Source organism: Chiloscyllium plagiosum, unplaced genomic scaffold, assembly GCF_037043375.1.
Source record: "Chiloscyllium plagiosum isolate Xiang-an unplaced genomic scaffold, Cpla_swu_hap1 HiC_scaffold_16, whole genome shotgun sequence".
Taxonomy (NCBI): domain Eukaryota; kingdom Metazoa; phylum Chordata; class Chondrichthyes; order Orectolobiformes; family Hemiscylliidae; genus Chiloscyllium; species Chiloscyllium plagiosum.
In genome coordinates this window covers 62889713-63033891 of record NW_028270154.1, presented here as the reverse complement: position 1 = coordinate 63033891, position 144179 = coordinate 62889713, and the positions used below count along the sequence as shown (strand labels likewise).

Sequence of the window (144179 nt, the reverse complement as noted above, 5' to 3'; positions counted from 1 at the left end):
ACTGCCCTATTACAAGAGATACAAAGGAAGATAGTTCTTACTAATTGCTGCAAAATTCATAGTATTAGTTCTACTATAAAGTTAGTTATATGTAATGTTTTATGTCTACTCCTACTGTTAGCATTCTTTAGCGAATGATTTGTGAGCAATTTGTTTCTTATTGTAGGTACCAGGCACTCCTTTAATAATAAGGAGAGGCAGTTTTACTATCTGAGACTAGTTAAGAATACAGAATAGTACAGGCCCTTCAGCCCTCGATGTTGTGCCGACCTTTTATCCTGCTCTAACATCAAACTAACTTACATACCTTTAATTTTACTATCTTCCATGTGCCTATCCAAGGTGTCGCTTAAACATCTCTAATGTATCTGGCTCTACTGTTACTGCTGGCAGTGCATTACACACAGCCACCACTCTTTGTGTAAAGAACCTACCTACCTTCCACACTGCAATGTAATCTAGTCTAAACTACACCTTCCTTTGCGCCTGATATGACTCCAACCAATCCAACCATTTAGGGCGGCACGGTGGCACAGTGGTTAGCACTGCTGCCTCACAGCGCCAGAGACCCGGGTTCAATTCCCGCCTCTGTGGAGTTTGCACATTCTCCCCGTGTCTGCGTGGGTTTCCTCCGGGTGCTCCGGTTTCCTCCCACAGTCCAAAAATGTGCAGGTTAGGTGAATTGACCATGCTAAATTGTCCGTAGTGTTAGGGGTTAGGGGTAAGTGTAGGAGTATGGGTCTGGGTGGTATACGCTTCGGCGGATCGGTGTGGACTTGTTGGGCCGAAGGGCCTGTTTCCACACTGTAAGTAATCTAATCTAATCTAATCTCCTCAAACCTTCCTCTAATCACTTTAAAATTATGCCTCCTCGTGATAGACATTTCTGCCCTGGGGAAGGTCTTTGGCTATCCACTCTATCTATGCTTTTCATCATCTTGTACCCCTCTATCAAGTCACCTCTCATCATTCTTCGCTCCAATGAGAAAAGCCCTAGCTCCCTCAACCTTACTTTATAAGACATGCCCTCCAGTCCAGGCAGCATCCTGTTAAATCTCCTCTGCACCCTCTCTAAAGCTTCCACATCTTTCCCATAATAAGGTGACCAGAACTGAACACCATATTCCAACTGTGGTCTAACTAGACCTTTATGGATCTGCAGCATAACCTCTTAAACTCAATACTCCTGCTAATGAAAGCAACTACACTATACGCCTTCTTAACAACCCTACCAACTTGGGTAGCAATTTTGAGGGATCTATAGACATTGTCACAAAGGTAGTCCTTTTTTTTCTAAAAGCTGTTCCTTGGCTCAAGGATACCCTGCCCTTGATTTCTTTTTTCAAAGGGGTAATAAACCAGGCCGGTACAGAGATGAAAAGGATTTTGAGGGGCTTTTTGTTTATATATAAACAGATGAGACTTCAGGCTGAAGTGGTCATGTTTTAGAAGTGACCTGTAGAATGAAAGGGGAGTGGTCACCTCTCTAGCTGAGCAGTTTAGTTCAGTCCAGAACTGGTTGGGGGATCAACAGTGAGCTATGTGGGAACTCCCTCTTCTGCCCTTCTAACTTCAACCTGTAAGCATTTGACCCTTTCTTGTACTGTGTTTTAAAGAAGGTTTGCTTATTGAGACTTGTGTATATTCGGAACAGCATACTTAAGTCTAGTTTCGGTAGACTGAGTTCTGTAGGAATTCTTTATTCTGTTCTTCGTCTTTCATTATGTAATTTTGTGACTAAGTTTTTTTGTCTGTTTTAAACCTGGTAGCTACCTTGCAAACTTAATCCGTGTAATTTTCACTGTACACTTCCTGAAACAAATTGCAAAGTTATGGTTTGGGCTGCCTGCTTAAGAATGTTTTGAGTGGTCTGGCCTCATCCATAACAACGTGAACCCCAAGATCCCTCTGTTTCTTCGTACTTCCAAGAATCCTGCCTTTAACCTGTATTCTGCATTCAAATTTGAGCTTACAAAATGAATCACTTAATACTTTTCCAGGTTGAACTCCATCTGCCACTTCTCAGCCCAGTTCTGCATCCTGTCAATGTCCCGTTGCAAACTACAACAGCCATCCACACTATCCACAACTTCATCAACCTTTGTGTCATCAGCAAACTTACTAACCCACCTTTCCAGTTCTTCATCCAAGTCATTTATAAAAATTACAAAGAGAAGAGGTCCCAGGACAGATTCCTGCAGAACATCACTGGCCACCGAGCTCCATGCTGAATACTTTCCATCTAGTATCACCCTCTGTCTTCTATGGCCAGCCATTTCTATATCCAGACAGCCAAATATCCCTGTATCCCATGCCTCCTTGCTTTGAATGAGCCGACCATGGGGATGCCAAATGCCTTGCTAAAATCCATGTACACCACGTCCACTGCTCTACCTTCATCAATGTGATTTGTCACATCCTCCAAGAATTCAATAAGGCTTGTGAGGCATGTCCTGCCTCTCACAAAGCCATGCTGACTATCTCTAATCAAACTATGCTTTTCCAAGTAATTGTAAATCTTGTCTCTCAGAATCCTCTCTTAACCACTGATATAAGACTGACTGGTCTATAATTCCCAGCGTTATCCCTATTCCCTTTCTTTAATATGGGAATAACATTTGCCACCCTCCAATCATCTGGCACTACTCCAGTGGATCGTAAGGACGCAAAGGCGCAGCAATCTGTTCCCTTGCTTCCCATAGTAACCTTGGGTATATCCAGTCTGAACCAGGGTACTTATCTATTGTAATGTTTTTCAAAAGTTTCATCACATTGTCCTCCTTAATATCAACCTGTTTGGGCATATCAGCCTATTTCACATTGTCCTCACAAATTACAAGGTCCCCCTCACTAGTAAATACTAATGCAAAGTATTCATTACGAACATCCCCTATTACCTCTGACTCCAAGCACAAGTTCCCTCCACTATCCCTGATTGGTCCTATCCTCACTCTGGCCATCCTCTTGTTCCTCAAATAAGTGTAGAATACCTTGATGTTTTCCTTAATCCTACCTGCTAAGGCTTTTTTATGCCCCCTTCAAGCTCTCTTAAGTCCATTCTTCAGTTCCTTCCTAGCTACCTTGTAACCCTCTCAAGCTCTGTCTGATCCTTGCTTCCTCAACCTTAAACAGGTTCCTTCTTCCTGTGAACTGGATGTTCCACATCTCTTGTCATCAAAGGTTCCTTCACCCTACCATCCCTTCCTTGCCTTATTGGGACGAACCTATCCAGCAACAGCAGCAAGTGCCACCTAAGCGACCTCCACATTTCTGTCATGCATTTCCCTGAGAACATCTGCTCCCAGTTACTGCCTAATAAGAATTTAATTTCCCCTCCTCCAATTAAATGCCTTCCCATACCATCTGCTCTTATCCCTCTCCATCACCAACATAAAGATCGGGGAGTTGTGATCAGTATCACTAAATCTATTAATCTTAATCTATTCCAGCTCTTGTCCTGGGGTTGAGGTTCTGGTCCTTGCTGCTTGTTGGTGACCACATTATTCAGGGCCTCTGAGATCAGTAAGAGAGATAGTGAGATATAGTGCATGCCAGATTAGCTAGCTGTTAATCCATTCCATTCTGGTCTGGCCTTTGGATCTTTTTGCGCATTTTAATTTTAATTACTGTTGCCACCAGGTCTGTGACGAGGGTCTCATGTTGAATTGTACTACCAATTGCAGTAATATAGCCTCATTTTGCCTATACCATCATGTAGTTGTGGACTACACATAAGGCATTAGCTATTGTCTGTGTAGATGTTAACCCCTTGTCCTTTTCCTAGCTGGAGGGTGGCAGTAAATTCATTTAATTCAACTTCCTGGACAGAATGACATCCTCCTATCCTTCAAATTAACCACAGCCCACCCCTTCTGGGGCCCCTTCATCATAGTACTTCCATGCTCCGTCGACAAACATGCATTTTACATCTGGCCCCTCTAATAGCTCTTCCTTAACTCGACCATGTCTCTCTTCTTCCTGCTCCATGAAGGGAATACAGTAGTTATGTGTCTCTCGTTCTTGATGCACATAGTTTGCTGGGTTCTCTCTATTGCCTTTAACCAGTTCCACGTGCTTGTCCCCTGGCAACAGTGCAGCTTCCCATTTGGCTCAACAATTGTCTGTAACATCTCTTAGTTTACCAGTTTCCAATAATAGAGCTGTGGGGAGTGTAATATCACTTTCCCCAGTTATGTTAAGGGGGAGAATATTGTAAGTGCTCAGGTAGGACTTTGGATGGCTTGAACATACGAGTATTGTCTCATTATGACCGGGTCTATTTTGCCTGAGTGATATCCAACAGGCTAGAGCTTGTCACCATGTCTCTGTAGTATTTTGGCAGACTGATTGCCATTGCTTTCACTGCAAAAGAGGTGAAAGGGCTATTTCAGATCCAGGATTCCTAGTGTTGGTGTGGAGGTCAGTGTCTGTTTGACTTTGACAAAGGCCATCTCTGGCTCATGTCCCCATTCAGTTTTCTGTGAGCTAGCTCGTCTGCATTCCCCTCCCCCCTTTTGTAAGGTATTGCAACGGTCTGGCTTGTTGGCTGTAATTATCCAAATAATCCTGCAATAGTTAAGTAGTCTTGAGACTTGTCTTGTTTAACAGTAACTGTTTTTTTGCATATTTGATATTGCACTTTTCCTCTCCAGTGGAATGCTTTGGCTGCCTTGCGTCAGTATCTGTCCCAGGTAAGGCACTTCAGGTTTGCCTAGTCGTGCCTTTCATGGGTTTATTTTTAGTTCGGTAGCTTCAATTGTTTTTAACACTTTCAGTAAGACCATGTGGTGAAACGGTTAAAAATTATGTCCCAATACATGTGTGAATCTAACCGGAATGGAGGTGTTGCTTAGTCCCGTGTGAATCTTATTACACACCTCCCCGTGTGAATCTTCTTATCTGTATGTAACCAGAATGGAATGTGTTTTTTAGCCTTGCTCTGCTGTTCACATGAATGTTTATATCTGGAAAAGAGTATATCAGCTGGAAAAGTCTCCAGTTCGGTGAGTCTGCTCCGGGGTTACGTTTAACCGCCGAGCGTGGGTTGTTGGCAACCGCTCTACGAGAACTGACGGCTCCCAGTTCCGGTAACATGTAGAGTGAGTATAAGCCAGACCCGTTGTATGAGACCTGGTTGTGGCGACGCTGCGGGGAATAAAATGCCCATATTCTAGCAGACTCGCCTCTTGGTCGTTTGTTCTGTGTCAGACTACTCTCCTACGAACCTGACCTTGAGAATTTTTTAAAACATTTGGCGTAGTCGAGCAGGGTCAATCGCAATTGAGGAGAGATTTTGATACAGAACAATGTTTTGGAAAAAGACTAAGAAACCAGAAGAACAAACTGTGGAGGTCCCGACCGTCCCGGGATGGCATGGATGTGGGCATGTACGTGGCAGTTTGTTTGAGAGAGGATCCCAGTCCTGCCGAAGAACCCCTTGCCTGGGGTACAGCGGAGGATGTGGGCATGTCCAAAAAGCTGAAGCGGAGTTAACAGAATTGAATGGGATTGAACTGAACTGAACTGAGTGGAACTGAAGTGAATCAAATTGAACGGAACAAAATGGAACTGAGCTAAATTGAATTGAAATGGACGGAACTGAATTGAACACAATTGAATTGAACTGAACAGACCTGAACTGAGCTGAATTGAACTACACTGAATTGACTGAACTGAAATTAACTGAAACGAATTGAACTGAATTAATCATAATGTAACACATGTATTGGGCCAAGCAGTGGAATGTGGTGTAACATTATGTCCCAATACATGTGTGAATCATAATGTAACACATGTATTGGGCCAAGCAGTGGAATGTGGTGAAACGGTTAAAAATTATGTCCCAATACATGTGTGAATCTAACCGGAATGGAGGTGTTGCTTAGTCCCGTGTGAATCTTATTACACACCTCCCCGTGTGAATCTTCTTATCTGTATGTAACCAGAATGGAATGTGTTTTTTAGCCTTGCTCTGCTGTTCACATGAATGTTTATATCTGGAAAAGAGTATATCAGCTGGAAAAGTCTCCAGTTCGGTGAGTCTGCTCCGGGGTTACGTTTAACCGCCGAGCGTGGGTTGTTGGCAACCGCTCTACGAGAACTGACGGCTCCCAGTTCCGGTAACATGTAGAGTGAGTATAAGCCAGACCCGTTGTATGAGACCTGGTTGTGGCGACGCTGCGGGGAATAAAATGCCCATATTCTAGCAGACTCGCCTCTTGGTCGTTTGTTCTGTGTCAGACTATTCTCCTACGAACCTGACCTTGAGAATTTTTTAAAACAGACCACCAGACCGAGGCGATCAGAATATTATCTATGTTTTTTTCAGTTAATCTATTTAAGTAATTTGTACTAAAATTCAGTATACTTCAGATTCAGGTTTCTTATTTTGTGTTTTTTTTTAATTGTCCTGTTCTCTATCCTTAATTACTTCATATCATCCAATCTTGCAACTTGTGAAGGGTGGAAGGTATAGGGGGGATGTCAGGGGTAGTTTCTTTACCTAGAGAGTGGTTTCTTTACCTATGGAATGCGCTGCCTGTGGGAGTGGCAGAGTCAGAATCATTGGTGACCTTTAAGCGGCAATTGGATAGGTACATGGATAGGTGCTTCAGCTAGGACAAATGTTCGGCACAACATCGTGGGCCGAAGGGCCTGTTCTGTGCTGTATTGTTCTATGTTCTATGTTCTATGTTCTAATTATTAGCACCTATCTAATTCGAGATCCAGGGAGATTTACAGTCTATGGAACATAATTTTATAATATTTTAAAATAGAAGTCAAACATTTAAGTTTGATTCAAGCAAAACATACTTTGTTTGCTCTTTGTCTGAGATGTCCCATATTTTGTTTAAAAGTTACTTGACAATTCATTCTAGATATTTAATATATCTCAATGTAAATTTGTCCCAATTCAAATTTCTGTTTACTCCCTCAAAGTCACTAACAATTTTATGCATTGAAATTTCTGATATCCAATATATCTTAATGTTTTCATAGTACTTCTCCGACATTGACATGTGTTGTTGATAGATGGCCTGATGGGTTGAGGGTGCCTCATCCATCACTGTGCCTCCAATTTCTGAAAATTAAACCATATCCATACACTCCCCTTCAAGCAAAATGGGTTAATTAGTGTTGGTTTTATACGTAAACTCCTGTATATAATTACATCCTCCTTCTCCTGCAAGGGAATATGTGTGTTACTCTTTAACAAAGGAAAAACCCACCTTCTTTGTTAAATTATTCTTTTTTAAACTGCTTGCCCACAGAGAATTGCATTTTTAACATAGCAACTTCCCAATTATTTGGATACTTTTACACTGAAGTACACTTACAATGAGCAAATCTTATCATCTGGAATTAAAGATTCACTTGTATTTAGAAATTTCCTCTGGCCAGAATATGAAATTCCAAACATGATAATCTAAACATAAAATTTTTGAGATTAATGTTTTTCTTTCCTCCTTCCAAACACAACACAGTACTCTACATTATCTTGAGGAAGAAGGAGATGAGTTACGTGTTTTTTTGGCTTAATTTTTTTTTCTCTTTCAATTGATTTTAATCAATTATGACCAATTCCAAGAAGTAAATTTTTACCGTGCTTTAAGATACAAATTCTAAATCAACCCTTCATAGCAGGTTTTTTTCTTTACATGACTTTGACTAGAGTCATAGAGGTGTACAGCGTGGAAACAGACCCTTCGGTTCAACCTGTCCATGCCGACCAGACGTCCCAACCCAATCTAGTCCCACCTGCCATCACCCGGCCCATATCCCTCCAAACCCTTCTTCCTATTCATATACCCAGCCAAATGCCTCTTTAATGTTGCAATTGTACCAACCTCCACCACTTCCTCTGTCAGCTCATTCCACACACGTACCACCCTCTGCGTGAAAAAGTTGCCCCTTGGGTCTCTTTTATATCTTTTCCCCTCTCACCCTAAACCTATGTCCTCCAGTTCTGGACTCCCCGACCCCAGGGAAAAGACTTTGTCTATTTATCCTATCCATGCCCCTCTTAATTTTGTAAATGTCTATAAGGTCACCCTTCAGCCTCCAATGCTCCAGGGAAAACAGCCTCAGCCTGTTCAGCCTCTCCCTATAGCTGAAATTGTCCAACCCTGGCAACATCCTTGTAAATCTTATCTGAACCGTTTAAAGTTTCACAACATCTTTCCTATGGGAAGGAGAACAGAATTGCACTCAATATTCCAACAGTGGCCTAACCAATGTCCTGTACAGCCGCAACATGACCTCCCAACTCCTGTACTCAATACTCTGACTGATAAAGGAAAACACAGCAAACGCCTTCTTCACTATCCTATCTACCTGCGACTCCACTTTCAAGGAGCAATGAACCTGCACTCCAAGTTCTCTTTGTTCAACAACACTCCCTAGGACCTTACCATTAAGTGTATAAGTCCTGCTAAGATTTGCTTTCCCAAAATGCAGCACCTCACATTTATCTGAATTAAACTTCATCTGCCACTTCTCAGCCCATTGGCCCATCTAATCAAATACTGATGTAACCTTCTTCGCTGTCCACCACACCTCCAATTTTGGTGTCATCTGCAACCTTACTAACCATACTAACTTATGCTCACATCCAAATCATTTATATAAATGACAAAAAGTAGAGGATCCAGCATTAATCCTTGTGGTACTCCACTGGTCACAGGCCTCCAGTCTGACAAACAACCTTCCACCACCACCCTCTGTCTTCTACCTTTGAGCCAGTTCTGTATCCACATGGCTAGTTCTCCCTGTATTCCGTGAGCTCTAACCTTGCTAACTAGTCTCCCATGGGGAACCTTGTCAAATGCCTTACTGAAGTCCATATAGATCACATCTAGCACTCTGCCCTCATCAATCCTCTTTGTTACTTCTTCAAAAAAACTGAATCAAGTTTGTGAGACATGATTTCCCACACACAAAGCCATGTTATCTATCCCTAATCAGTCCTTGCCTTTCCAAATAAATGTACATCCTGTCCCTCAGGTTCCCCTCCAACAACTAGCCCACCACCGACGTCAGGCCCACTGGTCTATAGTTGTCCTTACCACCCTTCTTAAACAGTGGCACCACGTTAGCCAACCTCCAGTCTTCTGGCACTTCACCTGTGACTTTTGATGATATAGATATCTCAGCAAGAGGCCCAGCAATCACTTCCCTAGCTTACCACAGAGTTCTAGGGTACACATGATCAGGTCCTGGAGATTTATTCACCTTTATGCATTTCAAGACATTCAGCACTTCCTTCTCTGTAATATGGACATTTTTCAAGGTATCACCATCTTTTTCCCTATATTCTATCTCTTCCATGTACTTTGCCAGAGTAAATACTGATGCAAAATATTCATTTAGTATCTCCTCCATTTTCTATGGCCCTATTCTCTCCCTGGCTACCCTTTTGTCCTTAATGTACTTGTAAAAACCCTTAGGATTCTCCTTAATTCTATTTGCCAAAGCTATCTCATGTCCCCTTTTTGCCCTCCTTATTTCCCTCTTAAGTTTACTCCTACTGCCTTTATACTCTTCTAAGGATTCCCTCGATCTATCCTGTCTATACCTGACATATGCCCCCAATCAGCTTTTGAAAGTTCTTGCCTCATACTGTCAAAATGGGCCCTTCTCCAATTTAGAACTTCAACTTTTAGATCTGGTCTATCCTTTTCCATCACTATTTTAAATCTAATAGAATTATGGTCGCTGGCCACGAAGTGCTCCCCCACTGACACCTCACTCACCTTATTTCCCAAGAGTAGGACTAGTTCTTTAAGTGGCCTTACCTTAACCATGTATGTTCTAAACTGATGCAGACACTCACCACATTTTCAAATCACCATACATTCCAGAAATGTAAACTAACTTCAAAGCATCCCCAGATCTCGAGCTCCAGGGAACAAAATCTCTCAAATTACGGAAATCAAAATTGTACAACCGACAAACAGGGTCTATTCAAACCAGACCACGAAGAGTTAATGCTGTACTCAAAACTGATCTCTCTTTCGCTCGCTTGCAGCTATCAACAGCAGGCCTCTCTCTCTTTCGACACTGCCTGCCTGCAGGATTGAGGAAGCAATCTGTTGCTTCAATTTATTTTCCTTTGCATTGCTTTGTTAATGCCTGAGGCTTCCCACCTCGGTCTTTTTTCATGACCGAGGCTTCCCACCTTGATCTTTATCTCGTGATTTTCTGCTAGGGCACTCCATCCCAATCTCACCTTTTGCACCGGAGCACTGCGCCCTGATCTTGTGTTTTCATGCTGGCATTCCATGCCGATCTTGCACTTTCACACCAGGGTCCTCTGCACCGATGTAGAGCTTTCATGCCCAGCAGCCCTACCACCACATCTGTAATTCTGCTTCCTCCGTACTTTTTTCAATTAAAAAGTTCTTTTGTGCTCTAACTTACAGATGTGCTCACATACCGAGTGCCACGCTACCTAAAGGGTGGTAAATAAATGTACTCACCCAAATCGTGGCTTCAAACAGGGCACCCTCCTCTCAGCGCCAAGCTGTAGGAACAACCCTCTTCCCCCCACCCCCCCGGACCATGGACAAAGAGTCAGGAACAGCTACCTTTAACAAATTTTTTTTAACTGAGCTTTTAATTCTGTCAGCCATTTTCTGCAGGGCTAAAGGAAGCTAGCTGTCAGCCAATTTGTGACTCTCAGTTATAGGCAACCCCAACATCAAGTATAACATCATGTGTAAATAAAGAGTGACTCGGTGGCATGATACTGGCCTTTGAAGAATTATTTCAAACCCCACTGCCACCTTGTGGATAGAGAACATCTTCCCATTAGGAAAATGTTGGTTACTTTTCCTGAAAATATTAATTAACTGCTGTTTAAATTGTCTTCTCTCACCAACCCATTCCTTCCATGTCATAAAGAATGATTTGTTGGGTTGTTGCAGCTATTTGTGATTTGTGGTCAGTTGACTTTTATTTTAGCAAGTCAAGATGTGCCATGCATTTTTTTTCCTCTTATGCCATGAAACATGATACAATTGTAACATGCAATGGTTGACGTGCTACTGAATAAATGGATTCAGTGCTGGCAGGAAGGACTTGACTTAACAGAACATAACCATCTGGTTTGGAAGCTAACACATGAACTGTTCAATCTATGGCCTAGTTTTAGATTTTACTATAATTATTAATTCAGCACTGCTTTATGTTATAACAGCTCCAACAAATGCTTTGAAGTACTGAACAAATTGTTTTCATAAAATATCTCCTATACTTCTGGTTTTGTACTGAGACCAGTGAACCTTCACATGCTGATAATCAAGACGTTTATCAAAGCATGTAAGACATATGAACAGAACAGTACGCTATTTGTCCTATTGAAACTGCTTTGCCATTCAATGGGATCGTATCTGATTTGATAATCCTCAGCTCCATTTTTCTGCTCTTAATCAGAACCCTTGATCCCTTACTGATGAAAAATCTATTTTAGTTTTGAATATATTTAATTATTGAGCCTCTACAAACAAACTGTGGTAAAGGCTTCACAGATTCTCTGAGAGATGAAATTCTTCCTTATCTCTGTCTTAAAAGGGTGACATCTTATTCTGAGGTTATGATTTATTGTCCTAGACTGTCCACTACCTTTTTGCATCTACCGTGTCAGGTTCCCTAAGAATCTTGTGTATTTCAATAAGGTTGCCTTTCATTCTTCTTACCTCTAATGAGTTCAGGTGCAACTTATTCAACCTTACCTCATTAGACAGTCTCTCCATACCTGGGATAAATCTACTGAATCTTCTGGACTACCTCCAATGTGAGTGTATGCTTTCTTAGGTAAAGGGACCAAACCTCTTCACAGTATTCCAGCTATGGTCTTAGCAGTGATTTGTATAGTTTCAGCAAGGCCTCACTAGTTTAATACTTCATTCACTTTAAATTAAGGCCAGTATTCCATATTATTTTTCTATTATTTGCTGAACTTGTATGCTAACCTTTTGCAATTTATGCACAAGGACTATCAAATCCCTCCATTTTATAGATTTCTGTAGCCTTTCTTCATTAAAATAATATTCAGCGAATCTATTTTTCCTGCTAAAGTGCTTTGCAAAATAAAGTACATTGAGCAGATGAGGAAGGGTCATTATGTGTATTCAAGGATGAGATAGACTTTTAATTGGTAAGGAATCAAGGGCTATGGGGAAAAGGCAGGAAAAGGCAGGATTATTAGATCAGAGATTATCTCATGAATGTCTTACTTCTACTCCTATATCTTATGGTATCAAGATCCAAAGTGGTGAGCTGTCTGTTGATGGAATAACATGTTCTAAGCAGCATTTCTAAGAAAAGAAGTTGAAATAAGTACAATTATCTTTGAATAAGAAATTATTATTAGTTCCAGATTGGAGTGTTGGTATGCAATTGTGGGGAAAAAAGTGAAGTTAAATTGTGTTTGAAACTTGAAAATAATAAAAAGAATTGAAATTATAGCTATGCCTAGTATAGGACCAGAAGGGAATAGCCAGGAGCTTAATAAGTAAGAAAGAATTATCTATAGTTCAAATTAATAAGTTGAAATTTTAATCACTTCAAGCTTATCAAAGTGCTTAAAAGCAAAGAGTCTACCATCCCCTCCCCAAAGCCCAGAAATGAGCTAGTGATTCAGTCATACAGCTATTGTTTGCATTCAGTTTATACAGAGTTGGTAGATCATTGTTGTGTATTTAAAAATATTTGAATCTGTGTTTTCTGGGAATAAATTGTTGTTTAATACTAGTTTATCCTGACTTCTGTTAATAATATATTTGTTCTCTGTTATTGTTATACCAATACATGCTTGTGTTTTAATGAAAGATCAATTTGATAAGCTAATTTTTTTTAAAAAAAATGCCCAGCCAGGTTCCTATTGGGAATCTGCCTTGTTTGGTATGAACATCAGTTGTACAATTCCCCATAACAATTGGGAACATGAGATCATAATAACCACCCTTCCATCACTTTGCTAATGGTTGAAAGTAGATTGATGAGATGATAATTGACCCAGTTGCATTTATTTCTTTTTTTCCTGCATTTTGTGGACAATAACTGCTGGGCAATTTTCCAAATTGCTGGGTTATAATTACACTGGAACAACTTGGCATGTGGTGGGGACAAAGTGATTAGTTCTTGAGCATGTCTTCAATACTATTGATAGTATGGGTTTCACGAACATACTATCTTCAATTATCTCTTGATGGATGAAGTGAAGCAAACTGGCTGACGATTGGCATCCGGGATGCTGAAACCTCTGAAAAAGGCCAAACCAGATCAACAACTTGGTGATTCTGGCTAAAGATTGATGCAAATGCTTTAACCTTGCCTTTTGCTGATGTGCTGGGTTCTACCATTGTTGAGGGTAAAGATATTTGTGGAACATCTTTCTTCTATTAGTTGTTTGATAGTTTACCAGTCTTCGCAGCTGAATATGGCAGGACTTCAGAGTTTGATTGGTTGGTTGTGGGACCACTTAGTCCTAACTGTTGCATGCGGTTTTCTCTGTTTGGTGCACAAGTAGTCCTGTGTTGGAAGTTTCACCAGGTTAACGCTTCATTTCAAGGTATGCTCAGTGCTGCTCTGGGCACGCCCTGCTGCACTCCTCCTAAGCTAAAGAGAAATGAAAATCTGAAGAGGTATTTAAGAGGTGGGAAAATTAATATCGCATATCTTACACTCATCTAAAAGTCCAAATATATTGCCATAAGTAGAAATAAAATGATATTTCACTTCTCTAAACAGCAACATTAAACCAGCACCGTTCTGCAAAATTGCAGCAAACGTCTAGTCAGGAATGAACAACAATGCTTTGCATTATATTGCTGCAACCAATTTTAGTCCAAACTTATTTGTTCATGAGAATGATTGAAACCAACAAAATAAATGCTTTACTATAATCAAAAAATAATTGAAAGAAACATATAAAGCAAACTGTCATGCAGGTTTTAAACTTGCTTGTATTGTCTTTTATTTTCAACATCTTACTCAATGTTTACCAGAAATATTCACAAATTACAGTTTAAAGAATGCTACAGGAGAATAGCAATTTGCTTGGATGACTATGTGTAGTATTTGTCTTGTGTAACAGCTTCATTTTCTTTGAAGTATGAGTATTTATACTAGGGAGATTAATTGAATAAAGATGATTTAATGAAGCCAAAAAAGACATACCCATTGAATTATGTGTTCCCCATTTTATGGAGAATAAACTAACCAATAATCATTCAGCAAAAGTTTTCTAAGTGTTTTGTTTCTTCAAAGTTTAATCATATAGATCTATCACATGACTTTCCATTCTGTGACCTATATAGCAGCCCATACCATCTGTTATCAGTTGCTTTTCAACCAGCTGAGGCCAAATGCAGCATTGCCAACTTAAGCATAAGCAAAGATGTCTCATCCTTTGTTTCCCCCTCTTTAGAATTTTTTTCCTCTTGAAATATTTGCCTTTGTTTTCAAATCAAACCTTTGATTTCTTGTTAAAAATGGTTATCCAGATTCTCTCTGCCATAGGGTAAATATGTCATTTTCTTTGTTGTCATGATGGTTTAAATGCAGAAATGTAATCATTATGTATATTTCAGTTCAAAGCATCACCCAGAAGAGCAGAATGTATGACATTTGCTTTGTGAAGAGCTAAATTTGAAGAATATGGCCTTCTATTTTTTTGAATGAACAGCATTTGTTTATTAATTGGTTCTACCGAAACCTACTGCCAACTGTGACATTGACTTGACTGCTGAGTTACTTGCAGTACCATGGATAATGGTACCAATGCTCTGATCAATCTGTAAATTTTTCACAGAGCAACAGACCAATGAATAACATGGCAAAACATTTTAAAAAGACATGAGAAGCATTTTTTTTAACAACAGTGTGGAATGATCTTCCAGAGGAAGTAGTGGATGCACCTCATTTACACATTTAAAAGACATTTAGATAAGTACATGAATAGGAAATGTTTGGAGGGATATGGGCCAAGCGCAGGCAGGTGGGACTTGTTCAGTTTGGAATTATGTTTGGCATGGACTGGTTGGACTAAAGGATCTGTTTCTGTGCTCTATGACTCTAGGTCTTCCAGTTTGCATTTGTTTCAAAATGCATCACATGGTTATCTGTAGAAGTGAAAACATCATGTGACAGTCCAAATTGATTTTGAATGAACAGAACAGCTTTTATATTTGGTAGATGGAAATCACTTCTGCATTGCCTTTACACTATTTATTAAGTCACCTATCAGACACAATTTAGCAACCTTCTGTGTAAAATAACATTTTTACAGTTGATATATTCAGTTGTAATGCTTTGCAAAATGCTTTTCTCTTTGGGGCAAGCGACCCTAATTCTATTAGTTTTAAGAGTGATGGAAAGGGATAGACCAGATCTAAAAATTGATGTTCTAAATTGGAGGAAGGCTAATTTTGATGGTCTATCTGATTGGGGGCAGATGTTCGCAGGTAAAGGGAAGGCTGGAAGATGAGAAGCCTTCAGAAATGAGATAACGAGAGTCCTGAGAGTGTATATTCCTGTTAGGGTGAAAGGAAAGGCTGGTAGGTAGAGGGAATGCTGGATGACTAAAGAAATTGAGGGTTTGGTTAAGAAAAAGAAGGAAGCATATGTCAGATATAGACAGGATAGATCGAGTGAATGCTTATAAGAGTATAAAGGCAGTAGGAGTATACTTAAAAGGGAAATGAAGAGGGCAAAAAGGGGACATGAGATAACTTTGGCAAATAGAATTAAGGAGAATCCAAAGGATTTTTACAAGTACATTAAAGACAAAAGGGTAGCCTCAAAGGGCCCCTCAAAGATCAGCAAGGCGGCCATTGTGTGGAGCCGCAGAAAATGGGGGAGATACTAAATGCGTATTTTGCATCAGTATTTACTGTGGAAAAGTACATGGAAGAAATAGAATGTAGGGAAATAGATGGTGACACCTTGAAAGATGTCCGTATTACAGAGGAGGAAGTGCTGGATGCCTTGAAACGCATAAAGGTGGATAAATCTCAAGGACCTGATCAGGTGTACCCTAGAACTCGATGGTAAGCTAGGGAAGTGATTGCTGGGCCTCTTGCTGAGATATCTATATCATCAAAAGTCATAGGTGAGGTGCCGGAAGACTGGAGGTTGGCTAACGTGGTGCCACTGTTTAAGAAGGGTGGTAAGGACAAGCCAGGGAACTATAGGCCAGTGTGCCTGACGTCGGTGGTGGGCATGTTGTTGGAGGGAATCCTGAGGGACATGATGTACATTTATTTGGAAAGGCAAGGACTAATTAAGGATAGTCAACGTGACTTTCTGCGTGGGAAATCATGTCTCACAAGCTTGATAGAGTTTATTTGTAGAAGTAACAAAGAGCATTGATGAGGGCAGATTTGTATGGACTTCAGTAAGGCGTTTGACAAGGTTCCTCGTGGGAGACTGGTTAGCAAGGTTAGATCTCACGGAATACAGGGAGAACTAGCCATGTGGATACAGAACTGACTCGAAGGTAGAAGACAGAGGGTGGTGGTGGAAGGTTGTTTGTCAGACTGGAGGCCTGTGACCAATAGAGTGACACAAGGATCGGTGTTGGGTCCACTACTTTTCATCATTTATATGAATGATTTGAATGTGAACGTAGGAGGATGACACCAAAATTGGAGGTGTAGTGGCCAGTGAAGAAGGTTACCTCAGATTACAATGAGCTGAGGAGTGGCAGATGGAGTTTAATTTAGATAAATGTGAGGTGCTGCATTTTGGGAAAGCAAATCTTAGCAGGACTTATATATTTAATGGTAAGGTCCTAGGGAGTTTTGCTGCATAAAGAGTGTTGGAGTGCAAGTTCATAGCTCCTTGAAAGTGGAGTCGCAGATAGATGGGATAATGAAGAAGGTTCAAAGTTTGGGAGAAGATTTGTAGCTCGGGTGCTCGTTGTTGTGGTTCTGTTCGCCGAGCTGGGAATTTGTGTTGCAGACGTTTCGTCCCCTGTCTAGGTGACATCCTCAGTGCTTGGGAGCCTCCTGTGAAGCGCTTCTGTGATGTTTCCTCCGGCATTTATAGTGATTTGTATCTGCCACTTCCGGTTGTCAGTTCCAGCTGTCTGCTGCAGTGGCCGGTATATTGGGTGCAGGTTGATGTGCTTATTTATTGAATCTGTGGATGAGTGCCATGCCTCTAGGAATTCCCTGGCTGTTCTCTGTTTGGCTTGTCCTATAATAGTAGTGTTGTCCCAGTCAAACTCGTGTTGCTTGTCATCTGAGTGTGTGGCTACTAATGATAGCTGGTCATGTTGTTTCGTGGCTAGTTGGTGTTCATGGATGCGGATCGTTAGCTGTCTTCCTGTTTGTCCTATGTAGTGTTTTGTGCAGTCCTTGCATGGGATTTTGTACACTACATTGGTTTTGCTCATGCTGGGTATCGGGTCCTTCGATCTGGTGAGTTATTGTCTGAGAGTGGCTGTTGGTTTGTGTGCTGTTATGAGTCTTAGTGGTCGCAGTAGTCTGACTGTCAGTTCAGAAATGTTTTTGATGTATGGTAGTGTGGTTAGTCCTTTGGGTTGTGGCATGTCCTCATTCCGTTGTCTTTCCCTTCGGCATCTGTTGATGAAATTGCGGGGGTATCGTTTTTGGCGAATACATTGTATAGGTGTTCTTCTTCCTCTTTTTGCAGTTCTGGTGTACTGCAGTGTGTTATGGCCCTTTTGAACCGTGTCTTGATGCAACTTCTTTTGTGTGTGTTGGGGTGGTTGCTTTCGTAGTTTAGGACTTGGTCTGTGTGTGTGGCTTTCCTGTATACCTTTGTGGTGAATTGTCCGTTCGGTGTTCTCTGTACCATCACGTCTAGGAATGGGAGTTGGTTGTCCTTTTCTTCCTCTCTAGTGAATCAGATTCCTGTGAGTGTGGCGTTGATGATCCGTTGTGTGTTCTCTATTTCTGTGTTTTTAATTATTACAAAGGTATCATCTACATATCTGACCCATAGTTTGGGTTGAATTTGCGGTAAGACTGTTTGTTCTAACCTTTGCATTACCGCTTCTGCAATGAGTCCAGAGATGGGTGAGCCCATGGGTGTGCTGTTGATTTGTTCATATATTTGGTTGTTGAATGTGAAGTGTGTTGTGAGGCACAGGTCCAGTAGTTTGAGTATGCAGTCTTTGTTGATAGGTTCCCCATCTTGTTGTCTGTTCTGTATGTCCAGCAGGTTGGCTATTGTTTCTCTGGCTAGGGTTTTGTCGATAGAGGTGAACAGTGCCGTTACATCGAATGAGACCATAGTTTCTTCCTTGTCTAGGTGTATATTTCTGATGCTGTCCAAGAATTCCTGTGTTGACCGTATAGAGTGTCTGGATCCGCTGATCAGGTGTTTCAGTTTCTGCTGTAGTTCTTTAGCCAGTTTGTGTGATGGTGTCCCTGGTGATACTATGGGTCTGAGTGGGATGCCTGGTTTGTGCACTTTAGGTAGTCCATAGAATCTGGGGGTGTTGTTGCTTTCAGGTTTCATTCTCTGTAGGTCAAACCTGGTTATCTGTTCGTTTTTTTGCAGGTTCCTCAATGTTGTTTATCCTATTGGTGAGCTGTGGGGTGGGGTCAAACTCCCTCTTTTGGTCGGTGTTGGTATCTGCAAGTAGTTGTTGCACTTTTTGGATGTAGTCTGCTTTGTCCAGGATGACCGTCATTCTTCCTTTGTCTGCTGGTAGTATGATTATGTTCTTATCGTTTCTTAGTGATTTTAGTGCTTCCCTCTCCTTGGTGTTGAGGTTATGTGTTTGTCTTTTCCTTGTTATCAGGGGTATGATACTTTGTCTCACTGTTTGTTGTGTCTCTTCTGTCAGTCCATTGTTTCTGCTGCTAGGAAGTCTGCTGTCTTGGCGTCCCTTGGCCAGTATTGTTCTTTCCGTGTCTGTGAGCTGTCTGTGGGAGAGGTTTCTAACCCAGGAGTGTGTTGTCAATCAATAAGCACATCGACCTGGACCCAATATACTGGCCACTGCAGCGGGTAGCTGGAACTGACAACCGGAAGCGGTAGATACAAATTATTATAAATGCCGAAGGAAATATCACAGAAGCGCTTCACAGGAGGCTCCCAAGCACTGAGGATGTCACCTAGACAGGGGACGAAACGTCTGCAACAAAAATTCCCAGCTCGGCGAACAGAACCACAACAGTGAAGGAGGTGTTTGGTATGCTTTCCTTTATTGGTCAGAGTATTAAGTACAGGAGTTGGGAGGTCATGTTGTGGCTGTAGAGGACATTGGTTAGGCCACTGTTGGAATATTGCGTGCAATGCTGGTCTCCTTCCTATTGGAAGGATGTTCTAAAACTTGAAAGAGTTCAGATAAGATTTACAAGGATGTTGCCAGGATTGGAGGATTTGAGTAATAGGGCTGAATAGACTGGGGCTGTTTTCCCTAGAGTGTCAGAGGCTGAGGGGTGACCTTATAGAGATTTATAAAATCATGAGAGGTATGGATAGGATAAATAGACAAAGTCTTTTCCTGAGGGTGAGGGAGTCCAGAACTAGGGGGTGTATGTTTAAGGTGAGAGGGAAAAGATATTAAAGCGACCGAAGGGGGAACGTTTTCACACAGGTGGTGGTAGTGTATGGAATGAGCTGTCAGAGGAAGTTGTGGAGGCTGATACAATTACAACATTTAAAAGGCATCTGGATTGGTATATGAATAGGAAGGGTTTGGAGGGCTATGGGCCAGGTGCTGGCAGGTGGGACTAGATTGGATTGGGATATCTGGTCGGCATGGACGGGTTGAACCGAAGGGTCTGTTTCTGGGCTGTTCATCTCTATACATCTATAGTAGGAAATTACTTTCTAATTTCTATAAGGTATTAATTCTGTATCTCCTCAAGTTCCATTTTCCACAATGTAAAGTGTTTGTTTTCCTTTACATTTTACCCTTGGAATCCTTTATAAAGATTTTACCTACGGATAATTTTCTGTTACAAACATTTAGATTGATTTTTTTTCAAAGGTCTTCAAGATCTCTTTGCTTAAAGTGTGAATGATAATTAATAACAATATTCTGAAGCTATTAATGTTTATCAGAGTTTGTGGTCTTGCTGTCTAGATGCATAATAATTTTGACTTCTTTATGTTCATAAATGCCTGATAGACCTAGTCATTAATCTAATTTATTGATAGTCAAATTCATTATAGTAAGTATCACTAATACTCTGAGTTGGATTTTACAGAATATTGCATTTCTTTCCCCTCTCCCAACTAAAAAACTACAAGTCAGCCTACTTTCCCAAAATCTAGCTGCCCTGAAGCCATTTTATGCTGGGATCAGGCTTAATTTTATCCAAGTGAGGTTTAGAACTACATCTGATAGGATGTGTCTTTTGAGAAAGCTGTAGGCCAATCTTAATAGCTTGCAGTTCTGTCCAAGCAGCATCAGGTTTGAACATGCCACTGCCGGGGCTACATGTTAACCCTGCGAAGAATTGATGAAGCATGGACTGATCGATTAGTCTGGGATTTTGCACAAGCCTGGCTGGATGACTCCATTGAAGGGTTTGGAGTCTAGGCTTGAGAGCTGGGGTGAGTTGATGGAACAGAGTCGAGGCAAGCATTCAAGGGCAGGTAATAGTTTTGATGCTGGTGTGCCTTTGATGAGCAGAGAGGAATACTCAAGGGAGATACCACCTCATCTTGTCTCATATCAGCCTATAGACTGAAAACTGCCAAGCTACCTATTTGACCTCACCTTCTGCTGTTCTGGATAAAATAATGGTGGAGGTGGAATAGGGCCCCTAAGTAGTCATTAACTTGCAACTTTAGGACACAGCAGACTTCAGATAGACAGTGCCTGACAACCTGCCTGCGCACTGTATATGGAAAACAGTTTGGGAGCTGGGTAGGAAGGCCACATGCTATTTTGCAAACCCCCACTCTCAAACATGCAGGCTGCAAAACCCAGCCTTATATACCAGGGAAACATTGCGTGCACCTCACTGATATTGATCAGTTAATTTTCAAAGTAAGAGCATTTGGTGAATGAGGATGGCATCTAAATGTTGGAACATGTTTTGAAATTCAGCAGGTGTTTATATTTAATAAATATTAGAAATATTTCTGTTTGTGTAGATTATTGTTTCAATTGTAGCTTGGTTGACCAGTCTAGAGGAATGCTGGTGTGCCTTTGATGAGCTGAGAGGAACACCCAAGGGAGATACCACTTCATCTTGTCTCATATCAGCCTATAGACTGAAAACTGCCAAGCTACCTATTTGACCTCACCTTCTGCTCACCGTCTAGAGGAATCAGTCTCGAACTCAGCACTGCCTTCCTAACCTGCAATCTTCTTCCTGACCTCTCTGCCCCCACCCCACTCTGACCTATCACCCTCACCTTGACCTCTTTCCACCTATCGCATTTCCAACGCCCCTCCCCCAAGTCCCTCCTCCCTACCTTTTATCTTAGCCTGCTGGACACGGTTTCCTCATTCCTGAAGAAGGGCTTATGCCCGAAACGTCGATTCTCCTGTTCCCTGGATGCTGCCTGACCTGCTGCGCTGTTCCAGCAACACATTTTCAGTCTAGAGGAATCCAAGTTAGCCACTATCCATTTAAGTTGTAAGTTTGCAAGAAAATTGAACATGGTATGCATTCACCTGAGGACCAGAATTTGCATACCTATTGGAGAAAACTGCTGTGCCAGGTGTAAATACATGTGATTAATGTGCACTGTTCTAAGGCATGTGTGCATGTACAATATATCAAAGTGACACTGATGTTCAAAAAAAATGTTAAGTTGGACTGCTTTCTCATGTTCAACTAAGATAAAGAACTTGTAAGGCTGTTTATGCTGAAGAGGAATGGTTAACATTGGGAGAATGTTGCCTTTGCTCGGTCTGATTTTACAATAAATCTAAATTTTTAGAAACAATATTTTGTTGCTTCTAGGCACTACATTCAAAAACAAACAAAAACAGAAGCTCAGTAGATTTGGCAGCATCTGTGCAGAGAAATCAAAGTTAACGTATTCTTCAGAACAGAAAGGGTCACCGGATTTCTCCTTACAGATGCTGCGACTCCTGCTGAGCTTTGCCAGTGACTTCTGTTTTTGTTTCTGATTTACAGCATCCGCAGTTCTTTCGGTTTTTGTTTATACATTCAAACAAACCTGGCACTATTTCACAACTAGATTTACGTTTCCACTCAAACATTAAGTTTCCACATGAAGGGCACCACCGCAAATGGAAGTTTCTTTTATGAATGTTTGCATGAACTGTGAAACCCAACTGCAAGAAAATTTACGACTAATTTAAAGTGTTTTTGATGAAGAATTTGTCTATGTTCAGCTCAAACAGCACGCTGTTGATGCTTTACTTGGAATTATATTCTTTGTATAGATGGTGACATGAAATTTGCAGATGCCTGTGGCACTGAAACTAGTAAAGGATCACATTTGTCAATAATTTATATGTGTGTGTACATTAAAACCATTTTAAAAATCTGAAAATTATAAACTTGCAGGATGAGATAACTTACAGACGTGATGGAGCCAAAACTTCAAATTTAGAGAGGTTGGACAAGATGAGATTTTTGCTTCATTTCTCACAGTTGTAGTGGATGATTTTGAATTCAGAAACTAAGAATTCCACATCCTTAAACATATAAATATGTAAACGGTGACCATGAGTTTGTATGTTTAAACTTTTGGCATCCGTTTCACATTTTGAGGCGCAGTCCTTTGTTTAAAACAGAGTTAGTGCTTACCCAAAGGTAAAATGTGGTTAATGACAATATTTGTGCTGTAATGACTATAAACTATTTATTGTATTTTTGGTCACTTAATTCAAGACAAATCTTCACTCTACAAAATATTATGTTAAATTTGTTAAACAACCTTCTGTTTTGATGAGTTGAAGCTGCAGGATAGCCTCAAAATAGAAATCACTTGGCGATGCACATGTGTTTGGGTGATTAGAGCTGATTTACATCTTACTATACTCACGTTTAGCATTTTTCATTAAATCTCCATTTCCTTTTCCTATTTTTCCTAATATTAACATTCCCAAAACATAGCGGCAATTATCCTGAAGCAAAACCACGACAATTTAGAAACCCTTTCTTTTGAATGTTTAATGGAGTGAGCATTCTCACTGAATTACATGTATTTTATTTATAAAAATGTGATTTTGAAATAACATAGCAATTGTTTGGTACTGAGTATATCTAGGATTTTGCTAGTAAATGCGGTAGGCGGCGTTGTTTGCACAATGCAGAGTGGAGCATTCAGGCTCAGGGTTGGACGTCAGTGCCCCGCAGCGCACGAAGCTTTCACTTTCAGCACCAAACCTGCTCAGTCTGCGGCAGGAGAGCTCTCTGGTCAGATTCGACTGCAAAATCCTCCCTTATCAAACGCCATCTTGTGACATCAGGTGCTTTTTGTAAAGGTAAAACCACCTATTCTGTAAGTATACATCAAGGGGACACACCAGTGGAACCACTTTAGACATTTTCTCGTACGGTCTTTGGGATGGTGCAGTTTTAATGAGACGTCACGTATCCCCAATAAGCGAATATTCGATTGACATTTCCAACGTGTAAAGTGTTGGATAATATTAACTCAAGTTAAAATGTAGGATAATGGCTAGACCTCAGTTACCGCATACAATAACATTTTTGTGATTAATCGTCGTGTTCAAAATTAAGTATAAATACTCTGGCGGTATTGTGCTGGTTGTATGACATCAAGGGCAACAGAAAATGGCTATGGGATATGGTCATCCAGTTTATGCGTGTTTTATTCTATGCCAAATGGAGGAACGCGTGCTTTCTCTCCTCAGTCTTATCTGAAATGTAATTCTTAACAATTCTTCAAGTTGCAAGGAATCATGTAAGGTATGATCTTCGAGGCGAAACATCGATACCAATGCAGTCATCGCTTGAAATGCAGCTGCTCAAGGACCAAGCTGTTTTCCATTTCATTCAGTAAATATCTTGCTGGGAATTAAATGAACTGACTTGTGCGTTTCTTTTTCTCTGTAGTGGTTCTATTAATATTGAAATGCGCATCGTCCCTGGTATCTATATAGGTGCAAATATTAAAGAGTTAAATGTCTGCACTAGCTGAAACCGATCAGCTTTCAGTCTAGAATACAGCTGTGATATTGCAATGACTGTAATGGTTAAATGATATTGCTTTATTTAACATATGGTGCTTTCCAAATCAACTTGGGGACCTGTCACGGTTTGAACACAAAATAGGTCTATTAGTATTCTGAGCTCGTTCTTGTCAAATGCTGTATGGAAAAAAAATGACTGTGCTATATTCGCGATTTGGGTTACAAAACGCGATCTTGGATTTTTACTCTCTATACTAGTTTTGAGTCGAAGCACTGTGTCCCCTGTTTGTTGCAGATTACGGTTCGCACGTTAAAGACCAATCCTCGTGAATAATGGTGAAGCTGGGGAGTAACTTGAACGAAAAAAATACCAAGCAATCCTGTAGTGATGATAATTTTCACACCGTCCCCCTGATCACACCCTTGGATGTGAATCATCTGCAGTTCCCTGCTCCAGACAAGGTACCGTGCTAATTAGGCAATTGACCATCAAAGCCTAAAATCACACATACAAATCGTACAGCCTTTCAACCTTTCTTTCTTGAATAGTTAGAATTCATTAGACAAATTCAGGACATGTCAGAGTAAAACATATCCTTTTAGGCGTTTATTTGTTCGTGCTCCTGACGTCTAGTATGTGCTCAGTTTTCCCAAGGTTGTCAGAAGTCACTGAAAAGTTAAGCAGCGATTAATATAAATTGAGTGAAACATCGCATTAGGTTATAGGCAGTGATCTCAATGAATAAACGGTGGAATACTGCGTGAGCATAAGGGCGGAGCAAGATATGGATATAGTTTGCGGACTATGATATAATGTGATGCTTCCACTATGGCACATTTTTAATGAAAGGTTTTCACTAACTGTTAGGACAGGCTATAGAGACCGACACGCCCTAACTTTCTTGTTCCATAGGTTGTGGTGAAAACGAGAACCGAATTCCAGTCAGATCAAAAGAACAAAGGAAAACTGAGGGTACCGAAAATAGCTGAATTCACAATCAGCTTCAACGACGGTGTATCGGAAAGGCTCAAGGTAAAGTTTTAAGAACTGAATTGGTTTATTGTTCGGCACTAAATCTGAAAATACACTTCAGCGTGCTATCATTTTCACCTCGGTATGAAGCTTCATTGCACAATTAATAAAAAAAAATCACATTTATTAACACTTGCAATTTAAAAAACGCATTCAAACCAGAGCTTTAGCATAAATCTGGGTTTGATTCTGAAAACCAAATTAAAATATATATTCGGTTTGTTTTATAAACCTCATCCATTCATCTTCCTAGCTATCATGAAAGCAGGCTTATCAACAAAAAAACTTTTTTCTGTTAGTGAGAATGTGTCAAGGTCATTTAAAATTTATTATGTAATGTAAATTTAGAATTTACATGTTTTGACTGTCAGTGCCTTTTTTGAACGGATTCAGGTATTTCTCACAGATTGACATATGATCAATGAATTAAAGTAAAATAGATACTTACCATGCGTTAGTATCCAGGAAACGGACAAAAACATCAGACTATCATTTATATTCCTTGTTTAATTATATTAAAATAGAATGAGTTATAACCAGGCACAAATGCAGGTAGGTCAAAAATTGTGTTTTTATTTTAATGATCAATTCATACACACAGACAATTCCAGAGGGAATCGAGCATCCACTGTTCTTTTAGAAGGGAAAAAAAAAGCCCAGATTTCTGCCCGTTTACCCTGGGAGCAGCTTATTGGAACTACATTCAGAAATAAGTATTGTGATCAATGATAGTGACAATTTAAAAAAAAACATGATTTGGAGATGCTGGTGTTGAACTGGGGTGTACAAAGTTAAAAATCACACAACACCAGGTTATAGTCCAACAGGTGTTTTCCTGTTGGACTATAACCTGGTGTTGTGTGATTTTTAACTAAAAAAAACACAACATATCTTTGATCGTGTTATTCAGTTCTAGCAGTAAATGGTTAGCAAATATTTGTGTATTCATATTTCTGAAAATTCCATTATATTTCAAGTTTCACTAGCTACTTTTGAAATTTAGTGTGGGTCCAGTGATGTTTGTATGAGGTCAGAAACATTGTTATTGATATCAACCTTAGCCACTACAGGCATACAATCTCTTGAGACAGGCCTCACTATAGTCATGTTTCACACATTTAATTTTTTAAAAATTGGAGATTAGTCAAAACCTATCAGCTGTACATGGAATGTACACTATAATTAAAGGAAGAATCAATATTACTATTTATACCTATAAAGATTTATTTTACTGGTGTCCAAAGGAACCATTCAACAGACAGATTAGTACTCAACATGGATTCTATTTCCAATTCTGCTGCTGGTCGATATTCAAGTTGACTGTTTGAACTACTCTATGAATGTATTATCCTCACTCCATAAAGCAAATCAGCAAATCACGTCTAGTATGGTTCTAAAGTAAGAAAAATTAAAATATAAAACTGAACACAGTGAAGTTTGTTTTTCCAGTAGGGATAAACATTGTTTGAGACTTGCCAATGAAATTATTACTGGTTATAAGTGATCTAATGATGTTATGATAAGGAATAGTAGCGAAATATATTCCACAAAAAAAAGCATTTTCCCAAACCACAAAGAACACCAGTGAATAACTTCAACTTATTAGAGTGCAGAATATTTGACTGACCTCAAGAAAGTAGTTTATTGTCAAGGTTACATTTTTTAAGAAAGACATTACCTAATGGTATCTAATCATAATGTCATCATTTTTTTAACTATCTCACTATGTGAAAATATCTTCATGAAAATCATACTAAAATTAATCTGATTAGAGAAGCAACAAAGATGGGAAACAGGAGCATGTCATGGCACAACAAACAGTTATGCTTTCTACGGCATGACAAATTAAGTGTTATGTATTTATCGTCAATAAATAAATTTATTTAGACTCATGACTAATAATAATGTGTTTAATGCAGATAGAAAAACGGCAAAGTAATGAACATAATGCATTCAATGTTTTGCAAAGTAAAATCATCCAAAATATCACTTAGAAACTAGTTGATGCAAAAACAAAAATGGCGCATCAGAGTGCTGTTTATTGAAGATTATTATCCAGTATTGTTAGAAGTGTTAAATGTCATTTGTCCTAAACCTTCATTTTCAACATCTCTATCTCAGTGTGTTATTTTGTTGTGGTACTAATTTTCAGTACCAAGTATCTAGATAGATGATTGCCTCATCTTCTATGCACATATTTTGAAATGGAAAACATAGCTACTTATCTCCTGGCATCACAGTAAACATTTAAATCCCCATTAATTCTAAACTATATAGGTTTCTTATAAATAATATAGTCATTTTATTTAAAATGCTGTTACAAAAGACAACATGTATTTGAGGTTCAGTGAAACCTGTATGGAACTAGTAAACAACTAGTATATAAAAAAACAAAAATTGCTGGAGAAATGAGCAGGTCTAGTGACTGTTCTTCAGAACTAGTACATTTCATTAATCATTTCCTTGTTATCATGTAGCCTTACCTTTCAATATTTACATTTACATTTCCACCTTAAAGCAGAGGCAGGAATAACTTAACTGCACTTGGATTAACATGTCTATAACTTTAATTTTGCATCTTATAAAACGTTCATTGCTGTTGCTGCCAGGCCTTCTCACTCTTGGGAACCTCAGGCTTGCACGCTGCTCAATTACGAAGTTCTTGCTTTTTTACATTAGGAATTCTTCTTTCAGTCTGAAGTATTGTGCGACCTGATAACACATGCCACTGTTGGAACCAATCTGACAGGCTCTTAGGAAATCTAGCACATTGGCTCCAGCTCCTGCCCTCCTGTTCTTTCTGGTTACTTTGCATAAGCACTTTAACTCTACTCCTGGCATTGTTTCAAAGAAATAGGTCCTGATACAGATTGCCTTTGTGAATGTTTGTGTAATGTTAACAACTACAGTTGATCACCAACACTTTAAATTGGGTTATCAATATAGGTTTTACAAAGAAATATTATCAACATTCTTGACTTTTTGAAATACTGCAATTTATTATGTCTGTTGAACAAAATATTGTGTCCCATGTAGCTGACCCACTGAGATTCAGAATTAATTCCAGTGACATTACCAGCAACATAGAAAAATAATAACAGTTAATGGAAGCAAAATCGAGCATTTATATATAAGTACCTTTCATGACCTTGGGAAACCTTAAAGATTGTCATAACTAAATAAGTATTTAGGAAATACTTTCACTATTTTGCTGTAAGGAAACGCCAATGTGTGCGTATGTATTGAAAAGTTCCACACATAAGCAGGTAATCTTGTTTTGTAATTTTGATTTAAAGAGTTAGTGTTGGCTGAGAAACAAGAACAGCTCCCTAATGTTTAATATTACCATGGTACATTTATGAGGAGAAAGTGAGGTCTGCAGATGCTGGAGATCAGAGATGGAAATGTGTTGCTGGAAAAGCGCAGCAGGTCAGGCAGCATCTAGGGAACAGGAGAATCGACGTTTCGGGCATTAGCCCTTCTTCAGGAATGGCTAATGCCCGAAACGTCGATTCTCCTGTTCCCTAGATGCTGCCTGACCTGCTGCGCTTTTCCAGCAACACATTTCCATCTCATGGTACATTTATGTCCACCTAACACAGGCGGGTAGAGCCGTGACTTAACATCTCATTTAATGTCGCATTTCCAGTCTTGCAACTATATGTCAGTTTAGATGGCATGTTTTCTTTTGTAGAATGGGGCATGAAAAATTTGATCAAAGAAAGCAGTGCTACTAATGAGCTATTATTAATAATATCTGTATCATACGTATCTTTAATATAAAATTATGTCTATGCACTTGCTGTCATTAAAATGTATTGCATTTTGGTGTTACATTCAAGCTATTGGTGGCAAGTTTTGGTTAATTTTTTTGGTATATCAGAGTCAAAACAAAACTTTAAAAATCAGAAAAACCTACTAAATCTGTTAAATAGAAACTGAATGAATTGCTAAAAAATTGTTTGAAAGATCTTTTGTACACTTATTATCTGTTTTGCAAAGTGGCATACTGATTCAATATGGATTTTAATAATACAAAGACAGGAAAAATTTCATTGCAGTACCAAGCTGCTGGCGTTCGGATGAAATATGCTTTCAGGTGGATACAAAGTTCCCATGACACGTTCTGAAGAAGGGCAGGGTAGTAAACCTGGGGTGTGGTCGATATTTACATTTAATCAATGTAATTGGGAAAAAAAATGGTCTGGTCAGTATCACATTGCTGTTTATGGGATCTTGCCATAAAGGGAGTCTGTTAGCTCAGTTGGGTGGATGGCTGGCTTGCAATATAGAGTAACACCAGCAGTGCAGGTTCAATTCTAATACTGACTGAGGTTACCATGAAGGTCCTTCCTTCTCACTCTCATCACCATCATGCATTTCTCTCTGATAGAGCAACCCTCTGGAACTATGGTGACTTTACCTTACCATCACATTTCAAAAGTATTGTACAGTACTGGGCACAATATTAATGTATCTTTTTTTGGAAACTAAAATCAATGCTTTCCTATTTTCTTGCCTTGGTAAGTGAGATTGGAGTTTACCAAGGAGTTATTAGTCTATCAAACAACAATAATAAACTCTAGTGGATTTTAGGATGTTGCTTTTTACTGGAGTTTTTTTAAATGGACTTAATGAAGCAAGCTTGGTCCACCTTCAGCGTAAATGTGTCATGTTACATGGTGCAATGTTTTTTCATTTATGAAATGATAAATCTTGCAACTTATAGTGAACAATACAGTTGGCGATTTGATACAATGCATAGATTTGATATAGGAGGGTAAAATTCAACTTTGGAAACACAAAATAGGCAGTTAACATTCCAGCCAACTTTCCTGCCCATTGACATCAGTGGACAAGAGTGTCATGCAGAGAATTAACAAGTGTGCCTTTGCCAATGTTTCACCTTCAGATATTCTACATATATTGCATTGTTTAAGCGTGAACTGATGTCTAGTTTGGATTTCTTTTAACTCTACTTTGAACTAATCTATCCTGAAGAAATTAGTTACTTTGTCCTGAAAATTACCAATCTTACACAAATCAACAAGAAATGGGTTGCTGTAAGATATTGTCATATTATGCTTGTTATGCAATGCATAGTTTTATTGTCACAAAACAAAATCCTGTCTGCAATGAAGAAAGCCATGAGTGAGCTACTAGTGTTTATTAGAAATAGTTCTAGGTATTATCATTTGCTCAATGGAAAATATTTTTTGCAAATAGCCAGTTACCTTTTAATCAGCATTATAGCAGAATGTTCAGGAGTGAAGCAACAGCCATAAATGACAGATAATTGTTACATCGTCAAAGAACAAGTTGATATGAATTATAACAATCCATCATAATTTACATGTCAAATTTTGTCAGACCAGCACATGTCCCATAGCAGTAACACGAATACAGAGAAAGAAATATTCAATTTTAGCTGATTTCAAATATGCTTCCTGATTAACAGCTAGCACGTACTATGTGATTTACTTCACAGTCTGCTTATGAGTAATTACATGTAATTGGCCTCAGAGTATGTATCATCATGGTAATTAGAACCTGTATTGCTACCTTAGGAATTGAATAATACTTTGTCCATTTTGTGGGACACTGCTTCTATTTTTAGAAAACAGTATTACCACATCATGGAGGATTGCTAGTGTAGGATTGAGTCTTGTCCACTTCAAATAATAATCAAGAATAAAGACTGATTCTGGGTCCTAACCGCACACTGGCTGTAAGGGACATACCTTGGCTATCTTCCAGTACATGACCATCTCTTCCAGTAAAAGGCCATCTCTGGGACCTCCATCCAATTAATAATATAAAGGCAGAACCCTGAATCTGCAGTCCCAATCAGAAGGGCTGTAGCCTTCGACAGGTCGGTGCTGACATGTTGAAATGCCATCTGAAGAAGTATTTAATTGAAATAAATGGTGTCCACTGCTGCCAGGCCACCTCAGTGGAAACCATACCACAAAATAGACAGTTGCGGCTGCAGCGAGCTAATGGCTGCAGTGGTTGTGTTGTGGGTGTTTAATGTGCGTTTTTGCCTTCAGCAAGGTATTTTTATCTCATGCAGCAATGCTTTTGTTATCCTTTGTAACATAACAAATGAAGTATTGGACAATGTGGAATTGAAAGATCCAACAGACAATTATTACTGTTGCTAATATATATACGAACATTACATTCACAGTCACATCTGTATATGTTCACAGTCACAATCTTATATGTAACATTTCTTTCTCCAGTTCCATTCTTCCATCAAATCAAGTGGCTCCCAGTTAAGATGACATCTGAGAATATCTTACTGTTGGGTTCCAAGCTGATACAGTGATGTTACTTTGAGCATATCTCTTAAAGGCATATTGACATGTTTTATCTCTTAAAGGTATATGACAGTCAGATGTAACAACAGGTTGGTGTTGTGGATCAGTATAGGAGGCCTCATGAGCTTCCTGACAATCATCATTAAGTCACCTCTTGCACCTGCCAGACTTAGTGGCAGGAGGGGCCCTGTCTGCCATTTGTGGAAGATTTTGGCAATATATCTCAGAACTCCACATAATGCAGATGACTGCCTGCTGCTTCTAGTTAGGTAGCCTCTGCCAGTGATGAACTGTCTCTAGGAAGACTGCCAAGCAAAAGGAGCACATTGGCTCCCCTAATTGACATTTGTTTCTCTTAGGGATTAGTTGACTGGACAGCTAGTTTGTGTTGCAATGTGATGTCAACAACTGGGTTCAATTTCTGCCCTGGCTGATGTTACCATGAAATTACTCCTTCTCAACCTCTTACCCTTGCCTGAGGTATGGTGAATCTCAGGTTATACTGCCATCAGTTGTCTCTCTTTGATAAGAGAGTAGTCATTTAGTCTGATAATACTATAACGAATTATAATTTTTCCAAGTTTGCCTTTGTTTACTCATGCAATTTCAACTTTTGCATCTTGTAAGAAATAATCAACAATGATTCTGACTATGTTCACAATGTTAAAAATAACCTGTTTATGTCCTGTTTCACTTTTCACTTATAAGCAACATTTTAGTTGTGTATAAAACTTGATTACACCAATTTTTGAGCCATGTTATCCACTTTGAGGATTGTAAAAGTATTTTTAAATGTATGACAGAATGGGTGTTTATTCATATTATATATGATGGTAATGAACTGATTGGAAATGTAAAATAAAATAAAGAATTGCAGACGTTGGAGATCTGAAACAAAAACAGAAATTGCTGGAGAGACTCAGCATCTGTGAAGAGAAAATAGAGCTAGGTTTTAAGCCCTTCGAACTAGAGGCAGCTAGGAAAAGGTGGTAGTTACGCTGCTGATGCAAAGTGGAAGAGAAAAGGAGTCAGTTGACAGGTGAAGATAAAGCCCAGAGACAGAGGGAGAAAGGGGAAAAATAAGTAGGCAAGCAAAAGAATTGTTGGTAGTCAGCCAAGGAAGAAGAGCAGCCAGATAGGTAATTGAAAATGGGTGGGCTGTACTGAAAGTAACATATGTCATGACAGGATCTGGTCTTGTTGGGGTAGGAAAATAGACATGAAAGAAGATGTTCATGATCTGAAATTCTTAAACTCTATGTTGAGTCCTCAAGGCTGTAAGGTAAGTGGAAGATGAGGTGTTAATTCTCCAGCTTGCATTGAGCCTTGCTGAAACACTGTAGCAGGCCTGAAACACAAATGTTGGCCAGGACACATAATTAATTGAAGTGGCAGGTCATTTTTATGGACCAAATGTAGGTGTTCCCAGTCTGTGTTTCGTCTCCCCAGTGTAGATGATTCTGCATTATGAACAGTGAAAACAATAGAGCAGATTGAATGAAGTGCAGGTAAACTTCTAATTCACCTGGAAGATATGGCTGGAGCCTTTGGTGAGGAGGGGAGAAATAAATGGGCAAGTGTTGCATCTTCTGTGGTTGCATAGGAAGGTGTCTTGAGTGTGTAGTGGTTTTGCGAGTAGAGGAAGAGTGGACAGAAGTATGCAGACAAAAGGGTCCCTATGAATGTTGATGAGAGGGAAGGGGTATATGTGTCTCGGGGTGGCCTCCTACTGGAGATGGGGAAATGGCAGCTTATGATCCTTTGGATGTGGAGGGTGATGGGGTGGAAAGTGAGGACAGGGGCATTACAAACTCACCAATTTCTACAGTTTTCTTGACTATACATCCTTAAACTAAGAATTACATTTCATTTGTTAAGTTTCTCTGTCATCGTCACATCTATTCTGGTAATGCCACCTTCCACAGAAATGTCTGCCTTTTCTAACTATTGAGGATTGCCTATTGCTGTGATTGACAGGACCCTCATCTATGCCTGATCTATTTCCCGCCATTCTTCCCTCACCCCTTTCCTTCCCTCACACAACAGTGTTAGGGTCCTGCTTCTTTTCACTTTCCACCCCACCAGATCCTGCATCCAAAAGATTATAAGTCACCATTTCCCCCACCTCCAGTAGGAGGCTGCCACGAGACACCATTTCCCTTCTCTCTCGTGTCAGCATTCTTCAAGGATGGTTCCCTCTGGGATACCCTGGTTCACTTCTCTACTCTCAGCACTTCCCCACACCCACATGCACCTTCCCATGCAATGCAGAAGGTGAAGAATTGCCCGTTTACCTCCCTCCTCACTATCCATAGCCCCAGACACACCTTTGAGGTGAAGCAATGATTTACCAGCACTTCACTCAATTACTGTATTCGCTGCTTGCAGTGCGGTCTTCTCCTACATTGGGGAGTCAAAACACAGACTGGGTGACCCCTTTGCAAAGCACCTATGCTGTATCCATAGAAGTGACCCTGAGCTGCAGTTGCCTGCCAATTCAACAGACCACTCTGTTCCAGTGCCAATATTTCTCTCTCAGGCCTGCAGCCTTGCTCTAGTGAGGCTCAATGTGAGCTGGAGGAACAATACCTCATCTTCCACTAAGATACCTCATAACTTCGAGGTCTCGGCATCAAGTTTAACAATTTCAGAGCATGAGCACTTCCTTCCATGTCTATCACCTAACCCCATAATCCCAGGTCCTATCATGAGCACAAGAAACCCATTTTCAATTACATATAGTCCCCATTATCTCCTATATAATTTCTCCTCTTCTCTGGCTTACTATCAATAATGTATTTTTCTGCTTCTCTGTCTCTCTCGCTCTCTCTCTCTCTCTCTCTAAGTTGCCCCTTAGGTCTCTTTTATATCTTTCCCCTCTCACCCTAAACCTATGCCCTCTAGTTCTGGACTCCCCCACCCCATGGAAAAGACTTTATTTATCCTATTCATGCCCCTCATAATTTTGTAAACCTCTATAAGGTCACCCCTCAGCCTTCAACGCTCCAGGGAAAACAGCCCCAGCCTTTTCAGCCTCTCCCTGTAGCTGACATCCTCCAACCCTGGCAACATCCTTGTAACTCTTTTCTGAACCCTTTCAAGTTTCACAACATCTTTCCAATAGGAACGAGTCCAGAATTGCACGCAATATTCCAACAGTGGCCTGACCAATGTCCTGTACAGCTGCAACATGACCTCCCAACTCCTGTATTCAATACTCTGACTGATAAAGGAAAGCATACCAAACACCGCCTTCACTGTCCTATCTACCCATGACTCCACTTTCAAAGAGCTATGAACCTGCACTCCAAGGTCTCCTTGTTCAGCAATACTCCCTAGGACCTTACCATTAAGTGTATGAGTCCTGCTAAGATTTGCTTTCCCAAAATGCAGCATCTTGCGTTTATCTGAATTAAACTCCATCTGCCTCTTCTCAGCCCATTGGCCCATCTGATCAAGATCCTGTTATAATCTGAGGTAACCTTCTTCGCTGTCCACTACACCTCCAATTTTTGCGTCATCTGCAAACTTACTAACTATACCTCTTATGCTCGCACCCAAATCATTTATATAAATGACGAAAAGTAGTGGACCCAGCACCGATCCTTTTGGCACTCCACTGATCACAGGCCTCCAGTCTGAAAAAAACCGTCCACCACTACCGGCGTAGGTCTTCTAACTTTGAGTCTTTGACTTGAAACATTAACTCTGCTTTCTCACCACAGATACTGCGACACCTGCTGAGTTTCTCCATTAATCAATTTTGTTTGATTGCATAACTACACATTTTGTAAAATAATTTTTCCAAAGAAGAACTAAAGCCTTTTTAAAAAATATCTATAGTTTTCAGTTCAGGTCGGTACATCCTAAATAGATAGTATTTTATTGATTATGAGGGGTACTGAATACAAAGCTAGGGAGGTTATGCTTCAGTTATACATCACATTGCTGAGATTATATCTGGAATACTTGTAAGGAAGGATGTAAATGCAGATCAGAAAAGATTTACTAGACTGAAATCTGGAATAGATGGGTTTCTTTTGAGGAAAGATTGAAAAGGTGAGGCTTATCTCCACTGGAGTTTAAAAGAGTAGGTAGCAACATGATTGAAACTAGGGGTCAATATTTCAATAATATGGGTCACCAACAAATGAAAACAGAGAAGGACAAAAGCTTTCTCACATTGTGAAACTTCGGAACTTCCTTCCTTAAAAGACACTTTTCTTTCAGGTAGAGGAAAGGTAGATTCTTGATAAGTAAGTGTGGAAAATTATCAGCACTTGGCCAGAATGTGGAGTAATCAGATCAGCCATGATCCTGTTAAAGGGGCAGAGTGTCTACTCCTGCTCCTAATTCATCTGTTCGTATATGCCACAACCCAGTAATATTCTATTATGCAATTGTAAGGAGTGCCCTCACAGAATTTGGGTATTTCAGCAGTTTAAATCAGATAGTGGAGAACCACCATATTTAGCTTCAAATCATCTAATTTGCTCATTTGGACTTTCTTGTTCCAACTATTTGATGCTTTACTTAAATTTGAACAGAGTCCTTCCTCAGTGAAGGGTGTATTAATTTTTAGCTATTTGTGGCTATAGTACACCTGAGATAATCCAAAGTAATTACTGAAGAAAACTGGACTATTTTGAGCAGTGCACTCAAATAGGCATTTTGAAAAAAACTTTCGTATGGAAGGGAGGCAAGTATTTTACGTTAAGATTAGATTAGATTACTTACAGTGTGGAAACAGGCCCTTCGGCCCAACAAGTCCACACCGACCCGCCGAAGCGCAACCCACCCATACCCCTACATTTACCCATTTAACCTAACACTACGGGCAATTTCGCATGGCCAATTCACCTGACCCGCACATCTTTGTGACTGTGGGAGGAAACCGGAGCACCCGGAGGAAACCCACGCAGACATGGGGAGAATGTGCAAACTCCACACAGTCAGTCGCCTGAGTCGGGAATTGAACCCGGGTCTCTGGCGCTGTGAGGCAGCAGTTTTAACTGATTGTTGAATACAATTGTGACACACACATATATATATACAGTGAAAGAATATGATAAATCTCAGGCAAGTCATAAGTAATCTTTATTTTAGCATCAATAAATTCAGAAATACTTTTCTTTCAAGAGCACATTTAGTTTGGCCCAGCAGAAGTATTCTGCTTCGGAGTTAGAATTATATGGATTTTATAAAACACACTCAATTTTTGAGTCTAAAACAGAAATTGTGAGAGAAACCAAACTGATCTGGCAACAACTGTGGGATGAAAGCAGAGATAACATTTCAGAGAAATGATGATGAATCACTGCACTTGAAAGGTTAACTCTATTTTCTTCCCACAGATGCTGCCAGACCTATGGAGTTTCTCCAACAATTTCTGTTTTTGGTTCAGATCTCCAGTATTCACAATTTCTTTTTTATTTTATTTCAATTGTTGACTCAGAAGTGGGACAATGACACTTAATAAATTGTTAATTCAGAGAGCTGATACAGTCATAATGGAGTGAATGGCCTCCTCCTATGATGTAACATTTCTGTAATTCTTTGTGATCATTGAACATACTAAAATGACAAAGAGATAAGCACAAATTTAGAAGAGTAAAGAAAGCTGTAGAAACCTTTCATTTTCACTACATCTTCTCATTTCCTGTAATTGTTACATTTGAGAGATTGCTTTCCTTGGTTTACAAGCCTGCACAAAGAAAATCAGATAGTAAATGCTGAAAACAGAGAATTGGTCAGTCACATTGGAAAGAGAAAGGCAGTTTTGTGTGCACGTCTTTTCTCAGAATTAAAATGCGAGTGGCGGACAGGTAAATTAATACAATCTGAATATGAATAGTATGGGAAATATGTATAGAGAAATGAATGCCAGTATTATCCTCTTTTAAACCAAGGACTGTGGATGGTGAAGGTTCTGAAACAACAAGAGAAATTGCTTGAGAAATCAGAACTGGCAGCATTTGTGGAGAGAAAGTAGAGTTAATGTCAAATCCATTAACCTTTCTTCAGGATTGAAGTTCGAAGCAGTTCTGGAGAATGGTCAGTGGACTCAAAACGTTAACTTTTTTTCTCCACAGATACTGCCAAATCTGCTGAGTTTCTCCAGCAACTTATTTTTGTTATTTCCAATATTATCTTCTTTTGTAATCATAATAATTAGTTTGTCTATCCTTATTTCACTCTTGAGGTTCTCTGCTCCCTGCATAATGATGACTGACTTCCATATTTTCAGTATTGAGCAGATTTTTTTTCAGACCTTTTTCCAGCATCTACAATGTTTTGATTTTACAAGGTTATTCTGTTTTACAATAAAAGAAATAAAGAACTGGAAATGCAGGAAATCTGAAATAGTAACAGAATGCTAGAAATATCTTACAGTGCATAAACCTTTAGAAAGCGATTAAAGGTTTGAGTGTAAGGCCTTCACCAGAACTCACAATCTGTATTTCCATTTTAATGATCAACACAAAGTGGATTTTCAGTGTTTCTGTTTTTGCTTTAGTCTATGCTATACTTTTTTCTCTGTACACTAGTTCTTCAGGAGTAGCTGTTTTTTGGTTATGAAGACTTGTAAAAATGAATCAAGTACCCATTACCCCATTTGTTGGAATGTGTATTCATTAACTGTCTAAATGTACTTTGCTTTGCACACTTACACTGCATTTCAGTCTTTCACATCTCGTAAAAGTATTAACAGAACTTTTACTTTGACCTTTCAAAAACTTCCTTAGTGCTCCTTACTCCTTTCCTTCTCACATTAGAATTAAAATCTACCAGCCCTGTAGCAAATAGGTTGAAACATTCCATCCTCATTATCTTAACACGAGTTGAGATGGTGGTGTCACAAGAATGTTACTGAAGTAGAAATCCAGAACTCCAGCTAATGCCTGGTACAATTGTTCAAATTGCACTATGATAAATGGTAAAATTTGAATTAAAATAAAATAATGTGGTGGTGACCTTATAATCATTGCTGTTTCATTGATGCCCTTAAGAGTGAAAATTCCTTTTATAGAAGACAATCTGCCACCATAATTGGCCTGGTCTGCATGTGATTCCAGCTCACAACAATGTTGATGATTTTAGCTGCCTTCTAAAATGGCTTAATAGGTCATACTGTTGAATTTGATCACTTAAAATTCCAAAGAAAAAACTGATACCAGACAATGATTGGCATTGGCCTAGGCATGGCAAACAGCAGTGGTGAGCCCAGTCCTGTTGACCCGAGAATATATCCTCCTCTTGAACATTTAGGAACTTGTGCTAGAATACTAGGAAAATACTCTGGGCACATAGGCTCAAATCCCACCGTGGCAGACTGTGAAGTTTGATTTTTTTAAAAAAAGCTGTATTTTTAAAAAATCGCTGATATCTATTGAACCACTGTCAATTGTTGTAAAAAAAAAATCATCTGGTTCACTGAGCAAAGGGAATCTGCTGTTATTTCCTATGTGACTCCAGACCCACAACAATGTGGTTGATTAACTGCCTTTTGGGCAATAAATGCTAACCTAGCCAGCTTGTTCACATCCCTTTAACAAATTAAAAAGAAATTGGGGGAACTGTTCCATAAGCAAAGTCTTGACATAGTCATATTCAGAATCATATCTGACAAACCATGTCCCATTACTGATATGCCATACAGTGATATACAGTTGGGAGGAAGTTGCCCTGGAGTCCTGAACATTGACTCCAGATCACTGAACTTTCATGGCATCAGATTAAGCATATACAATGTCACACCATCTTGCTGATATATTAGTACTTCTCCATGTTGGCCATACTTGGGAGGAAATCCTAAACATGACAGATTCTACTGAAGTAGAAATCCAGAACCCTGCTAATGCATGGTACAATCTTTTAAATCATACTATGATAAATGCTGAAATTTAGCTTCATAGGGATAAGATGTATATGCATTTGGAAGGGCAGGGTTTGATGAGGAGTAGTCAGCATGGCTACATGAGTGGGAGATCATGCCTCACAAATTTGTTAGAGTTCTTTGATGAAGTGACCAGGAAGGTTGACGACGGCTGGGCAGTAGACATATAGAACATAGAATATTACAGTGCACTACAGGCCCATCGGCTCTCAATGTTGCGCCGACCTGTGAAACTAATCTGAAGCCCATCTAACCTTCGCTATTCCATTTTCAGTCATATTTTTATCCAATGACCATTTAATGCCCTTAAAGTTGGTGAGTCTACTACTGTTGCAGGCAGGGTGTTCCATGCCTCTACTATCTTTGACATCTGACCTATATGTCACCCCTCAATTTGTCTCCTTATGTTAGCCATCACCATCCAAAGAAAAAGGCTCTCTCTGTCCACCCTATCTAAATTTCGTATTATCTTATATGTCTCAATTAAGTCACCGCTCAACCTTCTCTCTCATGAAAACAACCTCATGTCCCTCAGTTTTTCCTCATAAGACCTTCCCTCCATACCAGCCAACATCCTAGTAAATCTCCTCTGAACCTTTTCCAAAGCTCCCATGTCCTTCCAATAATGCAGTGACCAGAACTATATGCAATACTCCCAAGCGAGGCTGCACCAGATTGGTACAGCTGCAATGCGACCTCATGGCTCTGAAACTCAATCCCTATACCAATAAAAGCTAACACACCGTATGCCTTCTTAACAACTCTATCAATCTGCATGGCAACCTTCACAGATCTTTTTGCTCATCCATAAACCAAGAATCTTACCATTAGTACGTACTCTGTATGGATTTCAGTAAGGCCTTTGATAAGGTTCCACATGGTAAACTGCTCTGGGAGGTTAAATTGCATGGAATCCAGGGCAAGCTGGCAAATTGGATATACAATTGACTTGATGGGAGGAAGCAGAGGGTAATAGTGGAAGGATACTTGTTGGACTGGAGGCCAATTTTCCTATATGAGGTTCCTCAGGTAAATGATCTCCAGTCAGCGCCATCACTATAGGAGTTCCTTGGAGCCACCATCTTCAGCTGCTTCATGATATTCCCTCAGTCATAATGCCAGAATTGGGATGTTTACCTAATGACTGTGTAATGTTCAGTAGCATTTGAGGTAGTTGTCTCCACATGCAGCAACACCTGGATAGCATCCAGGCTTGGGCTGATTTGTGGTAAATCTCATTCATGCCATACAAATACCAAACAATGACCAGCTCCAAGAAGATGTTTCTTTTATCCCATTGTGTTCAATGGCATTACTGTCACTGAATTCCTCATCATCAGATTCCTATGTTTATTATTGACCCAAAAGTGAACTGGACCAACCTTATAAATACTGTGGCAGGTCAGAGGCTCAGAGTCCTGAGTCCTTAAGAGTAACAAAAAGATGGGGTACTGGGCTAATGGTCGGATACTTGGTAGTGTGGATGAGCAGAGGGATCTTGGTGTCCATGTACACAGATCTTTGATAGTTGCCACCCAGGTAAATAGTGCGGTGAAGAAGGCATATGGCGTACTGGCTTTTATTGGTAGAGGAATTGAGTTCCGGAGTACTGAGGTCATGCTGCAGTTGTATAAGACTCTGGTGCGGCCGCATCTGAAGTATTGTGTGCAGTTTTGGTCGCCATACTATAGGAAGGATGTGGAGGCATTGGAACGGGTGCAGAGGAGGTTTACCAGGATGTTGTCTGGTATGGTAGAAAGATCGTATGAGGAAAGGCTGAGGCACTTGGGGTTGTTTTCATTGGAGAAAAGAAGGTTTAGGGGTGACTTGATAGAGGTGTATAAGATGATTAGGGGTTTAGATAGGGTCGACAGTGAGAATCTTTTTCCATGTATGGAATCAGCTATTACAAGGGGGCATAGCTTTAAATTAAGGGGGGTAGGTATAGGACAGATGTTAGGGGTAGGTTCTTTACTCAGCGAGTTGTGAGTTCATGGAATGCCCTGCCAATAGCAGTGGTGGACTCTCCCTCATTATGGGCATTTAAGCGGGCATTGGATAGGCATATGGAGGATAGTGGGCGAGTGTAGGTTAGGTGGGCTTGGATCAGCGCAACATCGAGGGCCAAAGGGCCTGTACTGCGCTGTATTCTTCTATGTTCTATGTTCTATGAAATAACTTACTTCCCGTCTCTGCAAGTCCTGTCCACCATCGACAAGACACAACTTAAGAATGTGATGGAACACTCTCCACTTGTATGGATGAATGCAACTCCAACATCAGTCAAGAAGCTAGACAGTACCCAGAACAAATTATTGGCACCCCATCCACCACTTTCAACATTTACTACTTTTACAGAACTGCACAATGGCAGCAGTGTGGACTATCCATAAGATGCACTACAGTATCTCACTAATGCTTTTTAGACAGTACCATCCAAACTTGCAATTTCTACCACCTTGAAAGACCAGGGCAAAAGGTGCATGAGAAAACCACCAACTGCAAGTCTATTCGTTCCTGACTTGAAACTGTATAGCTAAGCTTTCAATGTTGCTGGTTCAAAATCCTGGAACCTCTGTCCTCACAGCACTCTGGTGTTCTTACATCCTGAGGGCTACAGTTATTCAGGTAGCCAGATCGTCATCATCTCCAGGGCAATTAGGAATGAGAAGTAAATTCTGCCTTACTCCATAAATCCCATATCCCATAAATGATTGTAATAAAACTAGATGTATAATAGTGTAAAGATATTCGGTAGAATATCTAGCTGCTGTTTCCACTATGGAATATCCATGTTACTACTGTTTCATTTTCCATCAAATGAAAAGACAATATACTAACTATACCCAATTTTTAATAGATAATTTGTGGCTGAATGATATCAACATAGACCAAGCTCCCAGAACAGACTTCTTGTGGACAGCTCACTTGAGTCATTACATGCAGTGTGTCTTTGTGACAGGATGCCTAGCTTACATAACTCAGTTTCCATTTCTGTGGTTGCAAGCTTAATTTGAAGTGAGCTACCATTTCATCATCCATGTATGATGATATTTAGTTATGAACCACATTGCTGGTTGACATTCATTAGTCTCTTCATGCTAGACAAATCATCTTTAATTTTTTTTCTATATAAATGTCATTTTTCTAGTTAATATTGTAATGGATCTACTTAGGTGATTGTCTCTAGTGAGTATTGTTGAGAATGACTAGAAACCAAAGGAATTATAAAGCCTTAATGAATAAATTTGTAGAGATGTATTAAGCAATTTATGTTTATCTGAAATTATGGATTCTTGTATAAATTGCATATTTTTTAATTATTAAAAAGTTGGAATAACTCTATTTATAGTGATTCAATTTCTCAAACAAATGTGGGATTGCCAATTTTATTTCCTTTCTGATAGTCATAATCCTAATAGTGAGATTATAAATGTCTAAACATAGTAAGCATGTATGTTACAACAATCGATGTATTCATTAAATGTTAGAGTAATTGCATACTCATTCTAATTGATTACATAAATTATTGCCAATATTGTGCAAAAGACAAGGCACTCCATAATTCACAGGTGATATTGATGAGTGTATTTGTTCTACTTGTGCATTAGAATGCTGTTGATCAATACATATACTTTAAAGTGCTATATTTATAGTCTCTTAGGATACCGTCCAGAATCTGTCTGATGTGGTTTGCCTGCACAGAATATCAGGCATTAAGACAGATTACAATGTCTGGGAGGATCTGGTTACATATTGCATATGGCATGTTTCATGAAGCTTACATTCTCTGAACCTTGAGTAGAATGCAGACAGTACAGTGAATTCATTTGCCTCGAGCTTTCATTTCATTTCAACCTTTCTGTTGTACAGAATAATCACAGTTTCACAGTGACTATTCACTACATGAAAGACTAATTGTTTTAGCGAGAGAATTACTGTACTTAATTTATCTTTTTGAAAGATATATAATGGAGTATCATGAAATTATCAAACCTTGAAACAATTATTATCTTAATTTTATTGGACTTAAATCAAAAGTTACGTGGAACTTCAAGCCAAATTTCCAGGCCGTAACACACACAATACACTTAATTTAGCACCTCCCTCCCCACTGTGGTCTCCCTGCTGTGATCTTACAACTCCTTCAATTCCGTCTCCTTTTTCATGATCTTGCTCCTATGATCTTTCACTTGAATTCTTTCTCCTGTGAGTTGTCACCTGAAATCTCCCATGATCCAGATTCATTTTTATGATCTCTCAGATAAAAACAAAACACATGAATGCTGGAAATCTGAAACAAATGCTGCCACACCTGCTGGGTTTCTTGAACATTTTCTGTATTTGTTTCACTTTTTGATCTTTCATTTTTTTATCTGTGCTCATGATCTCTATCCAGTGATCTTCCCATTGCAACCTACCATCCCTTGCAATCCATCTCTGCATGATTACCTCAGTGTGACTATGATTCTTGCCCTAAAATTGCTGTCTGTGTAACCTCTCCACCATGCTTCTCTCCTCCTGCCATGATTCTAATCTGCTTGGAGATAAAAGTATCAAATACAGACAAACAAAATTTTGAAAATATAGGATGCTACAGGATCCTTTTTTGTTGTTTATGGAATCTTTGGAAGCAATTCAGGATTACTACTAAATGTACTACAATGGAAAAATTACCCCAGAAAGCCAATAATTCACTCTATCATAAAAAGATGGTCCATATTTGTCAAAAATAAAATAACCACATTCAGTGATGGAGATAGACTGAATGCTAACTTCAAAGGTAAGTTGATACAGTAATGCTTAAAATAAATTTATTAAATGTAATGATGTCTAAACCAATGAGGTACTGATAGTTCACGCTGTAATTAAGGTACCATGTAACTAACTGGAAACAGCTCAGCCATAAATTGAATTTGAATTATTATGTGCAGATCTGTCATTTCTTCTTTAACCTTTCCTAAAACAGTTCACTAAAGATGGATAAATCTTTCTGTTTCTAAAGACTTGAATGATAGTTTATTATACAAATTGAAATATGTGAATGGATATCATGTAACACTGTCAGAAATTTGAAGGAGAATTAATGATTGAAAGATATTTCAGGGCTGCAATATGAATTCAATTGGGAAGAAAAGGGAGAAATACTTTTCGGTGTAGGATGCATGAATGGAGGATAAGATTAATTCAGAGGTTTATTGTAAGTTGATTCATGGACTTTAGAGAGCATTCTTGTCAGAGAGCTGTGTCACCCATTAGGAAATGAAAGAAAGTGAGGACTGCAGATGCTGGAGAGTCAGTCAGAGCAGGAGAGTCAACAGTTTCTGTTGAAGGGCTTATGCCTGAAACGTCGACTCTCCTGTTCCTCAGATGCTGCCTGACCTGCTGTGCTTCTCCAGTGGCACACTTTTCGACCCTCGCCATTAGGAAGACAACTAATTTGTACCACTGAAGACCACCACGGTACTTAACTTCTTGCTAGTTAGCAATTTGTAAGTGTATCTGCCAGGCAATTATTACAGACTTGTGTAAATTAGAATAAGCTAGTCAGCCTGAACTGTATTTGTTTGTTTGTTTGTTAGAGCTATTAAAGTAACCCTACTCTTTTTTTTGCTCTTTCCCTATAGCCGTACAATTATTTAACATACATATCCAATTTTGTTGAATTGAAGTTATTACTGAACATTCTTTCAGGCAGCAAGTTCCAGATTATGATAATAAAATGCCTTGGTGAGACTTGGACTCAGGCTGTCTGGATTACTTGTCCTACAGGAAAGCAAAATGCTACCTTACTGCACAGGTACCAATCATTACCTCTAGGGATGCCAAGAAAATGAATTGCCAGTTTTGGTTGCTGGATTGATTATTTAGCCAATATAATTATATATTTTTTTAATCACTGACCTGAAGGACACCTGATATTTGTTTGAAGCCTGTATTCAGCAGTCAGCTTGCTTTATTATGTATTGGATGCCATCTGTGGATTTATTGATAATGTTAGCCCATTGGTGTTCTGCGTCATTGAACAATGTTGCCCTAGTTGAAGCCTCAGCAAGTACTAACATCCACGCTGATTGTAATGGGTTGGCACTCATTAAATTAGTAACATGTCATTTATTACCCTGTTGAAAGGCTTTAATTAATGTTGTAAATGTGTTTTTATTACCATTGGTAATCTTTCAAATATCTGTCTTTGGAGCATGATGTCTTTATCATATTCTATGTTGTAGGACATTCTTCTGTGGGTAGGTAAACAGCCTGAGATCATGCCCAAGTCAGTACAAATAACTTAGGTAGGAAGTAGGATGAGGTCATAGAGTCAGAGAGATGTACGGCATGGAAACAAACCTTTCGGTCCAATCTGTCCATGCTGACCACATATCCCAACCCAATCTAGTCCCACCTGCCAGCACCCGACCCATATCCCTCCAAACCTTTCCTATTCATATACCCATCCAAATGCCTTTTAAATGTTGCAATTGTACCAGTCTCCACCACTTCTTCTGGCAGCTCATTCCATACATGTACCACCCTCTGTGTAAAAAAGTTGCCCCTTAGGTCTCTTTTTATATCTTTCCCGTCTCACCCTAAGCCTATGCCCTCTAGTTCTGGACTCCCCCACCCAGGGAAAAGACTTTGCCTATTTACCCTATCCATGCCCCTCATAATTTTGTAAACTTCTATGAGGTCACCTCTCAGCCTCCGATACTCTAGGGAAAACAGCCCCAGCCTATTCAACCTCTTCGTATAGCTCAAATCCTCCAACCCTGGCAACAACCTTGTAAATCTTTTCTGAACCCTTTCAAGTTTCACAACGTCTTTCCGATAGAAAGGAGACCAGAATTGCGTGCAATATTCCAACAGTGGTCTAACCAATGTCCTGTACAGCTGCAACATGACCTCCCAACTCCTGTACTCAATACTCTGACCAATAAAGCATACCAAACACCTTCTTCACTATCCTATCTACCTGCGACTCCACTTTCAAAGAGCTATGAACCTCACACCAAGATCTCTTTGTTCAGCAATACTTTGAAAAGCAGCAATTTCAGTATTAGTTCTAGTCCTGTGTGCTAGTGAATGTTGAAATAGGAGAATTGAGTGTTTGAGCATGTGGTGGAGAACTAGTGTCAGACGGGAGACATTATATTTTTGATGTATTTGGATCGGTTCTGGGACAAGTGTGCCCTGTACAAGGTGGACAGGTTGCAGCTTAGCAGGACTAACATCCTTGCAAGGAGGTTTGTAGTGATTGATCCTCATATGATTTAAACTACATTGATAGGGGGATGGCAACCTGAGAGGGATTTTGAAATTTGAGTGACATGGGAAAAGTAGAAAGCAAAAATTAAATTCTCAACAAATGAGTAAATATCAAGTAAGACCAGAATAAAAAATAGTAAGACAATAAGACATAGGAGCAGAAGGAAGTCATTCAGCCAAGCTCAATCATTCAAACAGACCATGGCTAATCTGATAACACTTAGCTGCACTTTCCCCATAACCTTGGTACCCTTACTTATTAAAAATCTGTCTATCTGATCCTTGAATATACTTAACAACCAGCTTCTAAAGCCTTCTACGGTGAAGAATTACAGAGGTTCAGTACCCTCAAAGAAGAAATTCCACCTGATCTCTGTTTTAAACGAGTGATCCCTTTATTCAGAGATTATGCTCTCAGGTCATACCATAAGGAGAAGCAATCTTCATATACTTACTTGGTCAAGTTTCCTAAAAAAATTATATGTTTCAATAAAGTCACCTCTCATTTCCAAAGTTGGGTATTGACCCACCTTGCTCAACCTCTCCGCTTAAGAAAATCCCTCTATAATTAGAATCAACCTCGTAAAACTAGTTTTACTGCCTCAAATGCCACTAAACCTTTCCTTGGATAAGCATCCAAAACTGTTCAGTGTTCTAGGTGAATTCTAACAAGTGCGTTGTACAGTGTTAGCAAGATTTCCCTATTTTAGTACTCCACTCCCTTTGAAATAAAGGCAGATATTCCACTTGCCTTCAGTATTATCTGTTAAGGTGTTGTGATTTATGCACAATGATCCTTAAATCCTGCTGTGCTGCAGCTTCTTGTAGTCTTTCTCCATGTAAGTAATATTCAGCTCCTCTGTTCTTTCTGCCAAAGTGCAGAACCTCACATTTATTCACATCATATTCCATGTATCATGCTTTTGTCCACTCGCTTAACCTCTCTATATTCCACTATAAACTTTGTGTCATCAGCAAACTTGGCTCTCGTGCATTCACATCGCTCATTTGGCATTCATATATATATATAAAAAACTGTGGCCCCAGCATTGATCCCTGTAGCACTCCAGTAGTTGTCATCCTAAAAATTCCCTCATTATTCCAATTCCCAACATTGTGGGCTTTAATTATATTAAGTATCCTCATCTGCTTACCTTTTGGAAATCCATATATGTGTAGTCATAGAGTCATACAGCATGGGAAACAGACCCTTTGGTCCAACTTGTCCATCCCGACCAAGTTTCCCAGACTAAACTAATCCCACTTGCCTGCACTTGTCCTAAATCTGTCCAAACCTTTCCTATTCATGCACTTATCAAAATGACTTTTGAATGTTGGAACTACTTGTCCCACCAAATAATAGTGATTGTGTGGGGCCTGTAATTAATCAGGAGATGAGAGAAGCATATAGCATGGGCAACAGAGTTATCATCATTGACTTCAATCGACATATAAACTGGGTAAACCAATTGAACACTGAAGCTGTGAAGGCCAATTATCTGCATGTGCATTAGGGATGGTTTTCTAGAGCAGTGTGTGAGGATCCAACTTGCAGACATACTATTTTAGAACTAATTATGTAATGCAAAAGGGCGAACTGACTAGTTTTTAAAAGAACCTTTGAGGATGTGATTGACAACATGATAGAAATTTATGTTATGTTTGAAAGTGAGCAAGTTCAATTTAAAGCAAGGGTGTTAAATTTGAATAAGGGAAATTACATAGGCACTTGAGGCACAAATTAGATGAAGTGTATTGGCAAATGCTGTAAATAGGCAATGGATGGTCTTTAACCAACTATCACATGGCTTACAGCAACTATACATTCTTTAAGGTGCAAGAACTTAAACGCCAGCCAACTGTCACAGTAGTGAAGGAACGTCAGGATTGTATAAGATTAAAAGTGTATGAAGTTGCCAGAAATAACAGCAAATTTGCGGATTTGGAGGTATTTAGAAACAACAAACAAAGAGCAAGAAACTGATAAGGAAAGAGAGACTGGAAGATGAATGCAATCTAGCAAAAAAAAAGATCCCAACAGACTGTAAAAGCTTCTATAGGTATGTAAAGAGGAAACGTTTGGGTAAAACTAATATGGTCCATGACATGCCTGGTCAGGTGAATTTATATTGGGGAATAGATAAATATCAGAGAAACTAAAAGGTTACTTTGCACCTGTTTTCACTGATGTGCAAGAAATCTTCCAGAACTGGAGGACCAAGTAACTAGTAAGAATGAGATGCTGAAGAAAATCCGTATTAATAAGAAGATTGTACTGGAGAAATGGGGGATAAAAGTTAGAACGTTAATTAAATCCCTAGTAAATGATATTCTACAACCCAGAGTATTGTGGGTGGGTGTGATCGAGCTTGTCAATGCATTCATGATTAAGTTGTAAAATTCATTAGATTCTGGACAGATGCTGCTGGTTTGGTGGGTTTTTCCAGCATTTTTTGTTTTTAGATTTTGAAAACAAAAGGAAGGTACGTGATTGGCTGGAATCACTCAGCAACATTGCCAGATATGCCTCTGTCCCGGCCCAACTGGGTTGGAAATTCTTACCTTTTCCTCCATTGCCCCTACACTTCCAATCCAGTCTCCCACATTCTACCTCTATGAGTAAGTGATCATACAAAGTTCTGCAGCCTATGCCCTGGCTTTTAGAAAACTGCATTTAATTCTGGTCTTCCTTCTGTAGGAAGGATGTTGCTATACTTGAAAGGGTTCAGAAAAGATTTACAAGGATGTTGCCGGGATTGGAGGATTTGAGCTATAGTCAGAGGCTGAATATGCTGTGGCTGTTTTCCCTGAAGCTTAGGAGGCTGAGTAGTGACCTCATAGAGGTTTATAAAATCATGAGCGGCATGGATAGGATAAATAGACAAGGTGTTTTCTCTGGGGTGAGGGAAAAAATTTAAAAAGGACCTGAGGCGCAACATTTTCAAGCAGAGAGTGGTGTGTGCATGGAACGAGCTGCCAGAGGAAGTGGTGGAGGCTGGTACAATTGCAACTTTTAAAAGGCATCTGGATGGGTATATGAATTGTAAGGCTTTATTGGGATATGGGCCAAATGCTGGCAAATAGGATTAGATCAGTTTAGGATATCTGGTTGGCATGGACCAAGGGTCTGTTACCATGCTCTGTAACTCTCTGGCTGTAAATGTCTTTTAAATGTTGTAACTGTTCCTGTTTACTACTTTCTCTGTTAATTTATTCCACACATGACCCACCCTCTTTGACAAAGTTGGCTTTCAAGTACCTTTTTAAATCTTTCTCCTCTCTCCTTAAAAAATATGTCCCCAGTTTAATACTCTCTCACCCGAGAGAAAAGACCTTTGCTATTCACCTTATCTGTGCCTCTCATGATTTAATAAACCTCTACAAGATCACTCAACCTCCTGTGCTCCAGTGAAAAAAGTGCAAGCCTATCCAGCCTTTCCTTATAACTCAAACCCTCTAGTCCCAACAACATCTCGTAAATCTTTAATGAGCTCTCTTCGATTTAATAATATCCTATAGTAGGGCGACCAGAACTGTACACAGTACTCCAAAAATGGCCTCACTGATGTCCCAACCCCAAATGCACCCAACCCTATGATGCAACTTTTAAAGAACTAAATATCCAATATCTCTTTACCCAGGGCCTTACCATTAATTGTGCAAGTCGTGTACTTGTTTGTTTTACCTTGCATTTGTCCACATTAAACACCATATGCCACTCCTCAGCCTGGTTGAATTGATCCAAATCCCTTTGTGATCTTAGATGACCTTCTTCAGTAGTGACTATACCATCAATTTTGGTGTCATCCACAAATTGTGCTTGTTACCATTTTTACAAATTCAAATAAATTTATCAGGGATGATTTTCCCTTCATGAATCCATGTTGACTTTGCTTGATTATATTGGTCAGAATCTTACAGGGGTCTAAGCAATGTGCGGTTCGGTGAGATTTGTGGTGCAAAGTCCAGCAAACCGATCTGACATTGGAAGCATCTCCATCTTTTATGCTTGTGCTCTTGCTAGGCAACGACGAGTTGCTAAGTAAGGGGGATTATTGCTTGTTAAAAGCTCTGTTATCGCCACAACCTTCCTCAGTAATAGTCAATCTTAGCAAAAGTCAAACAAGTCAGCTGCTGAGAAATATTTGCAAGGAGATCAGAGTGGTTACTTGGTGACTTTAGCTCATCACTTTCTTGAAAGGATCGCCATGTTGCTTAAGGTCAAACAGCTCCTCAGGACATAGTCATTAATACAGCACAGAAACAGCCTTTGGTCCAACCAGTCCATACTGGCCATGATGTCAAACTAAACTAGTTCCTAAGGTCACCCCTTAACCTTCTGTGCTCCAGTGAAAAAAATTGCTGGGTATCTAGCCTCTCCCCATAACTCAAACACTCCATTCCCAGTAACATCCTGGTAAATCTCTTCTGAACCTTCTCCTGCTTAATAATATCCTACTGATCACAGGGCGACCAGTACTGGACACGGTACTCCAGAAGAGGGCTCACCGATATCCTCTACAATCACAACATAGCTCCTGTAGTCAAAGGTTTGAGCAATGAAGGCGAGCATGCTAAGTACCTTCTTAACCACCCTACCTATATGTGATGCAAATTTCAAAGAATTATGTACCTGAACCACGAGATCTTTCTGTTCTACAACACTATCTAAGGCTCTGCTTTTAATTGTATAAGTCTTGCCCTTGTTTGTTTTACCACAGTACAGTACCATGCATTTATTCAAATTAAACTCCATCTGCCAGTTCTCCTCCCATTGACCCAATTGATCAAGATCTCTTTGTAATCTTGAATAATCCTTCTTCACTGTCCACTATACCACCAATCTTGGTGTCATCTTACTAACCATGCCTTCTATATTTTCATCTAAATCATTTACATAAATGACAAATAAAAGAGGACCTAGCACAGACCCCTGTGCAATACTGCTGGTCACAGGCCTCCAGGAGAGCAACTGAAAAATCACCGTCAACCATCATGCTCTGTTTCCTGCCATTAAGCTAATTTTGTATCCAATTGGCACAAGCATTCCTCATCCATAACATTGCCAACCCCTCACAACTAGCATGGCATCTCTGTAATTGACTTGCAGGGTGTTCAAGAAGCATAGACTTGCATTAAATGGTTCCAGCTCGGACATTTTGCATACAAGGACATGCACCCAGCTTACATGTTCGACCAGGCTCCAGTTTGGGGCTGTTTGTTTGCTATTTTAGTGTTTGTTCACTGAGCAAAAACTATATGCTGACATCATTCCTCTCATGCCTTTTATTGCTTTGCTTTGCCAGCTAGCACAGTCACACAACCAGGTAGCTGACTTTAGCGGTCGTCAGTGCTCAATCAAGGAGAGAGAGAGCATCTGATTTATATTACTCCATGTACAGCAAGCAAGCAGCCATGTTACAAAGTTTAGGGAAACAACCCACTCCAAAATAAATGGAGGCACCTATTTGTGATTGCTGACATCGCAGGTCCTCTCCTGCTGAGCAGGAACCTGGGCTCCAGCAGGTCTCTGGGTACCAATGACCTGGGGTATTTCTTCCTCAGTGAACTGTGGAGCTGTCACAATGAGCTGCTTGCCAGATTGTGTACCCACACTTTCTAAGTCCATTATTTTCATGGAGACATCAGTATTTAAGCTGGTGGTGAGTACAGGGGCAGCCTTGTCAATGCTTCCTCTCAAGTCCCCTGCTGTCATCCTCGGAGGTCGAGCAGGTGTTCTTTGGTGGAGCTGGCCATTTTTCCATGTTGGTAGTGAAGATGTTGGCAGTACCGTCAAGAAAAACAGAGAGAAGGCATCGTAGCCAGTGGTTAGAAGTGGTGTGTAATGAATGAGACTGACAGTGGGTTTAACGTGAGAGATGGGACTTAATTGGTTTTTGGGACATGGCTGTCTTGTCTATCCTGCAGGAGCAGTCCTGATCTTCTCCAGCAAGGGCCAGGATTTTGTCGTTGTAGGCGATGAGGACTCTAATGTCTAGCACCACTCCATCCATCTGGGTTCTTTTTGTTTTATTGTGTGCTGTCTTCTGGAACGACAGAAAAATAAGAAAATTAAAATAATGAGCTGAAAATTGGTGGGAAAGCTGTTCATGCTACAAAAGATAGTTGAAAGGAGGTGCGATATTCCGAGGGAGTGAGAAGGCAGTGCAAAGGTTAATGACATGGAAGATTGGGGCAGGTGAGAATGAGTGATGGAGCTGCTATGGGCAGCAGTGAGAATGCTAGAGCATGAGCCCTAGTGAGAGGTGGGTGTAGTAGGAATGTGAGGTCACAGAGAGGAGGGTGGCACTTAACCTGTTGCAGAGGAGAAGGTCATTAACTTCTTATGACATTGCTGGCCGTTCCTCTGAATTGTCGAGATGGTGGCTGCTGACCAGGCTGCCAGCATCCCGGTCGCACAGCCTCCTCTGCTTGTCCTCCAGGAAGAGGGCTCCTCTCCCTTGCACCACCTCCTCAACCAAGATCTCCAGTTGGAGAATTATAAAGTAATCTTCCCCTTCAAAAAATGTCCATAAACAAACAGGCAGCTTCGGAATGCCAGTGCCTGTGCAGGTGCACAACTGTTTTTTTAAATATGGCATAGGTCCCAAGGATGCTGGTTTTTAGGTAGACATCTGGTGAGTGATGAGATATTTTGGGACTGGTGCATTGTAAGATAGGGATAGAACAGCACGTGAAGGATGCCATAGTGGCAGGGTAGGTAGTTAATGAGGCAGGTTTGGTAAAATATGGCAAGAATCCCTTAAAAAAAACTTAACGCCATTCACACTTCGCTTAAAAAAGTAAGCTAAACAGTGCATTAGAAAAATGAAAGTGGCAAAGAAGGATGCCACAAAAAGTAGTAAGCCTGAGGATTTGGGACAATTTAGAATCTGGCAAAGGAGGACCAAGAAACTGAATTCAAAAGGAAAGGAGGTATGAATGCAAACTAGTGAGGAACTCAAAGCAAGTCTGTAAACATTTATTTAGGTACATGGAAAGGTAATGATTAACTAGGATAAATGTGGGCCTATTACGGGTGGGGCAAGGAGAATTTATAGAGGAGAACAGGGAAATGGTGGAGAAGCTGAATAGTTACTTTTCATCTGTCTTCACAGAAAAAGATACAGAATATCTAACAGAAATACTAGGCAACCTAGGGTCTTGTGAAACTGAAGAACTAAAATAACTTAGTCTTGTTAAAAAAGTAGCTGAAAAGTTAATTGGATTGAAAGTTGTAAACTGATTGGATCAGATAAGCTACATGCCACAAAGCTGATGGAGGGAGCCAGAGACACAGTGGATGCATTAATGTGTATGTTTTAAAATTCTATAGATTATCGAAAAAATTTTGAGGGCTGGTAAGTAGAAAATGTAACACTTTAATAAGGGAGGAAGAGGAAAACAGCAGACCTGGAAGGCCATGCTGCTACATGCTGTTACCTTGCCATTAGCAGCAGGGAAAATATTAGAATCCCTTTGAAAGAGGTGGAAAATGAACATTTGGAAAGGAATGATAAATTGCTCTTGGATAGTAAATGTAATAATTGCTCATTATTTAAGCAAACATATTTGCTCCTTCTGCCAGAAAATAACTTAATTTGTTGATAGGTGTTTTTGGGGGGAGCAGGGGGGTGGGGCAGTGGGGTGCTGTCAGTCAATACTATCTATCTGGTGAGGACTCATGCTGTTTTGCAGTTGATCCAACAAGTGCAAAGTCAATATGAAGATCCTTCACAAATTATTTTGAGGTGAGGTTATTGAATGGGTGAATTATTCAATTATTCTGCTTAAAAATTATAGATGAATCAGAATGGAACATTGAGGGCCTTTTCACCCTGAGATAAATATTCTCTATAGCATCTTCTCACTTGGCAGAGTTCTGCTGAGAATTAGAGCAAAGACAGAAATAATAATTTGAAAGGCCAGTTAAGGAAATGTGATTACTCAATGTCCTACTATTTAATATATTCTGTCCAGAGAAAATATTGTTGCATTCTATTGTTAGATCCGATCCTGCATCCAGACATACCAGGTTTCTAGTTGATAATCTGGCTGCTGATATTACCTCACTTTTGAGACAAGTGAAAATATTCACAGTTGTATCTTATATGCATTGTTTAATTGGCTGTTCATTGTCAGTATTGATTATTCCATGCAGATGGGGATAATTGTCTTCATGAGTCCAAAGATGATGAAAAGGTCAAATTGAAATCTAGATTTTATGGCATGTAGAGCCATAAAATCTAGATTGTTATGTGGGATGTCTGGTCACGTATTATTAGTTTGTCATATCTCGTTCTTTTCATTGTGACTGTTTTTCACCTTCATTTCTTTCTTGGTTGATTCCCAAAATGTTCGCATCCTTCCACAGGTTTCATTTGTTTTGGTTCAGGGTAATGATACCTCAGGAGTTGATGTCCTTTTTGAGTTTCATCATGTTGGATTTCTGCAAATCCTTGAAGCTCTTTTGTCCTCTGATATATTTAGCCTGACGAATGGAAAAATAAGACCTGACTTCCAATCAATGTTTTCAACCTGATGGTGAACTACCAAGGCCTCAATGCTAGTGGTGCTGCTTTTGAAAGGTGTGCCCACTTGATATTCAAGATTTTCGACAGGCAGAATTGTTGGTTCGATTTTGTGCTTTAAGATGTCTCCTATAAATTGAACACCGCACTGTAAGGTGGGAAGCTTGACTGCATAGTAGACTGTGAACCTGGCTTCTGTTTTAATGTTGTGATCTTCAAACTTTTGCTTCCACAAATGCACCAGTTGATTTTGCGTATTTTGTTATCAATGTATTTATTCTGTCAAAGATAACTTTCAAGGTGCTGTAAGTGTTCCATTTTAAAGGGAGCCAGCATGAGTCCTAGTCAATGGGGCTAGAGTGTGTGCATTTGGAGCTAGCAGATGAATAACTTTGACCTTCAGTATGTTGAATGTAAGTCCCATCATACTTGATGAAAAAAATTGACAATACTCTTGAAGATCCATTTCTGATATAGCACTTACATAATCACAGTTTTGGAGCTCAGTGAAGTCTGGATGGTCTTAGGTTTTGATTGGAGTCATCTGAGATTACGTATTTTGCAGTCACTCGATAAATAAGCTGCATTCCAAGTGGAACATGGCAGTTTGGAAGATTGAAGAAAGAGATAGGACAGTGACATATTCCTGTTAGACTATTGTCTTAACCACAGCAGTGTCTGAAATGGAAAAGGATGGTGGTGAGTTTTGGAGTATTTCCATACTTTAGTAGAATCTTTGAGTGCCTCACAATTTACAAGGTCAAAGGCCTTTGTCTCATCAAAAAAAAATTTATGTAGAGGATTGATGTTGTTAACAATATTTTTCTTCCAGTTGGCAAGTTGTGAAAATCATGTCAACGGTGTCTTTTTCTGGCGTAAACTCATTGACATTAGCATAGCTCACATATTTTGTAGCTCAGAACAGTTTGATGTTATATTTATATATTCATAATGTGAGAATCACTGATTTGAATTATCCATTCCTAATTGCCTTTGAGAAGGTGATGTGTTCTTCCTCATGAACCTCTCTGATCCATGGTGTGTAAGTACACCCAAATGCTATTATGTAGGGAATTCTAGGATTTTGAGCCCGCAACAGTGAAGGAGTGGTAATATAGTTCAGAATCATGGAAATTGCAGCTTATGATGTTCCCATGCATCTGCTGCCCTTGACTTCTTGGTGGAAAAGATTGCAGTTTTGGAATGTGTAGTTGAAGGAGCTGTACTGAATTGGTGCAGTGCATCTTGTACATGGTACATATTTCTACCATTGAATTGGTGGCAGAAGGACTGAATGTTGAAGGTGGTGGATGAGGTGCCAATCACAAGAGCAGCCTTGTCCTAGGTCAAGTCAAGCTTTCTGAATGCTGTTGAACCTGTGTTCATCCAGGCTCGTGGGCAGTATTCCATCATATTCCAGATTTGGACTTCTGGAGCTTGTGGCCAGCCTTTGCGTAGTCAGGAGCTGTGTTACTCACTGTAGAATTCGTCTCTGACCTGCTGTTGCAACCACGTTAATTGGTCCTGATCACTTTCTGGTCAATGCTAAGCCCTGAATGTTGATAGTGGGTGCTGGAGGATGGTGACACTATTTCACTATATTTTGTAACAAAATATACAATAAATAAATCAAACAAATTCAAGATGATAGTGTTGTAGCTGTACTGTATCAGCACAACTGGAGTGCAGATAATTTTTCATGTTCGAATCTTCAGAACTATTGGCAGAATTCTGTCAGGGCCTGTAGCCTTCAGCCAATTCTCAATAACGTATGGAGTGAATCACATTGGCTGAACACTGGCGTCTTTGATGTTTATACCTCAGAAGGAGGTTGAGATTGGTCAGCCATGGCACTTCTGGCTGAAGATGTGCTGTGTACCCTCATCATTGATATTTGCTGATTCTATTATTTAATTGTCTATTACCATTCACAGGACTGTAAAGGTTGTGACAGGACTGTAAAGATTATAAATGAGCTGTTGCTTCATAGATTGCTTAGCTCTATCACTTGCTACTTCTGCTGCTTGGCATCAAGTAGTCCTCTGTTATAGCTTCACCAGTTTGACACCTTATTTTTAGGTACTCTTGGTGGTGCTCCTGGCATGCCTTGTGCAGTCCTCTTTGATCTAAGATTGATTTCTTAGTTTGATGGTAATGTATAATGGGGGATATGCAGGCCAAGAAGTTTCATCGATGCTGAAAGATTTCAATGGGGATTTTATCACCTCTTGCTACTTTGTTGTTCATTTGTGTGGTGACTTTCACCACATCCAGAGGCTCTGGCAGAGTTCTGAGCTCTTGTCTAACTTGGAATGGAGTTCAAAGCACTCATCAGCAATGGACTCTTGATGAAAAATGTCTTCAAAGTGCTGCCTTCATCATACATAGTCAGCTTCCCATTCCTTGTACTTTATAAAGCAACAATTTCAAATTCAACAGCATAGAATTAGCTACTCTCTAAGTATCATCTCTTTGCCACTTGCCCTACCTTACCGTGCCAAGTCCCATTCTGAAACCATGCTCGCCCGCAACCAGGAGTCTCCAACTCCCCTGCCACAGCCACTTCACTCACAACTAATAATCTCCATTCTGGGTTCACCGCAATCGCAACAAGGAGATCCTGGCTATGCTGTTGCCTTGATTACGCCAGGAGTCCCCATACTGGGCATAACATGTTGCCGTCGCTGCAGCTGCCGCCTTGCCAGTGCCAGAAAGTCCCCACTCAGTGCATACTGCAACCAGAAATCCCTGGCTCCTCTGCCAGACCAGGCCGCTGCTGTGTCAAGAATCCTGCTCTGGCCACAAATGTCACCTTGTTGGCTCCACCATCCCCAAGAGTCTGCTGCAGCTGCTAGCCCCAAACTCCGGGAGGATATCCTTGCTGTTGCCGTCTCAAATCGCCACGAAGAATTATGTCTTTTGCCATTTTCATTTGCTGGGAGGCCGCCGTCATTCCTGCCCAATTTTTACTGATAGTCATAACCACTGAGTTCTTGTATCAGTCTTTGTAAATCTTCTTAACACCTCCTCTAATGCCTCAATATTACTTCAATAATATAGAATCAAGGATTGTTCATGGAAACCAGGAGTATAGCAGTATTCCAAGTCTGAATTAAACAAAGTCTGTCCAGGTTTAACATAACTGCTCTGCTTTTCATGTCTAGTCCTCAGGAAGTAAACTCTTTTTTTTTAACGACCTACAGTTAGTGATTTGTGAACCTGTAACCCCAGGTCTCTCTATCTTCCACTCCATTTAGAAGATACTTATTTTCCAAGGAACATGAGGCATTCTTATTTTCCTAGCAAAATATAGCACCTCACACTTGGTTTAGGTTAATGTTTATTTTCCATTTATACATCCTTTCTTCAGGTTTTAAAATGACTCTTGAATTTTGTCATAGCCCTCTGCTGTTAACTATATGACCACAGTTTGATGTCATCCCCATGTCTAAATTGTTTCTCTAAGTAATGAACAACAATGATCCCAGAACCTTGGAGAACAGAATTTCCTATCGTAGCCATTCTGAATAGTTTTCTTTAATGTCTATTCTCAATTTTCTGCTTTGTAAACAAAATGCTGTTGAATTTTGTTACTTGTCTCTGACGGAATGTTTTGATCTCAGTCATTAATATACTGCATGTTCCTTATCAAATGGAATGCTGATATTGAATTCCAAAGGATATCACTAAAAGAAAAGAAATAAAAGCAATTTCATTTATGTAGTTCTATTCAGAACCGCAGGATGTCCGAGTGCGCTTCAGAGCCAATTAAATGCTCTTGATGTTAGTTACTGCTATGATGTCACACATGCAAAAGATCCCCTAAATTGCAATAAACTATAATGGTCAAGTAATTTCTTTCTGTTATCATGGTTAAGAGATTAGTACAGGTCAGGACATAGGAGAAAGCTTTCATACTGTTCAAACTGGGGGACATGAACTTTTGCATTTTATGTGAGAAGATCAAACAGAGGCCTCAGTTTAAAGTCTTGTTTGAAAGATGGAACACTTTAAGTTTGTTTGCCCAACGCTGATTCAAAACAAGGCCACATGGACTATTTGGAGTGCCTTGGGATAGACAGTACAGGCGACCATGACCTCTGGCCAACTCATGTTCTTCCATTGATATCAGGGTGGTGTTGACATTGTGGTATTGTCACTTACCTAGCAATCCAGAACCTCAGGCTAATGTTCTGGAGTCATGGGTTTGAATCCCACAATGGGAAATGATGAAAATTTGAATTTAATAAAACAAAATCTGGAAAACAGAAAGCCAGACAAATGGCAACCACGTAACCGCTATTGATTGTTGTAAAACCCATCTGGTTCACTAATGCCGTTTCGGGAAAAATAATTTGCCATCCTTACCTGGCCTGGTGTAAATGTGACTCCAGACCCACAATATGGTTGACTCTTAACTGCCTGGAGGAAAAATTGGGGATGGGCAATAAAAATGTTGGCCTAGCCTGCAAAGCCCGTATCACGTGAACCTAAAAAAAAATTAAGAAATACTGCGTGGGCTGTAGCAATCACAAAATTGTCCACCATGAGCACAATTCAAACCTGGTTTGACCTTTTGTAATTTGCTCCATCCTGTGATTAGCCTAAATGTTGGAAAATTGTCTACTCAAGTTCTAGAGTAAGGTCAGGAACTTCCTCTTGGATCAGTTACAACTGAGTCAGGGGGTTGTGGATTTGACTCCTTTAATGATCCACTTTTTCTTGGTACTGATGTCTGTCTAGATTTTGAGCTCAAATCTCTGAGGTAGTATTCATGGTGGTTACATGGCAGCTTTTAGCCAAGCTTCTTAATTCCAGATTTTTGCTTTAATGAATACAAATTTCTACCATCTGCCATTGTGGGATTCAAGCCCATGTCCCCAGAAAATTAGCATGAGGCTTCTGGATTGCTGGACAAGCAACACATCACCACTATGTCAACACCATCCTGATCTAGAGGATTCTGGGTAATCCAAGATGGAGGATGGGAAAAATTTCTGGCTGTAAGAGCTGCTCCTTTTTTTGAGGTATTTTAGGTGTTGGAGGTGATTTCCTCGAATTCCAGGAGCAGCAATTACTGTTTTATATGCTGTTGCATTGTTTTGGAACTTTGGAAAAAAAAGTCAAAACAACAGCAGTTTAAAAGGGAGAAGAGCAGACAAATGAAGCATATGGTGAGGACAGTGCAGGAGAGAGAGAGAGAGAGAGAGAAAAAGAAAGAAAATCTGCACAGTTACTGCCTTTGCTGTTTGAATTCATGTATCGCTGGACATCGGAGTGCATCTGGGAAAATTAACACACAGTGAAATTCACAACTAATCTTGGAGGAACTGTTGGGCGAAGTTCACAGCACAGAATCAGATAAGTTAATTGTTGTTTTAAGTCTGTCCAAGAGAAAGGCTGCAGTAGTGAGTATAGTGGATCCTTTCTTGATTATATGTTTTTGGAGATAAGTCCCTTGATTAAACTTAAAACATAAGCCATAGCTATTAATTTAACCTGGCGCTGTGTTTGTAGAGGAATAAGACGGTGTTTTTTCTGGGTCTGGAGATTGTGAAGGAGCAAAAATGGCCTTTGCAGTGATATGTACTTCTTGTCAGATGTGGGAGTTTAAAGAGAGTTTAAGTGTTAATGCGGGTTAAATCTGCCATAAATGCAGTTGGATGCGAATCTTATCAGATCGAGTGGATCGGTTGGGGAGACAGATAGAAGCGATGAGGAATTTGCAACAGCAACAGGATGTAATGGATGGCAGTTATAGGAAGGGGGGAAAGTCTCAGATACAGTCACATAGATGGGTTAACTCCAGGAAGGGTAAGAGAGGTAGGTACCTAGGGCAGGAGTCTTTTGTGGATATACCCATTTCAAACAGGTATGCTGTTTTGGAAAATGTAGGGGTTGATGGATTCTCAGGGGACCGTAGCATGAACAGCCAAGTTTCTGCTATTGAGACTGGCTCTAATGCAACGAGGGGTACATTGACTTCCAAGAGATCAATTGTGTTAGGGGATTCTGTAGTCTGAGGTACAGACGTTTCTGTGGCCAGCAGAGAAAAAGCAGAATGGTGTGTTGTTTCCCTGGTGCCAGGATCAATGATGTCTCAGAGAGGGTGCAGAATGTTCTCACGGGGGAGAGGGGCCAGCGAGAGGTCATTGTCCACATTGGAACCAACGGCATTGGAAGGGAAAAGGTTGAGACTCTGAAGGGAGATTACAGAGAGTTAGGCAGAAATTTAAAAAGGAGGTCCTCAAGGGTAGTAATATCTGGATTACTCCCAGTGCTATGAGCTAGTGAGGGCAGGAATAGGAGCATAGAGCAGATGAATGCATGGCTGAGGAGATGGTGTATGAGAGAAGGATTCACATTTTTGGATCATTGGAATCTCTTTTGGGGTAGAAGTGACTTGTACAAGAAGGACGGATTGCACCTAAATTAGAATGGCACTAATATACTGGCAGGGAATTTGCTAGAACTGCTTGGGAGGATTTAAACTAGTAAGGTGGGACCCAGGGAGATAGTGAGGAAAGAGATCGATCTGAGACGGGTACAGCTGAGAACAGGCGTGAGTCAGTCAGGGCAGGCAGGGACAAGGTAGGACTAATAAATTAAACTGCATTTATTTCAATGCAAGGGGCCTAACAGGGAAGGCGGATTAACTCAGGGAATGTTTAGGAACATGGGACTGGGATATCATAGCAATTACGGAAACATGGCTCAGGGATGGGCAGGACTGGCAGCTTAATGTTCCAGGATAAAAATGCTACAGGAAGGATAGAAAGGGAGGCAAGAGAGGAGGGGCAGTGGCATTTTTGATAAGGGATAGCATTACAGCTGTGCTGAGGGAGGATATTCCCGGAAATACATCCAGGGAAGTTATTTGGGTGGAACTGAGAAATAAGAAAGGGATGATCACCTTATTGGGATTGTATTATAGACCCCCAATAGTCAGAGGGAAATTGAGAAACAAACTTGTAAGGAGATCTCAGCTATCTGTAAGAATAATAGGGTAGTTATGGTAGGGGATTTTAACTTTCCAAACATCAACTGGGACTGCCATAGTGTTAAAGGTTTAGATGGAGAGAAATTTCTTAAGTGTGTACAAGACAATTTTCTGATTCAGTACGTGGACGTACCTACCAGAGAAGGTGCAAAACTTGACCTACTCTTGGGAAATAAGGCAGGGCAGGTGACTGAGGTGTCAGTGAGGGAGCACTTTGGGGCCAGCGACCATAATTCTATTCGTTTTAAAATAGTGATGGAAAAGGATAGGCCAGATCTAAAAGTTGAAGTTCTAAATTGGAGAAAGGCCAATTTTGACGGTATTAGGCAAGAACTTTCGAAAGCTGATTGGAGGCAGATGTTCGCAGGCAAAGGGACTTCTGGAAAATGGGAAGCCTTCCGAAATGAGATAACAAGATTCCAGAGAAAGTATATTCCTGTCAGGGTGAAAAGGAAGGCTGGGAGGTATAGGGAATGCTGGATGATTAAAGAAATTGAGGGTTTGGTTAAGAAAAAGAAGGAAACATATGTCAGGTACAGACAGGATAGATCAAGTGAATCCTTAGAGGAGTATAAAGAAAGTAGGAGGGAAATCAGGACGGCAAAACGGGGACATGAGATAGCTTTGGCAAATAGAATTAAGGAGAATCCGAAGGGTTTTTACAAATATATTAAGGACAAAAGGATAACTAGGGAGAGAATAGGGCCCCTCAGAGATCAGCAAGGCGGCCTTTGTGTGGAGCCACAGAAAATGGGGGAGATACTAAATTAATATTTTGCTTCAGTATTTACAGTGGAAAAGGATATGGAAGATATAGACTGCAGGGAAATAGATGGTGACATCTTGCAAAATGTCCAGATTACAGAGGAGGAAGTGCTGGATGCCTTGAAACAGTTAAAGGTTAATAAATCCCCAGATCAGGTGTACCCGAGAACTCTGTGGGAAGCTAGAGAAATGATTGCTGGGCCGCTTGCTGAGATATTTGTATCATCGATCGTCACAGATGAGGTGCCGGAAGACTGGAGGTTGGCAAATGTGGTGTCACTGTTTAAGAAGGGCGGTAAAGACAAGCCAGGGAACTATAGACCTTGGTGGTGGGCAAGTTGTTGGAGGGAATCCTGAGGGACAGGATGTACATGTTTTTGGAAAGGCAAGGACTGAGTCGTGATAGTCAGCATGGCTTTGTGCATGGGAAGTCATGTCTCACAAACTTGATTGAGTTTTTTGAAGAAGTAACAAGGAGGATTGATGAGGGTAGAGCAGTAGATGTGATCTATATGGACTTAAGGATGGCATTCGACAAGGTTCCCCATGGGAGACTGATTAGCAAGGTTAGATCTCATGGAATACAGGGAGAACTAGCCATTTGGATGCAGAACTGGCTCAAAGGTAGAAGACAGAGGGTGGTGGGTGGAGGGTTGCTTTTCAGACTGGAGGCCTGTGACCAGTGGAGTGCCACAAGGATCAATGATGGGCCGTCTACTTTTTGTCATTTACATAAATGATTTGGATGCGAGCATAAGAGGTACAGTTAATAAGTTTGCAGATGACACCAAAATTGGAGGTGTTGTGGACAGCGAAGAGGGTTACCTCAGATTACAACAGGATCTGGACCAGATGGGCCAATGGGCTGAGAAGTGGCAGATGGAGTTTAATTCAGATAAATGCGAGGTGCTGCATTTTGGGAAATCAAATCTTAGCAGGACTTATACACTTATTGGTAAGGTCCTAGGGAGTGTTGCTGAACAAAGAGACCTTGGAGTGCAGCTCCTTGAAAGTGGAGTCATAGGTAGATAGGATAGTGAAGAAGGCGTTTGGTATGCTTTCCTTTATTGGTCAGAGTATTGAGTACAGGAGTTGGGAGGTCATGTTACGGCTGTACAGGACATTGGTTAGGCCACTGTTGGAATATTGAGTGCAATTCTGGTCTCCTTCCTATCGGAAAGATGTTGTGAAACTTGAAAGGGTTCAGAAAAGATTAACAAGGACGTTGCCAGGGTTGGAGAGGCTGAACAGGCTGGGGCTGTTTTCCCTGGAGCGTTGGAGGCTGAGGGGTGACCTTATAGAGGTTTACAAAATTATGAGGGGCATGGATAGGATAAATAGGCAAAATCTTTTCCCTGGGGTCGGGGAGTCCAGATCGAGAGGGCATTAGTTTAGGGTGAGAGGGGAAAGATATAAAAGATACCTAAGGGGCAACTTATTCAAGCAGAGGGTGGCCCGTGTATGGAATGAGCTGCCAGAGGATGTGGTGGAGGCTGGTACAATTGCAACATTTAAGAGGCATTTGGATAAGTATATGAATAGGAAGGGTTTGGAGGGATATGGGCCGGGTGCTGGCAGGTGGGACTGGATTGGGTTGAGATATCTGGTCGACATGTACGGGTTGGACCGAAGGGTCTGTTTCCATGGCCTATGACTCTATACCAATGGGGGAACCTGAGTGGGCTTGAGGCATGGGCTGTTATACTGTTTGTCCCAGGACATTCTATACAGTGCATTGTTTTGAATCATCGCTAGGCAAACAAACTTATAGTCCATTATCATAGCAATGTTGCCCAGAGAAGAGGGAACGAAAGCTCTGTGCATCAAAGATTACAAAATTACTTTTTCAGGGCAAATTTTGTTCATCAAAAAACCCAATTTCCGCTTGGGTTTCTACGAGCAACATTTTCAAATTGGTAGTGAAGGACATAGCACAGTCTGTGTTGGAGCATTGACTGACAGATTGCCTACCTTTTCCTCCGCTACATCGATGACTGTATCGGCGCCGCCTCGTGCTCCCACGAGGAGGTTGAACAGTTCATCCACTTCACCAACACCTTCCACCCCGACCTCAAATTCACCTGGACAGTCTCAGATTCCTCCCTCCCCTTCCTCGACCTTTCTATTTCTATCTCAGGCGCCCCACCTTTTCCTCCGCTACACCGATGACTGTATCGGCGCCGCCTCGTGCTCCCACGAGGAGGTTGAACAGTTCATCCACTTCACCAACACCTTCCATCCCGACCTCAAAGTCACCTGGACAGTCTCCGATTCCTCCCTCCCCTTCCTCGACCTTTCTATTTCTATCTCAGGCGACCGAATCAACACGGAAACCCCACCTTTTCCTCCGCTACATCGATGACTGTATCGGCGCCGCCTCGTGCTCCCACGAGGAGGTTGAACAGTTCATCCACTTCACCAACACCTTCCACCCCGACCTCAAATTCACCTGGACAGTCTCAGATTCCTCCCTCCCCTTCCTCGACCTTTCTATTTCTATCTCAGGCGACCGAATCAACACGGAAAACCGACTCCCACAGCTACCTGGACTACACCTTCTCCCATCCTGCCCCCTGTAAAAACGCCATCCCATTCTCCCAATTCCTTCAACTCTGCCGCATCTGCTCCCAGGAGGACCAGTTCCAAAAATGCACAACCCAGATGGCCTCCTTCTTCAAGGACCGCAATTTCCCCCCCGACGTGGTCGACGATGCCCTCCACCGCATCTCTTCCACTTCCCGCTCCTCCGCCCTTGAGCCCCGCCCCTCCAACCGCCACCAGGACAGAACCCCACTGGTCCTCACCTACCACCCCACCAACCTCCATGTACAGCGCATCATCCGCCGTCATTTCTGCTACCTCCAAACGGACCCCACCACCAAGGATATATTTCCCTCCCCTCCCCTATCAGCATTCCATAAAGACCACTCCCTCCGTGACTCCCTCGTCAGATCCACACCCCCCACCAACCCAACCTCCACTCCCGGCACCTTCCCCTGCAACCGCAGGAGGTGCAAGACTTGCGCCCACACCTCCCCCCTCACCTCCCTCCAAGGCCCCAAAGGAAACTTCCATATCCGCCACAGATTCACCTGCACCTCCACACACATCATCTATTGCATCCTCTGCAGCCGATGTGGCCTCCTCTATATTGGGGAGACAGGCCGGCTACTTGCGGAGCGTTTCAGAGAACACCTCTGGGACACCCGGACCAACCAACCCAACCACCCTGTGGCTCAACATTTCAATTCCCCTCCCACTCCACCAAGGATATGCAGGTCTTTGGATTCCTCCATCGTCAGACCACAACAAAACGACGGTTGGAGGAAGAGCGCCTCATCTTCCGCCTAGGAACCCTCCAACCACAAGGGATGAACTCGGATTTCACCAGTTTCCTCATTTCCCCTCCCCCCACCCTGTCTCAGTCAAATCCATCGAATTCAGCACCGCCTTCCTAACCTGCGATCTTCTTCCCGACCTCTCCGCCCCCACCCCAGTCTGACCTATCACCCTCACCTTGACCTCTTTCCACCTATCACATTTCCGACGCCCCTCCCCCAAGTCTCTCCTCCCTACCTTTTATCTTAGCCTGCTGGACAAACTTTCCTCATTCCTGAAGAAGGGCTTATGCCCGAAACGTCGATTCTCCTGTTCCCTGGATGCTGCCTGACCTGCTGCGCTTTTCCAGCAACACATTTCCAGCTCTGATCTCCAGCATCTGCAGACCTCACTTTCTCCTCCTGACAGATTGCCTACACCATTAGGAGTTCCATATGAATCTGTGCATGCAAAACAACTTCAAGTTGCAGTCAGTATCAAGGGGAAAATAATGGTGAGTGCTCGAAGTTCGTTGTCACATCATGCCACCTCGTCCATTCCTCCAAAACAAAAGCCACCTTGTGAAATATAGACCATTGTATAACTTGCACACAGAGTTGTTGTCATCGGTGATAAATCTACACCTGCTTTCCAACTTAACTGCAATTGTCTTGCATCTGCTTGCAATAGGAAAATTCCTGTTACATGAAAATATGTTGTTTATTCTGAAAGTGTCACAGTAAAGAAGGTCAAAGGACATCTGTCTTGTCTGGTCAGTATGTATAACCTTGCTGTTTCCTTCTGTTATTTCATCAAAGAACCACGACATTGTGGATGTAAGCCATTTGGCCCATTGGATCCACACTGACCCTCTGAAGAGAATCCCACCCAGGTCCCAACCCTATGCCTGCAACCTTGCATTTCCTGTGGTAAATCCACTCAGACTGCACATCCCTGGACATTATGGGACAACTTAGCATAGTCAATCCACCTAACCTACACATCTTTGGACTGTGGTAGGAAACTGGAGCACCTGGAGGAAACCCACGCAAGCACAGGGAGAATGTGGAAACTCCACACAGGTGAAATCGAACCCGGGTCCCTGGCACTGTGAGGGAACAGTACTAACAAGTGAGCCACTGTGTTCATTAGTTTTTAGTTATTAGATAAATACATTGTTTTAATTTGCTTGTATTCAATCGACTTTGATATTATCTGCTAACTCATCACCTGAATGTACCTGCAGGTTATTTCTATTTCAAACTTAAAACTTTCAGCATAGTTTAAAGGTGTTAATTCAGATCACTCAATTCAACATATTTAACCAATTAAATAAATCTACATTATCTGAACAACTTCTAAAAATGTACAGCATCTACTGTTGTTGACTACCTTTGTGAGGCCATTTAGATACAGTCGGATGCACTGGTCCAGACTGTGGCATTTAACCTTTTTGGCTGTTTGTTCACATGCCATTCTGAGGGTAGTGATCTTTGAGGGTAGATTTGGAAGTGATCTAAGGGGTAGTTTTTTTCACTCAAGGTGGATTGTGTGTGGAATGAAGTGCCAGAAGAAGTGGTAGATACAGTACAGTTACAACACTAAAAAGACATTTCGATAGATATGTGAATAGGAAGGTTTAGAGGGATATGAGCCAAACTTAAGCATGTGGGACTAGTTTAGTTTTGGAAACTTGGATGAGTTGGGCAGAAGGGTCTGTTTCTGGGCTGTACAATTCTATGACTGTATTTTCACAATTTTTTTTGTGATTCATTTATATTAAAAGGACATCTCGTCTGAGAAATAGAGGATACGTCTATCACTTTAGGTTGGTTATTGCACAAAAACCTGAACACTACCAAACATATAATAGTGTTCTAGTTGTTGAACTTTAATTAAAGGGTTTCTGAATTATTTTGATTGACAGTTTTATGAATTGTACGCAACCAATTATTATTTAAGCATAATGTGCAACATTTTAATTAACATGAAACTGCATCATTTCAGTCCAGATTTAGAGAACAGGTTTTAATGCTTATATTGAATAAAACTATATAGCTTATTTTGTGATATTCTGTAACTATTAAAGAAACTGCTAGTCTTGTCAGCAACCTTGTAATCTGTGATGCCAGTCTAGTTTCTAAGTGTCAATATGACTCATGGGACCTCCCTAATGCCTAATCTATAACTATTAATTTAGCTTTTTATCAATAGAATGGGACAACTGTAACACTTACACTGAATAGATGAAATTGCAGTTCAGAAATAATTCTGCAGTGCCAGAATTTCACATGATTTTCAAGTCTGTCCTTTGTCTTTTGAAGTGTAAGTTCACAGTAGTGTTGTGCAACATTACAAAAGATATCAGCTGTGATATTGTATAATATCTAAAAATGTTTGCCTCAGTCACGATGCTAACAGCAAGCATACTACTTGCTATGTAAGTGATAGAGTGCAGCCATATCTAAATATGCTATTGAATGGTGGCACACTTAAGGGGGAATGGGCAGAAAACTGAGAGACTAGCAGCACTTAAGACTATCCAGTTCTACCTGAAGCTAACCTTTGTTTTTTAAAAGCTGGTTGGAGCTACACCATCCATGATATTTTGTTTAATATGGTCAGTTGAAAGCTCTTTTTGATGAGTAACCATTCTCTGTTTAATGCTGTGGATGTAATTCAAATGGTAGAACTGTCTGGCACTGAATGAAGGCATCATGACTGCTGCCAGAATACTGGACATTGATCTGCATGATAAACTGTCTATGTTTGGACATTAGCTTTACGTTCCTTATGATATTTCATTATTGATGTGTAATATCTGCAAAGCAGCATGTATGCAGTCAGTGTATACACCCTCTCCATGTTCTTCCTCCCCTACTACTACACATGAATATTTGAAAAGTTTAGCTTTATATTCATTCATAGCATGTGGCCATCATTGTCTTTGCCAGTGTTTTATAACTTATCACTCATTGCCCACAGGGTGGTTAAGAATCGATACATTGCTGTTAAGTCTGGAGTCACGTGTAAGGCATACCAGATATGAAAGGGAAGGAAATCTTCTAAAAATTCATTAGTGAATCAGGTGGATTTTTTATGATAATTGACATTGATTGCATGGTTCAAATTTAGAATGGTGCAGGAAAAGAGCAGCAGTCAGACTTTTTCAAGAATCAAGTTCAAACTTAACCGTGTGCCATAAGTTTGGTGTTGTGGATTACTAATCCAGTGACATTATCACTGTACCTCTGCCTCCCAGGCTCTGTTTCTCTCTGAAAGAGTGAAATGTATTCAACATTCACTTGGAAAACAGCCTCTCAGTATCTTTCCTCATGCACAGTGAATAGTAGTCTGACAAGTGATAATAATATCTGCTCCAGCCTGAAATGACACAAAAGTGTTCATAACCGTAATCATCATCACGGCCACTAGCAATGTTATTCTCACCCTGTTCTGAGGCTCCAGTGGTGGTAAGTGTAGATATCAGTGAGGTTGTCCTTCGTGAAGCAGAATTGCCTGAATCATAAAGGTTCAGGTAGAAGTAAAATTAAACAAGGTGAGCCAACCAAGCAGAGGTGCTTTCACCTCCAGCATTCACACTAGAATGTGGAGAACTTGACCGTGGCTTATAATCAAGCCCATTAACTGTGTTTTTTTCCATGGATGTATCCTGACCAACAGTTTCCAGCATTTTATGTTTGCTAATTTGTCCAAATCAGGGAATTCCACGAATGGTGAATAGTCAGCATGATAAAAAAATGAAGTGGGTAAAATCAAGCAAGATACTTGTGGAAAGAAATACAGCATTAAAAGAAGGGCATATTAGAAGTAAACAGCAGTAACAGCAAAATGATAGGAGAAAGTGAGGACTGCAGATGGTGGAGACCAGAGCTGAAAAATGTGTTGCTGGAAACGTGCAGCAGGTCAGGCAGCATCCAAGGAGCAGGAGAATCGACGTTTCGGGCATAAGCCCTTCTTCAGGCTTATGCCCGAAACGTCGATTCTCCTGCTCCTTGGATGCTGCCTGACCTGCTGCGCTTTTCCAGCAACACATTTTTCAACAGCAAAATGATATACCAACAAAGAGACAAAAATGACAGAGAACAGAGAAACAAACAAAATAAGTAAATAAACGGCTAACACACACTTTTGGAAGAACTGGTTAAACCCTGAGTGAATCACAATATCATCCTGTTTTGAAGGAATTTGCAACGAATGTGGGACCTTGGTGACCATGCTACCTTAAATTTTAATCAGCTTATTGATGAAAGCTTTGGCTGCAGCACTCATGTAATTTATTTCTTTTGCTTTTAAACACTGTTTCCTTTAATAATAAACCCCAAAGGTATAGACAGTTGACAAAACCAATGACAGAGCAAAGAAAGCTTTTGGCACAGAATCTGTTCAGCATAGATCCTACTGCAGTTGTTAACTTAATGGGTTCATTGTCAATGTTAGTGGGAAAGAGCTGCCTGTGAGCATGGGTTTCAAGGAAAATGGAGCCCACCCCCTTGTAAACAGCTTATCGAAGATATTTTCTAATCAACTTATTATGACACAACTCTTGAGCAGGTGGGATTTGAACCCAGGCATCCTGGCTCTGAAATAGAGATGTTACTACTGTGCCACAAGGGCCCTGACAGCTTGCACTGTATCCACTGCCACTTTACTTGACTCTGCCCAAAAGTACTTTAAATGGACGATTGGTCAGCAGTTTGAAAGTTGTAATGGGCTGCTTTCTCATTTATTTAATTTGTCCTTAGGAGAAATTAGGAATCACAAGGTTCATTACAGATATGAAGGAGCTCGGAGTGAATCAAGAAGTTGAAGTATATTTATCTCTAGCATGAACTATGCATCTGGACGGAGATATAGTTTTACAAAACTCAGCTGGACTTCTCCCTGCCTCAGCTCATCTGCTACTGAAACCCTCATCCATGCCCTTAGATTGACTGACTATGCATGAGCATTCCTGGCTGGTGTCCCATACTGTAATGAGATAGGATTAATTAGTGATCTCAGAGCAAAGAATCCTCTTAGCAAAAGTAATCATAATATGGTAGGATTACAGGGCTGAACCTTTCCTGTTTTTTAGCAAAATGTTTCTTCAAGTGAGGTTCATAGCACCTGTTCACAGTGGTTCGAATTGACTTTTTTATCTTTTGCTTTTCCTATTAATTTTGCAACTGGCCTCTTTAGCAACTGTCTTGTGGATTTGTGTGACAGGGAAGCAGCAGTTCTTGCTGCTGCTGGGATCTTGCCTGACTCACGTTGTTGAAATCATAGTCAGATCTCAGTTCCATAGCACTTCAGGTGCTGCAAGTCAGGAATCAGTCTTCATGCTATGATCTTGCACTGTTAACCCAAAGCAATTGGCTGAGAAAGACAAGTTGGCTCATTGGTTCACTGACAGGGATTTGGAGATGCTGGTGGAAAGGAGGGCATTGCTTTTTCCTGTTGTCCAGGAAAGCAAGCCCCTTTGACCTCATTAAGGACTGCTCATCTTTGACATTCACACATGCTGTATGGTTGAGGTATATGGGATGCCACAAAAGCTGTTTGTAAGTGTGACATTGATGTAGTATAGTGCCATATAGCAACACACCCACCTGTTGTGCTGTTAAGTTCTCCAAGCTCCTCTCTCCCCAACTATGCGAAAAAGCAATGCTTGCCTCAGAGGATAGAAGCCTCCAAGTATGCACAAAGTGAGTGAATGCTACGAAATAAAGCTAAAAGCCATAAGATGCAACTTGTGTACATACATATGTGTCTGAGTGCAAAGTACCCTTCCAGTAACATGTAAGTCCACAGTGTCCCTAAGCTCCAAAGTGAAGCCCTGTAGCAGTGTAATGACAGTCCAAAAGTAGGCAGTGAGTCTTGTGATTTGCCTTTGCAATGAAGGGTGGAAGAAGAGCACAAAGAAACATCGTGGTGAAGTCAGAGTTAGATGAAAGTCTTGAAGAAACAAGCGGCAAACTGCTGCTGCCTCATCACCACCCTGACCTTTATGTCGGAAATTTACATCATCTAGGTTCTCAGGATGGAGAGAATTGGAAACTGTGTGGAAAAAAAGTGAGGTGAGCTTAGCTAACACTGAACTGCAAATACATTGAAATAAGATAGTGGTTACTTATTGGTGAGATTCAGAACTCGCCATTTAAAGTGCAAGGGGAAAATTGAAATTTTGATCTTGACCTTGAGAATCTGAATTTCCCATTTTCGGCATGTTTTCCCAACTTTCTCACCATTGCTCATGTCACTCAAGGAAGCAGAAATGTTACCCACTCAGTCAGTTTATAGATGAGAAATGATTGGTATGAAGATTAGTTTGGCTAAAATGGTTTGGAAAATTGGGTTAAAAGGTTAGACAACAGAGAACCAATAACAGTCATGTGAGGAGATATTTTATGACTTTTGTCTAAGGTATAGTCTCTTGAGATTCCATGAGAAGGGTAACATCTTTGGTTAACAAGGGAAGTTAAAAATATTAGTAACCTTAAAGAAAAGATGTACAAGGTTAGTGGCAGGCTAGAAGATAGGGAAAATTTTAGGTGCCAGCAAAAAATGAATATAAAAATGTAAAGATTTGAGTATGACAGAAAACAAGATGGAAATAAAGAAACCAACAGTAAAAAATTCTGTAAGAAAATAAAATGAAGCTAATGTAAGCATTTGCCCCTGACAGGATGATGCTAGGGAATTAAAAAATGAAAATGGCCGAGATTTTTAACAAGAGTTTTATGTCATTGAAGGGTACAAGATGTACCAAAAGAGTTGTGGAAAATCAAGAAGTAACTTAAAATAATTACAAGTTCTGCCTTTACTTTGAGGACACTACCCATCGTGTTGTGTGGTACTATCACCATGCTCAATGGGACAGACTTGACCAGATCTAGCAACTCAAGACTGGGCATCCATGAAGCACTGGGGCCATCAATAGTAGCAGAATTGTACTCCAGCACGACCTGCAGCCTCACGGTCTGGCCCCACTCAACCATTATCATCACGCCAGGGATCAACCCTGTTTCAATAAAGAGAGCAGGAAGTGTCAATGTAGTGAACCTACCAAATATGATTATTTGCATGCCAATTAGCATTAGCAGCAAGTGATAGAATAAGTAATCCCTTGGCTCTGATCTAAGCTCTGCAATCCTGCCACATCTATTCATAAATGGTCATAGACAGTTAAACAACTCATTGGAGGAAGAAGCTCATAAACATCTCCATCCATAATGATCTAAGAAACCTACATATCAGTGTATAAGATAAAACTGAAACATTCGCAGCAATCTTCAGCCAGAAGTGTCAAGTGAAACCATTTCAACCTCCTCCTGTGGTGCACAGCATTACAGATATCACTCCACATGATATCAAGAAATGGTTGGAGGTACTATGTGCTGCAAAGGCTATGGACACTGAGAACTTTGTGGCAACAGTACTGAAGACTTGTGCTCCAGAAGTTGCCACTCCCCTAGCCAAGTCTTTCCAGGAAAATTGCTCATAAAAACCTTGTACTCATAAAGCAGAACAGGTCTAACCCAGCCAATAATCACCCCATTAGTCTGCTTTTGATCATCAGTAACTAGATGAAAATGTAATCAGCTCTGCTAACAAGCAGTACCTGCTGAGCAATAACGTGCTCCGTTACGCCCAGTTTAAGTTTCACCAGGGCTTTTGAGCTCCTGACCTCAGTACAGCCTTGATCCAAACCTGGACAAAAGAGCTGAATTCCAGAGATGAGATGAGTGTGACAGCTCTTGACACCAAGGCCATATTTAACTGAGTGTAGTATCAAAGAAACAATGGTTTTCAGGGTCAAACTTTCCATTTGTTGAAGTCATACCTAGCACACAGCAAGATGGTTGTGGATGTTGGAAGTCAGTTATCTCAGCTCCAGGATATCTCTGCAGGGGTTCGTCAGAGTAGTGTCCTATACCCAACCTTTTTCAGCTGTTTCATGAATGACCTTCTTACCATTATAAGGTCAGAAATAGGGGTGTTCGCTGATGACTACACAATGTTTGGCACCGTTTGCAGCTTCTCAGATATTGAAGCAGTCCATGTTCAAATGCAACAAGATCTGGGGGGCAATATCTAAGCTTCGGCTGGCAACTGGCAAGTAACATTCATACTACACAAGTGCCAAGCAATGATCATCTTCAATAAGAGTCAACCTAACCACGGCCCCTTTAAATAATGGTGTTATCATCACTGAATCCCCTACTATCAACATTTTAGAGATTACCATTGATAAGAAGCTCAATTGGACTTGTCACGTAAACACACTGGTTATAAGAGCTAATGAGAGGCTAGGAATATTGTGGCAAGTAGCATCCCTCCTGACTCCCCATAGCCTGTCCACACGCTCAAGATGGAGTATGATAGAATTCTTCCCACTTGCCTGGATGGGTGCAACTTCAACAACACTCAAGAAACTTGACACCATCTAGGGCAAAGCAGCTGTTTGATTGGCATCACAAGATGCATTGCAGAAATTCATTAAAGATAGCACCTTCCGAACCCATAATCATTTCCATTTAGAAGGACAAGGACGGCAGAAGCTTGGGGACGCCATCGCATGATGAGTTTTCCTCCATGCCACTCACCATCTTGACTTGGAAATACATTGCCGTTCCTTCATTGTCTCTGGGTAAAAATCTTGGAATTCCATCCTGAAGTGCATTGTGATTCAACCGACAGTGTGGACTACAGCAGTACAAGAAGGCAGATTGCTACCATCTTTTCAAGGGCAACTGAGGACAGGCAATAAATGCAGGCCAGCCAGCGAATCCCACATCACATAAGTGAATAAATAATAAGTAGATTATGAATGGATGTTTCCCCTTGTGGGGATAATCTAGAAGAGAGCATTGATTCAGAATAAGGCCTTTCCTATTTAAGACTGATGAGGAGGAATTACTTCTCTTGGAACATTGTTGGTCGTTAGATTTCAGAGAGCTATATTAATATTTTCAAGGCTGAATTAGATTTTTAATCTATAAGGGAGTTGAGGTTTATGGACGGCCAACAGGAAAGTGGAGTTCAAGCTATGATCAGGTCCAGCATGATCTCAAGTGGTGGTCAAAGCTGAGAAGGCCAAATAAACTAATCTTGCTTCTATTTCTTTATGATCTTAAGATTCTGTTCTTCATAAGCGTGAGGGTATCTGAAATTGTCTGCCCATGTCTTAACTTGCAACAAGCCCCATTCCTCTATCCCTGTGCTCACTGACCTAGACAGGCTCCCAGTTAAACAATGTCTTGCTATTAACATTCTCAGCTTTGTTTTCAATTCCCTCTATGGCCTAGCCTTTCATCATCATTCAAAAATATTCCTCCAAAGTATCTGATGGCTCCTTAATTTCCTAAGTAACTCTATTTCTTGTAAAACTGGCGACCGTGTCTTCAGTTGCCTAGGCTCCAGTTCAGGAATTCCCTGCTACACATGTATCATGCCTTCCTCCTTTAAAACACTGCTCAAAACCTACCACCTGATCAGCAGTTTGGTAATCAGATCTAATATTCCTTTTTTTCTTGGTATATTTTTTAATGCTCATGTGAATTCCTTGGGTTGTTTCATGAAGAAGGGCTTATGCCCGAAACGTCGATTCTCCTGTTCCCTGGATGCTGCCTGACCTGCTGCGCTGTTCCAGCAACACCATTTCAGCTCATTACTTTAAAGCCACTTTATAAATGTCAGTTTATGATGTTGAAACTGCTGTTGCAACTTAATCTTTTCAATCTGATTTCCAAACTCCAATATACACTATACACATAAAAACTTACAGATTCAAACCATCCAGAAATGACTCAGCAGTAAATCGTGTCTTACAAATTAACAGCTGTGATTAAATTCTTCTAATTTCCTTCTCTCAGGAACTGGATTTACAATCGTTGCTGTCGCTTGCTTAGTTAGGTGTTGTCAAGACATTACATTGCCTCAAAATGAGCAAATGAATACAAATAAATTTTGATGACTCAAGCCCCTTAGTGAGATAAAAAAAAGAACTGGCTAATTCATTAAAAAAAGTGAAAACAAAATTAAGAATATAGAAAAAGTCATGATTAGATTAGATTAGATTAGATTACTTACAGTGTAGAAACAAGCCCTTCAGCCCAACAAGTCCACACCGACTCGCCGAAGCGTAACCCACCCAGACCCATTCTCCTACATTTACCCCTTCACCTAACACTACGGCCAATTTAGCATGGCCAATTCACCTAACCCATCTTCTTAAAACGGAAAGTATTTCCTGTGTACCTATTCACCAGTAACATTCAGTAGCTCGAACATTACAATTTTTGGTGTTTTATGACCTACAGAATCAAAGCTGTAAAGGTAAATTTGTGCAAGGCAATATTAATATATGCAGTTTCAGACACCCCATTATTTAAGAATTTAGGAAGTGAAGCAAGCAAGACACCTTCTCAAAACAGTGCCACCACGCATATTATATTATAGTTGATAGGTAACTCAATTCTGTTTGATCCTCTTCATTTCCTTTATTTACCCTAAACATTTAAATAAACATTAAAAAGTCAATTTCAGTATTAAAAATGTCCTCTGACCCAGGACACACAGCTTTTGATGAAATCAAGTTTCAGATTTCCACTACACTGAATGAAAAGATTGGCTAGTTCTAATTTTAAAATTATTTGCCTTGTTCCAGATTTCTATTAAGATCGTTTCTATCTACCCCATCAAATTTCTATATGATCTTAAATACCTAATTTAGATCATCATTCAACCTGCCAATTTGAAGTAACACAAACCAAATCTAAGCATCATATATACTTTAAGCCCCAGTAACATTCTGCTCGATCTGTAGTCGGTGCTCTCCAAAGTTTGTATCCTTCGTGAGATTGGGTCGTACTCAAAACTGAACAGTATACCTGATTAGATATGACAAGGCTTTGCATAGCTAAAGTGTAACTTGCACCCACTTTCAAATAGAGGCCAACCTTTTTTTTCAAAGCTGTGCATTGATTATTTTTGTATATGGTTGCCTGAATCGCCTTGTTCCTTTACAGCTCCTAACTTATCTATATAAAAATAAAATTAGATTTGACTTTCTTGCACTGAGCTACATTCAATGCCATCTTCCATAGTTTTACCAATTAAACCTAAGAACGGATATTGGAAAAGCAAGAAGAAATGAAGCAAAGGCTTAGCTGGCTGAGAAGAGCACACTGGGAAAATAGGCTAGTGAAGCCTGCATCTCCACATCCCACTACCTTCAACTATAACAAGTACAGTAAAACATTGCTATGCCAAAAAAGGGTTTCAATACCTTTTTTCAGTAGATAGTGTTTAAGACATTGTTGACCATCAAGCCAAAACCAAAATTTCGTAAGACCATGGGCAGCTGGAGTTAAAGTGACTGACTGTGTAATTTGCAGCTTCCATATACACAAGTTACTCTGTCTATTGATGTGGCATCATCTGAAAATTCTCTAGTTCTTTAACCAAGTAATTACCATATACTCCAAAACTTTAAGCATAGATACTTGTCAAATGCAATTAGCCATATCCTGGCAATTAGAGAACAGTTGAATTCCAAAATCTTTGTCTAGGCCTCCCAAACAATTATCAACATGTCTCAAAGTCACCTCAAATTCTGTGTACCTTTTAAGCTAATGGTCTCTTGTGCAAATTCAAGTGAAGTCTGTACTGGACACTCATTAGTGACCTTCTCTAAGAATTCAACTGGATTAATTAGATATACTTTAACCTTCATTAGACCATGTTGACAGCAGGAGCAGGAGTTCTTTCTTTAGTCCCAACAAACGTACTTGCATCTCCAGTTCCTCCACCTTCCCTTTATGTCTTATCTGGCTTTTGTTCTCTGGCAACTTTCTCTCCCAACAGCCAACAGCCTTTCAACTTGGCGAACCAGAACATGGAAACCTGTTTTAAAGGTCTGAATAATATGCTGTTAATTATTACAAGATGTTCAGGGAATCAGGATTCCAGTTTTTCCCATGGAACAATCCCACCAGAGTCTCTTCATGGCTTTGAGAAAAAATCGGGACACATGATTCTCTTCGTAGTTAGGTCTAATCATGACCAGTTTGTAGTCAAACCTTTACATATCTATTTTATCGTACTCATTAAGCTAAATTTAAATTTGAATTGTACACATTAAATTAATTAGGCCATTTAGAGGCTACTTTGGAGCTTTGCTAAGATGGGACAGGTATAAAACAAAGGTATGAAACGTAAAACATTGTGACTTTTTCAACAGTAGCAGTAAAAACTGAAATGCTTAATGAAAGTTTTAAAATTACAAACAGTTTTGATAAGATGAGAAGGAAAAGTCTTTCTTGGGAATCACTGATGATGGACCATCAATTTAAAGTTGTCTGTAATGGAGAAATTTCTTTATGTAAAGATCATGAACAGTCACTATTAAAGCCATTTTAGAGAAAGTGATGATTAAATATTTAAAGTAAAAGAAGACGTCGAGATTTGTGTAGAGAGTAGGTCAGTGACATGAGAGTCTGAATTGCTCCTTGTAGCATTTTTGGTTTTACGACATTGGTTTCCAATGAAATAAATTTCATGGAATTATATAATTTGCAGTCAAAACCATTTACAGTTTCATTGATTTTGTATCTATCCAGCATGACAGCTGTAATATTATTTTGCTTTATTCAGGACCTAATAGCAGATTTTTAAAAAAAAATTCGATTGAAAAGTTAACCTGCTGTAGAAAATTTATCACAATGCTCCTGGAAAACCCAACAGTGTCAACAATGCTGATGTTCTGGAAGAACTACTTGATCAATTCTGGAAATATGCCATACATCATGTCAATCAAGCACAGCATGAATAACAAGATTGTACAGTAATAAAACATTTAATCTAAATACCACTGACATCCGGATTGAATTACTTTTGTTCAGAAAGACTGAATGGAGACAAAGCTTTCTAGTCAAAACGAGAATGTAATTTAGGGTAAACCTGGTTCTGCCGAGAAACTCCAAGGGCCACAGATATTGGGAATTGGGTGGAGTAGGGCTAGAGCAAATTTTCTGCCTGAGCACCGCCCCCACAACTATGACATATCTGAAAGAAACATATCAGGTGGGCGTTTCTTGGTTACCCCAGGTGTTCACCTATAAGCACATATAAAAGTTCTAAATCAGTTCTGTGCAGTTTTTGCAGAGGGGAAAAAGAATCGAACAAGACTTTAGAATTTTCACAGTTCTTAGAACTTCTCTACATTTCAAAAACAAAGGCATATTCTACTTATGCAGGAAACTATTTATGTTCATTTTGAGGCACTAAGAGGGTCTGATAGCTGAATGGACCCTTATTAAACTTTTGCAGAAAGATCTTAGATGGTGATGATTCCCCACTGCGCCCTTTTGGAAGCTGCCCCAAATTTTAGTGCATCCCCCAGGATGTAATCCTGAATTGGAATGTGCTAGTCTGCAACACTAGGTCAATGTCAACTCTTTTGCACTGGAAGACCAGATTAGTGTGGTGCTGGAAAAGCACAGCAGGTCAGGCAGCATCCGAGGAGAGGAAAAATCGACGTTTCGGGCAAAAGCCCCTCATTCCTGCTCCTCTGATGCTGTTTGACCTGCTGTACTTTTCTAGCACCATTCTAATCTTGACTCTGATCTCCAACATCTGCAGTACCCACTTCCACCACACTGGAAGACTAGCCAGTTTCAGGGAGACCAAAGAGCATTTTTCACTGGATTCATGGTCTTCCAGGCAGTCCCCAGGAGCAGTCCATAGAGCACAGAATCCTGCATCATGGAACTGCTCAGGATGAACTTTGACTGACAAAACCCTCTGCATCTCTCTCCAGAACTCCTTTGCAAAGGGACATTCCAGAAAGAGATGTGTGACAGTCTCTTCACCAGCACAGCCACTGCAAGGGCAGTGTGTGGTGTGGCAGTACCTTTCACACCACTAGCTAAGCTACGTCTGGTACTTGTTGGAAAGCTCTTGTGAGTCTGCAAATGACAGACTGCTCAAGGAACTTCATGATAGAATTTTTTTTATTTCAAAAATATACTTTATTCATAAAATTCTTTGATGATCTGTACAACTGGACATGCCATACATATGTAAACATTCCATTTGTTTGCATACCGAAAACAGAGTAATCATTCCTATTTACAGGTCTGTACAATTACATTTTTAGCCGAGGTGTCAGCAGGGCCCAAATGACTGTGCGGACCCCCTGTTCTTCGTTAGGCAGGCAGATGTTACACGGTGGTCTTTCCGCACCGTGCCTTGGCGGCAGCTGCCCCAAGCTTCAGCGCATCCCTCACCACGTACTCCTGGACCTTGGAATGTGCCAGTCTGCAACACTCAGTCGGGGTCAACTCCTTTAGCTGGAAGATCAACAGGTTTCGGACCGCCCAGAGAGCGTCCTTCACCAAGTTGATGATCCTCCAGGCACAGTTGATGTTCGTCTCGGTGTGCGTCCTGGGGAACAGGCCGTAGAGCACGGAGTCCCGCGTCACGGCGCTGCTCGGGATGAACCTCGACAAATACCACTGCATTCCTCTCCAGACTTCCTCTGCGCAGGCATATTCCAGAAGGAGGTGTGTGACAGTCTCGTTCCCCCCGCAGCCGCTTCGAGGGCAGCGTGCGGTGCGGCTGAGAGTCCGGGCGTGCATAAAGGATCTCACAGGCAGAGCCCTTCTCACCACCAGCCAAGCCATGTCTTGGTGCTTGTTGGAAAGTTCTGGTGATGAGGCATTCTGCCAAATGGCTTTGACAGTCTGCTCAGGGAACCGCTTGATAGGATCCGCCCTCTCCTTTTCCCGAAGGGTCTCAAGGACACTACGTGCTGACCACTTCCTGATGGACTTGTGGTCAAAGGTGTTTTTCTTCATAAACTTCTCCACGAAGGACAGGTGATACGGAACGGTCCAACCACTCGGAGCGTTCCGCGGCAGCGAGGCCAGGCCCATCCTTTGCAACACCGAGGACAGGTAGAACCTCAGTATGTAGTGACACTTGGTGTTTGCGTACCGGGGATCCACGCACAGCTTGATGCAGCCACACATAAGGTGGCCATCAGGGTGAGGGTGGCATTGGGTGTATTTCTTCCCCCGTTGCCCAGATTTTTGTACAGCGAGTCCCTTCGGACCCGGTCCATCTTTGACCTTCATATAAACTGGAAGATGGCCCGGGTGACTGCAGCGGCACAGGTTCTGGGAATAGGCCAGACCTGTGCCACATATAATAGCAATGACAGTGCCTCACACCTGATGACCAGGTTTTTTCCCGCGATGGAGAACGACTGTAGCTTCCATCTGCCCAGTTTCTGCCTCACTTTGCTGATACGCTCCTCCCAAGACTTGGCGCACGCCCCAGCCCCTCCGAACCAAATACCCAGCACCTTCAGGTGGTCGGTCCTGACGGTGAAGGGGATCGAGGATTGGTCGGCCCAGTTCCCGAAGAGCATGGCCTCGCTCTTGCCTCGGTTTACCTTGGCCCCTGAGGCCCGTTCGAACTGGTCACATATGCGCATGAGTCTGCGCACGGACAGCGGATCCAAGCAGAAAACGGCAACGTCATCCATGTACAGGGAGGCCTTAACCTGCAGGCCCCCGCTGCCAGGAATAGTCATCCCTCTCAGGCTCACATCCTTCCTGATAGGCAAATGGCTCTATGCAGCACACAAACAAGGCAGGAGAGACAGGGCAGCCCTGCCTGACTCCAGATCTGACTGGGAAGCTATCTGATTCCCACCCATTGATTGAGACTGCACTGACAATGGTGGTGTAGAGCAGTCTGATCCAATTGCAGATTCCCTCCCCAAAGCCCATTTTGGAGAGAATATCTCTCATATACCTGTGTGATATCCTGTCAAAGGCTTTCTCCTGGTCCAGGCTGATCAGGCAGGTGTCCAACCCTTTGTCCTGCACATAGGCGATCGTATCCCTGAGGAGTGCGAGACTCTCAGCGATCTTCCTGCCTGGCACAGCACAGGTTTGGTCAGGGTGAATTGCCGACCCTAGAGCAGACCTGACCCGGTTAGCGATTACCTTTGACAGAATTTTGTAATCTGCATTCAACAGTGAGATTGGTCTCCAATTTTTGAGTTCCTCCCTCTCCCCCTTCCGCTTGTAGATGAGGGTGATGATGCCTTTCCTCATGGATTCACTCATGGTACCTGCCCGAAACATACTGACATACACCTTCAGCAGGTCCTGGCCAATCAAGTCCCACAGAGCGGAATAGAGCTCGACCGGTAAGCTGTCGCTTCCGGGAGGTTTATTCTTTTCGAAGGACTCGAGGGCCTTGGTCAGCTCGTCCAGAGATAGCGGCTGGTCCAGCCTCTCACATGTTCTGTCGTCTAGGACCTCCGTGATAGAGGACAGGAACGACTGGGAGGCCGTGCTGTCGGTAGGCTTCGCGTCATACAGACTGGCATAGAAGGATTTACTGATCCTCATGACGTCAGCCTGAGATGACGTTATCGAGCCATCTTCTTCCTTCAGGCTGCTGAGCACAGAGCTCTCTTTATGCACCTTCTGGAAGAAGAAACGTGAGCACGTCTCGTCCTGCTCCACGGAGCGGACCCAGGACCGGAAGATTATCTTGGAGGCCTCCGAAGCAAAGAGCGAGGCTTGCTGGCCCTTCACCTCCTTGAGGTCCTCCGTGACATCCACCTCCATCGTCTGCAGCAGGAGCAGGTTCTGCATACTTTCCTGGAGCTGGGACAGTTTTCCCCGCCTCTCTCTTGCCTCCTGAACACCTTTGAGGATGAAGAACCTCTTGATGTTCCCTTTTACTGTTTCCCACCAGTCCGCTGGGGACTCAAAGAAGGGCTTCACGGTTCTCCAACCTGCGTAGTCCCTCTTGAGCTCCTCAATGTTTCCCGGGGTCAACAGCTTTGTGTTTAGCTTCCACATTCCCTTACCAGCCCGCTGCTCATCCTGTAGGTGACAGTCGGCCAGCAGGAGGCAGTGGTCAGAGAAGAACACCGGCTTGACGTCGGTGGATCTGACCGAGAGCGTTCGGGACACAAACAGGTAGTCTATCCTTGAGCGGATAGACCCGTCTGCCCGTGACCAGTGTATCTACGCTGCGCCCCGTCTGCAGTGGTGCTGAAGACGTCGTGTAGCTTGGCATCTTTTACCGTGTCCATCAGGGCTCTGGACGTGGCGTCCAGTTTACTGTCCCCCCCGCCGTATCGTCCATCTGCATCAATGATACAGTTGAAGTCTCCGGCCAGAATGACCGGCCTGGACGTAGCCAGCAACAGTGGAAGCTGCTGCAGGACGGCCAACCGTTCACTCTTACCCACTGGGGCGTACACATTAATCAGTCTCAGGGCAGCATTCCTGTACATGACGTCGGCGACGAGGAGGCGCCCACCCACCACCTCCTTAACCTCGGAGATGGTGAAGTTGCCTCCTCGCAACAGGATACCCAGGCCGGAGGCGCGGCTATCGTTGCCCCCCAACCAAACTGACGGCCCATGGGCCCACAAGCTCGACCATCTCCTGTAGCTGCTGAGGTGCGGTATCCTACACTCCTGCAGAAACAGGACGTCGGCTTTAACGTTGGCCAGGAAGGCCATCGTAGAAACACATCGCGTAGCCGATTTGATGCTATGCACATTGATGCTGGCAATTTTTAACCCCATGTTAACAGTTTACAAGGTTGACACTGTCCATTTGTTGCTGGTCTTGTCCCACTGGGGTAGCTGTGTGCATCCCCGTGGTGACGGCAAACTGCTGGACCCTCCCAGGGCTGAGGTAGCTGTCCGGCTCCACGCTGAAGCCATTTCCCCCCTCTGGTGTCTTCGGGTTGGGCCCAGGGTCCGCATAGTCCAGTTCTCCATCTGACAGCGGGGCTGTCACAGGACCGCTGCTCCCAGTTACCTGGAGCTGTGGATTGGTGGGTACCTCTTGGTTCTCACCGGGTGGGGGAGGTCTTTACCCATCCCCTCAGAGGGATCGTCTTTTCCTGCTTGGGCGGTGCTGCCCTCCTTTTTCCCCGCGGCGCTCTGTCTCTTCTTCTGGTGACGACCCTCCTTGTGCCCGTCCTCACCGTCGGAAGAGCTGCCTGTATCCTCGTCGTGTAGGTGTCGCTTCCCCCTTCGCTGGGTGGCTTTGGGAGGTTTCCTCTTCCTGCTTTTGACAGTAATCCAATCCTCTGCCTCCTTTGATCCCTCCTCTTCCATTTCCTCCGTCTGTCTTGAAGGAGCTTGAATCGGCTGCTGCACCTCCCCGCTGTCTGCCGTCTGCTCGGCTATAGCCTGCCTTTACTTCTGGGTGCCTCCAGACACCGTTCCTGTGCTGTTTTGTGGTACCTTGCTGGTCTTAGGCGGTCCACGGCTCGTGTTGCCACCTCCGGCCATCTGTGCGTAGGTGGCGGCCCCTCGTCTTGGGCAGGCCTTGTACATGTGGCCCGCCTCTCCGCACAGATTACAGTTCTTGGCCTCCTTACATTCCTTGGTCGGGTGGCCTTCCAGCTTGCAGTTTCGGCAGACGGTCACCTTACAATCCGCTGCCATGTGGACTGACCTCCCGCAGGTTCGGCACACTTTTGGCTGCCCTGCGTATGTCAGGTAACCTCTGCTTCCTGCTATGGCAAAGCTGGAGGGTGGGTGGAGGATGTTCCCACTGGCATCGACCCTCAGGGTTACCCTGACCTGTCGTTTGCTGGTCCAGATCCCGAAAGGATCGACCACATCGGTACTCTCTCCCTCGACCTGGACGTATCTTCTCAAGAAGGTCAGGACATCTGCTGCTGGGACGTGAGGGTTGTACATCTGGATTGTTACAACCCGACTCCTTTGCGCAGGAAGCACACACAACGGGACCGCTGACAAGATGGAGAACAGAGGTTCCCCTTCCTTCTCCTTGAAGACCTTCAATTGCAGGCAGTATACGTCCGCTTTTTTTTAATTTCAAAAATATACTTTATTCATAAAATACTTTAATGGTCTGTACAGTTGGACATGCCATACATATGTAAACATTCCATTTACATTTACAGGAAAACAGAGTAATCATTCCTATTTACAGGTCTGTACAATTACATTTTTAGCTGAGGCGTCAGCAGGGCCCAAATGACTGGGGCCCCCTGTTCTTCTTTAGGCAGGCAGATGTTACACGGTGGTCTTTCCCCTCCGCGCCTTGGCGGCAGCTGCCCCAAGCTTCAGCGCGTCCCTCAACACGTAGTCCTGGACCTTGGAATGTGCCAGTCTGCAGCACTCAGTTGGGGTCAACTCCTTCAGCTGGAAGATCAACAGGTTTCGGACCGTCCTTCACCGAGTTGATGATCCTCCAGGCACAGTTGATGTTCGTCTCGGTGTGCGTCCCGGGGAACAGGCCGTATAGCACGGAGTCCCGCGTCACGGCGCTGCTCGGGACGGACCTCGACAAACACCACTGCATTCCTCTCCAGACTTCTTCTGCGTAGGCACATTCCAGAAGGAGGTGTGTGACAGTCTCGCCCCCCCGCAGCCGCTTCGAGGGCAGCGTGCGGTGCGGCTGAGAGTCTGGGCGTGCATAAAGGATCTCACAGGCAGAGCCCTTCTCACCACCAGCCAAGCCATGTCTTGGTGCTTGTTGGAAAGTTCTGGCGATGAGACATTCTGCCAAATGGCTTTGACAGTCTGCTCAGGGAACCGCTCGATAGGATCCGCCCTCTCCTTTTCCCGAAGCGTCTAAAGGACACTACGTGCTGACCACTTTCTGATGGACTTGTGGTCAAAGGTGTTTTTCTTCATAAACTTCTCCATGAAGGACAGGTGATACAGTACGGTCCAACTACTCGGTGCTTTCCGCGGCAGCAAGGCCAGGCCCATCCTTCGCAACACCGGGGACAGGTAGAACCTCAGTACGTAGTAACACTTGGTGTTTGCGTACCGGCGATCCACGCACAGCTTGATGCAGCCACACACAAAGGTGGCCATCAGGTTGAGGGTGGCATTGGGTGTATTTTTTCCCCCGTTGCCCAGATTTTTGTACAGCGAGTCCCTTCGGACCCGGTCCATCTTTGACCTCCATATAAACTGGAAGATGGCCCGGTGACTGCAGCGGCACAGGTTCTGGGAATAGGCCACGTATAACAGCAATGACAGTGCCTCACACCTGATGACCAGGTTTTTTCCCGCGATGGAGAGTGACCGTAGCTTCCATCTGCCCAGTTTCTGCCTCTCTTTGCTGGTACGCTCCAGCCCCTCCAAACCAAATACCCAGCACCTTCAGGTGGTCGGTCCTGACGGTGAAGGGGATCGAGGATTGGTCGGCCCAGTTCCCGAAGAACATGGCCTCGCTCTTCGCTGCTTCAAACCTGCAGCACTCCAGCAAAATCTTCTTCACGAACACCGTCCGATCGACTGGTGTGTGCTCCTCCACCTTCTTCACAGTCACCCTGACTGTGTTGCGAATGCCCTGGCCAGGGCTGCGAGCGGCTACTGAGGCCATAGCTCTGAGGTTGGCTGGTACCTGAATTGGCGTTAGGCCGAAGCCAGCATAAAGATCCACCAAGAGTGGGTCAGCACAACCAAACGATCCTCCAACGTCCAATCACCCAGCGATGTTCTCCAGCAGCTCCGACGACTCGCAACACGATCCCCGTGGTTTTTCCCCCGCCAGCACACGTCTGCTGCCTCGAACTGACAGCACTCGAGCAGAATCTCTTCCTCTGGTCCTCAGGACCTACACATATTCCGAGCCAAAAGGCCGAGAAGCGAAACTTCATGATAGAATCAATCCAATTGTTCTGCTTGAGAGCTGTCTGACATTGCTGTAACTTTCAGAGACACTGTTAAAAGAAGCCCCACTGATGTTCCCTTCCAGGTATTGGTGGCTCTGCCTTTCTGTTTTTTGATCACATCACTGAGATTTGGGAGTTTACTTTTTGACTGGGTAGAGGGAATTTTTATGACCTGGTTAGATTTTAGTGTGTTTTAAATTTTATTTTGTAACCACAACACAGAATTTGCATAAAGCAACATGAGCTGTTGAATGGACAATTATATGGACAATTATATTGATTTGTTTTGACAGTTCAATTCCATCATGCAGTTCAGTTCAGGAATAACCAAAGTCCTGTGGGAAATCAAGTTTCAACATTACCCTGTGCTTCTGGGAAGAAACCAAATATGGTGTAGATTATAGTATCAACTGGCAATCTGCCAATTTTGATCAATGAGAAGCTTGTAACTATTAAGAAATAATCATAATAAGTATGAAAAATAATTTCAATAAATTACTTAAAATTTAGAGATTAAAAAATAAGAAATAAAGGAAAGTTATTTTCACAGTATTTAGCTATCCCTGGCGAGCAATTTAGTTGCATTTTAATTGTCTGGACCTTTTGGAAAAAAATGTAAGCGGAGCTCAAATGGCCTTTTCTGAATATGGGAGCTTGAGATATTTACCCAATGGGGTGGGAAAATCCTAGAAATTGATTATGTATCAGGATCTGGCATGATCCTGCTCTCCTCTGGCTTTTCCTAGGATGAGTCTGAATGCTTGAAGGGAATCTCCTTGGATTTGTCAGGTAAAAAAGTGGTTGAAATTGTTTAGCAGCCAATTATGGGGTTTGTTAACCCATAATCCTAGATTTCCAGGCCAGAAAACATGTTCCTCAACCTTAACAGATTTCCAGGGTCCTTAATGTGATTGTACATTAGGAAGAGCTTCTTCTGTGAAACTAACAAGTTGTGAAATTATACTGAAGAACTCCAGTCATGACCAGGTCAGTAGCTGCTGTTCAAAGCACATCCTGCCTAGCACTGTATTCACCTTCAGTTGCAATTCCCTTCTGCCAACCTTCAACATGGCATGGGAGCAGTTTATGCAATTCTAACTTTCATCTCTACACAGGCATATGAATATACATCATTAGCACTGCCAACAGCTGCAGCAGTCGCAGGAGCAACACCAATTTTTCTCTCTTGAGCAACACGTCCCTCCCTAGGGAAGATAGGATTAATACTGAAATGCAGTTGGAAGAAGATCTTAAACCAAAAACAGAGATCCCAGACAGGTTCAGCTCTCATACTCTAATGTCTTAGGAGACATTGCAGGTTGCTGCTCACATCTGGACACTCTTTGGCAGGACTGCGCTCCCAGTGGGAAAAGTGGTCATGAGTGGTCAAAGGTTGACGAGATTTTTTTCTGAACTTCCCCTATCCCCAATTCCGCCCTCATTGTCAAGTTTAAAATTAGTTAGGTTGTATATAACAGTCATTCTTGTCATAGCTACTTCAGACAGGTCACTAATTACATTGAAGAAACAGTGATTTGGATCATCGAAAGATGGCATTTCATTACAAAAATGATGTGTTCTAATGAAGACAATTCTTGGTATTGGGCTTTTCTTCCAAAGGCGCTTGCTGTAAAATGATTACCTTTTGGTATACATTAGCATTATTAGTTCTGTGGTTGAACAGTTGAGCTTGACTCTTCAATATTCTTTGGAAAAGTCCCATTCATGCAGTGGCATGATAAAGCAGAACAGTGCTTCTGTTTATGTGATTTTTTAAAACTCCACAGTTGGAACATGATTTCGAATATCAAAGAATTGAATGGGATGTTCAGCTGATCCATCCTGTGGCATATCGCATTAGAAGGTTGGTACAGATGAGTTTGTAGCATATCTGAAAGGGATTAATGTGAATTTTTTTTTCAAGTAGTTGTGGTAAATATGCATAATCACAAAATTTTACCAATGACTAAAGATTAGATTCCCTACTGTGTGGAAACAGGCCTTTTGGTCCAACAAGTCCACACCGACCCTCCGAAGAGTAACCCATCCAGACCCATTCCCCGACCCTATATTTACCCCTGACTAATGCATCTAACACTATGGGCAATCTGGCATGACCAATTCACCTGACCTGCACATCTTTGGATTCATGGGAGGAAACCCACGCAGACACAGGGAGAATATGCAAATGCCACGCAGACAGTCGCCCGAGGCAGGAATCAAACCGGGTCCCTGGTGCTGTGAGGCAGTAGTGCTAACCAATGAGCCACCGTGCCACCCTAAAATAAAATTATCACCTGCTTCCCAGGAACTGAATTTTTCTGATGTAAAGTTCTTGTCAAATGCTATTTTTATTAAAGATGTCTGCCTTTTCTTTTTACATTTTGCTATTTTAAAACTTGAACTTCAACCAGACCTACAGAGTAAAGAAACATATTTAAGTATATTTAACAAATTATTTTCCCCACATATGGAACAATTTACTATTTGAAAAACTTGTGATTTTTAATCTGCTAGATCTAATATCTTTCAGTAATTTCACGATATTTACCTACTGTTGTTTGTTCCTCTTATTTAAATAATTTACTTGTAAACTGTTGCAGGTTTTGTTTACCCATTTAACTGATTTTACTGTTCGTGGTTTTAAATTGTTTAATCACTTCAGTTATATTCAGCATGGAATCTTCTTAAACAAATCCTTTTTAATTACTGGATAATTATGTTTCATTGATAATAAAGCTTTATTTTTATGTGCTTTATTGTGTTTATGAAATTAAAGTTTTATCTTCTGATTTGCCATTTCTGAAATGTTCCTTAATTTCTGTTAAAGACTAAAGTTCCTAAATGCTTCAGAGTTATAGTTCTGTTTTGCCTTAAGTTGTTTTTGAACATTTGAAGATCCTTAAAAGGCTTTAAATTGAGGGATTACTCTAGTTTAACTTGTACAAGATGGAATAAGGCCTGTCTTTTCATAGCGTTTTCCCTTTTTTTCTTATTTTCATGCCCTCGTTAACACTGTGTGGTGGATTCATGCCTTCTCTGCTGCTTTTCTGAGGATTATGCTGTTTACACTGAAAAAGATGGCATCACGCTGACCTCGTGTGATGTAGCAATAATTTCAGTTGAACAACAAAAATGATTTTTGCTTCTCAGAATTTTTTGTTTTCATAAACTCTTCAAGCTTTCAATTTTTACCATGCATATTAATTGATTTATATTACTCTTTCCCCAATTTACTAATTCATGACCATTTTTAGCAGCTTTTCCTGATTTTTTTCAAAACCAGTTGTTACAATGCTCCTTTATTTCGATATCTCTTTAAGCATTGTTAAGCTTCTAGCCTAGAATTTTCCTTTTAAATATAGACTTTTTCACTTTTCCACTAAAGGACAGAACTGAAATCAAGAATCAGTCAGATTTTACCCCCAATGAGGTTCTGCTTGGCCTTCCCCAGAGTTTTCACTCTTGCTAGTTGGTTTAAGTTTTTACAAACATGTTTACAGCTGTTATGACTCCAGCAGCATTTTTCACAGAATCTTAGGTATGCATTCACACTGCTGAATATTTAGATACACTCAATTTTCTGATAGAATGTTTTCCTTGTTGCTTCTCCTCAAATAGTTGTGTGTGTTGTAGAATACTTCTTCTTGCCAGCATTGTCTGGTTGAACTTTGCACCACTCCTTCAAATTACAGTGGGACACAGCGGTGTTCACCACTGTCAGCAATCTTGTATTTGACAAAGTTCTCATTGCTGTTGCTTTATCATGTTTGATATGATCTAGGATATCTTGGGTCAATTTGCTGTTATCAATCCTTCTTTCTGATATTGGTCTGTGTGTGAAGAATGCCCAGATAATATTCTAAGCAGAATTGTAGCCCAAACTTGAACAATTAATAGGTTTATTCTATAATACTTAACAAGCTACTTACTTTGCATCTGAGATGCATAATTGTCTCTTGTGAGATATCAGGCTCTACTTAAGAGTAACTTCACATTACACCAATTAAAACATTTTCACACACTACCCTAACAACTCTAGAAACTCTGGTTATCCCCTCCCAGGAACAATATTTTTGTTTGCTGATGTTTGTTAGCCATTTCAGATAACAGTTGTCAACACATCGCTGGAGAACACCCCTAATGCCATCTCTGCCCACTAAAATCTCTCCCGCTTGCCAAATTGTGAACTCTCTCTCTGACAAAAAAGAAAACAGAGAGGTGCGAATGCTTGGAAAGATTTGTCAAGAGAAGGGATAAGGATGCCACTTATGATTAGTGACTGAGACATGGGTGCAAGTGGGCAATAGGCTCAGGTGGAGTGTGAATTTTGTCTGCATTGAGGATGAGAAGCTCTTGTATGGAAAGAAGAGCTTAAAGCTGTGCTGACTTGAGACATGCTGAGCAGGAGAGTGATAGGCAAGACCGCTTATGGGACTTGTCATCCGCAAGTGTCATGTCACTCATGTTTCCTGTCCTCCCAAAGTCCTAAGTCCACTTTGTGCATTGTTTCCAGGTAGGAAAAAGCACCGTCCTCTTGTAAACTCCATTCAAACCTCCATGGTTGGAAGGTTGTCAACTTTATCCTAACCTTGGGAGAACGCTTCAAATTCTCTGATTTCATAGCAGGATCTTCAGGTCTGAGGAAGCGATCTGGGGGAAAGCTTTACCAGGTTGCTTCTCTGTTTTTATGGTGGCTGCAACCTCTTTTTTCAAGAAAGATTGCCAGTCAGTGTTTCTTTGATCCCTTTCATTAGCCTTATTTTGACAGAATGAACATGTTGTCATGCGTATCCTCCTGAGAGATAGAATAATAATTGGTTAAGGAAATAGGAACATTTGGACCCTTTGGTTTGCTTCAACATTCAACTAAATCATGGCTAACCTTCTGCCTCCAGTGCTATTTTCCCATACAATTGCAATATCTCTTTATCTTTAATATATGGAAATCTATTGATATTGCTTTTTTCCTGAAATTCATGCTTACTGTTGTAGAATGCCCTACCTATCTGAAATTTAGTAATAGTGAGAAAAATTGAAATGTGGTCCTTCATATGAAATGGTTGTACAGTTCTCACCTAAACAATCACACGGAACAATCCTGAAGAGCATCTGCAACTTATCCATAATGTCCTGATAAATACTTATTCCTCACAATATTCCAAAAAATTATATCATCATTATATTATTAATGTTTGTTGGAGTTTGTGATTGGTGCTTTGTAAAAATGATTATACTTCTTCAAAGTACTTGATTAGCCTTAAAGTGCTCTGGCACGTCTGGTAGACATGAAATATTCTACACACATTTGAGCAGCGTTCTTACAGAATGTTGTCTCTTTTATATGTAGCTCTATTAATAAACAATTTGTCTGTCTATCTCCCATTAAAGTCAAACTAGTGTCAGGTAACAGAATACTCTTGCTTTTTCTATTTCCAACACATATATGCAATTTGTGGAAAATTAATTTTGTTTCCATTGTTTTTGAGAAGGGGAAGATATGAACAAATGCGTAGCACTTGGTGCTAGTGAGGCGAAAGTGAGGACTACAGATGCTGCAGATTAGAGTCGAGAGTGTGGTGATGGACAAGCTCAGCAGGTCAGACAGCATCCGAGGAGCAGGAAAATTGATGTTTTGGGCAAAAGCCCTTCATCAGGAACGACTCTCATTCCTGATGAAGGGCTTTTGTCTGAAACATCGATTTTCCTGCTCTTGGGATGCTGCCTGACCTGTTGTGCATTTCCAGCACCACACTCTCAAGCTTAGTGCTAGTCCTCCCAATTTCTTTAAGATCCTTAGATTTTTAAGTAATTATTTAGTTTGAATTATGATGGTGAGCTTGGGTTGGGAGGGAAGGTGAAAGGCTGGGCAGCAGACCTATTTCATATGACCTCTTCAGAAAACACTCCTCATAGGAACACAAAATATCCAAGCCTATATGTAGGAATAGTCTAGTCCACAGGAGGGTAAAACTGTGGGCTGTTCCATGTGATTTTTCTGAAATGTATGCAAAATTAATTGTAATTTAATTAGCTTTATGTATCATATTGATAATGTGACAGGAACTTACTTAAGTATTATAAAGAGCTTATTTGTCAACGTCTATTCATGCTATAGACCTGCACAGCTAGTGTCTTTACGTGTTCATGGATCAGAGATTGTCAGATGTAGCACTCTTATGATCTAATCTAAAGACACCAATCATTTGGTGTGTGAATTAAACAAGTATGGTATTAATGCAGCTAAAGTTACACAGCTTATTTTGCATGATCATGCAGAGTTGTTAACTATAGTCTTCTCGCAAGGAGATATTCAGAATATATTTCCATTTCATATCAATATGCTCTTTAGCAAAAACATTTTTGTGCACCTTCTTTCTGATTAGTTCTTTCATTTTCTGAATCTCCATTTTGACAATATAATAGTGTTGAGGTCTTTTGGGAAATGTATTTTCTTTGATGATAAATTTGGATAAGCAAGAGTGAGTGAACCATTCTAATTTGAGTAAAGTTGGTAACATTACAACAACTGACATATTATTTTACAAAAATGAATGTTTGGTAATATTATTCACACATCTATTAACTATTCTTGTAAAATCTATATATGAAATTGATATCTTAGCTTCTTTATGATGTATTTGTAATAGCTACAGGTTGGAGATGAATTCCTAATGCATAAAAATACCTGCAATAACAGTTAATGTGGCATTTCACAGAGTGTACTTGTATTCCAAGAGCTTTAGAAATTGAGGAGGATTATCAGGAATTCAGTAACTCCCACCACTAATTTTTCTTCATGAATGGGCAGAAAATGTTGGGGGTTATGTACCTGAATTAGTAACATGCTTCAGCTATGTAGAACGTTTGCTAGGATTGCAGCTGCTGAAAATGCACCCCAACATTTCATTCTTTTTAAACAGTGTTATCAAACATCTCTTTATTTTACTACAACTGTACAGAAAATTCAAAGAAGAATATTTTAAAACATTATAAAGCTAACTGAATGGCCCTACAAGGATTTGGATCAATCTAGCTTGAGATTTCACTAGAATTTTTATTTGTTGATAATAAAGCCTCCTATGGTATTGCTGAATCAGATTTAACTCCATTTCAATTACTTGTTCCACTCAAGTCAATTACTTTGTTTGGTCTCCTGCACAGCATTGTGACTTCTGATTAATCCACAATGATTACCTCAACACCAGTATTTAACAAATGGAGATTTTTGATAGCTATTCATATCTTTTAAAACTTACTTGATTATTCTTTATTAATTTTGAATTCTGCAATGGTGTTTGAGAAACTGGATAAACCCCCAAGTCTGTAGCACCTGGTTTCCCATCTCATATTACAGGGAATTTACAAAATAGCATGTCATTTTAAATTTTGCTGGCATTGTGTAGAACGTTTTAAAACTTCCTTGCTAATTTATGATATTGATTTAACAGCATTAAATTTCAACTCAACATGACTTTATCATCTAACTCACTTAATTATAAGAACACCAATGGAAACATTTAATGCAATATTGTCATTGGAATGCATTGATTGACAGCAGAACATTGGAAATGAGCTGCCTAAGACCATAGACACAGGAGCAGAAATAGGCCATTTGGCCCATCACATCTGCTCCACCATTTAATCATGGCTTTCTCAAACCTATTTTCCCTGTAACCCTTGATCCCCTTGACAATCAAGAACCTATCTATCTTTGTCTTAAATATACTCAAGTGAACAGGCCTCGGTGCTCTGTAGCAATTAATTCTATATATTCACCACTCTCTGGCTGAAGAAGTTTCTCCTTATTTTTGTTCTAAAGGGCCTTCCCTTTACTCTAAGGATATATCCTTGGATCCTTGACTCTCTTACCAATGGAAACATCTTCCCAATGTCCACTCTGATCAGGCTGTTCAGTATTCTGTAAGTTTCAGTTCGATCCCCCATTAATCTTCTAAACTCCATCGAATGAAAGTCCTCAAATGATCTCATATGTAAAGCCTTTCATTCTGGGACTATCCTCATGAACCTCCTCTGGACCTGCTCTAGACCAGTACATCCTTCCTGAGGTATGGGGCCTAAGATTGCTCAATGTAGTCTGACCAGAGTCTTATAAAGCCTCAGAAATACATCCCTGCTTTTATATTCTAGTCCTCTCGAAGTGAAAGACAACATTGTATTTGCGTTCTAAGTACCGTATCAACCTACAAGTTTACCTTGAGAGAATCTTGGACTAGAACTCCCAAGTCCCTTTGTGCTTCAGATTTCTGAATATTCTCCCCATTTAGAAAACAGTCCATGTCTCTATTCTTCCTGCCAAAGTGCATGACCTCACACTTTCCCATGTTGTATTCCATCTGCCACTTCTTTGCCCACTCTCCTAACTTTTCTAAATCCTTCTGCAGTCTCCCAGTCTCCTCAACACTACCTGTCCCTGTACCTATCTTTATATTATCTGCAAACACAGCTAGAATGCTCTCAGTTCCTTCATCTAGATATTTAATCTATAAAGTGAAAAGTTGTGGTCCCAACACTGAACCTTGTGGAACACCACTTGTCACTGATTGATTGACATCCTGAGATAGACCCTTTTATCCCCACTCTTTGCTTTCTGCCAGATAGCCAATCTTCTATCCATGCTAGTACCTCTAATGCCATGATCCCTTATCTTACATAGCAGCCTCCTGTGTGGCACCTTGTCAAAGGCCTTCTGCAAGTACAGCTAGGTAACATCCATTGGTCTAACCTGCTTGTTACCTCCTCAAAGACTTCTTACAGATTTGTCAGGCATGACCTCCCCTGATGAAACTATACTGACTTTGCCCTATTTTACCATGCACTTCCAAGTATTCAGAAATCTCATCCTTCAGAATGGACTCCAAATGCTTAACAATGACCCAGATCAGACTAATTTCCAGTCTTTTGCCTTACTCTCTTATGAAACAGGGGCATTACAATAGTGATTTCCCAGTCTTCTGGGACCCTTCCTGACTCCAGTGATACTTGAAAGATCACCACTAACGCCTCCACTATCTCTTCAGCGATCTCCTTCACAACTCTGGGTGTAGTCCATCTGGTTCAGGTGATTTATCCACTTTCACACCTTTCAGTTTCTCTAGCATTTTCACCTTGATGATGGTCACCCCCACTCTCCCCTTCCCCCCAACTCTTTTGAATTTTTGGGATATTCCTCATGTCTTCCACCGTGAAGACTGACACAAAGTACTTATTCAGTTCCTCTGCATTTCTTTGTTCCCCGCTATTACTTCTCCAGCATCATTTTCCAGTGGTCCAATGTCCACTTTTGCCTCTCTTTTGCCCTTTATACATATATAAAGGAACTCTTGCAATCTTCTTTTCTATTACTGGCCAGCTTAACCTAATTTTTAATCTTCTCTCTCCTTACTTTTTCCGTTGTCCTCTGTTGGTCTTTGTAGGCATCCCAATCCTCTGGCTTCCCACTATCCTTCGCCACATTATATGCTTTCTCTTCTGCTTTTATGCTGTCCTTGACTTTCCTTGTCAGCCATGGTTGCCTCATCCTCCCTTTAGTATGTTGCTTTTTCTTCGGGATGAATTTTTGCTGTGTCTCTTGAATTACTTACAGAAATCCCTGCCATTGCTGTTCCACTGTTTTTCCTGGTAGGAGCCCTCTCCCAGTCAATTCTGGTCAGCTCCTCCCTCATGCTCCTGTAATCGGCTTTATTCAACTGTAAAACTATTACATCTGATTCCAGCTTCTTCTCCTCAAATTACAGAGTATTTAATACTAATGCTCACTGCCTCCGAAAGTACCTTTATCTTAAGCTCCCTTACAAGTCTGCCTCATTGCACAACCCTAAATGCAGAATTGCCTATTTCCTTGCGAGCTCCACTACAAGCTACTCCAAAAATCTTGTCTCATAGACATTTCACAAATTCTTTCTCTTGTGATCCACTACCAACCTGATTTTCCCAGTCCACCTACATATTGAAATACCCCATGATCACTGTAACCTTGCCTTTCTTAAACACCTTTTTTATCTCCTGATGTATGCTGTGCTTAACTCTTAACTACTATTTGGAGGCCTGTGCATAACTCCCACTATGTTTTGTTTTACTTTTGTGGTTTCTCAATTCTACCCACACAGATTCTACACCATCCAAACCTACTTCATTTCTTACTATTGATTTAATTTCATTTCTTACTACTTAGGCAACTCCACCCCCTCTGCCCACCTGTCTTTTTGTTAGGATGTATATCCTTGGATATTTCAATTTCAGTCCTGATCCCCTTGCAGCTACATTACCTTGGTGTCCACCACGTCATACCTGCCAATTTCGATCTGCGCCACAAGCTCACTTACCTTATTTCTTATACTGCATGCATTTAGATACAATACCTTCAGGCTTATATTAACTGTCCCTCTTCTCATTGTCATTCATTTATCCAGTGTGCTTGAAGTTTAATTTCTAACTCTTTCCAAACACTCTGTACTATTTGATGTTCTGGCAACTTTAATAATCTCTCCTGAGTTCTTCTTTCCTTTCTTTTTTAAAATATTTTTCCATGCAGTTGAATCCACCCCCACTGATGTTAACCTCTTGCTTTGTTTTCCATTGACCATTATACTACTTGGAGTTTTACCCATCCCTTCCCTGCACATGCTAGTTTAAAGTCCTGTTGACCACCCTATTTACCCTTTTCGCTCCAACATTGGTCCCAGCTCAGTTCAGGTGAAGACTGTACCAATGCTACAGGTCCCCCTGTTTTAATACTGACATCAGTGCTCCCTGAAAAGGAACCCCTCTTTCCCGCACCACTCTTGAAGCCATGTGTTTACTTCCCTTATTCTCGTGTCCCTATGCTAATTTGCATGTGGCTCGGGCAATAATCCAAAGATTATAACCCTTTAGTTCCTGATAATCCCTAAATAAATCCTCTTTTCTAGTCTTGCCTATGTTGTTTGTCCTGATGTGGACCACAACAACAGGATCCTTCATGATCTATAAGGGTGGCACAGTGGCTCAGTTGGAAGCACTGCTGCCTCACAGCGCCAGGGATCCGGGTTCAATCCCAGCCTTTGGTGACTGTCTGTGTAGAGTTTACACATTCTCCCTGTGGGTGTCCTCCAGGTGCTCTGGTTTCTTCTCACAATCCAAAGATGTGCAGGTTAGGTGAATTGACCATGTTAATTGCCCATAGTGTTCAGGAATGTATAGGTTAGGTGCATTAGTTAGGGATAAATGTAGAGTAATAGGGAAGGGGAATGGGTCTGGGTGGGTTACACTTCGGAGGGTTGGTGTGAACATGTTGGGCTGAATGGCCTGATTCCACATCGTAGGGATTCGATGAAAATAAGTGATAATGTTACACATTGTGCTGTGAGTGTCATAGCTTGTTTTCTGTTACCTTCTGTTTAATTTTCTTCTTTCCCCATCATAAAGATGACTCTTTCCTCTGAATTCAGAACATGTTCTCCTATCCTTACCATTAAGCTAATTGCCAAGTCCCCTGATTCAAGATGAGTCAAAGGCAAGCAAGACAAGAGCAACACTAGGCATGCATGCCAAACAAGGCTAGCAACATGTGATTAAAGCAACCAACTGATAAGACGACATAGCTTTGATCTTATCATATCCAGTTGTAAATAGCGGCTGCCAATTAAACAATTAACTGAAGGAGGAGGATTTATAAACATTCCCATTGTCGATGATTGAGGATTTCACACATCAGTGCAAAAAACCAGGCCTAAGTATTTCCATCCACCTTCAATCTGAAGTGGTGAGTAAATGATCTATATCGGCTTCCTGCTGAGGTCCCTAGCATCACAGATGCTGGTCTACGTGATGTCAGGAACAGCTCAAGGTACCGGATACTGCAAAGACTATGGGCTCTGATAACATCTTGGCAAAGCACTGGAAACTTGTGCTCCAGATCTCCGCACCACCCCACGCCTCTCTGTCTTCCTTGAAGACCATTTTCTTCATCAATCTTTGGTTCACACTACTGTCCCTTCCAAATCCCCACCCCACCCGTACCTTCTGCTGCAACCGTAAAAATTGCAAAACCTACCAATACACCATCTCCCTCATCTACATCCAGGGCCCAAACAGTCCTTCCAGGTGAAACAGAGGTTCACCTGTTTCTCCTCCAACCTAATTTACTGCATCCGCCTCTCCTGATGTGGTCTTCTCTACATCGGTGAGACGAAACGTAAACTTAAGGAACGTTTCGCTGAGCTTCTCAGCCATAAGGGCCAGCCTGACCTCCCGGTGACTGCCCAGCTCAAATTTCCTTCCTACTCCCACTCCGAAATGTCTATATCAGCCTCCTCCATCACCATGGTGAATCAGACTGGATTTTGGAGGAATAGCACCTTATCGTTGCCTGGGGAGCCTACAGTCTGGAGGACTCAACATTAAGTTCTCCAATTTCAAATAATCTTCCCACCCATTCCCCAACTCCCTTTTCAGACCCGCCTCCTTCCTTCCAGCTACCAACCTGATTCATCCCTCCCATCGACCAACTAGGTTGTATGCACCACCTGTGTTCACCTATCACTACCTCATCATTCCGCCCCTCTACCTGCTAAAAATCTTCTTCCCAACCCCTACCTCCTTTATCTGCAGTTCCCCATACCCCTACATCCAGTCTTGTAGAAGGGTTGACTTCTCACCTCCTGGCTTGCTGTGCTCTTTCAGTCTCCTGCTTGTCTACACCACACCTAGTTATGGCATTGAGCTGTTTGATTAACTGGTGGAATCTGCTCAAGTATTGATGTCAACTTTATTCTTACATTAAATTCTAAAATTAGATGATACTTTGTGACTAAACATAAACAAAATTTCTTAAGCTAAACAATAAAACAGATAACATTTAGGGGAGGCAATGGTGTAGGGCAATATCACAAGACAATTAATCCAGAGACCCAGGTTCTGGGAACCTGAGTTTGAATCCCACCATGGTATATGGTGGAATTTGAATTCAATCAAAATCTAGAATTAAGAGTCTAATGATAACCATGCAGCCATTATCACATAGGAGAAAGTGAAGACCGCAGATCCTGGAGGTCTGAGTCAAGAGAGCCATTATCACTTGTCAGGAAAAAGCCACTTGGTTCACTACTGTCCTTTAGGGAAGGAAACTGCCACCTGTGGTTGACTCTCAACTGCCCTCTGGGCAATTAGGGATCGGCACTAAATGAAGGTGTAGATGGTGATGTCCACATCGAGTGAATGAATTAAAAAAAGAAAAGACAGCTGTTGACTTGTTAACACTTACGTAATATTTTTAAACACACAAATCTTTTACATACCCTACAGCAAAAATTATTTTCTAGAAAAAATCATTCTATAAAAAGTTGTTCCACAGCATAATGCTGCTTACTGATATAGATAGGAGTAAACCGAGTCTGGTTTGCCAGTTAAAATCTCAAATATTGTAAAATATGAAAAGGCAGTCTGTTATTGGATATGTTTGAATTGTGGTGATAAATGTTAGTAATTACTGTTGAATGGTTATTTGGCGCTTGGGAGATCTTTGCATTGGACAATTTACAAAATGGATGTATATGCGTCAGAAAAACTGTTAAAACATTGAACAAAATTATTTGATATTTATGAACATAGCATACATAAGAAGAAACTCAAAATTGATCTTTTGGGTTTTATATTTTGTGTTACAGGTCACTATTCTCATTTTTCTTGCACTTGCATTTCTTGCTTGTATTGTGTTCCTTGTGGTATACAAAGCCTTCACCTATGATCACAGTTGCCCAGATGGATTTGTGTATAAGGTAAGGAATGAGGAAAAAAAATACATCTTCTATGAATGTACTGAATTTGTGTAATACCTAACTAGTCTAATTTTGATCTAATAACTGCTTTGCTAATAACAATAAATTCAATAGCTAGTCATTTGTCATAATTGTGATTACATTATTTACTGACTCAAATGTGACATTACATAGGCATATTAATGTGAATTTTATTAGAGCAGCTTGTATCATTAGGTTTTGCCCACCAGTGAAAATTAGAAAGGAAATATAGAGTGAGATTCCATATATGAGTGTTAATTTCATTTGTATATTTTTCTTGACAAAATGCATTTTCAGTGAAGTAAATGCAATCATAGACAAATTTGACTTTGTTTATAAAGAGGTTTTAATGTCTTGAAAATAGCATAATGGCAATCAGATATGTCCACAGTGAATATTATATAGCTCATTTAACCTATTTTAGTTTTCGAATGTTGCAATTTTTAAAAAGAATCAGCAGCAAAGCTTTAGTTTGAAACAAGATCAAAGTTTTGTTTATTTTACAACTGTTGTTGGTAGTAAGTAAAAAAACTTGTACAGTTATTAGTTATCACACAGATGTAAAGATTAGAATAGATACGAGTAAAGGACACTTATAAAATTGAAAGTTAGTTCAGTCCATTATCATCGTGGCCTGTTACTGGTGAGTAGATTCTCTTCCTGAGGAGCGAGTTAAAAATTTGAAGACAGAATTCAATAGACGTAATGGCTTCTGTAGTTGCATAGAACAGATGGACTCAGTAGTAGAGCAGACTTTGAGAGGGAGGAATAGAGAAGATTTCTTATTGCTGATTAGTTCTGTGACTATGGTACTTTCAGAATGCCTGGACTATTTCAACAAAGCTATATTGACTTTTGATGGCCTTTCTCCTTAAGATGAGCATTCTTTTCACTGGAGATGTTGTCTATCAGACCTTCCTGCAGAATGATGTATCTCCGTGTAATACTGATGAAATGCAGTTTGGCTACTTGGTTAAATTTTGATAGATCATTGTCTTACCAAGCAATGCCAAATTTGCTAGAATTCTGTGTCTGGGTTCTTTCAGTCTTCTACTATGTCAGAAGTTTTTGAATTAAGAACTCATTGTGTTGTCCAAAAGGTACTCAAATTCTAAACATTTTGCTTTGTGATTGCTGTTGAGGTAACACCTCTGCTGCTCTGTCTTTCTGAATGAAATTAATCAGAAATACCTCACGTGACTCTTGGGAGCCAGCTTTTTGAGTCCACAAGCATGCCTTTACATAATCTGAAAATATACAGTATCTCCACCAAAGGTTCCCAGGATCAGATCCAAAAGGGCATCTTACCTCTCCAAAAAAAAACAAAACATTCCTCCAGCCGTCATCCCTTACACCCCTCAACCTCAACACACTTCATCCCAAATACATGCCAACCTCTGCCTATCCCCACATCCTCTGTCCATCCACTGACTTTCTCAAACCCCTATGCCAACATAGTACCTTTATTTCCCTTTACACCGACCATACCAATGCATTGAGTGTCCTGGACTAGTGCAGCTAAATATTCTATATTTTTGACATCAGGAAACAGTACTCACTTGATTGGCACCCCGTGCATTCACTCTCTCCAGCATTGATGTGCAAGCAACAGTGTATCCTATCTACCAGATACAATACATCAAATCACCAAGGCTTAGACAGCACCTTCCAAACCCACAACCTTTACCACCTAGAAAGGGAATTACAGCAGGTACATAGGAACAAGATCTTCTGCAAGATCCCCTCCAAATCATGGTGACTTGGAATTATATCGCCTTTCATTCATTATTGTTGTCTCAAATTCCTGCAACTTCGTCCCTAATACCATATGCGTCCCTGCACCCTCATGAAAGGAGTACCAGGATTTTGTCCTCGTGAGATGAAAGAACGTCATTATATCGCTCCAGCTGAGAATGGAATGGAGCTTAGAGGGGAACTTCCAGGTGATTTTCTTGGTGGTAGAGATTGTAGATTTAGAAGGTCCTGCTGAAGGAGGCTTTATTAGGCTATGCGCTACAATGCATCTTGTGTATGTTACACACACTGCTGCAATTGTACACTGGGCTGCTTATGTGGGCTGCTTAGCTTTGGATTGTCTTACCCTTCTTGAGTATGTGGCACACATAATACTCCCCACTTAACGCAAGCCTAAATATTGTCCATGTCTTGCTGCATAGGAAAACAGACTGCTTGAATATTTAAAGTAATATCATGCCCATTTTCCTATGAGGTTCCTCTGAGGAATGGTAGTCCTACATAGAGACATCTGAAATCAAGGGATCCAATTGTATTTCTTGCCATCCAGCAGTCACTTTCACTCTTGCTTGTGCTGTTGAAATAAAACTTGGAGACTGAGCTGGCAGAACATAACCTACACTGGCTCCCTGTAAAGCATTGCTCCAATTTTAAAATTCTCATCCTTGCTTTCAGGTCCCTCCTTGGCCAGGCCCTTCCCTATCTCGAATCTTCTCCAGCCCTAGAATCCTCCGAGATATGTGCGTTCCTCTATTTTTGGCTTCTTGAATATCCATAATTTAAATTACATCATCATTGGTCCCTGCAACTTTTAAGCTGCCTTGACCCCCGAAGTCTAGAATTCCAACTGTAAACCATCCCATCGATCTACCTAGTTTTTCCAATTTAAAAAGCTCCTTAATATGTACTGTTAAGAGGACTAAACCAACGAGGCTATGGAGTGACTTGAAATCAAAGATGAGAATTTAAAACAAAGTTAATTCTTACTGGAAGCCAGCATAGGTGAAGGGACTTCTATTCAGTAAGTTCAGGGGCAGTAGAATTTTGGATTACCTCAAATTTATGAATGTGGGAGACTGTCCAGGAGTGCATTTGAATAGTCAAGTCTAAGAGGTAGCAATGAAAAATATATTGACTCCATGTAGGTTGAATGATTAAGTTTTTGTGTAATGTGCTGGGTTAATTTTTTCTTTCTCTTCCTGTTTTTTTAATAGTATTTCATGTGCACACATATTTGACTAGTTACTTTAGATTTTGTGTATTAGTTTGCCAATATGCTCTTTCCAAATTTTGAAGATCATAGGATCATATGACCACTATGATGGTCATAACTCACCTTTGCCAGTTAGTCATTCACCATAACCAGAGTCAAGTGTGAAACTGGGCTATTGTATCCCATACAAAACTAGAGTCACAGAAATATACAACATGGAAACAGACCTTTTTGGTCCGACTCATCTATGCTGACCAGACATCCTAAATAAATGTAGTCCCATTTGCCAGCATTAAACCCTTACCCCTCTAAACCCTTCCTAATCATATAGCCTTCCAGATGCCATTTAATTGCTGTAATTGTTACCAGCCTCCACCACTTCCACTGGCAATTAATTCTATCATATACACACCACCCTCTGCGTGCAACATTTGCCCGTAAGTCCCTTTTTAAATCCTTCCCTTCTAGTTTTGGACTCCACCACCCTGGTCAAAAGACCTTGTCTATTTACCCTATCCATGCCCCTCATGATTTAATAAACCTCTATTAGGTTACCTTCACCCTCTGACTCTACAGGGAAAACACCTCAATCTATTCTGCCTCTCCCGATAGCTCAAATCCTCCAACCCTGGCAACATCCTTGTAAATCTTTTCTGAACCTTTTCAAGTTTTACAACATCCTTCCTAAAGTAGGGAGACCACAATTGCATACAGTATTCCAATAGTGGCCTAGCTGAAAATGTCTTGCTGGAAAAGCGCAGCAGGTCAGGCAGCATCCAAGGAACAGGAGTATCGATGTTTCGGGCATAAGCCCTTCTTCAGGAATGTCTTCTCCTGTTCCTTGGATGCTGCCTGACCTGCTGCGCATTTCCAGCAACACATTTTCAGCTCTGATCTCCAGCATCTGTAGTCCTCACTTTCTCCTCCAATAGTGGCCTAACCAATGTCCTGTACAGCTGCCACATGACCTCCCAACTCCTGTACTCAATGCACTGTCCAATAAAGGCAAGCATAACAAACATGATCTTCACTTTCCTATCCACCTGTGATTCCACTTTCAAGGAACTTTGAACCTGCACTCCAAGGTCTCTGTTCAGCAACACTCTCCAGGACCTTCCATTAAGTATAGAAGTCCTGCGCAAATTTGCATTTCCAAAATGCAGCACCTCACATTTATCTAAATTAAACTCCATCTGCCACTCCTCGACCCATTGACCCAACTGATCAAGATCCCGTTGTACTCTGAGGTAACCTTCTTTGTACCCAAATTGCAGGTGTAGTGGACTGCAATCTGCAAACTTACTAATCATACTTCCTATATTCACATCCAACTCATTTATATAAATGAGTTACAGCTTTTGCAGTGGACACAGCACCAATCCTTGTGGCACACCACTGGACACAGGCCTCCAACCTGAAGGGCAACCCTCCACCATGACCCTGTCTTTACCTTCGAGCCAGTTCTGTATCCAAATAACTAGTTCTCCCTCTATTTCATGTGATTTAACCTTGCTAACCAGTCTACCATGGGAAACCTTGTCAAACCGTACTGAAGTCCAAACAGATCACGTCCACTGCTCTGCCCTCAACTGTTTTTGTTACTTCTTCAAATAAACTCAATCAAGTTAGTGAGACACTATTTCCCACACACACAGCCATGTTGACTATCCTTAATCAGTCCTCACCTTTCCAAATACATGTAAATCCTATCCCTCAGGATTCCCTCCAACAACGTGCCCGCCACTGATGTCAGACTCACAGGCATATAGTTCCCTGGTGTTCGTTTACCACTTTTCTTAAATAGTGGCACCACATTAGCCAACCTCCAGCCTTCCGGCACCTCATCCATGGCTAGCAATGATACAAATATCTCAGCAACGGACCCAGAAATCTCTTCCCTAGCCTCTCAGAGTTCCAACATATACCTGATTAGATCCCAGGGATTTATCCACCATTATGCATTTAAAGATGTCTTCCCTAAGTGCAGCTGTGATGTTATCCCTAATCAAAAAATGCCAATACCCCCCCCCCCTCCCTTTCAATACTTCCTATAGCATCCAAACCCTGGAATCTTAATCTGCCAATCCTGCCCATCCATGAGTCATGTCTCTAATTGCTGTGCTATCCCAGTCCACAACCATGCCCTGAGTTCATCTGCTTTACCTGTTAAGCCTCTTACTTTGAAATAAATGCAGTTTAATTTATCAGTCCTACCTCATTCTCTGCTTTGTTCCTGCCTGCCCTGACTATTTGAATTTTTTTCCCCCAACTGTACTAGTCTCAGACTGATCTTTTTCCACACTATCTCCCTCAGTACCAGAAACCTGCCTGTCCGTGCTACATTCCCCTGAGAATCCATCACCCCCACATTTTTCAGAACAGCATACTTGTTTGAGAAAGGAATGGCCACAGGAGAGTCCTATACTACCTGCCTCCCTCCCCTACCTTTCCTAAAGGATACCTGACTACATCTCCAGTAAATCTCCCTCCCTGCAGCTACCATTGATCACACCCCCCACTCGTGTAAATTCCTCTTTACCTCTAACTGCTGCTCCAACTGAACCATGTGATCCGATAAGTGTGTTTCGCAATCAAACACACTTCCTGCAGACATAATCAGTATTATTGCAACTCTCCCTAATCTCCTACATCTGACAGGAAGAGTACATCACTCTACTAAAGGCCATCTTTACTCCTTAACAATCTACAGACCCAGAAAATAGCACATAGTCTTACTGCTCTAAAAATACTACTCCAGGCTAGCTTAGTACCTGTAGAAAGATCTCAATAAAAACATATTCAAAAAGAACTCTCTCTACTCACAATTGTAGATTTACAAAAACAAGTAAGATTACATTTTAAAACTAGCCACTTAAGTGCTCCCCTGTTGTGAGCTCTACCGCTGTGGTTTCTCCAAAGTCAGTGAGTTTTGCTGTTAGTTTATTTTTCTTAGAATGAACTCTGATGTCCAGAGACACTTGAAAATGGACAGCAATGTTAACAGCTGTGCAGGCTACTGCTGGGTCTGACGGCAGTGGAGGTTTCTTTCTCTATTTGAACCACTGACTATCTGGTCATTGCCCTTTGTCAGTCTTCCTCCTTTTTAAAATGCCATTGTTTTGATTCTTTTCCCCCCAAAGTTCCTAAACAATGCGATGCAACAGCTTATAAAATGGTAATTACTGCTCTTAGAATTGGAGGAAATCAGCTCCAACATTATAAGTAACTTAAGAAAAAGGAGCAGCTTTTACAGCCAGAATTTTATCGTGACCTCCATCTTGAATTACCCAGAATCCCTTCTTTGATGAATAAAGTGTGGTGTAATTGCTCAGCCAATAGCTGATAGTTACTTCCTTATCAGTAAAACTATAATTTTAAAATGTTTATATTTAAAAAAGATATAACTGAAACATTTTCCGTTTTTTTTTATTAATGTATACATTTAACATTCTATTCATAATTATATAATTGAATATAGAACACAGCTGCCTAACTGCCGGATCATCAGCTCAAACATTTTTTAATTCAGTAGTTTACCTCATGCTGATTCAAAGCAATTATATGCTACACTTCTCATATGCTTAATCACATTTAATTCTTGTTCATTTTACATCATTGAATTATGCCATTCTAGATTAAACTAGCCTGTAAATTCAGCAATGTTATTTAACTAAATGAAGCTATGCTGTCACACATAGTGGCCATGGGAATATATTAGAAAACAAAAATATGCAACACAGTTTTCCCAAGTGCGCACAGTTCCATTTTTGGACTGCAAAATGAGTAATAGAACAATTTGTGCAGAAATTTCAGGGTTTTTTTGACCATAATTAAGTGAATTTTCATATCTCTAGTCTTTCTTGCTCTGAATAGCATCAAAATGTAATAATTTGCCCATTAAATTACTAAAAATAAAACTGCATTATACCATATGTATGCAGAGTTTAGAGATGTAGTTGCTCAATTGTTGTGCTGTTGATGTCATAAGTTAAAATTTCATCATGTGTTGTGAATTTGGACTAAATAAATGCACTCATTTGAAGACTATAACTAGAGGAAACCTCCAACAAAGTTGTCAGATTATTATAAAATCCCTGGTGAGTCACTGTTATCCTTAAGTGAAGGAAACTTCCTCATACCCAACTCAGTAATCTCAATAGTACTCATTAAAAGAATCAGTGATTCACCACAAACTTTAAGGACAATTGGGATGTACGGTAAATGCTGTCTTACTAATCTTGTCCATCTCCCCAAAATGGTATGGAAAAAAAAGGACTGCTAACTAATATACAACTGCAATGACCCTTGCAACTGAGTTTGGATGAGATCAAATCTACTCAAATTCCTCTAAATAATAGAATGTTTGAGTACCAGTGTAATACCTAGTATAAACTCTACTAAATGAAGCCACTGTCACTTGTTATGGCCATTTCACTTGTGTGAAACCATGTAAATTTGACCAATAAAATGCTGCAAGGTTGTTTTAGGGATTACTCAACCATAAGAAAGGTCTCCATTTAGATTGGAACGTTGCAATTTGTTCTGTGTTCTTGCTGCCATCATTCACTCATATCATGCGGAAAATGCAGGATTGAGAATTCCCTGGTTTTTTCAGTACAGGAATCTTTCATAGCACCAATCTTCAGAGCCATCCAACTGTTTAGATGTTTCTTTGCCCATTCTTTCCTCACCAATGTTTTGTCCTGAAAATAGTGACCTCTTGTTGAACTATAGTTCCATTTGAATCAGACATCCTGGCCTCCTCCCACCCTATCTTCTACATATAAACCAACATTTTCCTAGCTACCATCAGTTCTGAGGAGGGATCCCGGACGTGAAACATTAACTCTGCTTTCTCTTCACAGATGCTGCCAGACCTGCTCAGCTTTCCCAGCAATTTCTGTGTTTATTTCTAATTTACAGCCTCTGCATTTCTTTTGCTTTTTATCCTAGCATATCTCACTGAATTGCTCCTTGTTCAGAATATTGACTGTGTGCATTATTGAGTAACTCATTTGTAGGAGTTATCACAATCAAGTTGGTTGCAATTTTCAAAGTGATGCTGATAAGTTGAAACTAATTTTTGACTCATTTCCCTTTCCCAAATCTAGGAGTACTGGAGCCAATTGCAGCATCCATACTTTTGTCCTAGGTGATGGGAGCTAGCTGATGGAGTGCATCTAGGGCTTGCCTGTTCTAGGTGGTTCATCAATTCACTAAATAAGCATCCTGAGCCAAAGGAGAAAGGGCGCTTTCTTATTATAGTTAGTGTTAAATATCATTTGCTATTTTAGAAACAGCTGTCCAAGGCAAATTTAAGTAAAATATTGAATTACATTTTGTGTAAAGCATTACATAATATGCAAATAGACAAGATGAGTACAAGCAAAGTTATAGAGATGAAAAAAGCAAAACATTGCACCAACAGTTGTCTATCAATAATACGAAATGGAAACTTTTGGACAATATATCATGTCCAAATTCTGAATCACCATTGTTTTTATTGTATAGATAGGGAAAAAGCATTCCGTTCAACCATATAGATTTATTTTATTTCCAGCCTAATTCGTTATCCCTTTTTATTTCCTGATAGCATAAACGCTGTATACCAGCATCTCTTGAAGCCTACTACTCAGCACAAGACTCTACTTCTCGAGGGCGATTCTACACAGTCATCAGTCATTACAGCCTGGCTAAACAAACTACTTCCCGGTCAGTTTCTCCATGGCTGCCTGCTGCATCAGCTGAGAAACCAGCAGAACATGATTCAAAATCCTCAAGCAGTGACAGTCACTGAACAACTTCTCTGGGTGTGACGTTTTTTTCAAAACATAAAACTAATTGAAAGGTGTTAAGGTTGCTAATAATGGACTGTTGTTTCAGTTCCAAAACAAAGCAGTATTTGGATTATATGATAGTTGTTTCTTTTGTCCCTTGTCCTTGTTGATTTGTAATTGATTCTGAAGTTTTTTTGTACAAAGGCATGTTTGGTGTTGCTGCACTTCACATTATAAACACATTTTTAAATAGGCTACATGTCTTTAATGACTTTGTTTAATTGAATTTCAAAAATAGCCTTCATGGTGTTCAGTGAGCTCTCTCCCGAAGACAAGTTGGTGCACATTTGTTCATTTTTTAAGTAGAGCATTTCCCGCATGAGCAGTTTATGTGCATGAAATTTTGCACGTTTGGCTGACGTGTACAGTTATAATCATATGATGTTGTCACCCTCAGTGGCTGCACTTTTTTAGAAATAAAACAGATAAGACAAGCTTATGTACTTTAGCCATTGGCTGAAGAGCAGTTGATAACCTATAGTTCTCCTACAACTGCAGATACTTGGGTGCTCTGTAGTTCCTGCATACTACAATAATGCTTATACTTGGAAAAGGATAGAGTGATTGACTGCTGTACATATGAATTCTTGATATTAAGGGATGCAGTATGGGGATTTGTACATTAGATTTCACATGAATTATCAGATTTGTAGCTGAAGCTTAGTAGAGAATTGTAATGATTAGTAATTAACACAAGTGCAGAGTCATCTTTTTCATGTTTTCATATGTATTATTACATTGTCAATTGTGTTGATTTTCAGCTAATGTAAAAAAAAAGGAATAATTTATAACTCCTTGTGGTGTATTTTTGTCACTATCTAGCAGAAACTAAAGTATTTTTGGTTGTGTTTCTTGGGATTTTTCCGATAAAGAAATAAAGCTAGATGTGTCTGACGTTTTCAATAGTTATTTTTCATTTTTGATGTCTTTCTGATTACAAAAAAAACAAAACAAGCAAACAACTTATTATCCATTTTCACCGGCTTTGATCTTAGCACCTTTTACAGTTCTCCCAAAGTATTATGGTATAGTCATAATATACATTTTGGCCACATCATTTATTATATATCTGCATGTAGCTATACTTGCAGCGAAGACTATATCATGTATTGATGGAAACAATGACTTTGAGGTACTGATGTTGGACTAGGGTGGCCAAAATTAAAAGTCACAACACCTGTTTATAGTCCAGCAAGTTTATTTGGAAGCACTAGTTCTCAGAGCGCCTCCTTCTTCAGATAGTCTTCAACCACCTGAAGGAGCAGTGCTCTAAAAGCTAGTGCTTCCAAATAAATCTTTTGGACTATAACCTAGTGTTGTGATTTTTAAACTTAAGAGACGTCCTTGGATAAAGAGACCAGAATGTAAAATGGTTTGGTGATGAGGAAAAGTAGGGAAAGAATTCCAAGGTGGAAATGATCTACAGACCCACTATCATTAACCATAAATTAGGAAGAAGTATTAAAGAAGGAATGTGGGCAATTTGTGATAAAGAGTTGACAATAACCATGGGTAAAATCTACATATAAAACTTGAAAAGATGAAATAGTAACCTCAACACTGAGCTCACAAAATGTTTTGACAGAGTTTTTATTTTAGACAGCACATTCTGGAAATGCCCAGAAAACAAGCAAAGTGTTGTGTAATGTGATAGGGTCAATTAATAATCTCAGGGTAAAATTACTTAAGTAGCAGTGAACATAATTGGATTTTACATCCAGTTTAAAAAATGACTTATGCTATTACCATCAGATAAGTCAGATTTCAGAATGAAATCTAACCTGATGAATTATATTTAGTTTTTAAAAAAAAGTTACATGGTGATCTTTCACTGAAATGTAGACATACCAGGAAACAATAAATCAAAAACTTAACATGAAAGAAAAAAAACAAACTATCTGCATATAACAGTTTAAAAGATTTCAAATGCCTGGCAAAATAAAATTCATATACTCCCCAACACATTCTCTTCACAGATAACCAAAACGAAGAGAAATTCTTCTTTGCTATAAAATCTGTACGTTAACTGCTTTTTTTCAGTTCTGCTACTGTGAACTGTGAAGTTGTTTTCTTTGTGTCATAACTGAGCTTAGACTTTCTCAGTTTTGAATATCCAGTAAAGATTTCTAACCAGACACACCTAGCAAGGAAAGCATCAAAGTTACAGAAAACCATGTAATTGTGAAAGATGAGTGGTGGGTCAGATGACCAGTCAGAAGAATGAATAGTAGAGAATGGCTAAGGTTAAATGAGGACAAATAAGTAAGTGTGAGTGGAATAGAAAATAAAAACATTACAAGTTTCTATAGGCATCTAAAAACGAAAGATGCAAGTAAACTGAATGTTGGTCCTCTAGATGATCTGAACAGGGAATCAATAGTGGATATTAAAGAACTGCTGGATGTACTTTGCTTTGGTCTTCACCAGAGGATACAAAATGCATCCTAATATGAGCTGTAAATCAAGTGGTTGAAGGAAGAGAGGAATCTGAAAAAAACTTAAGAAGCTGCATGTTGATAAGCTTCTGGGTCCTAATGGACTTCATCTGAGCATCTGAGAAAATATTTCTATTGTGATAATTGTGAATTGGTGTTAGTTTTCCAAGATGTGAGAGATTCTAGAAAGGTCCTGTCAAAATTGAAAATGGCAAATATAAACCCACATTCAAGAAGTGGGGGGTGGGGGGCAGATAACAGAAAACTGCAGGTCAGTTAGCTTGACCTTTGTCATGGAGAAGGTGTTAGAATCCAAAGTTAAGGAAGTTATAACAACAAAGTAATTAGAAAGAGTCAGCATGACTTTATGAAAGAGAATAATATTTAACCAATTTATTAGGATTCTTTGAAGGAATAACATGCATTGTAGATAAATTGGCGCTCACGGATATACTGTACTTGCATTTCCAGAAGATATTTGAAAAAGTTCCATACAAACCAACTTAGAACATAGAACATAGAAGAATACAGCGCAGTACAGGCCTTTGGCCCTCGATGTTGCGCCGATCCAAGCCCACCTAACCTACACTAATCAACTTCTTGATTGATTCCTGGGCAAGTGGCCACAGCTTTGTGATTGGACAATACAGCAGAAGCATCCAGTCTGTGAAAGAGAAAACACCTAAATCCCTTTCTCCCCCCCCCCCCCCCCCACCCTTCCTCCCCCACCACCACACCTTTTGTAAGTGAGAGGTAAAGTAAATTCTAAACAGCTATCAACTCTTTTCTCCCTGAAAATTCCCTACTTGTCAAGAAAAGACAGAAAATAAAGAGAAAAAGAAAACACCCTCAGAGGCACTGACATAGTAAACCGTGAAACAGTGAATAAAAGATTGAGAGTCAGTGCATCCACAACCTGGAGGAAAACAACTTATCAATACCTGTAATCCAGGCTGATTCCAGAACTGAGCTTCACTGATTCTATTGTTCCTTCCCTGCACATATTATTTGCTTCTGCAAGTCTGTGTGTTTATCTGGGTATGGGCACTTTTCTAAAAGAGGTAGAGTTTATATTATGGAGTTACAAATTATCAGTTCATGTTTCTTTTTTGCAATTAGTTAAAACTGATAGCAATAAATAGTGATTTTCTTGTCAATAAGTAAAACCTGGTGTGTATACCTTTGTGATCTAAGTCAGACAGTTTGTAAAAATTGGGCAGTCCAGTGGTTTAGTCAAACTTTCACATTTGGGATAACTGAAGGAATAGTGGAGCTTGATTTCCAGCACTACCACAGTGTGTCATGACAGTGAAACAGAAATGGGTAGGAAAATTTGTTGTGAAGAAGACATAACCAGGATGCCGACTGATAAGTGACTCTGCAAAAATCTTCCAGATGCAATATACTTTGGGAAAATGTGAGGTTGTTCACTTTGGTAGAAAGAAAATAAAACTATTTCAACAAAGAATGACGACTGAATTCCAAGGTGTTCTAGTGCATAAGTCAAAACAATTTAGAATACAGGAACAGCAAGTGATCAAAAAGATGACTAAAATGCTAACCTTTGAATGAAATTGAATATAAAAGCAAGGATGCCATGCTTCAGTTATTAATATTGAAGGAATTTTGTGAGACAACATCTCAAAAACTGTGTGCAATTGTGGTCTTCTAATTTAAGGAAGACTATAAATGCAATGGAAGTTGTTCAGAGGAGATTTATTAGATTGATACCTGGAATGAATAGGTTTTCTCATGAGGAAAGATTGGTCAGATTGGACTTGTTTATACTGGAGTTTGGAAATATGGGAGGTTATTTGCTACAAGTTTAAAAGATACTGAATAGCTCTGTCAAGATGGATGTGAATAGCATATTTCTTCTTGGTGGTGAATCCAGAGCGAGAGGACATGTAAAGTTGTCTTTGAACAGACATTAGATAAAAACATTTTCCCCCAATGTTGTATAAATTTGGAACATTCTGCCTCAGAAGGTGGCAGTGTGGCCATTGAGTATTCTTAAGGGAGAGGAAGATAGATTCTTGTTAGTCAAGGGAAGCAAAAGGTTTAAATGAGCATGTGGAGTTTAAAACACAAGCAGATCAATGATCTTATCATGGAATGATTGAATGATTTCTGCTCAGAATTCATGTTCATATACTAAATTAGGTAAAACAGTAGATTGCCTTCTCTGAAGAACATTAGTTAATCAGATGTGTTTTCATGAGAAGTTGGTGGTTTTGTGAATATTATTAACGAGACAAGAATTTTAAACTGAATGTAATAATTAATGGAATTTAATTTCCATGAGAAATCATGATAGAGTTTGAACTAATGTTTCTTCAGCATTAGCCTGGGCTTCTGGATTGTTACTTTACTGTTATCAGTACTGTGCCCAGAGAAACTCACTGTCCTCAACTGATCTGGCCTTCATGTGATAATGTGGTTGACTCTCAGTTGACCTCTGAAATGGCCGAGCAAGGAACTTAGTTCAAGGGTAACTAGGGATTGGCAATAAATACTGACTGGTTACCTGGCAACACCAATGTCCCATGAATAAATGTTTAAAAAAGTGATGCCTTTCAATAGATTATATTAGTTTAAAACCAATCCTGAAAAGTAATGGCAGGCTTTTATTCACAAGAAAATATAGCTTGCATTTCCAATTCATCTCTCTCCCCACTTATGGCACAAAACCATTGGAAAGTTCTCTCTTTAGGAAGAATCTTTTATATTCATATTCTATTTGTTGGCCTTGGGTGTAAGGGTCATTGTGAATTGAAGCACCTGCTGACAGCACTTTTTTCAGTAATGGACCTGCAGATTTCATTAAATAGTTCTGACAGTACTTTCATCCCTTGATTCTCAATGATTTTATTCATCTTATGTGCAATTTTTTTCTCAGCTGTTTTCTTCCTCTGTCCATGAGGAATTATAGGATGCCAGACAGTCACAAATAGCTTTTATGTTGTGAAGAACATCTCTAATTAGTAGTTTAGCTCTGTAAACTCAAAGTACTTTTTTGTGAACACTTATCTTGTTCCAGATTGTGCCATTAAGTAATTGTTGTTCTGGGTCACAGAATGCTGGACCATTCAATGTAGATTTTATTATTTGCATCTTAGATATAATTCCCTCAGGTTTTTCCTGAATATAATGAGTGATATAATAAAATGCAGCTGCAAACAAACATAGTAAGAACAAATGCCTAATGGCAGTCTGGCTGACTAAAAGATTGTTTGCCCCTCCCCCATCCTCCCAGTAAATGTGTATATAGGTTTTTTACTGTACTGGTGGTGGTTACACAACGACATGGAAACAACTATAGCCAGCCTCAACATCAACAGCAGCAGGGAGTCACAGCACAGATTCCAGACCCTCTCGGTCCTCCGGGATGGGAGGTATGGGGTGTGCTTCCTGCAAGAAACCCACACTACCCTGGGAGACGAAGCCACCTGGCTCCTGGAGTGGCGAGGGGGCGTCTACATGAGTCACCTCACCCGCAGATCTGGCGGGGTGGCTATCTTGTTCGCCCCACATTTTCAGCTGGAGATCTTGGGGGTCAGGGAGCCCGTGCCAGGCCGTTTGCTTCAACTGACGGTTCGGCTGGGGGGTGCGGTGCTTCACTTGGTGAACGTCTATGCTCCCCTGGCCGGGCCGAGGTAAGCGAGCTTCTTCGGAGAAGTGTCCGCTCATCTCGCTTCCATCAACAAGAACCAGTGCGTCGTCCTTGGGGGAGATTTTAACTGCGTCCTCGAGGGCAGGGACCACAGCGGTGCCCGCACTGGTTGGGCGTCGGGGAGGAGGTTGGGGGACTTGGTCAAGTCCTTCTACCTGGTGGACGTCTGGCGGAATCTCCATCCCGACTCCATCCCCTTCACCTTCATGAGGCCTGGGGTCGGAGTGTCCAGAATCGACCGCCTGTACGTTTCGCGGGCGTACGCCTCCTGTTTTCCGAAGGCCTCCACGCGGCAGGTGTCGTGCACGGACCATCACCTGGTGTGGGCAGAACTCCTTCCGTTCGGCTCCAGGCTCGGCTCCGCGTACTGGCACTTTAACAACCTGCTGCTGGAGGACAAGCGGTTCTGGGACTCGTTTCATCGTTTCTGGGCCAGCTGGAGAAGGAAGCGGGGAAGCTTCCCCTCCCTGAGGCTATGGTGGGACGTGGGCAAAGCTCACGTCCGCATCTTCTGTCAGGAGTACGCGAGGGGGTCGAAGAAGAGGCGGAAATCCAGGATCGGGAGTTGGAGAGGGAGTTGCTCGACCTGGAGTCACACCTCGGTCAGCCCGACGCGGACCCGGCCCTGCACGAAGAGAAGAAGGCCGCGCTCCGGGACCTGCAGCTCATCGGGGCTTGGGGCGCGTACGTGAGGTCGCGGATCCAGCTCCTCCAGGACCTGGACCGCGGCTCCCCCTTCTTCTACTCACTGGTAAAAAGGCGTGGCACCCGTCAGCAGCTCCTTGTGCTGCTGGCCGACGACGGGTCCCGCGTCTCGGATCCGGAGGGCATCAGGGCCCACATCCGAAACTATTACATGGCTCTGTTCTCTCCGGATCCGTCCAGCGAGGATGCTCGCAGAGCTCTGTGGGAGGACCTGCCGCAGCTCAGCCCGGAGGACGCCGGAAGGCTCAACACTCCCGTCACTTTAGAGGAGCCCTCGACCGGCTTTCGAGGGGCAAGTCCCCGGGGCTGGATGGGCTGACTGTGGAGTTCTTCAGGGCGTTCTGGGACGTCCTGGGGAGTGACTGTGCACAGGTCCTGGGGGAGTGTCTAAATGCCGGAGAGCTGCCCCTTTCTTGGCGCAGGGCGGTCATCGTCCTGCTGCCAGAGAAGGGGGACCTTCGTTCTTTAAAGAACTGGCGTCCGGTCTCCCTCCTCAGCACGGACTACAAAATCTTCGCCAGGGTGTTGTCTTCTCGCCTGGCCTCCGTGCTGGCCCACATGATCCACCCGGACCAGTCCTACACGGTCCCGGGCCGGAGGATACACGACAACATCCACCTGGTCCAGGACCTGATCCATTTCTGTCGATTGGCTCGTCTGCCGAGCGCCTTCCTGTCTCTCGACCAGGAGAAGGCGTTCGACAGGGTCGATCACGAGTACCTGCTCGGGACTCTGCAGGCATTCGGGTTCGGGACGCAGTTCGTCGCCCGGATCCGACTTTTGTACGCCGCCGCAGAGTGTCTGGTTAAAGTTAACGGGTCCCTGACGGCGCCCCTTCGCTTCGGGAGAGGAGTGCGTCAAGGCTGCCCCCTGTCCGGCCAGCTGTATTCCCTGTGCGTGGAGCCTTTCCTGCGCCTCTTGCGGAGGAGGTTGTCGGGGCTGGTTCTGCGCGGCGTGGGCACGGGGGTGGTCCTCTCAGTCTACGCCGACGACGTGCTCCTCACTTTCACCGACCCGGCTGACCTGGGGAGGATGCGCGTGTGCCAGGCCGTGTACTCGGCAGCGTCTTCCGCCAGGATCAACTGGGCCAAATGTTCCGGACTACTGATCGGTCCATGGCGGGTGGACTCTCTGCCGGAGGAGTTACGGGGGTTCAGCTGGAGTACCACCCATCTCCTCTACCTGGGGGTCTACCTCAGCCCAGCTGAGGAATCCTGGCCGGCCAACTGGCAGGAGCTGGTGGCCAAAGTCTCGGTTCGCCTAGGCCGCTGGACAGGACTGCTCCTAGTGCTATCTTACAGGAGTCCAGTGCTGGTCATAAGCCAGCTGGTGGCCGCCATGCTGTGGTACCGGCTGGTCACTTTGGTCCCTCCTCCTGGCTTTGTCGCTGACATCCGGAGAACGTTGGTCGACTTCTTCTGGGACAAAAAGATGCACTGGGTCGCCGCGCAGGTTCTGAGTCTCCCTATTGAGGAGGGCGGTCAGTTGCTGGTGTGCGTCTACACCCAGGTCGCGACGTTCCGCCTTCAGACCTTGCAGCGATACCTTTATGTCGAGCCTCCTCCTAGGTGGTGCGCCCTGGCGACGTATTTTTTCCGCCAGGTGCGTAACCTCAACTGCGACACGCAGCTCCTGTTCGTCGACCGTGACGGTTTGGAGGTCGCCCTCAAGACGCTGCCTGTCTTTTACCAGGACCTGATCACTGTCTGGAACATGGTCGAATCGCGTCGCGCCTACCTTCCGGCTGGAGTAGCGGCTGTCGTCAGGGAGCCGTTGCTCAGGAATCCGCACCTCCGTACTCGCGGGTTCAAGTGGCTGTCGGAGGGGAGGGCCGCGGCGGGCGACGGTGACCAGGGTCGGGGACGTGCTGGGTGACGGGGGCCTGGGCTGGACGCGGCAGCAGGACATAGCGAGCAGGGCAGAGGTAGACGTCCGGTACGTGGCCACCACCATCCGACGCCTTTAAACGGCGGTGCTCGGACCCGACGTAGTGCACCAGTTGGAGGATGCTCAGGTGTGCGGTGGGATCCCGTCCGCGCTCACCCCAGCCCGGACGGAATTTCACATTGGCCCCAAGGTCCCGTACTTCCCGCGGGAGCCTGTGCCCCACAACCTGAGCCGCCTCTGGAATTTTAATTTTGTTCCCTTCCAGGGGGTAAAAAGGAGGGCCCTATATAGACTGCTGCTGCACACCGTCCACCTCTTCTCCCTCATCCACCATCCGGACACGCCTTGGCGTGCCCATTTGCCACCGGGCGGTGGGGATCCCCAGTGGAGGGCTCTCTACGTGGGAGTCCTCCCCCTTTCTCTCGGGGATCTGGGGTGGAGGGTGCTGCACGCAGCAGTCCCCTGCAACCGCAGATTGCGGTGGTTCACGGACTCCCAGCCCAACTGCTTGTTCTGTGGCGCTGTGGAGTCCGTGGACCACGTATATATTGGATGTGGGCGTTTGCACTCCCTTTTTGATTTTCTTAAAAACCTCCTCCTCTGCTTTTGGCTGCACTTCAGTCCCACGCTCCTGATCTTTGGGCACCAGGTACGGAGGAGGGAGGTCAGGTCTGAAGACCTCCTCGTGGGTCTGCTCCTGGGCCTGGCCAAACTGGCCATCAACAGGTCAAGGCAGCGGGCCGTGGAGGGGGTCGTTAGGGCCGACTGCCTGCCCCTCTTCCGGGGTTACGTTAGAGTCCGGGTGTCCTTGGAGAAGGAGCACGCGGTGTCCACCAACACCCTGGAGTTGTTCAGGGAGAGGTGGGCGCCGCAGGGAGTGGAGTGCATTATTTCCCCCTCCAACTCTATTTTGATTTAGTCCCTACCCTCCCCTTCACTGTTTTGATCACACAGCACTGCCCTTTGATGTGAAGGGCAGTGTTTGTCACTGGCCACCCGGGTGTTTTCCTATCTTCCTGGTGGTGGAAATTGAATAAAGATTCATGCACTTTTTGTCTTTCACTGTGTCTCACACCTGCACACACACACCATGGGTGCTGGGGAAAAAATAAGCACTACCGCACTTAGGTGGTAGTGTGGGGGGTAAAATTAAAAGGAAAAGAAAATAAACAGGGAATTATAAAAAAAAAGAAAATAATCAGGTGATTGTCAGGTGGTAGTGTTAAAAAAAGAAAGGAAAAAAAAAGATTGTTTGAATTATGACAATGACCTGGAAATTGAGAGGAGGGTCTGACATTGTGCAAAAAAAAGCAAACTGCAATATTTATTTCATGTGAGAGACTTTGCCTAGCTCATTAATATTAAAATAAATATGGAAATTACAGAAACAGCATTCCAACATAAGAAAATACATCTTTATCAAACTCTTAAAAAGGCATTTAAAATCAGCCTGTTCCTGCCACAGTTATGTCGACATTGTTGATTTCCAAGGCTTTTCTTGATGTAATTTTCTGTAGATGCATCACATTGACACCCTCAAATGACCTTCAGTTCAGAAGAATTGAAGGGCATTGTCTGATTTCAGTCCATAGGTTTGTACATGGACAGTTGGCCACTTCGGGTTCCATTCGTGAAAGTTAGGTTGTTGGCCACAGTCAGTTCTGCAGTTCCAGTGTGACCCACACAAGGATTAGTGGGGAAAGTCAATTGGGGAACTTCACAGATATCAATTAGTGACCTAATTACTCATCAGTGAGGACTGTTACCAAGTCAGTCAAGGGGCTCGGCCACAGTCAGTCCTGAGTTTTTGTTCACTAAAAGACAAGGGAAATTATCTTGAGCAACTATTGAACTGGGGACGTCATCGTGGGGATTGGTGACAACATGCTCAGATGCAAAGGGGAAAAGGGAAGGCATGGGGGTACATCTTAAAAGATAAGGATGTGAGTCAGTAGACCAATGGAATAGCAAGGGGTTCTGTAGATAGGGGTGTCAATAGTCCCCACTACCTTTGCTTTGATGGGAAAACAGTGCATAACTACATTTGGCATGATGTGGAGGAGTCGGTGTCAGACTGGGCTGGACAAAGTTAAATATCACACAATACTAGGTTAATGTGTGATTTTACATTTGGCATGACCAAGTGGTATGGTTGAGGCTCAGGGTAAATTGGGAGACGAACAGTTAAATAAACAGATTGGGTAGAAATGTGGCAAAGATTAAACTTATTAGGGGTGACGGTGTGGGCAAGACAGAAAGAAACATGGAGGTTGAAGGGTCACCTAAATTAAGTCAACCTCAGCTGAGGCTGTGAATCACTATGATTGTCTTCCATCCTTATCCAAATCCTGAGTGTGCAAACAAAATGGAAAATGACTGCCACCACACCCAGAGTGGGTGGAGTGTTTCTTCTTCCTAGGGGGTTCTCTACTTTTCTGTGATGTGAACCCCTACAACAACAATAAACAGGCACTCACACAGTCCAAGTTAATGACATCTGTTATCATATAATGCTGAATTTGGACATTATGCATGACCGACAGTGTCAACTAAAAACCTTGGCAATAAGCAGTTTTAACCACATCAATCAATATTACAAATTAATCCTAGTAATGGCTGTGAAGCATAAGTAATGTCAGGTGAGCTATAAAGATTCATCTTAATTATTAAACCAGCAATCATCTTCCAAGGTTCCATGGTCTATCCGAGGTGCAGGAGTTGATCAACTCATCTTGTTTCCTCCCACATCCAAGAATGTACAGGTTAGGTGTATTGGCCATGCTAAATTGCCTAGAGTGTCCAGGTTAGGTCAGTTAGATGTGCAGTGTTGCAGGGATAGAGTAGAGGAGTGGGTTTTTGGAGGATTTGTGGACATTGATTGGCCAAATGACCTGCTTTCACAATGTAGGGATTCTATGATTTGCCGTTTGCATTGTAAAATGTCCAGAGCCATATGCTCAATGTCAGAATGAGCGACTGCAGAATGAAAGCATGAAGCTTCAGTAGTCTGGTAGGTTGGAGTGGGTTAGACTGAGTGAGGGACGATGTTGCATTCAATAGTGAGAAAAGTAAACCAGGACTCTTGGTGGGAGGTGTGCGCAGTGGCAGGTTTGGAGTGCGCAGTGGCAGGTTTGGAGTGAGTGAGAGGTAGCAGAGTAAAGATAGTGGCAATTATCCTTGCAGAGTGTAGTAAGTCATTGACTTTCTTTCTGCTAAGACAGGTAGATCTGGACTGTGGACCCTGCACTCACCTGGGTGTCAACTTCAGATCAGATGGCAAGGTGTTGTGGCCTTCTCTAGCAATCAGAAATATACAGCATGGAAACAGATCCTTCGATCCAACTTATCCATGCCAACCACATATCCTAAATAAATCTCATCCCATTTGCCAGCATTTGGCACATTTCCCTCTAAACCCTTCCTATTCATATACACATCCGGATGCCTTTTAAGTGTTGTAATTGTATCAGCCTGCACGACTTCCTCTGGCAGCTCGTTCCATATATGCACCACCCTCTGCACGAAAATGTTGTCCCTTGGATCCCTTTTAAATCTTTCCCCTCTCACCGTAAATTTATGCCCTTTAATTTTGGATTCCCCCACCCCGGGAAACAGACTTTGGCTGTTCACTCTATCCATACCCCTTATGATTTTATAAACTTCTATAAATGTCACTCCTCAGACTCTGATGTTCCAGAGAAACCTTACCAAGTGTATAAGTCCTTTCCTGATTTGCCTTTCCAAAATGCAACACCTTACATGTATCTAAACTCCATATGCCACTCCTCGGCCCATTGGCACATTTGATCAAGATCCCATTTATACTCAGAGGTAACCTTCTTTGCTGTCCACTATACCTCCAATTTTGGTGTCAGCCGCAAACTTACTAATCATACTTCCTACATTCACATCCAACAAAAGCAGTGAACCCAGCACAGATCCTTGTGGCACTCCATGGTCACAGGCCTCCAGTTTGAAAAGCAACCCTCCACCACCACCCTCTGTCTTCTATCTTTGAGCCAGTTCTGTATCCAAATAACTAGTTCTCCCTCTATTCCATGTGATCTAACCTTACTAACCAGACTACCATGAGGAACCTTGTTGAACTCCTTACTGAAATTCACATAGGTCATGTCCACCACTCTGCTCTCAATTCGCTTTGTGGCTTCTTCAATAATAAAACTCAATCAAGTTTGAGATATGATTTTCCATGCACAAAGCCATGTTGACTATCCCCAATCAGGCGAAACACTTCAACCCTAAGGCATTAATGTGGAATTCACCAGTTTCCTCATTTCCCCTCTCCCCACCTTATCCCACTTCCTCATGGCCTGTCCTACCTGACAATCTTCCTTCCCACCTATCCACTCCAACCTCCTCTGCGACTTATCACCTTCATCCCCACCTCCATCCACCTATTGCACTCTTAGCTACCTTCTCTCCAGCCCCACCCTCCTCCCATTTATCGCTCCACCCTGGAGGCTCCCGGCCTCATTCCTGATGAAGTGCTTTTGCCTAAAATGTCGATTTTCTTGCTCCTTGGATGCTGCCTGACCTGCTGTGCTTTTCCAGCAGCACTCTAATCTATCCCCAATCAGCCCTTGCCTTTCCAAAAACATGCAAATTCTGTCCCTCACGATTTCCTCCAACAACTTGTCCACAATCAATGTCGGGCTCACCAGAGTATAGTTCCCTGGCTTTTCCTTACCACTTCTCTTAAATAGTGGCACTATGTTAATAACCTCCAGTCTTCCGGCACCATGCCTGTGGCTATCGATTATATAAATATCTCAACAAGGGTCCCAGCTATCACTTCACTAGGTTCCCACAAAGTTCCAGGATACACCTGATCAGGTCCCGGGGATTAATCCAGCTATAATGTGCTTTAAGACAACCAGCACCTCCTCCTCCATAATATGGACATTTTCAAGGTGTCCCTACATCTTCTATCTTCCATATCCTTCCCCACAGTAAACAATGATGCAAAACATTCCTTTAATATCTCCACCGTCTCCTGCAGTTCCACACATAGGCGGTCTTCCTGCTCTTTGAAGAGCCCCATTCTCTCCCTTGTTACTCTTTTGTCCTTAATGTATTTGTAGAATCCCTTTGGAATTCTCCTTACCCCTATTTACCAAAATTCTCATGTCCCTTTTATTGCCCTCCTGATTTCCCTGTTAAGTATACTCCTACTGCTTTTATACTCTTAGAGGGAATCACTCAATTTCTGTCTCATTCTTGACCAAAATCTCAATGTCTCTAGTCATCCAACATTCCCTGTACCTAACAGCCATGTCCTTCACCCTAACAGGAATATAATGTCTCTGGACTCTCATTATCTTATTTTTGAAGACTTCCCATTTTCCAACCATCCTTTTACCTGTGAAAATCTGCTCCCAATCAACTTTTGAAAGTTCTTTCCTAATACCGTCAAAATTGACCTTCCTTCAAATTACAACTTCAATGTTTAGATCAGGTCCATTCTTTTCCATCACTAGTTTAAAACTTATATTATGGTCACTGGCCCCAAAGTGCTCCCCATGTCACCTCCGTGACCTGCCATGCATATTTGCCCCAAGAGTAGGTCAATTTTGGCACCTTCTCGAGTAGGCACATGCACATATTGAGTCAGAAAACATTCTTGTACACAATACTTCCTCTCCATTGAAGATCTTAACACTATGGCAATCCCAATCTATGCTTGGAAAGTTAACCCCCCCCCCCTCCCCCACCATAACCATATTATTACAGATAACAGAGATCTCCTTACAAATTTGTTTCTCAATTTCCCACAGACTATTGGTGGGCCAATAGTGCAATCCCAATAAGGTGATTTTCTCTTTCTTATTTCTCAGTCCCACCCAATAACTTCCCTGGACATATTCCCAAGAATATTCTCCCTTAATAGAGCCATAATGTTATCAAATCAAAAACACCACTCCCCGTGTTCTCTCTTGCCCCCCCTTTTGATCTTTCCTATAACATCTATACACTGGAATATTAAGAGATGTCCTGTCCATCCCTGAGCCACATCTCTAATTGCTGTGCTATCCCAGTCCTATGTTCCCAACCATGCCCTCAGTTCCTTTGCCTTACCTGTTAGGACTGATATATTAAACTGCATTTATTTCAATGCAAGAGCCTATCTCATTCTCTACTATGTTCCTGCCTGTGCTCTCTGTTGACTTACTCTTTTTTTTCCTTAACTGTTCCAGTCTCAGACTGATTACTTTCTTCGCTCTCTCACTGGGTTCCCCCATCCCTTACTAGGATAAATTCTCCTGAGCAGCTCTAGCAAATCTCACCACCAGTATATTAGTCCCCTTCCAATTCAGGTGCAATCTGTCTTTCTTATTTATGTCACCTCTACTCTAGAAGACAATCCAATGATCCAAAAAATATGAATTCTTCCCCCCTGCATCAGCTCCTCAGTTACACATTCATCTGCTCTATCATCCTAGTGTTACCCTCACGAGATTATGACACTGTGAGTAATCCAGATATTACGGCACTTGTGGACCTCCTTTTTAAATTCCTGTCTAACTTCCTATATTCTCACCTCAGAATCTCATCCTTTTCTTAGTTCACTAAAGGTTGAGGAGGGAAGGATCAGACAGGGCTTAAGAGGGTTACAAGGTAGCCAGGGAGGAACTGAAGAATTGACTGAGAAGAGCCCGAAGGGGGAATGAAAAAGCTTTAGCAGGTAGGATTAAGGAAAAGCCTAAGGCATTCTATACTTATGTGAGAGACAAGAGTATGGCCAGAGTGAGAGTAGGGCCGATCAGGGATTGTGGAGGGAACTTGTGCCTGGAGTCAGAGGAGGTGGGGAAGGTCCTTAATGAATACTTTGCTTCAGTATTCACTCATGAGAGGGACCTTGTCATTTGTGAGGACAGCATAAAACAGGCTGATACAGTCAATCAGGTTGATGTTAAGAAGGAGGTGGTGCTGGAAATTTTGAAAAACACGAGGATAACTTAGTCCCCTGGGCTGGATGGGATATACCCAAGGTTGCTATGGGAAATGAGGGAAGAGACTGCTGTGCCTTTGGCAATTATCTTTGTATTCTCATTGTCTACTACTGGAGTAGGACCAGATGATTGGAGAGTGGCAAATGTTATTCCCTTGTTCAAGAAAGGCAACAGGGATAACCCTGGGAATTACAGATCAGTAAGCCTTATGTCTGTGTTGGGCAAAGTATTAGAGAGAATTCTGAGAGACACGATTATGATGATTTGGAAAAACATAGCTTCATTAAAGATAGTAGGCATGGCTTTGTGAGGGCCGGAGACCTTCATCAGGAATCTGATGCTCCTCGGATGCTGCCTGACCTGCTGTGCTTTTCCAGAACATACTCTCAACTCTAATCTCCAGCATCAGCATACCTTACTGTCTCCATGGCTTTGTGAGAGGCAGGTCATGCCTCACAAACCTTATTGAATTCTTTGAGGATGTGATGAAACACATTGATAAAGGGAGAGCAGTGGATGTTGTGTACATAGATTTTAGCAAGGCTTTTGATAAGGTTCCCCAGAAAGTAAGGAGGCATGGGATGCAGGGAAATTTGGCTGCCTGGAGACAGAATTGGATGACTCAGACAACAGAGGTGGTACTAGATGGAAAGTATTCAACCTGGAGCTCGGTGACTAGTGGTGTTTCGTAGAGATCGGTTTTGGGATCTCTGCTCTTCGTGATATTTATAAATGACTTGAATGAAGAAGTGGAAGGGTGGGTTAGTAAGTTTGCCAATGACAAAAAGATTGGTGGAGTTGTAGGTACTGTGGAGGGCTGTTGTAGGTTGCAATGGTACATTGACAGGATGCAGAACTGGGCTGAGAAGTGCCAGATGGAGTTCAACCTGGAAAAATGTGAAGTGATTCATTTTGAAAGGTCAAATTTGAATGCAGATTACAAGGTTAAAGGCAGGATTCTTGGAAGTGTGGAGGAACAGAGGGATTCTGGGATCCACGTGCATAGATCCCTCAAAATTGTCACCCATGTTGATCGACTCGTTAAGAAAGCTTTTGGTGTATAGGCTTTCATTAGCAGGGGGATTGAGTTTAAAAAGCCCTGAGGTTATGCTGTAGCTGTATGGAGTCCTGGTTAGACCACACTTGGAATATTGTGCTCACTTCTGGTCACCTCATTATAGGAAACTCTAGAGAGGGTGCAGAGGAGATTTACCAGAATGCTGCCTGGACTGGAGGTCATGTCTTATGAAGAAAGGTTGAAGGAGCTAGCTTTTCTCACTGGAGTGAAGAAGGATGAGAGGTGACTTGAGAGAGGTGTACAAGATGATGAGAGGTGTAGATACAGTGGATAGCCAGAGAATTTATCCACATGGCGGAAATGTCTATCACAAAGAGGCATAATTTTAAGGTGATTTGAGGAAGGTTTAAAGGAGATGTCAGAGGAGGTTCTTTACACAGGGAGTGGTGGGTGTGTGGAATGCACTGCCAGCAGTGGTAGTAGAGTCAGATACATTAGGGACATTTACGTGACACTTGGATAAGCACATGGATGAGAGTAAAATGGAGGGTATGTAGATTAGTTTGATCTTAGAGTGGGATAAACGGTCAGCACAACATAGAACAGTACAAGCCTTCAGTCCTCTATGTTCTTTTCCTATGTTGTTAGTTCCAATATGACCTCCTGCTGGTCATGCTCCCCTTTGAGAATACTCTGCACCCTCTTAGAGATATCTTTGATCCTAGATCCAGGAGAAGCAATACACCATTCTGATTTCTCACTGTCTGCTGCAGAAACATCTGTCTGTGCCTCTACCTAGACAGTCCTCTATCACAATCGATCACTTGGAACCTGGCATACCCCTCAAAACATTACAACCAATATCAGTACCAGAAACTTGCCTGTCAGTGCTACATTCCCCTGAAAGTCCATTTTCCAAAACAACTTACTTGTTTGAGATGGGGATAGCCACAGGAGACCCCTGCACTATCTGTCTCCCTCTCCTGGAGGTCACGCAACTGCCTGACTATATCTTTGGCTTAACTTCCTCCCTGTAACTGCCATCCATCACACCCCCTAGCTCCTGTAAATTCCTCATTGCCCAAATTGCTGCTCCAACCAATCCAATAGGATTCACAACCAAACAATTCCTGCAGACATAATATTCAGTAACATGGAAACTCTCCCTAATCTTGCATATCATACAGGAAGAGTACATCACTCTACTAAAGGCCATCTTTGCACCATAACAATCTGCAGATCCAGAAAGAGCACTGTCTTACTGCTCTAAAAAACACTGCTCAAGGCTAACTTAGTACCCGTGTCTTATATTTTTAAAGTTTAAATTAAGAGACAGATCTCAATAACATATAATTAAAAAACCCCACTGTACTACTGTTGTTGATTTACAGAAGAAAAACAGTAAGGTAACATGGGCGGCATGGTGGCACAGTGGTTAGCACTGCTGCCTCACAGCGCCAGAGACCCGGGTTCATTTCCCGCCTCAGGTGACTGACTGTGTGGAGTTTGCACGTTCTCCCCGTGTCTGCGTGGGTTTCCTCCGGGTGCTCCGGTTTCCTCCCACAGACCAAAGATGTGCAGGTCAGGTGAATTGGCCACGTTAAATTGCCCGTAGAGTTAGGTAAGGGGTAAATGTAGGGGTATGGGTGGGTTGCGCTTTGGCGGGTCGGTGTGGACTGGTTGGGCCGAAGGGCCTGTTTCCACACTGTAATGTAATCTGTAAAAAAAAACACTTTAAAAAGCCACTTAACTGCTCCCCAGCGGTGAGCTCCACCACACAGGTTTCTCCAAGGTCAGCTGTGAATTTCATTGTTTATTTATTTTTCTTGGAACAAACTCTGATGTCCAGAGATACTTGAAAACAGACATCAAAAGCAGCAGCTGTGCATTTTACTGCTAGGTCACACAGCAGTGGAAGTTTCTCTCTCCATTTGAATCACTTCCCATGTGGTCACTCTCCTTTGTCTGTCTTCCTCCTATTTAAAGTGCCATTGCTTTGATTTATTCCTACATTTTTCCAAAGGTTCTAAAACAATGCAATGGCTCACAATCCAAGGAAATTATCTCCAACACTGAAAATACCTCAAAAAAGGAGCAGCTCTTCCAGCCACAATTTTTTCCTGTCTTCCATCTTGGATTACCCAGAAATATAGAATTTTGGCCAGATTTGGGTGAGTTTGCATTTCTACAGATCCTTCTCAGTGCACCTTACAGTAAATGTTATTTATTCCCTTGAATAGAAGGCATAGAGATAGAGATGTACAGCATGGAAACAGACCCTTCGGTCCAACCCGTCCATGCCAACCAGATATCACAACCCAATCTAGTCCCACCTGCCAGCACCTGGCCCATATCTCTCCAAATCCCTCCTATTCATATGCCCACCCGAATGCCTCTAAAATGTTGCAATTGTACCAGCCTCCATCACATCCTCTGGCAGCTCATTCTATACACACACCACCCTCTGCATGAAAAAGTTGCCCCTTAGGTCTCTTTTATATCTTTTCCCTCTCACCCTAAATCTATGCCCTCTAGTTCTGGACTCCCCCACCCCAGGGAAAAGACTTTGTCTATTTATTCTATCCATGCCCCTCATAACTTTGTAAACCTCTATAAGGTCACTCCCATGGAGAAACATTCTGATAAAAATACACTTGGATTCATGAATTTCACAGTTGTTTAATCAGAAAATAAGAATTCATTTTACAAGGCAAAAACGTGACTAAAGAAGTCTTAGAATAAACCTACTCAAATAAATTTAATTAAAATATTCTTGTTATATTGCAAAATGCCATCATTTATATCGGTTCAGAATAATTCTGTTAACCTAGAAATTACAAATGACAATATTATGCAATATTTGTTGTTTCAAGGTAGACACTAACTCATTTCAACTAAACAGATTAGTGCCTCCGTTAAAATAACAATCGAAGAATGTGGTGTAAATGTGTTAAGCATTCATTTGGTAATAATGCCAAAATAAATTCTTGGCTGTAGCGGCTGCTATATTAAATTGAGAAATATTTATGGAATTATGTGCATGATTAAATGTTAAAATACTGAAGTGTATGGACTAAATTAAAACAAATAAATTGGAAGAATCATCTTTAGGTAATTACATGAGATCAAATACAAAGACACTTAATTGGATTGCCCCAGCACTGGAGTGGGGATTCGAATGTGTTACTAATTTGGACCTTTTTTATGCAATACCAGAAGCATGCCAAATTCATGCTGCCTGCCGAATTGATTGATTGATTACTGCAAGTAGCAAATGTTACTCACACTGCTCATCAGTTGAATATATTACCGGGGGTGGGGCATGATTATAATTTCCTAGTGCTACTTAAACTAAGATTTCACCTGTTCGGGGGAATTGTATTGCAGCTGAAATAAGTATTGATATTCATGCAGGAACCAACTTGGACTTAGGGAAAGAGTAAAGAATGTTGCAACATAGATGATGTGGTTACTTGGGTCAAATACCATGGTCAATATGATATGGTCTATGTACTTTCCTATACTTGCCTTTTAACATAGACACAAAAACTGGATTCTTGTTGCAAGATATGTCGTGAAGTTGATTGTTAATACAAACTATTTGCATTGTTATAAGATCTCAGCCTTACATGTAGTCTAGGTTCTGTGCTTACTGATTTTGCAGTAACATTGTATGATTGTAATACAATACACAACTGACTGCAATGACTACGTTGTATTGTGCTGCTACTAAAGGTGAGGTGAGGACCTTTATACTGTAGCACTGACCTTCTAGGATTTATGGAGCAATACAACAATGGGAGACAGTGAGTCAGAGGCTGGGAATTCTGTTGTGAGTAACTCAGTGCCGACTCCCCAAAACCTATCTACCTACAAGGCACAAGTAGGAATTGTGATGAAATGCTCCTCACTTGCCTGAATGAGTGCATCTCCAACCATATTCAAGAAGCTTGACACCATCCAGATCAGAGCAGCTGGTAAACATTCACTCCCTCCACCATTTGTGCAGACTGGAATTATAGCCAATAAGTTAGATAGCTGCATTCTTGGTCTACTCTATGTTCTTTTTAAACTTGGAAGATTAACGATGAGCCATTATTCTCTACATACCTTCTGAAGAATTGAATCTGACCACCACTTCCTACCAGATTTCTTGAACTGTTGATCTCTGAGCAGGGTGTCCAGGCGCATCAAACAATAACCCAACAGCAGACAGTTTGATAGGTTTGCACCACTGTCACATCTTACACAGTTCTATCTTGTGTTATAACACTGTCTGTTTTACCATATATTTGGCATCAACATGCTGGGATAATCATTGCACCACTCGTACAATATATACACACAATAGGATTTAAGTATTGTAAATTGACACTTAATGTTTAAAATGAAATAGACAGGATTCTATAAGACCCTGGAAACTTAGAAGGAAACATTGGTCAGGCTAAACTTTATATTTGCTGGAGCTTAGAGGACCAAAGATGAGTTGATTGATAGATATAAGATCTTGAGGCGCCCTGATAAGTGCATGCAGAAAGGATGTTTACTCTTTCCCTTGAACTAGGCATTCACTGTTTATAAATAAGGATGTGGAGGTGCTGGTGTTGGACTGGGATGGACGAAGTTAAAAATCACACAACACCAGGTTATAGCTCAACAGGTTTATTTGGAAGCACTAGCTTTCGGAGCACTGCTCCTTCTTCAGGTGGTTGGCTCTTCCTCAAAAAGGCACTGAGTCTTTGAATATTTTAAGGACAGTAGTAGATAGATATTTGTTAAATGATATATGTACCTGCAAATATATCATACTGTGAATCCAACTGACAATCCTAAACCATTTGCAGTAGTAATATGCTGCTAACTGGATGCTGCCATCAAGCCAAAAAAGATGTTCTGCCCTCCAGAAAAGTCAGTAATGTGGTATATGAATTTTAGTACCCGCGTGATGACAGACATGCAAGTTGTATGTAGACTAGCAGATGATATCAAACAACATGTTCCTTTGGCTGTTCGCAGTTAGCTAAGTAATGACTTTATCCAAACTTGCAAACAAGCAGAAGCATGTAAAACCTGAAAACTGCGTTTAACATTGAATGTGATTCTGCACTTGAAAAACATTTGTTGGATAATCCTCAATATTACACTGACAGCCAATTTAGGATTGTCAGTCAATCTTACAGCATGATGCATTTGTGTGAATTGGAAGCTTCATATATTAGTGTACAAAAGGGCTCTTATGGTGCAGTGTTAAATGCCACCTTCTTCAGAGGTGTAACACCTCTGAACAGGTTGTTTATAAAACATCTTTTAACACATAGGGCCCTGTTCTTTACTGATGGAAAGAACATGTACACTTATTGTGTCTGTTTCAACTCAACAAAAGAAGGGACAGCAATTTGTTGGAATATATTTCAGGGTAATGTCCTAATCAATCAGAGCCAACCTTCCTGATTAAATTTAATGAAGCCTAGTGTTAACTGTCAATCAACATTAATGGGTGCATTCTTCCTGACAATCCCTCCACTAATTGCAGTCTATTTGCCTACCAATCAGCACTCTTCCCTCAGGAAGTATAAACATTGGTTTTCCCCTTTAATTTGAATTCTTGAAAAACTCCTAATGAGTGCAAGATGAAAAACTTCAACAAAATGTTTCCTTTTTTATCAAGTCAAAACGTACTCTCTGTCCTTTTTAAGAAATCAAGAAAACGTGTCTAAAGTTGTCAGTTAGCATAATAAGTTAATCATTCACAGAATTGGCAAGTATATCCTTTTTTGAAAAACCCGTTGTGCTCAATTAATCAGAAAGGAAACAGGGGAACCATTCAAACCTTCCTTGTTTGATCATCATTTATTATTAAGAACAATGTAAAATTGAATTTACTGGACATTGGAAAGCCAGACACATTTATTTCAGTCTTGTAGAATTCCATGAGTGTATCTCTTCCCACCCCCCCCCCCCCATCCAACCCCACTCAAATGTGACTGCTGTACTACATTTCATGGATAGAGTTTATCCTGAGCCCGTACATTTAACTAGCAGCAAGTCTCTTTGTGGCTCTATTCACTATGTGTGGGTAGAACAACAATTTAACTGACCTGTGAGTCAGAGTTGGAGAGAAGATTTTAGCACCAATACATTTCCTCTTGCCCATGGACCAATATTGCAAATCTTGTTCATATATTACACACTGCCATCCTTCATGTTCTGCCCTGGAGCATTCAAGCACCAGAAAAGTACATTTCTTGTTTCATTTCAGTTGAGTCGGTCTGCTATTTAATTCCAGGTTTAATGAAGCTCAGGAAAATGATTCTGAATCAGTTCCTTTTTCAAACCAAGTGTCATACTTTTGTGTGTTATTACCTGGTAGCAATAAAAGTAAGTTGTGCTTTTTATGTTTATTTCCTTTCTATTATCTGAGCGATGTCAAAATGCCTATGCAGTTTATGGTTTGTGTCAGAGCCTTTCCATTCAATATCATTTAAATAGAAATCACAGAGGTCCTCATGTTTGCTTGAAGAGTAATAATGATCCCTCAGTAGGAAATTATGATTAGGAGAAAGCATGATACAGTCAACTTCTAATTCAAAGTGTCATAATTTGATAATTTAAACTTTATTTAGCACAGCATGCTGTTGTTATTTGTGCTAATTTAAATTCTAACCCTTCACCACTTTTTAGTGCAATAAACAATTTTAAGTTGAATACACTTTTAATATCATCCCTGTTGACACTGCAATTTATTCAGGATCAACACAGATGTAAGTTCATTTCAAATGTGGAGCTTCAAGTGTAATTGCTTTGGTTCAAGAATTCTGAGCTAAAGCTGGTATAAAAGAACTCCCTTAGGAAGCTGTGGGTACAGCAATATCATTGCTGGGAATTTTAAGGAAACCAGCAAGAGTGGCAAAAGTAGCATGTGGGGTGACTTAATTTGGTGGGGTGAGAAATTTTTATTTCCTGATGGCAGGTTGAAATTCAAGGACAAATCGCAGAGTTTTGCAGTGTTAAGGGAGGGAAAAGTCAGTCTCATGCCAACAGACTGATAAGATGCCTACTCCCACAGCTAAAAATCACACAACACCAGGTTATAGTCCAACAGGTTTAATTGGAAGCACACTAGCTTTTGGAACGATGCTCCTTCATCAGGTGATTGTGGAGGGCTTGATCGTAACACAGAATTTATAGCAAAAATTTGCAGTGTGATGTAACTGAAATTATACATTAAAAAATTGATTGTCCCACAGTCTTTGTGTACATTAGGCAGCTTGGTGCAGGGTGGGACTTCTGCCCATCAGTAGGAGAACCCCGCACACACTGGAGCTGCTTATCAGAGTGGTCATCAACTGCAGTGGTCCCAATAATACCTCTAGCTACATAGTGACTATTGCCAAAACTGCAAGCAGTCTCAGAATGTCAGTCTAAGAATACAGAATGGATCATAAACCCAAGTAGGTCAGGGCCATTGGATGGGGAGCATTCAAAGTTTAGGGGAGGGTAAATGATGAAAGTGGAGATAGGATTTTAAAGTCAACATGAAGACAAGGTTTTAATCTTCTATGGCATTGGCCAGATCCCTAACGGATGTTCGTGAAGATATTGCTCCCATTTTCCCTCCAGCCTTTTCAGAAACTTAAAACAAAGTCTGCTCATTTCTGTCCATTTGCATTGTGCAGGGAAATATTCAGGAAAATTGGGCTTCTGATAAACTATTGACTCTTAATTATTCATTCAAAAATGGCTGAAAGATTTCTGTACCTGCACCTCTCCCCTCTCCTTCATAATGGTTAACTTTGAGCTGAGGACCCAACCTATTTTACATGTTACCTACTGGCAATTTTCCATGGGAGGGCATGCAGGCAGAGTGTTTGTGATTTCTTGAAAATGAGGCCAGCCAGTGACAGATTTCTCGTTTTAAGATTTGTATGTTATGAACATTTGCTAAGAGAAAGTGAGGACTGCAGATGCTGGAGATTAGAGCTGAAAAATGTGTTGCTGGAATCCTGAAGAAGGGCTTATGCCTGAAACATCGATTCTCCTGCTCCTTGGAAGCTGCCTGACCTGCTGCACTTTTCCAGCATGAACATTTTCTGTCATGAAATATGTTTCAATAAAATCAAACCTTCAAAAGCAGTGGCAAATGAGAATCTTGAGTCACCCAGTTCACAATCATTTAAAGATAACATTTGGCTTCATGCAAGGTCAGCACTCTTTGTTGTTTAACCGCACAGGGGGAGGGCGAGCAAGAGAATGGACTGTCGCATGCAGGACTAACAAGTCTAAGGTCATGAATGAGGGGATTGTAGAGTGGGGTTGGGGCATGGAGAAGTGGAAAAGGGATATAGGGGAAGATACAGTGGGGTTAGACGAGGGAGCAGTGACATGGCAAGCACCCATTGTCCTGCAAGTCGTAGTGCTGGGAGGGATGGTTTTGGGGGGGTGGGGGTGGATATAGTTAGAGAAGGTAAGAAAATGAAGTGGCTAAAAGGCAGGGAATTAACGTCATCCAAATGTTAGTCCATCTTCAGGCATGGGCTGGCAGATCCCTTCCAGGGCTTTGAGTTCACCTACAATAATTCAACTACCCCTCAATCCACCCCCAAACTTGTTCTCAGACAATGCCCTTGGCAATGCATAGAAGGGAGATCCAGCAAAGCCTGCAAGTTTAGCTATGTTCTAATGTGATGTATATAACACTTTACCTTAAAATAAACATTCAAAAATACATACAAATATAACATTGTTTATTTGATAATAAAATAAATATTCCGAGGTCTGTCACCATCAATTTACACCAACAATGAGCATACCTGTACATTGAGCACTCTGACAAGCTATTCTGAACAAATAAAGAAGACACGCACACATAAAGAAAGGTAAAACAAATGTAATCTGAAGTATTTACAGATGCAATTTAATTTTGAAAAACCCCATGCCACCTTTGTGCACTCAAGAATCAAGTTGATTTTTAACATTTAATCTTTCATGTGTTACGATACGGGGTAAACTCTTCTGCTTAACAAGCAACACAGAAAAGATTTATCCCGTGCAGTAATCTGTGAAAAGTCGAGAGGCCACTTTATTTCTTAAGGTATAACAGAGAACAATTAACTAATGACTATTTACAACTCCTTCCTCTAACCTATCTTTTACCTTCCCTTCTATAATACTTGTCTGATAACCGCCCCCCCCACCCCACACTGATTAAGATTTGCCAAAAATTCAAAACTAGCCAGCTGTCGAATCTTCTATTTGGATATTCCTGTATCATCTTTTCTTCTTCTTGAGGTTTATGCTTCACAGGTCACAGATCAATGCAGGTGCCTTGAAGAGAGCTATTCTCCGGGCAGTCTGTAGATGTCATTGGCTTGGCAGTTCTTCTCCCAACTGTTCAAATTTCCCTAGTCTTATACCCCTAAAGCATTGGTTTATGCCATTGGCTTTTAAGGTAGTAAAAAATATACTAAATTCAAACTTGATTGGAATTTGGTGTTTTTCGGGGTATAATTTAAACTGATTGGCTTAATTTGAATCTGTTTTGTTGTTTCCAGACAACCCAGCTAATCTAGCTTTCGACCAAGTATTACATTGTTAACTTATTCAGAACACTTGGTGCTGTCTATAGTTCTGCTAGCTTTTAACTCTCTTAAAGTTACAATACACCCACATCTTCATAACACCTCCCCCCCTTAAGAAAAATTGAATCATCATAATGTAAAAATGGCTTCTTTTTTTTCTATTCTTTAAACACATTATCCTAACATACAGGTAACTTTAGCTTCTTCCCATATAACTATATGTATATACATAACATTACATAAAGACAAATTTCAACTAAACTTTATCAGTTAAATCCATGATAATGCATCTTCGATTACATTCTTATGATCTGCAACAGATCATGTATGATTTTTAAACTAAAAGTCTGTAACATAAGACTACAACAAAATAGTCTCATATTCTTGTCTTTAAAATGTTCTAAGAATATAAACGGATTGTGATCTGTGCACACACCATCTCCAAGACATTGTTCCAACACAATATTATAAGGCCAGTACCAAACTCAATTGTCCTTTTTCAAACGTGGAGTATTTTCTTTGGTGGATATTGATCTTCTTTGAAAAGTAACCATCTGGCAGTTAATCCCATCCTCATCTTCCTGTTGGAGTACAGCTCCAACTCCTATGTCACTAGCATCGATGGTGACTTTAAAAGGTTTTGAAAAGTTTGGTGTACCTAAAACTGGTTTGGTGGTCAATATGGCTTTCAAATGGTCGAATGCCTCCTGGCATAGTTCTGTCCACCAAAACTTTGTGTTCTTCTTCAGCAAATTGGTTAATGGTGCCACTACACTGCTAATGTTTGGAACAAACTTCCGATAAAATCCGCTGAGGCCTAAGAATCGAAGCACCTCTTTCTTTGAGGTTGGTCATGGAAATGTTTTAATGGAGCTGTATTCCCTACTTCTACTTCATGCACAATAGCATTAGTCCTCCCCATTTGATTCTTACACATGCCCTTTTACTGCTGTAACAAATCTTTCAACTGCATCCTATGCTCCTCAGACAGATAGCTTACTAAGCTATCCCAGTCCTCAAGGACTTCTTCATTTTGTAATCTATTTTGGGGCACTTCAAAATCCATATCATCTGGATTTGATTCCTCACTCTGCGGGGCAGTAACTAACACCTGTTTCTCCAGCTCTTTCTCTCTAATATAATACAGTTTCAACACGTTCACATGACATACCCGATACCTTTTTCCCTATCTGGCATCTTTACTAAATAGTTCACATGACTCAACTTTTTCTCAATTTGATAGGGACCACTAAATCTAGCTTTGAAGGGATCTCCTGTTACTGGTAACAGCACTAACATGTCATCCCCTCGGGAAAATGCCCAACTCTCAGAGCTTTTATCTGCCACCTGCTTCATTCTGCACTGTGCCCTCTTTAAGTGCTGTTTAGCTAACTCACCTACTCAGTGTAGTCTCTCCCTCCCCTCCAATACATAATCTCAGTGTGAGATCTCCGACTTTGATCCTGTTCATTTTTCTTTATTTAATTTCAAAGGCCTCTCACTTCATCACTGAATATTAACTCAAAGGGAGTAAACTGAATAGATTCATTTGGGGCATCTCTAATGGCAAACAATATGAATGGGATACCTTTATCCCAAACATTCACGTAATCCTGACAGTATGCTCTTAACATGGTCTTCAAGGTCTGACGTCACCTTTCTAAGGCTCTCTGGGATTCAGGATGATATGCACTGGATTTAAAGTGCAATATACCTGAGCTATCCATAACCTCCTTAAACAGCCTAGCAGTAAAATTTGACCCTTGGTCTGACTGAATCTCTCTGGGTAGCCCATACTGTGTGAAGAAGGCTACTAACTCCTCTACCACCTTTTTTGCTTTGATTCTCCATAATGGAATTGCCTCCAGTAATCTGGTAGACACATCCATTATGGTTAACAAATACTGGTTCCCACTTTTAGTTCTTGAGAGGGGACCTACACAATCAATTATAATGGTTCTTCAAAAGCAAAAATAAGCAACAAAAGTGCTGGTTTTGTTACTGCCTGTGCTTGCCTACCATTTGGCATTTATGACACTTACAGCAAATGTTTTGCATCCTTGTGCATTCCAGGCCAATAAAAATGTTTCTGTACCATAGCCTGAGTTTTTTGTAACCCGAGGTGACCTCTTACAGATAGTTCATTTGCTATCCGTAACATCTCCTTTCTGTATGCTACCGGCAAAACAATCTGATGCACTTGGGCTCATTTCTCCTCTGCACTAACCTTCCGTGGTCTCCATTTCTGTCTTAGGATTCTATCTTTCAGATAATAACCCTCAGGAATATTCTCTGCCTCCTTTTCGGAATACACATTCATATACATATCTTTTATTGTCTTATTTTGCTATTGCAAGTCTCTTCACTTTTCAGGACTAACCACTTCTGTCTGACCCTCTGCCTGTTCAGGTTTCACCTGCACCATTACATCAAACAGGGTGTCTGCTAACTGAACCTCAACTCCTTCATCTTCTTTTTACTTTTCACTTCGTGCTGTAACTTATGATTGTGGTATCTGATTGCCACACTGTCTGGGAAAATACCAGGATATTTCTGTTTTAACTCCTCAGTTTCTTGGTCTTCCTTGGGCCTCTCCACAACAAGGGGTGTCACTTGCACCTTGGATCCTGCCAAATCATTCCCAAGAACAAACTGAATTCCTGGAACTGACACTCAGTCAATCACTCCCACTGTAAATTCCCCAGTCTTGAGTTGGCACTCCAACCTGATCTTACATAGGGGAATTTCTGTCAATCTATCCCACAAATTACCACACTCTCGGATAACAGATCAGAATGAGTGCATATTTGCTCATCCCTTACTATCAGTGACTGGTTAGATCCTGTATCTCTCAAAATTATAATTTCTTGTCCTTCTCCCCTTGTTCTTTCTGAGTAAACTTTACCCACAGAGGCAAATTCTTTGTAGAGATCAGGTACTAACTCCATACCTAGTCCCTGTCTCGGCTGTGCACTCTCCTGCAGCTCCTTGGCTCTTCTTGGGGTCTCCTCGACTAATGCCAATGGCTTCGCTTCTTTTGCCACATCTTTTCTCACAGTGCCTTTCTTTAATGACCAACACTGTGACTTTATGTGTCCCACTTTACCACAGTGGAGACACCTGAGGCCTTTCACCTCCTTTCCACTCTCTTGGGCTTCTTTTTTATCCTGTGGTAAATTCTTACCAATGTTCTCTGCCCTTTTGTTTCGTAGTGTAGGATCTCCCCTTCTCCCAACTTCTTTCTCTCAAAGGATAGAATTCTAGCTGGAAACTTGTTGCATGCATCAACATGTGCTCATCTGCTAACTCTGCTGACCTTCTCACTTCCTGAACTTTCTGTTCCTCCACGTGAATTCTTGCCATCTCAGGAAGTGAGTTTTTAAACTCTTCCAGTAGAATAATCTCTCTTAGAGCTTCAAATGTCCTATCTATTTTCAAAGCACACACCCATTGATCAAAATGGCTATGCTTAATTGTTTCAAACTCAACATAAGTCTGACCTGGTTCCTTCTTTGTGTTTCTGAACCGCCGTCTATATGCTACCGGTACAAATTCATAAGCACTTAATATAGCCTGTTTAACCTCCTCATAATCTCTTCACACCTCATCTGACAAATCAGCAAATGCCTCACTAACTTTGCCTACCAGTTTAGTCTGAACTAGCATTATCCATAAATCCTCAAACCAATCCATCTGCCTAACCAATTTTTCAAAGGAAATAAAGAAGGCTTCAACAGCTTTCTCACCAAATAATGCAGTTTTGACCTATATATATATATATATATATATATATCGAGAGAGAAAGAGAGAAAGAAGAGAGAATGAGAGAGAGAATTTGAACTTGAGAAGTTGCGACTTAGTCAGCGAAGTCAAGTTAACAGGATAGAGATTGAAAGAGCAGATAGTGATTTATATATATATATATATATATATATAAATCACTATCTGCTCTTTCAATCTCTATCCTGTTAACTTGACTTCGCTGACTAAGTCGCAACTTCTCAAGTTCAAATTCTCTCTCTCATTCTCTCTTCTTTCTCTCTTTCTCTCTCGATTTCTTCTCTCTCTCTTTGTTTATCTTCTGACTCCATTTTCCTCAATTGTAATTTAGGTTTTTCTCCCTCTACTGCACTTGTCTGTTTCTCTGACACACCTAAGTGTTTGAGTGATTCCCTGACAATTTCAGCTTTACTTTTGTCCTTGGTTAAACCCAAATCTAACTTCTTTGCTAATTCTAAAAGTATGGCCTTTTTCTTTCCTTCTGAACTTTCTTGGCAAATTTGAGAATCATCTTCAAATCCCAGAACCTCTTCAGCAATTTTAAGAGCCATTTCACTCAATTTTAATTGAACCAACCACAAGTCACTGAAATTAAAAGTATTGTCTCACCTTTGTTTTATTTAAAGATCTCGGACACTAACTTGCCAGTGTTTAAATCTGCTGGCATTTTTCATACCCCCCAAATCTATTCAAATCTGTCTAAATCAATTCAAATCCCAATGACAAGCCCCAAATCTGTTATGACATGGGGTAATCCTTCCTACTTAATTTAAACCAGCAACACAGAAAAAAATTATCTCGTGCAGTAATCTGTGAAAATTTGAGAGGCCAAGAGCTATTTAAAGTAAAAATTAATCACTTTATTTCTTAAGGTGTAACAGGGAATAATTAACTAACAACTATTTACAACTCCTTCCTCAAACCTATCTTTTACATTCCCTTCTATAAGACTAGTCCAAGAAAACCCCATGATTAATATTTGCCAAAAATTTAAGTTTTCAAAATCAGCCAGCTGTCAAATCTCTATTTGGATCTTCATGTGTCTTCTTTGCTTCTTCTTAGGGATTATGCTTCACAGGTCACAGATTGTCATAGGTATCTTTAAGAGAGCTATTCTCTGGGAAGTCTGTAGATGTTGTTGGCTTGGCAGTTCTTCTCCCAACTGTTCAATTTTCCCCTGTATTATACCCCCAAAGCATTGGAATGTGTCATGGGCTTTTAAGATTGTCAATATATTAAATTCAAACTTGATTGGAATTTGGTATTTTTCGGGGTATAATTTAAACTGATTGGGTTAACTCGAATCTGTTTTGTTGTTTCCAAGCAAGTAGCTAATCTAGCTTTCGACCAAGTATTATGTTGTTACCTTTTTCAGAACACTTGGTGCTATCAGGTAGTTCTGCTAGCTTTTTACTCTCTTAAAGATACAGTGCACGCACATCTTCATAATACATGGGATGTCAACATTGCTGGTAAAACTTGCTGTTGTCAGCATTTGTTTACCATTCCTAATTGTACATGAACCAAGTGACTTGTTAGGCTACTTTAGATAGGAGTTAAGAGTCAAACAGTTTAGCTGTGGATCTAAAATTGCATGCAGGTCAAATCTGATATTGCTGACAGATTTCGTTTCCGAAAGGGCATACATGAAACAGAGAGATTTTTATAACAGTCAATAATTATTACATGATCACATCAATGATAACTAACTTCCAAACTTTCCTTAATTGAATTTAAGCTCCACCAGTTGAGTTTTGTTAAAAATGTGATCTAGTTTGTGTTCCTGTGAGTGAGCTGCAGGCTCCTCCTGCTCATCAAGGGTCCATCACACCCCCACCCACTCTTCACCTTCCATTTGGTGTTGCTGTCCCTGTCAAACACATCCATTTTTAGGCTCCCCATGTTCCCATCCACCCCTCTTATTTGTTGGTAAACATCACCAATTTTCCCACTAAGCACTTGACATGCTACATTGTTATGCACACAACTCTGTTCTTCTGTTGAAACCAGGGTTGGGGTGACTTGTGAAAACCTTCCTTCTGGAGTATTCCATGCATTCCTAGGCTGTTAGTATTTGCTTCGCTTATGTTTAACATTTCCTCTCCCTCCTGCCACTGTCATTATCCCCTCCATGTCACAATATAATGCAGTCCATCCCCAGACTTGCGTTTCCCATTTCCCCAACACTGCATAAACTGCCCCTGATATGTCCTCTTGATATTTGCAATCAAACCAACAGTAATTGTGGGTCACCCTCCCCAGACTGACTTGTCAGACAGGTCTGAATGAGCTCAGTCCAGCAGCGCAATTTGTGATTCCACAGTTCCCCAACTATAACGTTGGACTGACTGGGCTTGACTAGCAGGATTGACTATTGTCCATTGTGTGACTGTAATGACATGTATCTCCACATTTTAATCAAACCAAGTGCCTGACTGACTGCACCCGAACCTCTGGACTGAGACTGGATGAGACCCATGACTGACTGTGGTTCCCCCTTCACTCTGCTAGGAATTGGTTTCCTTTCCGAAATGGCTAAGTGGTTGACAAGCATGCAATGTGCTTGTCACGTAAGCAGCTTGCACTGCTGGATGTGTGACATTGACATAGCATGATGCCATATATAGCACTTTCTTCATTGTTTCGTTCTGGCAACCATGACAAGCTGCCTGCCCTTGTCTGCTCTAACGCCAATGCAAACCAAATGTGGTGCTCATTCAAGTGCAATATGCTAAAAAGCAAGCTAAGACGGAGATGGTGTAAGCCTTCAAGCAATCACAAACTGAGTAAGCACCAGGAAAGCAAGCTAAAAGCAACAAAATGCATCCCACACCATTGCTTGAGATGCATGTGTTTTGCAGAGTGCTCAGCCACCTGACAGGTGCTCTGACCAGACTCCAGAAGAAATTCCACACTCATTACAATTCCAAACAAAGTACCCCCGCCCCCCCCCCCCCCCCCCAATCTGCTAAGCTCCAGCATGAGGAGGGATGAACAGGAGCCCCTTCTTTATTCGCTCACTGAATCAGTTGATTGCAACACAGTGAATGTCAAAAAGATCCCTTCCTTTGTGGATATCTTTTGTCTGGTTTCAAATGAACTTTTGTTTAAAAAGAAACCAATTTAACCTGGCTTTATTGAGCCAATGAAATGTGAGTTTATTAATTGTGATGTACAAGATAAGAAAAGGAATATTGTGTACCACATTATAATAAGGATGTGAACACATTGGAGAGTGTGCAGAAGCGATTTACAAGAATGGTTCCAAGATTGAGAAACTTAGTTGTGAGGATAGATTGTAGGAGTTGGGTCTGTTCTCTTTGAAGGGAAGAATGCTAAGTAGAGAGGTTGTCAAAGTCATGAGAGGATTAGACAGACAAGATCGGGAGAAAGTATTCTTGCTCAGAAAGTGAATAATTATGAGAAGGCATGGATTTCAGGAGCAAATTTGACATGAAAAGAAATATTTTTATTTAGCGAGTAGTTAGGGTAAGGACTGCACTGCTTGAGAGTATGGTGGAGATAGGTTTAGTCGAGTCATTCAAAAGAGTATTGGAAGATTACTTAAATTGAAATAATGTGTAAGGGCATGGGAAAAAGCAGAAGAATGGAATGAGGTCATGATGGTTGTTTGAAGAACCAGTGTAATAAACTGAATGGCCTCCTTCTGTGCTGTATCACTTCTGTGATTCTGTAAAGAATTAGTGACACAAACACATATACATAGGCTAGAAATATGAGGTGAGTCCAAAAGGATAAAAGTTTTTTAAAAATAATATACAGATAGAAGGTATGGTGAGTAGGTTTGCAGATGTCACCAAAATTGGAGGTGTAGTGAACAGCGAAGAAGGTTACCTCAGAGTATAATGGGAACTTGATCACATGGGTCAATGGGCTGAGGAGTGGCAGATGGAGTTTAATTTAGATAAATGTGAGGTGTTGCGTTTTGGAAAGGCAAATCAGGACAGGATTTATACACTTAATGGTAAGGTCCTGGGGAGTGTTGCTGAACAAAAAGATCTTGGAGTACAGGTTCGTAGTTTGTTGAAAATTGATTCTGAGGTAGACAAGAAAGTGAAGAAAGCATTTAGTATACTTGCTTTTATTGGTCAGTGCATTGAGTATAGGAGTTGGGACGTCATGTTGCAGGTGTACATGACGTTGGTTAGGCCACTTCTCGAATACTGAAATTCTGGTCTCCCTGCTACTGGAAAGATATTGTGAAAAGATTTACAAGGATGTTGCCAGGGTTGGAGGGTTTGAGTGTAGGGAGAGGTTGAAACGGCTGTGGCTTTTTCCCTGGAGCATTGGAGTATGAGGGCTGACCTTGTAGAGGTTTATAAAATCATAAGGGGCATGGATAGGGTAAATAGACAAAGTCTTTTCCCTGGGGTGGGGAGTCCAAAACTAGAGGATATAGGTTTAAGGTGAGAGGAAAAAGATTTAAAAGGAACTTGAAGAGCAACACTTTCATGCAGAGGTTGATGCATGTCTGGAATGAGCTGCCAGAGGATGTGGTGGAGGCTGGCACAATTACAATATGTAAAAGGCATCTGGATGGGTATATGAAGAGGAAGGATTTAGAGGGATATGAGCCAAATGTTGGC

At 41.2% G+C, this 144179-nt stretch overlaps 1 protein-coding gene across 2 annotated transcripts; it reads left to right on the top strand.

Moving 5' to 3' along the window:
* The first annotated feature begins 23249 nt into the window (after window positions 1-23249).
* nsg2 (neuronal vesicle trafficking associated 2) lies at window positions 23250-110419 on the top strand. Of its 2 annotated transcripts, none has more exons than XM_043703839.2 (5): window positions 23250-23404; window positions 24372-24538; window positions 24990-25109; window positions 100589-100699; window positions 109282-110419. In XM_043703839.2, the coding sequence occupies exons 2-5, from the start codon at window positions 24410-24412 to the stop codon at window positions 109483-109485; spliced, it is 564 nt and encodes a 187-aa protein (XP_043559774.1). In that variant the 5' UTR covers window positions 23250-23404; window positions 24372-24409; the 3' UTR covers window positions 109486-110419. The 2 variants fall into 2 exon arrangements, with proteins under 2 accessions (XP_043559774.1, XP_043559775.1); XM_043703840.2 differs by having other exon boundaries at window positions 23267-23421.
* Window positions 110420-144179: the final 33760 nt, after the last annotated feature.

What these genes read in the sequence shown, in the direction of transcription:
- nsg2 (XM_043703839.2), top strand. Translation starts at nt 24,410, where the DNA reads ATGGTGAAGCTGGGGAGTAACTTGAACGAAAAAAATACCAAGCAATCC. An exon ending in AGTTCCCTGCTCCAGACAAG is followed by an intron (nt 24,539 to 24,989) that starts GTACCGTGCTAA and finishes CTTGTTCCATAG; the next exon opens with GTTGTGGTGAAAACGAGAAC. An exon ending in GTGTATCGGAAAGGCTCAAG is followed by an intron (nt 25,110 to 100,588) that starts GTAAAGTTTTAA and finishes TTTGTGTTACAG; the next exon opens with GTCACTATTCTCATTTTTCT.